Raw genomic sequence first — 144,179 nt, 5'->3', positions numbered from 1 at the left:
AGCCAAACAGATAAAGTATAATTAGGATTTTTAAAAATGATTTTTCGTTTATGAAAGAGCAGTCTTTTCTTATGACATGTTGGCAATCCCTCCATTAGATTCTCAGCAACAGCATTCTCCACCTCTATGCGTGAGGACTTCCTTTCCATGCTGGAGGGCTGGGTGCTGTGGTCAGTACCAAAAAAGGGCCAAGACATGGCCCAGTCCATGAGGAACTTACCTGTTACTCATGGACATAAAGGAAAATAGAATAGCCGGCATGTTTCAATGCAGAGGCGGGAAAGGCGTTTTCTAAGGAAAAAAAAAAAAAAAAAAGCCTATGTTACTGGACAGAAAGAGGAGATAAGAAAACTGCAAAGAAGCTCATCCTTCCCAGGATCAGGATAAGCCTAAAGGTCGCAGACCAACCTAGAATGGTGCCAGGGCCAGGCCCTGCTTTAACTCTTCTAACAGGAGGCCTCTCCATTGCCCCTGATGGACAGTCTTTATCTTGCCCTTCTCTGTACCTGGTGTTTAGCAAGGGGACTGGCATAGGATTATTCCTGGATTCAAGTCCTGAATAAGTCAGGGCAGGATGACAGCGGCACGCTGATGGGACAGTGTAGAAATGTGGGGGTGAGGGCAGCAGGAGCAATCCAAAGCTGTGATATAACAGGAACTTTACTGAGTCCTGACTCCGTGGCATATGGTCTGTGTCCTGCTTTCCTTCACACAGGCCCCTGAACCGCTCCTGCAGCAATGCAGCCTGTGCAGGAGGAAGCCACAGCCCTAACAGCTGCTGAGATCTGGGATTCTGTGAGAAGCTCCCTTCCCATTTCTTGCCAAGCAGAGGGGGCTCAGGGTGGTACTGCAACCCCTGGTCAAAGTTTGTAGGATTAGCTGACAATAGGGTAAAAAAAAAAAAAAAACATAAATAGATAAATAAGTAGATATTAACAAAAAATTTTTAAGCTTCCAGGAGTCATTGTTGACTACCCTTCCTTGTCACTTTCCTGCTATACCTGAGAGCTGACACCTGGGAGGATTAAGGACCAAAATACAGAATCGAGTAATCAATGTGTAAATGTACACGTGCATAAACAGGTGCGTAGGTGTGTATTTGGTTCTCCTCTATGAGTTTTTGTGATAAAATTGTCCATATTTTATTTATTTATTTACTACTCTTTGCACAGCCAGGCTACCCCATAGGCAATGTGCCCAGAGGAGCCTGTATTTTAAACTCTTTATTATAAAAAAAATTCAATGTGTATGAAAGTGGAGGGAAGAGGCTGGGTGCAGTGACTCACACCTGTAATCCCAGCACTTTGGGAGGCAGAGATGGGTGGATCACCTGAGGTCAGGAGTTCGAGACCAGCCTGGTCAACATGGTGAAACCCTGTCTCTACTAAAAATACAAAAATTAGCTGGGCGTGGTGGCAGGCGCCTGTAGTCCCAGCTACTCGGGAGCATGAGGCAGGAGAATCGCTTGAACACAGGAGGCGGAGGTTGCAGTGAGCTGAGATTGCACCACTGCACTCCAGCCTGGGTGACAGAGCGAAACTCTGTCTCAAAAAAAAAAAAAAAAAAAAGCAGAGAGAATAGTATAAAAGAATCCCATCCAGCCATCATCTAGATTTAACCATTAACACCTTAGCATGTTTGGTTCATCTTTTGTTTTTTTCTTTGTATTTAAAAACAAACTCCAGACATTATATTTCACCCTTAAATACTTTAATATACACCATTTAAAAGATAAGGATGTTTTCTTCTATAACCACCACACCATTATCGCACACATCAAAATTAACAATAATTCTTTGCTATTTTCTGCTACACAGTCCCAATTCAAATCTTCCTGATTATCCCCAAATCTCCTCTTCCAGTTGGTTTGTTTGAATCAGGATCCAAACACGGCCTACACGTTGCATTTGGTTGTTACATGACTTCGGTCTCTTTAAGCCAGAGGGCCATTTTGAACTATTAAGGAAGGGGTTGCTCTCACCCACCCATCCCTCTGACCTGGGCCCCAGTGAATTTCTCCAGGTGCACCCTGAGGCCCCTCCCTAGCAGTCCAGGCAGCCAGAGCAGAGTGACTAAGGTCTGGAGGAATGAGCCTTGCCATGGAAAAACCAGAAACTCACAGATTTTCAAAATTCCAGGCAAGATACCATGACGCACGGGAAAATGTATGATGTAGTTTCTGTCCTCTGGCCCCCGATGAGAATAAAGCTTCCACCAGGCTGGAGGGAGAGAGAGAGGAGGGCCCACAGGACAGAGGGAGCGAGAAGGAACGCACTCCGCACGCGCTGGGCCCAGGCAAACGGGCTCCATTGAAGAAGCACAGACTTGTGCTGAGGAGCTGGGCGTCTCCCTCACCAGGGTCCTCTGGTGAGCCTCTCCCCTTGACGGTCTCCTTTTGTTTGTCCAGTGGGAAGGATGCCTATCTCTGCCCAGAGAACGTTGCAGTCAGAGGCCCACTTTGCCCCCTGGGAAGGCCCCTTCATGAGAGCTAGGCCCTGGCTGCCCACAGGGTTGGTGGTGCATGGAAGGAAGCCTCTGCAACCCACCCCAGCCTGGCCAGCAGCGTCTCCGTGCATCAGAGCGGGGCTCACCAGCACTCCGTGCACCCTCCTAGAGTTCAGCCACGTGCTCGGCTGGTTTCCCCACATTAGAAACGTTGATCAAAGAACAGCATTTCTTCCGCGACAGGAGGGAGTGCCTGGGGCCTGAGCTGTGTCCCCTACACCGTATTCCGGCTCACACTGTGCCCTGGGCCTCTAGGCTCAGAACGAGCCGTGCTGGTGACCCCGGAAGAGCGGCCTCCTGGGCCCTGGCTGCGGAGGCAACAGGCTGAGCCGGCGCTTGGAGGCCGCTGCGCTCTGGGCCTCGCCTTCCGGAGCCTGGCCGGCGTTCCGGTTGCATCTGCGTGGAAACTCGTCCCCGAGGAGCACTTTTGGGGAGACATTCATCTTCCTTGACGGCCCAGTCAGTGCTCTTTGGGCTTTTGTCCTCTCTTACTGGCTTTGGTGGCGGCGGTGCAGAGAGAGGCCTCCCGCGGACCCCGAGGCGCTGGTGCCCCGCGCTGGTGGGGCCTCCACAGGCGCACGCGGCCCCGGCAGCTGGCAATCTGGCCTGCATCTGATCAATTTTATCTGCAAAGCATTCAGAAAATTTCTCCCCCAAAGAACACGTTGACCCTCTTAAGCGGGGAATGCAATGTGGGTCGCCTGCTGGAGGACGCCCTCGATTTTGATGAGGCTTGTGCAGGGACCCGCGATAAGCTTCAGAAGGCGAGCCAAGCGGGTGGGGACAAGGCTCCTCCGGGGAGCTCCGCATCGTCCCCGGCCTTCCATTCGCCGTGTTTACCAATTGTGAAAGCAAATCCAGCTGTTGGGAGGAATTGCTTCCAGATGACATGATGGGAAAGGAAAACACACTTCATAAAAAAGCTGCTGAATAAAAACCAGAACATGTCCGCTCTGTGGGCCAGGATTGCATAGGGGCTGTTTCCTTAGGTTGTGCAATAGGCCAGCTCCTGGGGTAAGGAACAAGAACAGTGCAAATGTTCCCCCTGCCAGAGTCAGGAGACCAGAGCTGGGACTGGACTTGGCAGAACTTGGGGAAAATTAGTTGACCTTGCTGGGCCACCGTATTTTTCTCGTTCTCAAGAACGGCTTCCCACCTTCACTGGAGATCCCTGTGAAAGCCACAGAGAAGGTTTGCTGTGTGTTGAACTGCGTGGGTGAGAGAAACCACGAGAAAGCAAGGACATCTTCTTTTGAAAATGGGATGCATTTCTCAGCCCCCCAGCGCAGAATTTGCTGTGTTGGCTTTCTCAACGATTTTAGAAGCTCTCTAACGAGCTGGAATTAAAGTGTCCCTTTACTAATTTGGTTTTACAGGTCACTGGATAAACCTACTTAGGCGGTTTGGAAGAGGATTAGGACATTTGTGGCTCTTCCAAGTTGACTTTCCAGGCAGGGTCAGTCAGCAGCTGGAGACTCCCCTGGCTCGGGGCCAGCGCTCTTATAAGCCGCAAGTTTTTAAGGGCCTGGTGAGCACAGTTATCCAAGAAACAGAAAGTTTGCATGGAAATTAAAATGCAAATGTCCCAAAGCAAGGCACACATTCCCGAGCTTGCCTGCCCAGAGAAGCCAGAAAACGCAGCAGCCCAGTTCCCTATGGTGAGGGAAACAGCTAAAGTGATTTAGTTACTTTCCCTGCCTCAGCCTTGAGCAACTTTCTTAACCCCTATTGGGGCGGAATAGACTTGAATAGCTGGGAAATTGCCTAAGTGCAGGAGATCCCCTTAGAAAGGAGGCTGTAGCCATTAGCCACAGGTAGCTCTGTAGATTATCATTTAAAATTCAGTGTTTCAGTCTCACTAGCCACATTTCGTGCTAGTGACTGCCACATGCAAGAGTGACTGCCATATGAGACACTGCGGATCAAATGAGCATTCACTCATTCATTTCACAAGTATTTATGGAGTGACTCGGCAGTGACAATGAGCAAAGCATAGAAAATCTCTGCCCTTGTGGAGTTTCTGTTCTAAAGGGGAAGGTGAACATTAAAGAAACACCATGAGTGAGTCACTTTTTTTTCTGTCCATTGCAGTCCCGGGGGGAAACCGATGACGTACTCAATTGAGTAACTGAGAAGTGTTTAATAATGGGAGGATTTACTGAGATGTGGGCAGAGATCAGGGAAACAAGGCATAGTGCAGTCCTCACCGCAGGAACCATCACCATGGCCAGGCCTGCAGGGTCAAGCACAGCTCCAGTTCCCAGCCAGGGCACCAGTGAGAAGAGCCAGGGAGGGGCTGCCTGACAGGAGCAACGCCCCTGCAAGAGAGGCGGCCCTGGAGGCAAACTGGTGGGGGAGGGGCCTAAGTGCTCTCAGCCCACTCCCCTCCCTGGCCTCCCACTGGCCCAGCCCCAGGGAAGCCAGAGGCCGGGTGGCGAGGAGTGGAGGGGAGTACCTGGCAAAATCATGCAGCCTAGGAAACCCAGCAGGGTGGGAGTAGAGTTTGGGGTAGAGGGGTCCTCGGGGGAGGGCAACTAGGAAAAGAAATGGCTTGAAGCACAGGGGCTGTCTCATCGCCATCCTCCCCACCCCTTCTTCTCCTGTCTTCCTATGACATTCTGTCCCCTTCCCCAGGCCCTTGTGTCATCTCTGTAGCTCTGCTTTCTGCCACATGTCACATTCTCTCTCTCTGGGCACCCTCACAAGTGCCTTGGAGCCAAACCAGGGCCGCTCTGCTGAACCCAAGTCTCTGCTCTGTTTACCTAGGAGCATAGACAGGAATGTTTTTTGTTTTTTATGTTAAACAGACTTTACTTTTTAGAATAGTTTTAATTTTGCAGAAAAACTGAGAACATTGCAGACAGAGTTCCTATATACCCCACCCCAGCTTCCCCTATTATTATTATTGTTTTTCAGATAGAGTCTCACTCTTGCCCAGGCTGGAGTGCAGTGGCGTGATCTCGGCTCACTGAAACCTCCCCCTCCTGGGTTCAAGCAATTCTCCTGCCTCAGTCTCCCGAGTAGATAGGAATACGGGCACCCGCCACCACGCCTGGCTAATTTTTTGTATTTTTAGTAGAGACAGGGTTTTTGCCATGTTGGCCAGGCTGGTCTTGAACTCCTGATCTCAAGTGATCCATCCGCCTCAGCCTCCCAAAGTGCTGGTATTACAGGGGTGAGCCACCACACCTGGCCCAGTTTCCCCTATTACTAAATATCTCACATGAGCGCGGTATGTGTTAGTTTATACCATCAACTGGACCTGTCTCCTTGCCTACTCTGCCGCTTCCTGACTCTGTTGCCTGTTTTCTCTAATTCTCTTCCAGGTCTTCAGAAACTAACAGAGAAAAATCATAGAACTGTGGTGAGTGAGTCCAGTCTAGTGAGAGAACAAAGGAAGCATTGCATAGTTACAAAGCAATCAACAAAGGCAAGGTAGTTTCAACAGCCTCCTACCTAAAGCACAGGGGCTTAGGTAGGAGGCTGTGTTCAGGTAGGAGGCTGTTGAAACTTTTCTTTCTTTTGAGAGAAGATCTCGTTCTGTTTCTCAGGTTGGAGTGCAGTGATGTGATCATAGCTCACTGCAGCCTCCAGGGCTCAAGTGATCCTCCCACCTCAGCTCCAAGTAGCTGGGACTACAAGTGCATGCCACCATGCCTGGCTAATTTTTTAATTTTTTTTTTTTTTGGTAGAGATGGGTCTCACTTTGTTGCCCAGGCTGCTCTTGAACTCCTGAGCTCAAGTGATCCTCCCGCCACAGCCTCTCACAGTGTTGCGATTAGAGGCATGAGCCACTGAACCTCACCTCTGGTCTCTCAACTTCTGAGCATTCCCCTCCACAAAGTCATCCCAGAGCATTCCCTCATACCCTTCACTCAGCTTCACCTAAAGGTAACATCTTACATAACCATGGTACAGTTATCAAAACTGAGAGATTAACATTAATACAGAACTATTAGCTAAAACTACAGACTTCATTCAGATTTCACCAATTTCCCCACTCATCCTTTTTTTCTGTCCTAGAATCCAATCCAGGGTCTCACATTGTATTGAGTTGTCATGTCTCCTTAGTCTTCACCAATATGTGACAGTTTTAAAGGCTTTCTTTGTTTTTCATGACCTTGACACTTTTAAAAGTTATGGTCAGGTATACTGTAGAATGTCTTTCAGTTTGAGATTAACTAATGTTTTCTTATGAATTTTGGGGAAGAATATCACTAGGGGAAGTGCCTTTCTCATGACATCATATTGGGGGTACATGGTATCAGCCTGAAAGATTACAGGTGACGTTAAGCTTGGTCACTTGGTTAAGGAGGTGTCTGCCAGGTTTTGCCACTATGAAGTTACTGATTTTCTTTTTCAATACTCCATTTGTTAGAAGTAAGTCACTAAGTCCAGCCCATACTCAAGGGGAAAGGAATTAAGCTCCTTTTCTAGAGGAAGGAGTATCAAAGAATTTGTGGACATACGTTAAAACCACCACAGTGACTTATTAATGATTTTGGGTAGATACTTTGAGGCTATACAAAGATTCTATTTCTGCTTAAAGTTTCACCCACTAATTTTAGCATTCATCAGTGAATCTTAGCTGCAGCAGTTATTACTGTGGTGTTCAAATGGTGATTTTCTACTTCCCTCGTGCCTTCTACCTTTGTCATTTGGAATCCTGTAAGGACAGTTTCTCTCTTCTACTCGTTTATTTATTCATTCAATCATTTCTTTATATCAGTATGCACTATGGAGATTTATTTTATTCTTTGGGTTAGAATCCAGTACTGTTTTTTAATTGCTCAATTGGTTTCTGTTTATGACTCTGCAAACTTTTTGGGCTTGCTCCTGTGTCCTTTTTGACATGACTTCCTCCTTTTTTGAATTTTGCTCTGTTTGGTGTTTGTTTTGAGCACTCCTTTACTTTCTGTCAAATGCTCCAGGCTCACTGTGCATTTTCTGCCCCAGCTGCCCCAGCCCTATAATGCACCCTTTCACAGAGGGCCTCTTGGTGCATTGCAGACTTCCCTGCTGATATGCTAGTGACTTTAGTTAGGGTCTGCTGCTCTGCCAGGATCAGAATCCTTTTCTTACCAGCACAGCTCTCACAGTGGTAAAGAGTCTGACAGGCCCATTGTCCCTGCCCTGGCACGTAGGAGGTATGTGACTTTGGGCAAGTTATTCTATGTCAGCCTAAGTGTTCTCGTCTGTAAAATGGGAAATGACAGTCCTCCTTCCTTATGGGGTTCTTGTGAGGATTAAGTGCATGTGAAGCAGGTCACATGCCTGTCATAAGTATCTAATAAGTGTTGATGATAATGAAGATACAACTGCTTCTGGTCCGGGTGATTGGTTTTAAGGGCCTGGACTCTGGAGGCAGACTGCTTGGTTCTGCAATCTTAGTAAAACTCCCCGTGCCTGTTTCTCATCTGTAAAATGGGGATAATCGCATAGAGTTTTTGGAGGATTAAATGAGTCAATATACACAAAGCACTTGGAACGGTAGATACTTCGTAGGGTCCAGCGTATAGGAAGCACTTGTTAGCTATTACTGTTTTTGTTATCATTATTATTATTATTGAGATGGAGTCTCACTCTGTTGCCCAGGCTGAGTGCAGTGGCATGATCTCACCTCACTGCAACCTCCACCTCCCGGGTTCAAGTGATCCTCCTACCTCAGCCTCCGAAGTAGCTGGGATTACAAGCATGCACCACCACACCTGGATAATTTTTGTGTTTTTAGTAGAGATGGGATTTCACTATGGTGGCCAGGCTGGTCTCAGACTCCTGTCCTCAAGTGATCTGCCCGCCTCAGCCTCCCAAAGTGCTGGGATTGCAGGCGTGAGCCACCACTCCAGGCTTGTGATTATTATTCTTGCAGGCTAAATCTCTGGCTCCTTTGGTGTTATCCTACCCTTGGTTGGTGGGCCAAGAAGTATGGAAAAATATTTAGCTAGTTTTAAAAGGAAATTATGAAATTTAAAGGTAATAGATGGTTCAGATCATACATCCTTTCTCCTGAGGAGGAAGGAGAACAGCCAAATTCAAATTCATAACTAGTTTGATCGCCATCATGTGCTGCTGACATTTTCTCCTCTGAGGTGTTGACAAATGGCTGTGATGGAATTACTCAATTCACATTTGTCTCGCACTGATGCACGAGGCCCAAACGGCCAGCGGCTTTGGGGAAACTCTTTGTAAATCCATCACATTTGGCCGTTAAAAAATGATAACTATGATCAGCCAATGCTGAGGGACCCATTTTGTGGAAAAAAGAAATGGAACCAACACAGTTAGTGACACAATAATTAGGACGCAGGGGAGACTGCTGACAATTTGGAGATGTTTTCTTGGAGAAAATATCAAATGACTTACAATTTGCAGGACGTTAATAGATAATTAAGTCGGCAATTTGTTGCTGCAGGGTGACAGTTGTGGCCTCTCCTCTGTGCACAAAGAGTCAAGCATCCAAAGGCAATTCCTGCTCTCTCTTAATTGCAGGACAGAGTGTCATGAAAACTCTTTCCCTCCTGGGAATGTTGGGATTTTCTTTGATTTTCTTTTTCTTTCTTTCTTTCTTTTTTTTTTTTTGAGACAGAGTCTTGCTCTGTCACTGAGACTGGAGCGCAGTGGTACGACCATGGCTCACTGCAGCCTCAACTTCCTGGGTTCAAGCGATCCCCCCTACCTCAGCCTCCTGAGTAGCTGGGACCACACCTGGCTAATTTTTTTTTTTTTTAATTGCACATACAGAGTCTCCCTATGTTGCCCAGACTGGTCTTGAACTCCTGGGCTCACACAATCCTCCTGCCTCAGCCTCCCAAAGTGCTGGGATTACCAGTGTGAGCCACTGTGTCTGACTGGGATTTTCTTATTATTGGTGTGAAAATGCAGCCAAAGCTGCCCTCAAGGAAGAGTGTGGAGGGGAACTGAGGTGAGGGAAGGTCCTCCGGGCTCAGGAGCAGAGTCCCTTTCCCTCTTTCATCACACTCTCCTCTGCCTTCCTCATCCCCACTGTGCCCTCCCTCCTGGAAGCTGATTTGAGCTGTTCATTTGACAAACGTTTCCCCAAATGCAGTCATTTGTGAACAACCCTCAGGTTTTGCTTTATCCACAAACCATATGGGTTATTATTTGTTTAACATTTTTCTTTTAATAAATTCACTTCAAAACATGAATGCCCAATTTCACTTCCTCCTGAACAATGATATCCATGGAGCTACAGGGCTCTGATGACACTGAGAAATGCCACTTGACCTCTGCCAATGGCTGCGTGGGGTCTCCTCTCTCTATTTGGAAAAATCCACTGTGACCTGGCTGGGAACAGGAACAGAATGGACAAGGGTCTATAGGAGAAAACCAGGCTCTCGGTTTTCTCCAAAATAAGACAATGACACTGGTGGTAAGCGCTTCTAACACTAAGGGACATGTCTGTTCCCACTGACAAACATTAGGATTCCCAATGTCCAAGAGAATGGAAGGCAAGGTGGCTGGGGAAAGAAGGGATGGAGGTGGTTAAATGACTCAAGATTCTGTGGGGTGGAGGCAGGTAAGTGGAGGCAGGAGGCCAGTGATGTTACTACTGACGGCATGGTCCAGATGAGGGATGAACTAAACCAAAGTAGTTTGTGGAAGCAAAGAGGAGATAATGAACTACCTAGATCAAACCTGATGGCTGACCCGATGTGGGGGGGATGTAAGAAGAAGAGGAGCTTATGACTCCTGGGTTTCTAACACAAGTAACAGATATCATAAACAAAGATAGGAATGGGGAGGAAGAGTGGATTTGGAGTCAAGCTGATGCATTCTGCTATTCACATGAAGAGTTGGAGGGATCTGTGGGATACCCTTTTGGAGATGTCTAGTCTTTGAAGACCGTGACCTAGAGTTCAGGACAGATAGATGTGCTTGAGAAACAGATCTGAGTCCTAGTGTCCATGTGATAAAAAGAAGCTGTGGGCACCTGTAATCCCAGCACTTTGGGAGGCCAAGGCAGGCAGATCACTTGAGGTCAGAAGTCTGAGACCAGTCTGGCCAACATCGTGAAACCCTGACTCTACTACAAATACAAAGATGGCCGGGCATTGTGATTTACATCTGCAGTCTCAGCTACTCAGGAGGCCGAGGCTGTAGAATCGCTTGAACCTGGGAGGCAGTTGCAGTGAGCCGAGATCACGCCACTGCACTCCAGCCTGGGTGACAGAATGAGACTGTCTAAAAAAAAAAAAAGCAGCAGCAGCTGTGGGTATGGATGACCTCATCCAGGAAGAAGAAACAGAAAGCAAGCATTAGTTTGTTTGTTTGTTTTTTTCCCAACAAAACAAGGTGCATTTTTTATTATGGTAAAATCCATATACTATAAAATTCACCATTCTAATCATTTTAAAGTATACAATTCAGTGGCATTTAGCACATTCCCAATGATGTACAATCATCACCACTGTATAATCTGTGAACATTTTAATCACCCCCACAGAAAACTCTGCACCAGTTAAACACCCCCTCTGCACCCCCAGACCCTAGCAATTAGTAATCTGCTTTCTGTCTGTAAGGATTTTCCTTTTCTGGACATTTCACATATATGGAATGATACAACATGTGGCCTTTTGTGTCTGACATTTTTCATTTAGCATAATGTTTTTAAGGTTCACCTATGTTGTAGCATATATTTTTACTTCATTCCTTTTTATGGCTGAAGAATACTCAATTATATAGATATAACACAATTTGTTTATCCATTCATCGGCTGATGGATAATTAGGTTGTTTCCAAGGGATTCACTTTTTTATTGATGCATAATAGATGTATATTGTTTCGAGGCGAAACAACTTATTACATGTGATAATTTATTACATTCATATAATTTGTAAAGATTGAATCCATGTACTTGGGATGTCCATCTCCTTAAATATTTCCCTTTTCTTTCTGCTAGCACTTTACTTTTTTTTTATTTTTATTTTTTGAAACGGAGTCTTTTTTGCTCTTGTTGCCCAGGCTGGATTGCAATGGCGCGATCTCGGCTCACTGCAACCTCTGCCTCCCAGGTTCAAGCAATTCTCCTGCCTCAGCCTCCCAAGTAGCTGGGATTACAGGCATGTGCCACCACGCCTGGCTAATTTTGTATATTTAGTAGAGACGGGGTTTCTCCATATTGGTCAGGCTGGTCTCAAACCCCCAACCTTAGGTGATCCACCTGCCTCGGCCTCCCAAAGTGCTGGGATTACAGGTGTGAGCCAACATGGCAGCCTTTTTTTTTTTTTTTTTTCTGAGATAGAGTTTCGCTCGTTGCCCAGGCTGGAGTGCAGTGGCACGATCTCAGCTCACTGCAACCTCTGTCTCCCAGGTTCAAATGATTCTCCTGCCTCAGCCTCCCCAGTAGCTGGGATTACAGGCCTCACCACCATGCCCAGCTAATCTTTGTATTTTTAGTAGAGACAGGGTTTCACATGTTGGCCAGGCTGGTCTTGAACTTCTGACCTCAGGTGATCCGCCTGCCTCGGCCTCCCAAAGTGCTGGGATTACAGGCGTGAGCCACTGCGCCCAGCCTATGTCTTTTCTTTATGCTTACGCTTTTGAATTCTTTTCTTATCTATTTTGAAAAACTATAGTCACCAAGATGTAAACTTAATAAAGCAAGGAAGGACAAAGAGGTGACTAAGGAGACTGAGAAAGGGAAGTCAGAGAAATAGAAGACACACAGACTCTAAGGGAGAATGTTTCAGAAATGGAGGGTTTGGTAAGCAGTGTCAGATGATTCAGAAAAGTTCTGAAAGTTAATCGTTGAGGTTTTGGCCAAAGAGAAGACATTAATGGCCTTATAATAGGAGTTTTTCTGTGGAAAGGTGAGGGCAGAAGCTGGATGGTGAACAGGAGATGTGGTTTGGGGCAGGGAAGGTACTACTTTTATAAGAGATTAGACATGAAAGAGTAGGAGAGGATGAGATATGAATATGGGATAGTAGGAAGCATGTATACTTGCTGGTTGGGAGAAGCCAGAGAAGAGAAGTTGGAGATTCCAAAGGGGAGAGGCAATGAAGGGCTCTCGGAAGCACATTAGAAGCACCTGGGAATCCCACCCATTTGAGATCCCTGGGGGTGGGACCCAGGCATCATCAGTGTTTTCTAAAAATGTCCCCAGGTGAAGGTATCAGAGAGTTGGGGCTGAGAACCACTGAGAAAGACTTGCTGAGGATGACCTTAGAAGGAAGGACACCTTTATGCTAAGACTAGAGGAAGAATGGCTATAATGCAGGTGAGTTTACAGTGAAAGCCAGAAAGCTGTGGGATTTAAAGTTAATTTTCTCAATGAAGCAGGCTAGGTTATCTGCTGAGAGACAACGATGGGGGTAAACCTCATATGTATTTTACACCCTCTGTCTGTGAAACTAGGATAATAGTACTTTTCATAGCCTGCATGAGTAAGGGCTGTATTAGGGCTTTTTTCCCTCTCCTTCCTTTCCCAAAAAATTCAGCACCTGCCCCCAACAACATGAAAATTAAAATAATTTAATTTTCAGTCTTAACCAAACAAATCAATTACCTACTTTTTCCTCCTTGATGTAATCTGAGCCACGTTGCTAGTCAAGCTGCCTGGATAGTATTTGGGTCCCTCTCTGGCATGCCTTCAGCAACTTTACTTCAATCCCTTAAAAACCAAAACCAAACTATAATTGAGTGACATGTCACTCATTTTGGACACATGTCATTTGCCCAAAACAAATGCAAAGTGTATTGGTCAGCAATTTAAAAACAGAATTGGCAATGATATAAATATAATATGTGTGCACCCCAGGCTTCCTCCCTAAAACTCAAGTCTTCTGAGAACCCAAAGGGATGGGATCATAAAACAGTATTTTAGCTTCAGCAAACATGTATTAATAGGTTCTTCTCACCATTTCTATTCATTTGCTTTGGAAAATTTAGAATGTTTTGCTACTCAGGTGGAGCCAAGTTTTTTGCTTTTGTTTTTTATGGATAACCTAGGGTACAGCAGTCTGATGACTTAGTCACATGTTACTGTAATTGAAACAGTAAGACTCATTCATAGATATGTCAGCACATATTAAACCCATAATAAATATTTTTGGATAATTATGAAGCTTAGAAATTATTTACTTGGCATTTATGCCTCCTTTAGTGATAGCCACTATAGAGGCGTATTTCTCAGTCTTTTTGGATTCTTGTCATATTTTTGAATCATTTTTGGTGACACAGGGAGGGTAGAAGTTATAAACTGGTAGCTCACAGAATGAGTTCTGATAGTCCTCTCCTAAAAGTTTGAATCAGGTGACAACATTTAAAAATTAGGTGATTTCACACAAGATTCAGATTGCTGGCTTCTCTTGAAAAAGTGGGCGATGTGGTAACTTGGCCAGGCTGCCAACGATGCCAACTTGGCCATGCTTCATGGGGCTCCCCCTTCAGACCAGGCCTACCTCCCCCAGTTCTCCACAGCCCCTGCCCCACACCTTTGTGTCTGGTTTCTGGAAGCACTTGAGTTTGAGACCAGACCCCTATGTGAGGCCAACTGCCAGCTGCTCATGGTGAATAGCTAATTATATTGTCATGGTCACTGTTTGTGTTTGTTTCCTCCAGTGACACTAGGGCTGGAGTATTACTTGTTTTATATTGCTTGTGTGTCTATAGCCCTGTGCCTGGCACAAAAACACTCAATGAAAATTTGATGAATGAATCTAGGAGGGTCAATTCTTTGCAAGCATTTGGCAACCCATGAGGAAACTGAAATCGCAGTGTCAGAGCCTCAGGTAGACAGTGTAGAAATACAGAGTAAGAGATTAGTCCAACCTGCCTGTGAGGATAGGCTGGTGTTCATGTGCATTTCTTGGTGGATTAGTCCTGAAATGCTGATCTGATGGCTTTTTTGAGTCACAATATGCATACCAAAGGCTATGAGGAATTCTGGAGTAAAACAGCAGCAAATAACTTGTTTTATTTGGTTTAACCGAATGCTTCCTAAATCTTCATCTACCATTTCACTATTTTGACACTCAGTCTTTGATTTTCTGACATCTCCTGTTCCCAGATGTACTCAATGGCAAGTTATTTTTTTAATGATGGTGAAATTAAAGTGTCCTGGTTAAGACAATTTTGCAAGAATTTTGTGGCAGCCCCATAGGCCCCTGGGATCTTCCCTAGGGTATTGCTAAAACAGCATTGGGAAACATGGTTTTTTCAATGTGGTCTTGTCGAAAGTCAGGGTTAAACTATTCTTTTTCTTCTTTGGCTGGCCGTACATCTCTGAAGATACAATAGCTTATATTTGTATGGCATTTTATAGTTTATCACATGCATCATCTCAGTTTCTCCTCAAAACAACACGAACTGTAGGGATCATTACTCCATTTTCTTGCTTAAGGCCCTAAGCTAGCCAGAGGCAATGTCTAGATCTAAACTACTCTTTCTTCTAGATCTGCTGCTCTGCTGGTACCTCCAACAATTTTTTCTTGAACACATTATTTAGCTTTTGGGCCAAATCACAATGTTGGGTGGAAATTTCTACGATTTGGGCGGGTTGTAATCTCTCCCCGCAAAATAAAATACTGATTGCTGTTCTGTAGTGAAGCATCGAAGGTCACCAGGGGAAGGTCACCAGGGGAAGGCACTCAGACTGGACCTCCAGGGCTTGGAAGGCACACAGCGACGTCAGATCCCCTTGAAGAGTCCAGGACACAGGCAAGCTGGGGCTGACCTGGGCCTTTTGCTCCTTCACCTACAATCTTTCCCAGTCTCCACTGTGCCTTGGGGCCCCAAGTACCATCTGCGTCCAAACATTTTCTCTAAGGAGTTGGAATCTTGCCTCTTATTTCCCTGTCCTAGAGGAGGAGCCACTCATGTGAAAAGCTCATGAGCCGAAAGGGCCTCCTCCGAGCCCGTGGGGGAGCCTTTAACGGGCTGGGCAGAGGCCACTTGCTCAGCTTTGCAGATCCTGGGTCCAGAAGCGCCGGGACACTGGCGGGCAGCGCTGCGGGGGTCCGAGTTCCACAGCTTCCAGCTCCGGGGAAGGGGAGGAGAGGGGCCTTCACCTCTACGGGTGTCCCGCTTCCCTGAGGGTCGCCGGGGAGAGGAGGAGAAGAGACAGAGGGAGAGTGAAAGAGGGCAGAGAGAGAGAGAAGGAGGACGGGAGAGGGAAGGGGAAATGAGGGAGAGACAGGGAGGAGGAAGCGAAAGAAAAGGGGACGGGAGGAGGGGCGAGGGGTTGGGAGAGCGGGAGGTTGGGACGGAGCCAGGAGGAGGCGAAGGCCTGGGTATGGGAGGAGAGAGGGCGCCGGAGGGGAGGAGGCCCAGTCGGGCCCTGGGAAGTCGCTGGCCGAGGCCGCCGGCAGTTTCTAATGTTGAAGGGCAGCGTGAACCCCGGCTTCTTACTGCGCAGCCGGAGGCACCCGGGGCCAGGAGCGGAAGTCCGAGGGGACCCCACGGCGGAGGAGCGGCAGAGCCCGGGCCCCGCGGGAGAGAGAGACGGGAGCCTCTCACACGTGGGTTCGCGGCTTCGGAGCGTGGCGGAGCCACGCTTTCGGTAGACAGCAGAGGCCCAGAGTGCGTCCCAGTTCTGAGCTCAGACCTGGAAGGCGGAGTTCAGTGTGACTCATCAGACTCCTCAACCACCCGCTCCAGGGAGCCCCGGGCCTGAAAACGGGGTCTTCATTTCTGTGGGCTCCAAGTTGGAAACTTGCAGAGGAAGATGAGGGAGCTCACTTCTTCCGGGGTGGAAGGGGTGTGAACGCGAGCCAGCGCCCGTGAAGGGTGAAGGGTCCCCGGTTCCGGAAGCCCTCTCCCCAAACCTCTAGCGAGTGGTGGGGTGAAGGGTTAGGCCTATCTGAAAGGCAGGGGGCAGCTTGTCGAAGTTCAGTGGGGCAGGTGGCCCCCAGGGAAGCCCTGTCTTCCAACAGAACAAGTGCTGAGCATCTTAAAGAATGCACCAGAGGCTGGTGCAGTAGCTCACGCCTGTAATCCCAGCGCTTTGGGAGGCCGAGGCGGGTGGATCAGTTGAGCCCAGGAGTTCGAGACCAGCCTGGGCAACATGGAGAAACCCCGTCTCTACAAAAAATAATTTAAAAATTAGCTGGGCGTGGTGGCACACGCCTGTGGTCCTAGCTACTCTGGAAGCTGAAGTGGGAGGATCCCTTGAGCTCTGGAGGTCAAGGCTGCAGTGAGATGGTGCCCCTTGCACTCCAGCCTGGACAGCAGAGTGAGATCCTGTCTCAAAATAATTTTAAAAACTCATACTTTTGTTTCTAGTAACAGTTGATCGGCGGATTCCCCTTACTGTGACTATCCAGTCTCCCCTAGGCCTTTGGACATCTGAAAGGCAGTGTTAAGAGCCCAACTCTGGAGATGGACTTTGGCTCCACCACCAAGTATTAATAGCTCTGTGACTTGGGGCAAGTTACTTAACCTCCCTACACCACAGTTTCCACTGCTGTGAATTGGGGATGATGATAATAATAGCCACCTCACAAGGTTGCCTGGAGAATTGATTAAATGAAATAATTAGCGTGGAGTTTATCTAGTCTTACCTGTCAGAGCCAAGAGCCTTCTTTCTCCTAAGCTGACCTTAGTATCTCCCCCTGTCCGCCCCCTTTACTTTGGATCCTAACTCATAAAACGGGATTGTTTGACAGTATGTTTTCTTTGTGTACAGATAGCTTGTTTCTTCAACCTACATTTTAAGTTCTTTCAACAGTCACTTTTATTTCTATGTACACTTAAAGGCACCAACTTAGTGCATTGCACACAGCTTGTATTCAATAAATTTTTGTTGATTGAATGATAAATAAAACCTCAGTGATACCTAGAAAGAGATTTTTCTAGAAAATTTGAAGGTATAGAAAAGAAAAACTCTTCATAGGGCAGGAATAAAACTTGAGATATGAAGTCAACTTTGTTAGTTTAGAACCATAAAAATGTATCATGTAGAGTAATCTCAACTATGTAAAGAAAACTGCAAAACAAAACTGGAAGTAAACATGCCAGATTTTATAGTTGATGTCTTAGTGTAGGAGGAGTATGAGTGATTTTTTTCCCCTCCTGTTTTATACTTTTTAGTCCTTTCCAGCTTTTCTATGGTCAATATGTGTTTCTGAGTTGCTCAGGAAAAGTACTTCAATTATCCATATAATTTAGCCAATCAAAATGATCACATTTTGGATATTTAGAGATGTGATGACCTTGGAGGAAAAAAAAAATCATGAGAACAAAACAATAGCGTTCCTCTAAGTTTTCCTTCATTTTTTTTTCCCCAGAGCAGCCACCCTTTACTGCTTTGTGCCAGAAAATCAATTTGTCAGTTTGAAGTGTAGAGATATTTCCTTTTCAGGGACCAGAATATTTGTCTTTCCTATCAAGGGGACTTCCTTTGAAGTGTCAAGATTCCAGGCAGGGAATCAAAATTGTAGAAGGGTCTTGTACTAAATTCAGAGCCAAGGCAAAGTGAGGCAAATTATCTTAATGATTTTTTTTCTTTTATTTATTTATTTATTTATTTATTTTCTTTATTATTATTATTATTATTATTATTATACTTTAGGTTTTATGGTACATGTGCGCAATGTGCAGGTAAGTTACATATGTATACATGTGCCATGCTGGTGCGCTGCACCCACCAACTCGTCATCTAGCATTAGGTATATCTCTCAATGCTATCCCTCCCCCCTCCCCCCACCCCACAACAGTCCCCGAAGTGTGATGTTCCCCTTCCTGTGTCCATGTGTTCTCATTGTTCAATTCCCACCTATGAGTGAGAATATGCGGTGTTTGGTTTTTTGTTCTTGCGATAGTTTACTGAGAATGATGATTTCCAATTTCATCCATGTCCCTACAAAGGACATGAACTCATCATTTTTTATGGCTGCATAGTATTCCATGGTGTATATGTGCCACATTTTCTTAATCCAGTCTATCATTGTTGGACATTTGGGTTGGTTCCAAGTCTTTGCTATTGTGAATAATGCGGCAATAAACATATGTGTGCATGTGTCTTTATAGCAGCATGATTTATAGTCCTTTGGGTATATACCCAGTAATGGGATGGCTGGGTCGAATGGAATTTCTAGTTCTAGATCCCTGAGGAATCGCCACACTGACTTCCACAAGGGTTGAACTAGTTTACAGTCCCACCAACAGTGTAAAAGTGTTCCTATTTCTCCACATCCTCTCCAGCACCTGTTGTTTCCTGACTTTTTAATGATTGCCATTCTAACTGGTGTGAGATGGTATCTCATTGTGGTTTTGATTTGCATTTCTCTGATGGCCAGTGATGGTGAGCATTTTTTCATGTGTTTTTTGGCTGCATAAATGTCTTCTTTTGAGAAGTGTCTGTTCATGTCCTTTGCCCACTTTTTGATGGGGTTGTTTGTTTTTTTCTTGTAAATTTGTTGGAGATCATTGTAGATTCTGGATATTAGCCCTTTGTCAGATGAGTAGGTTGCGAAAATTTTCTCCCATTTTGTAGGTTGCCTGTTCACTCTGATGGTAGTTTCCTTTGCTGTGCAGAAGCTCTTTAGTTTAATTAGATCCCATTTGTCAATCTTGGCTTTTGTTGCCATTGCTTTTGGTGTTTTAGACATGAAGTCCTTGCCCATGCCTATGTCCTGAATGGTAATGCCTAGGTTTTCTTCTAGGGTTTTTATGGTTTTAGGTCTAACATGTAAGTCTTTAATCCATCTTGAATTGATTTTTGTATAAGGTGTAAGGAAGGGATCCAGTTTCAGCTTTCTACATATGGCTAGCCAGTTTTCCCAGCACCATTTATTAAATAGGGAATCCTTTCCCCATTTCTTGTTTTTGTCAGGTTTGTCAAAGATCAGATACTTGTAGATATGTGGCATTATTTCTGAGGGCTCTGTTCTGTTCCATTGATCTATATCTCTGTTTTGGTAACAGTACCATGCTGTTTTGGTTACTGTAGCCTTGTAGTATAGTTTGAAGTCAGGTAGTGTGATGCCTCCAGCTTTGTTCTTTTGGCTTAGGATTGACTTGGCGACGCGGGCTCTTTTTTGGTTCCATATGAACTTTAAGGAAGTTTTTTCCAATTCTGTGAAGAAAGTCATTGGTAGCTTGATGGGGATGGCATTGAATCTGTAAATTACCTTGGGAAGGATGGCCATTTTCATGATATTGATTCTTCCTACCCATGAGCATGGAATGTTCTTCCATTTGTTTGTATCCTCTTTTATTTCCGTGAGCAGTGGTTTGTAGTTCTCCTTGAAGAGGTCTTTCACATCCCTTGTAAGTTGGATTCCTAGGTATTTTATTCTCTTTGAAGCAATTGTGAATGGGAGTTCACTCATGATTTGGCTCTCTGTTTGTCTGTTATTGATGTATAAGAATGCTTGTGATTTTTGCACATTGATTTTGTATCCTGAGACTTTGCTGAAGTTGCTTATCAGCTTAAGGAGATTTTGGGCTGAGACAATGGGGTTTTCTAGGTATACTATCATGTCATCTGCAAACAGGGACAATTTGACTTCCTCTTTTCCTAATTGAATACCCTTGATTTCCTTCTCCTGCCTAATTGCCCTGGCCAGAACTTCCAACACTATGTTGAATAGAAGTGGTGAGAGAGGGCATCCCTGTCTTGTGCCAGTTTTCAAAGGGAATGCTTCCAGTTTTTGCCCATTCAGTATGATATTGGCTGTGGGTTTGTCATAAATAGCTCTTATTATTTTGAGATACGTCCCATCAATTCCTAATTTATGGAGAGTTTTTAGCATGAAGGGTTGTTGAATTTTGTCAAAGGCCTTTTCTGCATCTATTGAGAGAATCATGTGGTTTTTGTCTTTGGTTCTGTTTATATGCTGGATTACATTTATTGATTTGCGTATATTGAACCAGCCTTGCATCCCAGGGATGAAGCCCACTTGATCATGGTGGATAAGCTTTTTGATGTGCTGCTGGATTCTGTTTGCCAGTATTTTATTGAGGATTTTTGCATCAATGTTCATCAAGGATATTGGTCTAAAATTCTCTTTTTTTGTTGTGTCTCTGCCAGGCTTTGGTATCAGGATGATGCTGGCCTCATAAAATGAGTTAGGGAGGATTCCCTCTTTTTCTATTGATTGGAATAGTTTCAGAAGGAATGGTACCAGCTCCTCCTTGTACCTCTGGTAGAATTCGGCTGTGAACCCATCTGGTCCTGGACTTTTTTTGGTTGGTAAGCTACTGATTATTGCCACAATTTCAGCTCCTGTTATTGGTCTATTCAGAGATTCAACTTCTTCCTGATTTAGTCTTGGGAGGGTGTATGTGTTGAGGAATTTATCCATTTCTTCTAGATTTTCTAGTTTATTTGCGTAGAGGTGTTTGTAGTATTCTCTGATGGTAGTTTGTATTTCTGTGGGATCGGTGGTGATATCCCCTTTATCATTTTTTATTGCATCTATTTGATTCTTCTCTCTTTTTTTCTTTATTAATCTTGCTAGCGGTCTATCAATTTTGTTGATCCTTTCAAAAAACCAGCTCCTAGATTCGTTTATTTTTTGAAGGGTTTTTTGTGTCTCTATTTCCTTCAGTTCTGCTCTGATTTTAGTTATTTCTTGCCTTCTGCTAGCTTTTGAATGTGTTTGCTCTTGCTTTTCTAGTTCTTTTAATTGTGATGTTAGGGTGTCAATTTTGGATCTTTCCTGCTTTCTCTTGTGGGCATTTAGTGCTATAAATTTCCCTCTACACACTGCTTTGAATGCATCCCAGAGATTCTGGTATGTTGTGTCTTGGTTCTCGTTGGTTTCAAAGAACATCTTTATTTCTGCCTTCATTTCGTTATGTACCCAGTAGTCATTCAGGAGCAGGTTGTTCAGTTTCCATGTAGTTGAGCAGTTTTGAGTGAGATTCTTAATCCTGAGTTCTAGCTTGATTGCACTGTGATCTGAGAGACAGTTTGTTACAATTTCTGTTCTTTTACATTTATTGAGGAGAGCTTTACTTCCAAGTATATGGTCAATTTTGGAATAGGTGTGGTGTGGTGCTGAAAAAAATGTATATTCTGTTGATTTGGGGTGGAGAGTTCTGTAGATGTCTATTAGGTCTGCTTGGTGCAGAGCTGAGTTCAATTCCTGGGTATCCTTGTTGACTTTCTGTCTCGTTGATCTGTCTAATGTTGACAGTGGGGTGTTAAAGTCTCCCATTATTAATGTGTGGGAGTCTAAGTCTCTTTGTAGGTCACTCAGGACTTGCTTTATGAATCTGGGTGCTCCTGTATTGGGTGCATATATATTTAGGATAGTTAGCTCTTCTTGTTGAATTAATCCCTTTCCATTATGTAATGGCCTTCTTTGTCTCTTTTGATCTTTGTTGGTTTAAAGTCTGTTTTATCAGAGACTAGGATTGCAACCCCTGCCTTTTTTTGTTTTCCATTTGCTTGGTAGATCTTCCTCCATCCTTTTATTTTGAGCCTATGTGTGTCTCTGCACGTGAGATGGGTTTCCTGAATACAGCACACTGATGGGTCTTGACTCTTTATCCAATTTGCCAGTCTGTGTCTTTTAATTGGAGCATTTAGTCCATTTACATTTAAAGTTAATATTGTTATGTGTGAATCTGATCCTGTCATTATGATGTTAGCTGGTTATTTTGCTCGTTAGTTGATGCAGTCTCTTCCTAGTCTCGATGGTCTTTACATTTTGGTATGATTTTGCAGTGGCTGGTACCGGTTGTGCCTTTCCATGTTTAGCACTTCCTTCAGGAGCTCTTTTAGGGCAGGCCTGGTGGTGACAAAATCTCTCAGCATTTGCTTGTCTGTAAAGTATTTTATTTCTCCTTCACTTATGAAGCTTAGTTTGGCAGGATATGAAATTCTGGGTTGAAAATTCTTTTCTTTAAGAATGTTGAATATTGGCCCCCACTCTCTTCTGGCTTGTAGGGTTTCTGCCGAGAGATCCGCTGTTAGTCTGATGGGCTTCCCTTTGATGGTAACCCGACCTTTCTCTCTGGCTGCCCTTAACATTTTTTCCTTCATTTCAACTTTGGTGAATCTGACAATTATGTGTCTTGGAGTTGCTCTTCTTGAGGAGTATCTTTGTGGCGTTCTCTGTATTTCCTGAATCTGAATGTTGGCCTGCCTTGCTAGATTGGGGAAGTTCTTAATGATTATTTCAACTAGCTTAGTGAACTTTCACCTTTTCAGTGATTTATTTTATTTATTTATTTTTTTTAGACTGGGACTTGCTCTGTGCAGGCTAGAATGCAGTGGTGCAATCATAGCTCACTGAAGCCTTGAACCTCTGGGCTCAAACAATCCTCCTGCCCCAGCTTCCCAAGTAGCTGGGACTACAGGCGTGCATCACCACGCCCAGCTAATATTTTAAATTTTTGGTAGAGATGGGGTCTTGCCCAGGCTGGCCTCGAACTCCTGGCCTCAAGCAATCCTCCTGCCTTGGCCTCCCAAAGCTCTGGGATTACAGACATGAGCCACCGTGCTGGCCTCCTGTGATTTATTTATTTATTTATTTATTTATTTACTATTATTATTTTTTCTTTCAAGGCTTTAGGATGTACCAGTGATCTTCTGCTTATATTACCGTAAGATTAAAAAACACACACGCAACAATTTACAAAGTTATAATTCACTCAACTGGAGTTACCTTCCACTTTTACTGAAAATTAGGACAACACTTCAATTTATCTGTACATAGAGTCATTCATTCAACAAAAATTTACTAAGTGCCAGGCCATGTGCTGATGCTGGAAACAAGAAATAAGACCTGGTCCTTATCTTTCAGAAGCTTAGGGTCTAGTTGATGAACACTCATATATAAACAGTGATATGTAGAAAATTGTCTCAAGGGCTTCAGTAGATCCAGGTAGACAGACTTCTAGCAGCTAGTGGGACAAAAATGAGAAGCCAGTTCTAGTTGGGCAGGGAGGCAGCAAAGAGGAGGGAGCAGAAAAGAACTTCAGAGACAACTGGTTATCTGGGCTGATTATGAATCTTTAGCTTATAAGTGGGTAGTCTTTCCTGACGTGAGGCTATTGTTTTTTTCTATACTTTGTCATAATCATGTTGTCTTATATACTGTCTATCTGATTACTTTCTCTGCTACATTAAGGGTGTGCTTCATGATTCTTTCCATCATTGAGAAATGCAATGAGTTTATAACATTTAAGTCCTATTCCACCATAGTCTAAGAACTGACCAAATTTTAAAAATATATCAATCATTTTATCAGGTAAGATTGAAATTTGTAAAATATAAAAACCCTAAACTTTTTATTTTTACTTAAAGTGTATAATTGTACATTCATTCCTCAATGATTTGATGTTGGGCTCAGTGTTGGAATCCTCTGATTGAAATTACTCATTGTTTTTCTTGCATTAACCCTGCCCATGATACACTGGGTTTATGGTTTCCAGCCTTTGTTTTTCTATAGAGAAGAGTGAGCTTAGACACTTAAAAAACAATATGAGTGTGGAGTCTTTTAGGCTTTACACTTTCTTTTCCTAATCTTTTAGTTTTTTAGCCCATAACTAATTTGACAACAATTTTTACTGTTTTTTTTTAAAGTAAACTGCCTTTAGTCTTTTCAAAATATTCAACTTCATTTTCATAATTTGTTTTTTTTTGTTTGTTTCATGGTGGCTTTTTTGTACTCATATTTCATTCTTATATGTAATAGGCATAAAGAAGTTTCAAGACAAATCACCAAGTCTAAACCTACAGCTCAACTGATCTGTGCTGTTTCATTTTAAAAATGCTGGTCATGACTCAATGAATTTATTTCACCTAGTAAATTGGTATGAAGACCTGCAGTTTGAAAAATACTGTGTTAAAGAGTAGTGTAGTCTTCAGTACACACTGGCGTCAGTGGCTGTTAGACAGGAATAGACAGTGTCTGTTAATGCACTGAATTGTTTAGGTAGTGTTCCATTAAGAAAGTTTCTGCTGTATTAAAATTCTGTTGGATTAAATTTCTGGGTCAACCACTAGGCTTTGGAAATCTCATTGCACTCAAGCTTTGGCTGTTATAGTTTGAGTTTTTCAGATATTGGGCCTGGGCCTAAAGCTCTCAAGCTTAGAGTCCGTGCTAATTGCCTATGAAGTTCACATTACATATGTAACCGACCATAACTGAGCCATTTTAAGGCCATTTGATTACATCCTTTTCTAAGGATAAAACAAGGATATTGATTGATTGATTAAATGTCCACGCTAATCTAAGAAAACACTTTTCCTAGTTTATGACAATGTCTAAGTCTTCTAAGAACCTCCACTTAAGTTCTTACTTAGCTCTGTTTTCTCTGCAAGGACACAGGACTTGAATGATATTTGATGGAGCCAGAGATGGATATGGCAAGCAAGAATATTTATTTAAGTTGAAATCAAGATCTTCCTTCTCCTTGGTAGAGGCTCCCATATACAAAGGATAATGGGGGCTATCCTGCTAGAAAGCATAGTAAAATCAGGTGAGTGTTTTCCTGGGTTGATAGCTTTATTTACCCTGATCTGTAGGAAAAACTCTCAGGAGTTTACCTCTTTTCAAAGTACCTGTCATTCAGGAAAGATGGGGCCAGAGAAAGGATAGATTATCTGTTGCAAAATGTCTGGGAATCCCTGCCTACAACTCAGGTACCCCGATCCCTTTTTAATGAGGGCAAACACTATGACTTCTTTCATTTTTGAGCATGTCAGCCCTGGACCCTTAGGTTTGATGTGGAGATGGCTGGGAAGCAGGGCTGGTAAGAGATGTGCACTTAGGCACATTTCTTGGCTCCTCTAGCTGTTTTTCTGAATCTTCTAAGGTGGAGCTCCCTTCTGCAGTTATAGAGATGACCCAATAATATCATAGAGAGAAGACAACCAATTCTGCAAACATGCCCTAATGGGGGAGTCATCACAGTTTTGTAGTCCCCAAAACTCATGTCATCAATGTGACCAGAATGACCAGACCCTCAGGGATGGATTCATCTAGCCAGGCTTGCTGAAGACTCATGAGCAAACAGAACTCCAGTTCATGATGGAGACATTTATCTCTGGTGACCAAAACACTCTATGATTGTTCTCCAGGACCCCCATGGCTAAATCCTGGGTACCTGGGGAATCATGCTAGTAACCAGAAAGTTGTTTGGTGATCGCAAAATCACGAAAGAGAAGTGGCTGGTGTTATGGGTTGAATTGTGTCCCTTCCAAATTCATATGCTAATGTCCTAACCCCTAGTACCTCAGAATGTGACCTTATTTGGAAATAGACTTGTAGCAGATATAATTACAGCTGACCCTTGAACAATGTGGGCATTAGACATGCCAACCTGCATAGTTAAAAATGCATGTATAACTTCTACTTCCCAAAAACTTAGCTACAAATAGCCTACTGTCAACCCAAAGCCTTACCAATAACAGAAACAGTGGATTAACACATATTTTGTATATTTTATGTATTACATACAGTGATCTGACAATAAAGTAAGTTAGAAAGTGTTAAGAAAATCATAAGGAAAATACATTTATAGTACTGTAGTGTATTTATTGATACTGTAAGTTCGCATCACCTGTCTACAAGTTGAATTGTCTGTCTGAATTGGCAGCAACAGCAACTGCAGACCTCAATCTATAGTGCATATCAAGCAATTCAGCTTTTTGTTGTAAACTCATGACTTTTCTCTGCTTCTCAGGAGCACTTCAAGCATCACTAGTGGCACTTTGCATGGGTCCCATGGTGTTATTCAAGGTTTATAGTATTGCACTAAACACGTTGAAAAATATGTGAGAACTGACAGAGATCACTTTTTACTGCAATATGCAATTTACTGGAGAGATGAACTGCTCATGCGGAGATGATGAGCATCACACGGCATTTTAAGTGGATACTCACAACACTTGAGCTTACTGCAATAACAACAGGAAGTGGCTACGAAATTATTACAGTAGTACAATATTACTACAGTTAATTTTACGCAGTTATGATTTAATACTGCATCTTTACATTTGTTTACATTTCTCTCAACTTTGAATGGCTCCCCATACAATCTGTGTTTTTGTAAGTTTTAATACATTTTAGATTTTTATAATTTGTATATATTTTATGGTAGTGATAGAATAGACTATTATCTACATATATTTTATACATACACTTGTCACACATTTCCAAAACATTTTCCAATGTATTTATTGAAAACAAAAATCTGGCCAGGCCCAGTGGCTCACTGGCTGTAATCCCAGTACTTTGGGAGGCCGAGGCGGGTGGATCACGAGGTCAGGAGATCGAGATCAGCCTGACCAACATAGTGAAATTCCATCTCTACTAAAAATACAGAAATTAGCTGAATGTGGTGGCACGTACCTGTAGTCCCAGCTACTTGGGAGGTTGAGGAAGGAGAATCACTTGAACCTGGGAGCCAGAGGTTGCAGTGAGCCAAGACAGAGCCATTGCACTCCAGCCTGGGTGACAGAGCGAGACTCTGTCTCAAAAAAAAAAAAAAAAAAAAAAGAAATCTGTGTATAAGTGGAGCCCATGTAGTTCAAACCTGTGTTGTTCAAGGGTCAACTGTAGTTAAAATGAGGCCATAGTGGAGCAGGGTGGGCCCCTAGTCCAGTATGACTGGTATCTTTATAAAAAGGGAAAATCTGGACACAGACACATGCAGAGGGAGAACACTATGGGAAGATGAAGACAAAGACTGGGATGATGTGTCCATAAGCTAAGGAATGTCAAAGACCAGCAGCAAAACACTGGAATCTAGGGGAGAGGTATTATGGGACAGATTCTTCCTTACAGGCCTTAGCAGGAACCAGTCCTGCTGCCACCTTCATCTCAGACTTTTGGCTTCTGGAACTGTGAGACAATAAATTGTTTAAACCACCCGGCTTATGGTATTTTGTTACATCAGCCCTAGCAAACTAATACAGATGGTTTTCAGGACTAGTTCACATTGTGGAGCTTGACAAATTACCTTATAACCCTGACTCGTGACCAAATTATTTGTAATCTCTAGATCTAAGTCTTTTTTTTCCTCAGACAGGAGTGGAAAAACACTCCCCGGCTGGGCGCGGTGGCTCACGCCTGGAATCCCAGCACTTTGGGAGGCCAAGGTGTGTGGATTGCTTGAGATCAGGAGTTCAAGACCAGCCTGGCCAACATGACGAAATCTTGTCTCTACTAAAAATACAAAAAATTAGCCGGGAGTGGTGGCAGGCGCCTTTAATCCCAGCTACTCGGGAGGCTGAGACAAAAGAATCGCTTGAACCCGGGAGGCAGAGGTTGCAGTGAGCCAAGATTGCGCCACTGTACTCCAGCCTGGGCAACAAGAGTGAAACTTCATCTCAAAAAAAAAAACACACTTCTCAAATTTTGGTCTTTGGATTTCCTTTTCCTAAATCCAAGATCTTCCTTTTTCTGTATCTACATCCTTTTTTTCTGATGTGCAACCTTTTTTTCTTTTGGTGGAGAATGGGGCCTCGCTATGTTGCCCAGGCTGGTCTCAAACTCTTGGGCTCAAGAAATCCTCTCTCCTCTGTCTCCCTAAGTGCTGGGATTACAGGCACAAGCCACAGCTCCTGGCCTCTTCTGATGTGCTAATACTACTTGTTATATCTCAGTTATCTTAGTCATATTCCAGTTATGTCTCACAGCACGTCTGTGTCACTCCTGCCAAGGCTTTGCATACAGTCCGGGACTATTTTCAGTTTTAGTGACTAGAAGAATCACCTGGGGGCTGCTGGTTATAAAAAAGAAAGAAAAGCAGACTTATGACCCCTATCTCTAGAGATTTTGATTTGTAGGCCTGTGGTATCCAAGGTATCTACAATATCTTGGTATCTTGGATACCTGTGGTATCTTGTGTGATCCAAGAATGATCACATTAACTAAGCACCACAGGTACTATTAACCTCCTGGATTATCTGTTGATTCTTACCAGTTTTTTTTCTTGAGCAGAATCCAAATTCCAAGCTCTGGAGACATCAAGCTTGGTCTTACTTTGGAAACACTCCCAGCATTTCGGATTTAGGCATTTCCTCCCTAAGCATACAGAAATAGAGTGGGTATCCTGAGCCAGTCTTCATTCATTCATTCGACAAAACTTTTTGGGTATCTGCTAGACCCTGTTCTAGGGTCTAGGGAAATGTCAATAAAACAAATAGACAAAAATCCCTGCATTCTAGCTGGGAAAAACAGTGAGTTAAATCCATAAACATACTAGGTAAGGAGTACTGTGGGGAAAAAATAAGCAAGATAGAAGATGTGAGTGTGGGGGACTGCAGGCGTCACAGTGTTTTATTTTTTAATTTCTTTGTGTAAAGATGAGGTCTTGCTTTGTTGCCAAGGCTGGTCTGGAACTCCTGACTCCAGTGATCCTTCTCAGCCTCCCAAAGTACTGAGATTACGGATGTGAGCCACCACCCTGGGCCAGGTTGCAATTTTAAATGGGGTGTTCTAAGTAGGCCTCACTGAAAAAGTGACTGAAAAGTGAGCAGCGTGGCTCTCTAGAAAAGTGTCTCATGCATAGGAGACAACTAGTGTAAAGTCCCCAGTCAGAAGGTGAACACACCTGGTACGTTTCCCAGGAACAATTTAGAGGCCAGGATGGTTGAACTGGAGTGAGAGAGGGAGAGGGTGGCCGAGCTAAATTCAGAAAGGTTACAAGGGAGCCACATCATGCCCTTGGAGGCCATTGCAAGGTCATTGGCTTTTCCTGAGTGAGATGGGGTGCCACTGGAGGGTTTGAGCAGTAACATGCTCTAACTGACTTTTTTTTTTTAGATTCAGAGCATACCTGTGCAGGTTTGTTACATGGATATATTGTGTAATATTGTGATCTGAGCTAGTGAAACCGTCACCCAGTAAACATTGTACCCAACAGATAATTTTTCAACCCTCACCACCCCCCACCCTCCTCACTGTTGGGCTCCCCAGTGTCTATCGCTTCCAGTCTTTATCTGGCTTACATTTTTGAAGTATTACTCAGGCTGCTGTAAGGGGAACAGGTGTGGAAGCAGGGAGACTGTTTAGGAGGTGACCCACTAAGCCGGGTGGGAGACATTGGTGGCTGGCAATAGGCTAGTAGCAGCTGAGACGGTGAGAGATGGTGTTGCTGAATGTATTGTGAAGGTGGAGCCCACAGCTTTCTAACAGACTGGATGTTGAATGTGAGAGAAGAGAGATGTCAAGGAGGATTCTCTTCAGGATAAATCTTGGAATTCTGGCTTGGAATGCTAAGCAGAAGCATCCCCAAATGATACAGCATATGGCCTGCAGGTTTCTGGCCACCATCCTACACCCAGAAGCAGAGCCAGCCTGACGGTGGAGCCAGTGCTGCATGTGGCAGGGCAGAGTGGCAGAAACTGGTCCTGAGGACAGCACTGAGCCGCTGGATCAACACCCGAAGCCTGATCTACCTCTGCACTTTCAGTTACATCACCAAGGAGCTCCCTTGGTTATTTTCTGTTACTTGCATCCAAAAGCATGCTCACTGCTATTCTGATCCGGAGTCACAGAAGTCTCTCAGATGCAGTTTGCCAGAGAAACTTTTGGAAAGACTTTACTCCTACATACACAGTCTTGATGGACTTGGGCAGATAATTGGGAGAATTCCCTAGGTTACCAGGCAGAGTCTCTTGCTCTCTACCTTCCCTTTCCTTCAGTCAGGAGTCTTTCTCTGTACTGGCCTGCCCAGTGTTGGAGGTAGGTGACACAGGCACTCCTGTAGCCACCACAGCTGGAACTGTGCTGAGTTGCATCTGAAGACCTGAAGACCAGGACAATATTGGGGCTCACCCAAGGGCCACGGCCAATCTGCGTGACTGCCACTGGTGGTTATTCAAGGCCAAAGGCCACTTTAGTTGCCCAGGCGGGAGTGCAGTGACACCATCTTGGCTCACTGCAACCTCTGCCTCCCAGGTTCAAGCGGTTCTCTTGCCTCAGCCTCCTGAGTAGCTGGGATTACAGATGTGTGTCACCACACAGAGCTAATTTTTGTATTTTTAGTAGAGGTGGGGTTTCACCATGTTGGCCAGGTTGATCTCGAACTCCTCACCTCAAGTGATCCACCCGTCTCGGTCTCCCAAATTGTTGGGATTACAGGCATGAGCCACTGTGCCTGGCTAAGACTTTTTTAAGAGCAGTTTTAGGTTCATAGAAAAATTAAGAGGAAAGTACAGATTTTCCATATATCTCCTGCCTCCATACATGCACAGCCTCCCTTACTATCAATATTCCCCACCAGAGTGGTATCTGTTACAGCCAATAAACCTACATTGACACATCACTATCATCCAAAGTGCATAGTTTATATTAGCGCTCACTTATAGTGTTGTACATTCTAGTGGTTTGGACAAGTATATAATTATATATACTTTGTATATTATTATACAGTAGTATCATACAGAGTATTTTTACTGTCCTAAAGATCCTTTGTATTCCCACCTATTATTCCTTCTTCCCTCCAAACCCTAGCAACCACTGATCTTTTTACTCTCTTCAAGTTTTGCTTGTTCCAGAATATCATGTAGTTGGAATCATACAGCATATAGCCTTTTCAAATTGGCTTCTTTCACTTGTTAATATGCGTTTAAGGTTCCTCTATGTCTTTTCATAGCTTAATAGTTCATTTCTTTTTAGTGCTGAATAACATTCCATTGTCTGGATATACCACAACTTATTTATTCATTCACCTACTGAAGGACATCTTGGTGGCTTCTAAGTTTTGGCAATTATGAATAATGCTGCTATAAACATCCGTGCATAGGTTTTTGTGTGGACATAGGTTTTCAACTCCTTTGGGTAGATACCATGGAGTGTGATTGCTGGATCATATGGTAAGAGTATGTTTAGTTTTGTAGTTTTTAAGAAACTGCCAAAGTGTCTTCCAAAGTGGTTGTACCATTTTGCATTCCCACCAGCAATGAACAAGAGTTCCTGTTGTTTCACGTCCTTGCTAGCATTTTATATTTTCAGTGTTCAGGAGTTTGGCCATTCAAATAGATGGTAGTGGTATCTCTGTTGTTTTAATTTGCATTTCCCTGACGACATATGTGGAACATCTTTTCGTATACTCATTTGCCATCTGTATGTTTTCCTTGGTGGGCGTCAAAGTCTTTGGTCCATTTTTTAATTTGGTCATTTGTTTCCTTATTGTTGGGTTTTGTGAATTCTTTTTATATTTTGGATAATAATCCTTTATCAGATGTGCCTTTTGCAAATATTTTCTCTTTGTCTGTGGCTTGTTTTGTCACCCTCTTAATTTTTTTTAATTATTGTAATTGAGATGGGGTCTCACTATGTTGTGCAGGCTGGTCCTGAACTCCTGGCCTCAAATAATCCTCTCACCATGGCCTCCCAAAGTGCTGGGATTACAGGCATGAGCCACTATGCGTGGCTTATTCTGTCGATAGTGTCTTTCACAGAGCAGAAGTTTTAAATTTTGAAGAAGTCCAATTTAGCAATTATTTATTTCATGGATCATGCCTTTGGTGTTGTTTCCAAAAAGTCATTGTTACACCTGAGGTCATGTAGGTTTTCTCCTATGTTGTCTTCTAGGAGTTTTATAGTTTTGCATTTTACATTTAGGTCTATGATCCCTATTGAGTTAATTTTTGGTAGGAGTGTAAAGTCTGTATCTAGATTAATTTTTTTGCGTGTGGATGTTCCGTTGTTCTAGCACCACCTGAAGAAGCTTTTCACAGTTGTACCAGCACTAGACCTCAGACCTCAGGGACGACTTTTCCAAAACATTCTTTCTTATGCCTCTTCCATCTCACTGAATTGGTCTCTTGGCAAATGGCAAACTACTTAGAGCACTGTATCAGGAGCAGAGCCAGACCAGCTCAGCATGGCAGAAAGCCTGAAATTACTAGCACAACATCCCCATGTGATAGGTAGGTAGTAGTTTATTGCCTGTATTCTACAAAGTTGAGAACAGAGATTAAGGGACTTACTCAGGGTCAGAAAACTCTTCTATTTCAAATCTAAGATTAGTCTGTCTGATTAACTAATTGCAATCCATCTGTCACATAGAAGAGAGTAGGGCTTTTCAGGAGGAGACCATCTGGCTGGCTGCTTCACTGATTGGCAATTTATTGATACGGACACCACAGATCTGATCCTCAGCTTTACAGATACAATAACTACTGTGCCCTGTGCTCAAGGAGATTAAACTAGAAAGGATCAATTCATCATAGCCAAACTTATAAGAGACTGATGTGTAAATCAGTTTGTCAGATTATTTGTAATAGGAAGTGTTTCTCACACGTGAGAACCTGTAAACTCTTGAATATGTCCCAATTTGAGAAACACTGCATTCAAATTTCCATTAGGAGACTTTAATTTACATCACTTGACCAAAACAGTCGTGAATGCAAATCCAGCATGGGCATTGATATTATGTGGCAATACTCTGTAAAAAGGTGGTGACACTTGTGTTAAAAATTTTATATTATCTTTAAAATGAAAATGCAACATTTAAAAATTATTCTAAAGAATTCATGGACCTCCGAAAATATTATTTAAGAACCCAATTTTAAAAACAATGCAATAAGACAAAGGCTTTGCTTGAAAACTGTGGCTGTTTATAGATACAGCATGCTCTAAAGCAAGCCCACTCAGGAAACTGAGTTGCAGATTAGAAGGTGGGTTGGTGGGAGTAGAAAAAGAACAGAGGGAGTTTGCTGTTCCCAGGGAATACGGTGCTCAGACAAGGGCAGTTACTTATCTTGTCTGCATTTGTGGCACAAGTATTTCTGTTTAAGATTCTACCAGTCGGGCCAGGCGCAGTGGCGCACACCTGTAATCCCAGCACTTTGGGAGGCCTAGGCAGCTGGATCACTTGAGCTCAAGAATTTGAGACCAGCCCGGGCAACATACAAAAATTAGTCGGGTGTGGTAGTGCACGCCTGTCATCCCAGTTACTTGGGGGGCAGAGGTAGGAGGATTGCTTGAGCCTAGAAGGTTGAGGTTGCAGTGAGCCAAGATCATGCTACTGCACTCCAGCCTGGGTGACAGAGTGAGACCCTGTCACAAAACAAAAAACAAAACAAAACAAACAAAGATTCTACCCATCATGGAGAACAGAACACCATCTTTCTTGCATTATGGTAGAGAAGCACCAACAAATTATTACTCACTAACTTCCATTTTCCTAGACTTCATTTTGAAGCTGTGAACCCTCCCTGCCATTGCATCATTACTTGATAAATAGGATGCCCTTTCCACTTGACAAGGAAGAGACTTGGACCAGATCTGTGAACTCCAGAGCCCCTGGCTTTTCCAATTAGCATGTTGCTAGTTTCTCTCATTGAACTAAATCATGAGGGATCCTTAAATACTACAGGAGACAGGAAAAGCAACCTTTATCTCTTTCTCCATTTTATCCACAACAGTCTGAGAATCACTCATTCTTCTCAAATGACTTCTTCCAGTGTTCTCGACTTACCCCTTTTTCGGCATCTGCCTTTGACTGACCCTCCCCTTTCCCACCTACAGGCTCAATGGAGTCAGTGCTAGGAACTAGGGAGCACCCACCGCCCTCTGCCACATACTCCCTACTAGCTCAGGAGCCGGACTGGACTAGAGCCAGACCCAGCACTGGGCTGCCTCCAAGCAGCCTGGGAGAATGCCTGCTGTACCCAGGCAGTGATTCTGGGCACAGCCTTCAATTGCCAACTCTTCCCAGGCCCCTCAGAGCCCAGAAAGGGCATGTAATCCCTTACACTGCTTGGCAAGTGTCTGTTTGTTCTCTAGCATGGTCAGAACCAGGGAGAAGGGTGCCTGGCTAGTTGTAGAAATGAGAGTGTTGCCCGGGAGTGCTGCTGGGGAGCTTGCGGTCAGCGGACCCCTCTCTTACCTGTCTGCTATACCTACTCAGTGCTGACACCTGTGCAGGTGCCACTAGCGTGCTCTTCAGTATAGCCGGGCTGGACTGCTGCTATCACCTTTATCTGCCCTATCACTTCCTACCTGTGCATGCGGCTCATCTTCTTCCCACAGCCTGGACTGCTTGTCCATTTTAGCTCCTCCTCACCAAATCCTCCCCACCCTTGAAGAGCCACAGCTGAAACGAGCCCTCCAGGAAGGCTTCTATGATCTACAACCAGAAAGAATCCTTCTTTCTTTTTTTTTCAACTGCCATACCCATTTTCCTGGACCTGTCTTCAAAAACAAACAACATTCTACTACAGCTAGTTCAATTACAGCTATATTTCAATTATAGCCATAATCTATTTCAATTATAGCTATTGATGTACATTTCTTATCTATTATACCAGGAAATAAAGTAGGCATAAGGGCATGTCTTATTGACTTTGTTTTTCCCATAAGGTTCTAAACATTGTAGGTACTTAATCAATATTTGCTGAGTGAATAATAAACGAGAAGGGTTGTACGTATGGTGCACAAATGACAGAAGCCTGGGCCCTTCACGAGTTTCCCTTCTGAAGCTGCCTCTAAGCAGGGCTTCCGGGGATTCCTGTGACTTCCTCACCCACTTGCAGCTAAGGGGATCCATTGCGGGGGGGAAGGGAGCCTCCAGCTCCTTGATCCAGCAGGAAACCAGTGTTCCTTCCGATTGGTCAGTGCTTAGGCCACCCAAGTTGTGAAATATTTTGAGTATCAGCCCTGCATGCAAGGGAAGGCAGCACTCAACCAGAGGACATTAAAGAGATACTGGATACAAATGTGTGTTACGGCAATAAGACATTCTCATTGAAGGTGAGAGAAGATGGGGAAGCCGGGCGTTGGAAGCTGGAAAGCAGGGGAAATCATTTCACCTTTTGTTAATTACTTGTGTAACTTTGGACAAAAGAGTACTAGCCTGGAGCCAGAGACCTGAGTTCTAGTCTGGTACTAACACCTGCACTTGGGTCTTGGGCAAAGTCACTTCATCTTGTCACAGTTAATTAGCCTACACAGTAAAAGAGGATGGTCAAGGTTATGGTGAGATACAGGGCTGCTTGGTGAATGTACAAAGTCATGAAGCCTGGAGAACGGACAGGTCAAAGGGAAAGTGTTTATATGTTGAGCTTTCCTGTGAAAGAAAGTGTCCATTTTGTGTGTGTGTGCTGTACTTTAACAGGATACATTGGCTCTCCACCAAGCCTTGGAATTGAGCATCTGCCAAAAGATGGAGAAAATAAACAGGAGTATTCAGTGTTAACCTGACATTTCAATACCTAATGTGCCCAGTGGTCCAAAGTATTTTCGCTTGAAACAAGAAGTACTTCTTGTCAGTTCAAATCACAGTTAAACTATGCTCTTTTTCTTTATAAAGCTAGTTTAAAAAAATTTAAGTTCTTTATCATTTCTCCTCTGAAAGAGCTCACAACACATTGCCAAGTGTGCCCGTGAGCACAGAGTAGGTTCTGTAAAAGTTTGTCATCATTTAGTTTATTATCATTGCTTTTATGCTTTTGCTTAAGAAAATCACTTGTTGATTATATTTTTCTGTGCAAATAGAATTGCTTAATAGAAGAAAAGGAAATAAAGCAACTGTCAGCAAATTACCCAAAGCAGAAGTTGAGTTTCTTTCACATGAGTGTTCAAGTGTTTCAGCCACACACTCTAGTCTTGGCAGCTCATGATTGGCAAAGGCCGGAGCTGTGTTGAGCAAAGTCGGAAGTGCAGACAGCTGAGCAGCCAGACGCACGCAGGCAGGTGGCAGACACGTGGGGTGGTGTTGGGGATGAGTCTTCGTTTGTTTGTTAAGACAGGATCTGGCTCTGTTGCCCAGGCTGGTGTGCAGTGGTGCGATCTCGGCTCACTGCAATCTCCACCTCCCAGACTCAAGCCATCCTCCCACCTCACTACAGGTGCACACCATCATGCCTGGCTAATTTTTGTGTTTTTTGTAGAGATAGGGTTTCACCATGTTGCCCAGGCTGGTTTCGAACCCTGAGCTCAAGCAATCTGCTCACCTTGGCCTCTCAAAATGTTGGGATTACAGGCATGAGCTACCACACGAGGCCTGGGGAAGAATCTTTGAGCAAGGCCACTTAGTAGCAGTGAACACCAACCACTCACGAACTCAGTTATAATCCATGTAACAGAAACTTGCTGTGGACTTTCTAATTTCTCAGATATGTGTTGTATTTCAGGAATCTTGAAAGCTCCCCATGGGAACTTTCTCTAAACTGGTTCTGTTCAAGATCAAACCCTGACCTGCTGACTTGTAAGATAATTTTCTACATTTGAGAAACATTGGAATCTGAAAGTCTTAAAAATAAGTATATGATAATAGCTTGCAATCTGGAATAGAGATTTACAGTTTCAACAATATGCACTTAAGCTTGAATTGTTCCCAACTTCTTTTTTTCTAGATAGGAGCCATAAATATAGTACCTAGTAGGAAATAAAGGCTGATAGGTGAGCAGTGAGACAGCTGATTGTTTTTCTGGCAAAGAGAATTTTCATAACTTATTCATACATCTTTTTTTCTAGATAGGAGCCATAAATATAGTACCTAGTAGGAAATAAAGGCTGATAGGTGAGCAGTGAGACAGCTGATTGTTTTTCTGGCAAAGAGAATTTTCATAACTTATTCATACACTACTGGATTAATGCTTAGACTAGCTGTTGGCTATTTACCACCAACAAAAATTTGGTTTCTGTTTTTAATCTTGATAAGAGAGCAGTTGTTATTGTTGTCTTTAGAGAAAGAACGGTACCTGAGAGAGAGTGGCACCAACAAGTAGGGCCAGAGTTTTTACAAGGGGAGCTTTGTTACACCAAAAGGATTTGGGGGATGGTATTTTAACACATTCTGCCTCAGAAAATTAGGTTTTCTAATGGCTTTTGTTGTTAAATGCAAGTGGATAAAATATGTGTCTGATTAGTTTCATGATAAGAGGGCAAGTCCCCAACTCTGCTTATACCAGATATAAGCTGATGCATTGGTTTTGCCTTAAGTCTGAAGTTTTAGGAAGGACTTTAAATGTAAGTATAAGTAGCAACATAGACAATTGTCTCCTTCAGGTCTTTCATCAATGTCACATCTCAATCAATGCCTGCTTTGACCATCTTATTTAAAATTGTGATATCACACGCAGCCTCTACACTCTATTGCTTTTCTTCATTGCACATATCACTTTCCAACCTATGAATTTACTTATTTGTTACATTTGTTAGCTATTATCTGTCTCCTTCTACTAGAAGGTAACCTCCACAAAGGCAGGGTTGCCTGTGTTATTCACTGACATATTTTTAGTGCCATAAACAGTGCCTGGTTTGTAGTAGGCACACAGTAAACATTTGTTGAATGATTGGATGGACATCTAAATATCTGCACTTTCAAATCCTCTTCAGATCATAGAACACTACCAACATCCAACAACCCTAAGGGGCATTTCCTTTTATTTTTATTATTATTATTTTTAGGTGCATTTCTTAAAGACAAAATCCCTGTGGGTGTATGTGATCAAAGTATAGTCTGAGTACTGATGTTGGAACACAAATGTTTGGAGTTCCAGTCATTCTTTGAGTCTTTATGGAAGCAGCTAAGTGTCAACTTTGTTTAGGACATACGGAGGAAGCTCTCTCAGTTACTAGTAAGTCAAGGCAGCATATATTTGTGAACCACTCATTTCTGTGTACCTGGTGCTGAACTCATTGTGGCACTTCCCAAAAAGGAGTGCACTCTGCCATTGTTCTCACCAAAGTTTGCCATGTGGCTGGGGAAGTTTCCATGTAAGGGCTGCCTTATGGATCTTGACTCTTATTAGCAAGAGGATGCACCTAAGCTTGAGAAAGGAACTGCTCTAATTTGAGGGTTTTTTTTCTCTAGGCCAATGAAGATCATTAAAAGCATTTTCAATCACTTGCTTAGACCAGTGGCTGGTTCCTTTGACTTGATGACCAAAAATTTTTCAAAGTAATTATTTGTGTAGTGGGACTGAGCCTTATATTTTCAAATTATCTCTGTATCCAGGTGCTCTTGTGAGGAAGATAGCTCGCATGTTTCCCTGCTGTCCTCTACTTGCTGTAAGTGATTCAGTCATAATTGGATGCCAAATTCTCTTGTCTCTTTAATGAAGACACAAGTCTGTGTTTGACTCTTACCCTGGCTTACCAATCAGAGCTCCCCAGGTCCTCCCAGGCATGATCCCCTGTGCTCTCACCTGATCAATACACTCACTGTCTAGTCCCATGGTCTCTGGTCCCTCCATTTCTAGCCCCCACTGCATGTCAGAACCAGATCAATCCTTCTAATTCATGGATTTCACCTTATTGGGCATCTCTTTAGAAATTAACTTGACAACAATCCATAGAACGAAATCCAGACTTCTCACCCTAGCGTCCTAAGCCTTCCACCAAGTGGTCCATCAGGTTTAGGTGACCTGAGCTCCTACTCCCAACCAGAATGAACACTGTGCTTCAAACTGGTCTCTTGACTCCTCTTTCCATTCCAGGTTCTCATTTTCCCTTTCCCAGCCGTTGCTCTCCATCCTGGTCCCATCTCCATGATTCTGACCCTATCTCTGTGACTCTATTGATGCTTCTTTTCATCCATCCACCCATTCATTCATTCAGTAGATATTGAGCTTCTACCATATACTAGGCAGTGTTTCAAGCTCTGGGGATATAGTCTAGGCAATTTGAATGTCTCTCCTTTTACCTCAATCCAAGGTGATCCAAACCATAGACTGCCTTCAATAGCCAATTCAAACCTCAACTTCTCAATGGTTCTCTGACTCTGCAAGGCAGCCAGGTGTACTGGTTAAGAGTAAAGACTTAGGAATTAGATAAATTAGTGTGAGAATTTTGCTCTGCCACCAAATATTTGTGGAATATTGGGCAATGTAACCAATCTTTCTAAGCCTCCCATTACCTCATCTATAAAATTGGGATCATAGGTACCTCATGGATTTGTTGTGAGGATAAAGAGAGATAATCAATAGTGATGTTGCTGTTATTAACTTTTCTTTCTCTAAAAACTTATAGCAGAATAAATGATGCCTGGCCAATTAAGAATGAGTGAATTTTGCTTGTGATGTATTTGTGTGTCTCTTGAAACTCCTTCCTTGCTCCGTAGTACTTTACAAATGCATAGTGAATGCATGCCAGTAAGAGGACACTTCGCTGTCTCATCTCTCCTATTGGATCCCCAATTCCTCAGGGACACCAGCTTCTGGCTGTTCTTTGTATACCCTCTCCCAGGCCAGATGAACTCGTTCTGTGGACTGAAAGCCATTAAGATAGAAAAGGAGATGCCTCTCTCTGATCTGAGGCTAATGGGAGAGGAAAACTTTTACAAACTGGAGGGGGCCTGAATTTCCAGCTAGCGTTAAGTGGCCATATCAAAGTATAACCCACAGCTTCAATTTGGTCTGTCAAAGATGGAATTAAAAGTAAATTTGAAGTTTCACAACATAGTTCTCTCTATTATGGGTGCTTCTGTGCATTAAAATCATCTGTATGAGGCTCACTGGGATGGGCAGAGATTCAATCACTGCTAATGGCTTAAGGAAATGGGGTGGTGAGAATTAGGGTCATCTATCCCAATTGGGGCAAGAAGGAGAGCTAGAAAATGTGTTTTTCAATCTTGACAGCTTGCCAGCTGGAGCTGAAGGGAAATGTTTTTCTGAACTCATTGAGCAGCCTACTCACAAATCATGGAGAGAGCTGCATTCCATGAGAATAGATATAATTTTTATGTGGTCTAGTTAAAGACTTGTACCACCCACTCAGAGTTGTGCAGAGCACTCCTCAGGGACCCTTGAAACTACACCACACCACGAGGTAGAAGCCCACTTTAGCAAATGCCATGGTCATGGGTTTTATGCAGTGAGGCTATTTGCATATCCCCAGTAACAGTTTGGAATATTACAAGAAAAATACAACACGGCAGATGCACCCACCAAATTCTGCATATTTAGTCATCAGTAGATAACTAAGATATTGTCCATAGGTATGATATTTAGGTGTGGTATCTGTTTTGAAATACCTATTTGGTGTTAAGTAGTCTTAATAAGAATAAATATTCTAAATAGGTTACAAATGAACTTTATCTTTTCAAAAAAACTTCAATCCTACAATCTCGTCCAGTTCATTTTTTTTTTTTTTTTTTTGAGATGGAGTTTCGCTCTTGTTTTTCAGGCTGGGGTGCAGTGGTGCCATCTTGGCTCACTACAACCTCCGCCTCCCAGGTTCCAGTGATTCTCCTGCCTCAGCCTCCCATGTAGCTGGGATTACAGGCATGCACCACTACGCCAGGCTAATTTTTTGTATTTTTAGTAGAGATGGGGTTTTATCATGTTGGCCAGGCTGGTCTCGAACTCCTCAGGTGATCCACCCGCCTCGGCCTCCCAAAGTGCTGGGATTACAGGCGTGAGCCACTGTGCCTGGCCTCATCCTGTTCTTAAGACCAGCCTGGGACAAGGGCAGAATAGATAATTATGACAATGTTACAATGTTACAGGTGAACAAAGAGAAAAGGTAAATGACTTGCCCAAGGTCACAAAGCCTATAAGGAGCAGAAGTAGGACAAGAATCCTAGTGGCCATTACTATTATTGTGATGATTATTATATTGACTCCATGACATACTTCTCTGATTGCTCTGCTCTGCTGTCCTGTATGAAGAGATTTCAGTAATGCATGTGCTCCAGAGCTGCTTTAGTCTACGCTGGGCTGAGGAGTAGGGCAGCACTGATTGGGTCCTTGCCTTTGGTGCAGATAGGGGCTGAAAACCTGGCCTTACCTTCCTGGCCCATTTCTTAGTTTTGTTTGTGGCCAGGTATGAGTAAGATGGTTAGAACTGGGGCCCTTTTTACGTTTCATGTTTTTCTGGTTTCTGAAAATGAAAATGGCAAGAAATCCCTGCAGCAGGAGTATTTGTTCTAGGCAGGGTATTTCCTGCCAGTTTCCTCCAGGAGGAAGATTTACCTTTAGGGCAGTCACGCTCCCCATCCTAGGTATGTGATTGCTCTGACACCTTTTGAAGCTACATCAGATTCAGCCTTTCAGGCATGTCCTGGTCTGACTATTGGGTTGGAGTGCAAATGCAGTAGACTGCATGAATTAATTTTATTTAAAAAAAAAAACAAAAAACTGTTCTTAAAGCTGGGAGATGCACACATTTGCCAATATTATCCTGAAGATTTAAGGGCCCTCCCAGCCCCAGGGGAGTTGGGCTGGCTGGCTTGACTGCAGGAAGAAGCTGTGGTGACCAGCACAGACTGACGCATGCTGGTTTGATGGTGGGACAGCATCTGGCACAAGCCCTGGCAGTTCATTATCTGAGATCACTCATTCGCATTTGGTCTTTGCTTGAATTTCTTTTGGAAAAAAAGAAGAGAAACACACCCCAAATTCCAGGTAATGGAGCATCATTAAATTGGAGGCACCAAGGTTGTGAGAATGGGGAGGATTTTCACTGGACAAGAAAATGTAAAACACCCTTGCTCCTCCATAGCTGGAACTCAGCCATATTGCACGTCTGCATTAATCTGGCTGCTGATGGTTGTTCTGAGGGCAAGGACCTGAGTTTTGGATGCTCACGAATCAGAGAACAGTGCCAGGGGAAACCCAGAGTTGCATTTAGCAACTCTACCCAGAGAATGCAAAATACACCTTCCTGTTCAGTCCCCTTTACACATTGCTTAGACGTGGTGGACTCCCAAAGCTGCAGGGGAAGTCATGACTTCGAAAGTCTCTAACAGGCTGTACAAACATGCTTTCCCACATAAACACTGAGACATCTGGGGAGAGAGAGGGGGGAAAAAGAGGGGTGGAGGCAGGGAGACCTCTAGACAGAATAAGCCAAGAGCGCAACAGCAGCTGTGAACGTGCCAGAGGCAGGCAGGCAGACAGCCAGGATTCTCTGAGCAAAAGCTAACCAGCAGGGCAAGCCACTCTCCCAGCAGAGTCACTGGCCTGGAAGTGTTGGATGGTGCCCACCAGTTGCCTAAGCAACCAGGGGGTGTCCAGAATTTCTGGGGGTTCGTTTAAGCTCTGGACCCCAAGAGGGGACTTCTTTATTCTTTCCTAACTGCATGGAGAACAGTTGGAGGGTCTGAAGGGACCATGTGGGTTGGGCTCTGAGAGCTGCTTCCTCCCCGGCTAGCAGAGTCTCTGGCCGTTGTGGATGCGTCAGCACAGTAGCTTTGTGGCTCTCAAGCTGGGTTCTGCATGGAAAATCATATTCGTTACTGTATCCTAATAATTTGGCATGGGTGGGACTTAATTTTTTAGTTGTTGACACAAGGTCTCTGCTGCACAGGCTGGAGTGCGGTGGTTCAATCACACCTCTCTGCAGCCACCAACCCCTGGGCTCAAGCAATCCTCCCACCTCAGTCTCCCAAGCAGCTGTGACTACAGGTGTGCACCACCTTGCCTGGCTAATTTTTGTATTCTTTGTAGAGACAAGGTCTTGCTATGTTAGTTGCAAACTCCTGGCCTCAAGCAATCCTCCTGCCTTGGCCTCCCAAAGTGCTGGGATTACAGGTTTGAGCCACCACACCCGGCTTAATTTTTAAATTGTCCTTTGCTGGCTGGGGATCCTGTTCTTCTCCCTAGAGTCTCTGCATCACAGTTCTTGAGTCTCCAGCATCCTCCAGCACTTATGATTTCCCTTCTCCCACCCCAGCAGGAAAGAAACTGAGCATGCTGACACTTATAGTATCTCATCCTCAAATCTTTGGAGGCCCAGTCCTCGAGAGAGGCGGTAGCCTTATCTACACCAGCTGTGTGCAGCCCACGTCCACAGAGGGGAAGGGAGAGAGCCACAAACACAGCCTCCTCCACTCCGTGGCACCCCCTCTCTTTTCAACCCTCTTCCTTTCTAAAACTAACTGCATTCCCTAGGCCGCCTTATTTTATTTCCTGGCTCCCAGAAATCTTTAGTGTGAGAACAGGCAGAGGAATCTCCTGGGGTGTATTTGGAAGGAAGGGAGTAAGCTCGGGGTTGGATAACTTCCATGAGCGGAATCTCAATCAGTGGTTCTTAACCCTGCTGCACAATAGAATCATCTGGGAGCTGTTAAAAAAATTGCAACGCTCAGGCCGAGGCCCAGAGATTTGGTTCAATGGGTCTAAATAAAGGTTTTGTTTAAAAATTTTTTTTTTGACAAAGATATTTTTAAAAACAAGTCTCAGAGATGAGAAGCACCGACCTAAAGGTGAGTAGCTTGGGCATAAGCACAGGAAAGCTTCCTGTGTGCTGTGTGATGGGTCTGAACCTTACTCATCTGCAGGAAGCCTCTCAGTTCGGGCTGGTCAAGCAGCTGTGCTTGTTGGCACAGCTTGCTTCCTCCCTTTATCTACCAGATACACCCTCTTCCTTGGCCTAAACTTGAGGGAGGTGAAGTTGGGTACAAAGACCCCAATTTTGTGGCATCATTACAGCAAGAAAGTTTTTGAGCAGTCGGCAGAGGAGAAATACGACTTCAGAGCACTGGGAGGGAGGGGGATGGCTGACTTTTTTTCTAGGTCTAAAATAAAACCCAGAGGATGGGTGGGATGAAGACAAAAGGAGGGATGAAACAGAAGTGAAACAGCAGATAGAATCATGAACGAAAATGAGAGCATCCAGAACGACTAAAAATTCTCATACACCTGTTCTTTGAACATCTCAGAAAGTTGGTCTTTTGACTCAAACAATTAAAATTACAAGTGGCCTTCCTTGGAAATCTGTCTGAAATCTCTGAATAGCTATAGCTCTGGCAGCTGCGTTGGGACAGTTATTTCAGTGTCCCAGAGGAAAGATATTTTGGGGTTTAGTCCTTGCCAGAAATAAGAAGCCAAGGGAAAAGGAGAAACATTACAGAATTTCCAAAAATATTTTGATAGCAATGCAAAACTTTGTAGAGGCTTGAAGAAAAACTAGAGTACACTCTTATTTTAAGGACGCCTAGTGGACTGGCTCTGTATTTTGGCCAGTAGATTATTATGTTTGTCAGATATTCGGAAGGGCCTGTAAGTTCATGGATATACACATTTGAGTGTGCGTGTATACTGTGTGTGTGCGTATTTGTATGTATGCGTGCATTGGTTTATAATATATGTTCTCAGTCACTGTTGTGGTTTGTATATATGGACTAGATTAGTTTTATTTAAGTTTTAAAATAATATAGGCCTTTCCCTATGTAGGAAAATGAGAGTGATAACATCAGGTAAGTCTGGTGGGAAAGTTAAACAGGGAAGTCTTCAGTTAGAGATTTAAAGTTGGACTATACCACTTAAGCATCAAATATGACCTGACCCATCTGCAGTCATCAAGGCAGTTCTGGCTCATTACCGTACTCAAGAACCTTTTGTAGGTCTGGCTGGGAAATCATTTGCTCCTAAGAAAGCTTGCTGTTTTTCTCCTCCAGCCTTTCTTCCCTGTACCAGCTCCTACGTCCCTTGCATTGCTTAGGAAAAGTCTCTTTCTTTTTTTTCTTTCCTTTCCTTTGTTTTTTTTTTCAGAGATGGGGTCTAGCTCTATCACCCAGGCTGAAGTGCAGTGGCATGATCATAGCTCACTGCAGCCTCCAACTCCTGGCCTCAAACTATCCTCCCACCTCAGCCTCCCGCACACCTACGACTGCAGGCACGCGCCATCTTACTTTGCTTGGAAGAGTTTGTTTCTACTGTGTCCCAGTCTTAGTGGTTAAAGGACTTTGCTTCTCCCCGGCAGTTTGGCAGTAAGACTGTTTTATGGGTTCTCATTTTTATTAGTGAAAACTACTATTGTTCTGTAATATTTTATTAGTTACAATGTGTTCATTTTCTCCACTAACACCCAAGGGCGGTGTTGTACAGGGTACAGTTTTGAAAATAAAAATAAAACAACGTTAATTATGCCTTAAAGGTTGGCAGATGTGGATTTAAGAATTATTACATTGTACAGGTATCCCTCAGTCCTGTGCATGTTAATAAATATCTTTCCATCAGTCAACTTCTCTGGGCAGCCAAATCTGTAGAATCAGTTTTTGATTAAAGCTACCAAAAGTGGCAAAGCTTTGCTTATCTCAGCAAAGAAGGTTTTCATGCAATTTGGGACAGAGGAATAAACATTTCCGTGGTAAAAAATAAAAGTACAGGGTTTGAAGGAACAAGATTTTCTCAATCATCCAAGTGTGAGGCCTTGAAGGATAGGTAGCTAATAATGAGTAGAATTCAGATTGGAGTTCTCCTCCAGAACTCACCAATTGAGTAAACAATACATTATCTGCTCCATAAAGTGTGTAAAACAAACTCACCCTAGTGGCTCTCTTTTTAACTTTCTCTGTGATAAGGAAAAGAAACTGTATATTTATTTAAAAGGAATGAATGAATGAATGAAAGACTATTTTCATTCACATGATTATACCTGAAGGAATTTGTTTTGTTTCTTTGAATTTTAAAATATTGACGCTGTGGCTGGGCATGGTGGTTCACACCTGTAATCCCAGCACTTTGGGAGGCTGAGGTCAGGAGTTTGAGATCAGCCTGGCCAACATAGTGAAACCCTATCTCTACTAAAAATACAAAAATTAGCTGGGCATGGTGGTGGGCACCTGTAATCCCAGCTACTTGGGAGGCTGAGGCAGAAGAATTGCTTGAACCCAGGAGGCGGAGGTTGCAGTGAACCAAGATTGTGCCACCGCGCTCCAGCCTGGGCAACTGAGCAAGACTCCATCTCAAAAAAAAAAAAAAAAAAAATTGACATTGGTAACATGTAAGCCCCCCAAAGCATAGTTTCAAGTTCATATTGTTACTAAATTTAAAATTGAGCTTAATTAAGACAGTTTTATAGTTAAATGCTAATTGATAATGATAATTAAAATTTTACAGTGCTGTACAGTTTATAAAAAGTGTTCATATGCTTGCTCATTTAATTTTCACAACCTAGAGAGGAAGATCAGAGAAGTTTTATTATCTCCACTTCATGGGTAGAAAAGCCTCAGGAAAGTTAAGGAACTTGCCCCAAGCCATAAAACTGGTACCCTGAAGAAATTAAATCTAACAAAAAACCCATGGTCTTGTTTAATTGCTAATGGATTCGTTGGTAAGGACAGTTAAAAGCTAATGAGTGTCAGTATCTTGGATCATATGGTTTCTTATTAAAGTTTTAAATTTTGTTAGGGTTTTCTCAGATGGTAAGCAAGCTCAAGCTTCTCATGGTTTCAGTTCTCTCTGTCCCATATTCATCAGAACTGTTGGCTCAGGCAGCTGTTGTTCCTGGTCCCAATATTGAATGAGATCTAGAAAAATTCTTTCCTCTTAGCGTAGTCCAGCCCAGCTGTGACAACATTGGACCCTTTCAAAATTGGCTCATCCTAGTAAACTGGGTAAACAATTACGAAAACATATAAATGGATGAGTTGATGGAACAAAGATTTTTAAATTCTAACTTAACTATTGCCTGGCCTATATCTGCAGTAGCTTTCAGGACACCCAACACCAGCTTCCTTGCCTTGATTTCATCCTGTTTGGGGTGATGAAGATGTGATACCGAAGTACTCAAGATTTCCCATCTAACAAGAAATCAGTCCTCTCTGTTGTTACTCTTAAGCATGAGCTCTGTCTGACCACACATCCTGCTGTAGTCACTTCTGTTCTTCAGCCACCTTTGGCACTTCTGTTAGACCTCACAGGGCATGTCATCTAATGTGACAGAAAAGCACTAGGCTGACAGGAAGGAAGCAGGGGACACATCTACGTCTCTCTGTGTGACACTTGCAAGTCACTTTGCTTTTCTGGTCTCAGTTTCTTCCTCTAGGAAGTAAGTGGGTTAAGCTGGACCCAATCATATTTTCTCAGCCTCTGTCCTAGAAGTCTCTGGGAGAAGTCAGAGATCCCTGAGGGCCAGAGCCTAACAAGCCCTTAATGGCCGAGGCCTAAGAGCTTAAGAAGCCCCTGAGGTATTAAGGAAAGGGGCCTCTTTAACACATAAGAGAGGATTGGGTTGGACCTGGGGCCCAGAAATGCAGAGACCCTACTTCTCCAAATACCCAAGGTGCTGAAAACAAAGTCATTTGGGGCCCAGAGATACAAATACCAGGGACAAGCAAGGTAATAACCTCCAAGAATTGAGACTTAGAAAAAATGCAAAACTACCACAGGATTGACAGATGATGCCCACGTGGGACTCTTCTCTGTTGGAATGTAAACTTCATTCTAATAGGTAGGACTTTTGTTCCATTTAATGATGGTTTCCACACATAGGAACTCCATACAGGCTTGTTGAATGACAAATAAATAAACTTGTGATAAGCTAAATGAGCAATGTGAGATTATCTGACTTATCTAACTGCATTCACTCTAAAATCACCCTGAGTCCTAGGGCTGATCTCTGTGTAGCTGTGGTGTATTTAGAATCACTAGCTAAGCTACTATCCATGTAGCCACTAAATGGTGTAGCCTTGTACCACTTGCATTGACCCTTGCCTGTGGAATGGTTGGCCTGACATTTATGACTCTGCCCATTGTCAGTTAATCAACATCTTGTGTATAAACATGCTGTAATACAATTCAGTCAGTAAGCTGAAATGGTCGCCAAGATCATGTTGACCTTTGGAGACACTGATTGTACAGAACTAAGGGTGTGTTGACATGTGAGTGGATATGTAAGTAACAAATAGTAAACTGTGAAGAAAAGGAGAAAAAGAGAAGAAAGCCACCCTATCTTTGTGCCTCTGCTGCTTTGATAATCAGGAATGTGCTCAGATCAGTTTACAAATACTCTGTGTTCTACTTTGAAAACAGAGTACATAAAATGATTTTCTTAACATTTTACATGTAATAGCTGCAGTCAGGTCTTTCTGAACACAGGAAAAACCTGACACAAATATGGAACAAACCAAATATGGTAATAGGGTTAGAAAAAACCTGGCAGCTCCTGCAAAACCTGCACGGGGCCAATTCCAAAGCTCTGAACTGTTGCTGAGCTCTACCCCCTGAGGCTGGGCTGCCTTATCGGCCCTCTCCTTCAGACAGGTTCAGGCTTCTCTTCATTTGGTTTATCTGCAACCCAATTCCATAACCTGATGATTTGCCTCTTTTGCTTAATTCCTACATTAGTAGTTTTTTGTTGTTGTTGTTGTTCCTACCAGCCTCTGTTCTGTCTGTGTTTTATGAAACATTTCCTCGTGGTGTGTCTGTACTGTGAGGCACATACTCCAGGATATCGGACATGTTGGTTAGCCCTGTGCGTTCTTCCCAAGAGGCATGTAGCTTTCCATAGTTTGTGTTATATGGGATCCTGTTCCTCCAAGCAGTGTGCAACTGAGTAAACAGATAAGGCAGGCAAATATTGGATGATGTGTAAATAAGTAAATAAATGGACTAGGACAATGGAGGTTATAAGGAATATATTTAAAATACATAATTTACAAGGAAATAAGATTTGTTGTTTTTAGGCCAGGCGCAGTAGCTCATGCCTATAATCCTAACACTTTGGAAGACCGAGGTGGGTGGATTGTCAGCTCAGAGGTTCAAGATGAGCCTGGGCAACATGGCAAAACCCTGTCTCTACTAAAAATACAAAAAAATAAAAAATAAATAAAAAAATTTAGCTAGGCATGGTGGTGCACACCTGTAGTCCCAGCTACTCAGGAGGCTGAGGCAGGAGAATTGCTTGAACTGGGAGGTGGAAGTTGCAGTGAGCTGAGATCTGGGCGACAGAGTGAGACCCTGTCTCAAAAAAATAATAATAAAATAAAAAATAAAAATAAATAAATAAATAAATAAGATTAGCTGTTTTTAGTAGAGAGAGTAAAAAGTTCTGGCAGATGGATGGATTTATGACTTGTTCATTCCTCATCCAATGATAACTAAGTAAATGTGCTATGCTAGACATTGTAAGATAGAAAGAAGATGGATAAAACATAATTCCTACTCTTAAAGGTTATACTTTGGCCAGGCCTGGTGGCCTCCTATCTGTAATCCGAGTACTTTGGGAGGCTGAGATGGGAAAACTGCTTGAGTTCAGGAGTTTGACACCAGCCTGGGCAACATAGTGAAACGCTGTTTCTACAAATAAAATAAAATTAGCTAGGCATGGTGGCACATGCCTGTAGTCCCAGCTACTTAGGACACTGAGGCAGGAGGATGGCTTGAGCCCAGGAGTTCGAGGCTGCAGTGAGTCATGGTCATGCCATTGTACTCCAGCTGAATGACAGAGTAAATAAAACCCTGTCTCAAAAAAAAAAAAAAAAGTTATAGTTTGTAGAAGAGATATGATATATGTACTCATACTAGGTAAAAAGTATTATTACAAAAGAGATACACAAGGTTAAGGCAAGAAAGCAATGATTTGGGTTAGGGAGGAGGTGGAAGCATTTAAAGTGGGCTTAAAGCATGGGTAAGGTGGGTGCGATTTCACGTAACGAATGTTTTGCCAGGTCACTGATGCCTCGAGGTAAAAATAAGTCACAGCAACATTTTTCTGGCTTTGGCCAAGATTTACCATCATAGCATTCTCAGAATCTTACAAAATCTGCTCTCCCCAGTATGTTTTTGGCAGTTGCCAGGGCAGTAGTTCTCAACCTTTTGAGGATTACATTCTCTTTTGAGAATCTGACAAAACCTATAGAATCTCTTCCCAGAAATACAAACATATACCCAGTAAATTGATGTAATTTTCCGGAGTTCATGGACCCCTGCAGCCTATTCTTGAACTCCCAGTGGTCGGTCCATGGTTTCTAGTGTAAGCATCCTGGTGCAGACTGTACCTGAAGCACTGAAGCTATTGGTGTTCACAGCAAGGTAGCAAGGTCACACTGCCAGTGGCTTGGGAACACTTGCTATGCACAGAAGCCACATTGTTTTCTTTGAGCTCTCAGTGCCTCTAGTGCAGACTGATCTGCATAACTCTTAGGGCCAATTTTGGTGCTAAAGCAGGGTTCCTCACTAGAGTGTTCCCACATGTACACACATGACCAGAATGAGGAGTGTAGTTTGCAGGGTACACGCATTTTTTAATGTTTTCCTGGTGATTCTGATACCTGTGATGCATCCCTCCACACCTACTGACTTAGGATGTTATTTTCTATGGGCCTCCTCCATCCCTCATGCTGAGATACTCCTGGCAAGCCCATCAGACATGCCCAGACGAATCTGTATCCTGGCTTGGAGCCCGGCTTTGGCTCAGGCTAGGACATCCCTCCCACTCCCCTTCCGTGCTGCATTTACACTGAAACTGGATGGCAAAATAAGGTCACCAACAAGGAAACTCTAGAAAAAAGGCAGTTTACAAGTGTTAAAGAAAATATTTCTGTAACACAGCTGCATTGAACAGGACTAGGCTGCAGCCTTTTGGAATTAAGGATGTGACCTGGGGTTGCTGACTGAATGTTGAGTTGTTCTGATTTATAGTTTTAGAATTAGACCAACTTTTGGGAATAGTGAGGAGGTGGGGGTGAAAACCACATCCCTGTTACTATTTTTTATACCGTTGAATATCAGTGTGGTAGCTCCCTCAGGACCAAAGCTGGATTACCCAATAGAGAGAGTAAGCATGTGTTTAAGGCACCAGCAGCACCTCCTCCCATCATCATCTGCTCCCACCTTAATCAAGGCCATATGGGCTCTCTTCTCTATCAAGACCCCCTTTCTCAACTGGAAAGCGCAATCCAGGCAAAACTATGGGTACCGTTTGTTTCCAGAGGATAATCTGTATCTCTGAAGACTTGAGAACAGACATCTAGTTCATACACATCTCAATTCTTTCTAAGAATTATTGCAGTTACTCACACATAACCACTCTACTAGATACTGGGTCAGACACTTCAGAAACAGAACATTTATGGTGAGTTTGTGGAAGGGAGATATTCTGGGGAAAATGTGAGAAGGCGACCTTCCTAAGATCCCTTGATTCATAATACAAAAGCAAGCTATGTTCACACCTGTCAGAATGACTCTTATTCAAAAAGATGAAAGATAACAAGTGTTGGCAAGGATGTGGAGAAAAGGGAACCCTTGTATACTATTGGTGGGAATATAAATTAGTACAGTCATAGTGGAAAACAGTATGGAGGTTCTACAAAAAATTAAAAATAGAACCACCATGTGATCCAGCAATTCCACTTCTGGGTATCTATCCAATGGAAATGAAATCAGTGTGTCAAAGAGATACCTGCACTTCCATGTACATTGCAACATTATTAACAACAGCCAAGACTGGAATCAACCTAAGTTCAACCTAAGTGTCCATCAGTGGATGAATGGATAAAGAAAATGTGTGTGTGAGAGATATATATGTCACATTTCGTTGTGTGTGTATATAAATATACATACATACTGGAATACTATTCTGACTTAAAAAAGAAGAAAAGTCATTTGTGAAAACATGGATAAACCTGGAGGATATTATGTTAAATAAAATAAGCTAAGCACAGAAGAACAAACACTGCATGATTTCACTTGTATGTGCAATCGTAAAAAGTCTAACTTAAAAAGTCGAGAAACAGAATAGAATGGTGGTTACCAGAAGCTTGGTAGTGGGGTGGGGGTGGGGGTTGATTGGGAAGATGTTGGTTAAAGAATACAAAATTTCAGTTCAACAGGAGGAATAAGTTCAAGAGATTTATTGTGCAACATGGTGACTAGTTAATAACAACGTATTCTATACTTAAAATTGCCAAAAGAGTAGATGTTAAGTGTTCTTATTATACACACACATACATCAAAATAAGTGTGTGTGGTAATGCATATGTTAATTGGCTGGATTTAGCCATTCCACAATGTATACAGATTTTAAAACATCATGTTTTGTACATCATAAATGCATACAACTTTTGTCAATTATAAAAAAAAAACCATACCATCTGTGAACTAGGCCTGCTTTTTGCCTCAAGTTTTTTTTATTTATTTATTTTTCCTTGCCTAAATTTAATGTAAAGGTTTTGCTTTCTTAAATTAAGAGGAGTGGGGGGAAAGAGAAGGCATAAGCCTTTTTAAATCTTTTAATGTTTCTGGTTCTTTCTCTCTCTTTTTTTTTTTTGAGACAGAGTCTTGCTCTATCACCCAGGCTACAGTGCAGTGGCGTGATCTCGGCTCATGCAACCTCCGCCTCCCAGGTTCAAGCAACTCTCCTGCCTCAGCCTCCCAAGTAGCTGGGATTACAGGTGCCTGCCACTGTGCCTGGCTAATTTTTGTATTTTTAGTAGAGATAGGATTTCACCATCTTAGCCTGGCTGGTCTCGAACTCCTGACCTCATGATCCACCCGCCTCGGCCTCCCAAAGTGTTGGGATTACAGGCGTGAGCCGCCGGGTCTTTCTCTTTTTTTTGCAGAAAATTATGAAACTTTATTGCAAGACATTATGAAAATCTAAATAAGTTAATACATACCCTATCTTCATGGCTAGAAATACACAATATAATAAAGATGTGAATTCTTTCAAAATTGATCTATAGATCTAATAACAATGCTAATGAAAATTCTACATTTTTCATGGATCCTGACAACTGGCTCTAAAATGTACATGTAAGAGCAAATTTCAAAACAACAACAATAACAACAACAACCACCCAAGACATTCTTGAATAAAAATAATAACAGCTGGGTTCCGTGGCTTATGCCTGTAATCCTAGCACTTTGGGAGGCAGAAGTGGAAGGATCACCTGAGCCTAGGAAGTCAAGGCTGCAGTGAGCTGTGATCATGTCACTGCACTCCAGCTTGGACAACAGAAAAAGACTCTGTCTGAAAATAAATTTAAAAAACAGATAAGGAGGGAGGACCTTCTCCACAAGGTATCAAGTCTCACTATAATAAAATACTTAGGAATAATTTTTTTTTATTTCTAACTTTTAAGTTCAGGGGTCCATGTGCAGGTTTGTTACATAGGTAAACGTGTGTCACGGTGGTTTGCTGCACAGATCATCCCATCACCCAGGTATTAAGCCCAGCATCCATTAGCTATTCTTCCTGATGCTCTCCCTCCTCCCACCCCTTTCTGGTTCTTTCTAATAACTTTCAGTCCTGACATCTGTTCTGAAATTGTCAGGACCTTAAAAGTTCTAAAATGGAGGCAAAGAAAATGGGAAACAGGAAAGAGAAATCCTGGTCTCCCTGAGCAGGACTTAAGAGTCCAGGCTCCTGTTTCCTGTTCAGAGACAGCCAAAGCCGTAGGGAAAGACTCAATGGCAGGGATGCTTACAGAGGATGCTGGGAACCCCTATTCTCTACTGTACCAAAGCCTTTAAAACAGACTGTTTTGGGGTTTTGGAGCTGAATTGTGTTAAAAGATTTTTTTTTTTTTTTTTTTTTTTTACTGTGGTTATTACTATCTTTGGAATTTATTTCCTTGGAGGTCAATGGCAGCCTGAATTTGGCAGCTTTCAGGGCAGTGTGTTTTTGAATTTGTTTTTGTTTCTTTTTTATCTCCTAAAGCTTGGGACTATGAGGACTCAGGGGTATTGCCTCACTATGAAGGAGAGCACTGTCAATATGTGATGAGATTGCTGTGCTGTAGGTCTTGAAGACTCATGTGAGCTGCCTGGGAACAAGCAGGATTCAGAACTGAGCTCCATATTAAAATCAAACCAACACCAAATCGAAAAACGAAAACAACATCCAAAGGCAGAAAACAAATGAGAGTGGTTCACACCTCTGAATATCAAGACATTATTAAAACACAAATGAAAATCTGGAAAAAAATTGGAAACCTATTGAGAGAAAATGTTTAACATCATTAATGTGCACTCTCTAATCAAAAGAAAATGATGAATGTCTCAATAGAAAATTGGATAAAGGGTATAAACAAGAAACTCATAGAATAATACCAATGGCACTAACCATGTAAAAATGCTCACTCTCACCGGTAATCAAAGAAATGAAACTTAAAAAAGCACCATATTTTTGATGATCCAATTGCAAAGATTAAAAATAAAAATGAAAACTAAGTGTGTGGAGAAATGAGTACTTTTATAAATTGTTTGCGAGTGTATAAACTGGTAAATTTACGCACTTTGAAGGGCAATTTGCAGTGCATATCAGAAGCCTTAAAATTGTGTGTACACTTCAGTACAGCAAGTCCACTTAGAGGAATTCAACCTTAAAAATTATCAGGGATCTGTGCAAATATTTAGTTACAAGGATGTCATATATTCCAAGTTACATACTATGAAATATTATGCAGGTATTAAAAATAAGGTCAGACAGCCTGAGCAACATGGCAAGACCTCATCTCTACAATAAATACAAAAATTAGCCAGGTGTAGTGGCATGTACCTGTAGTCCCAGCTACTTGGGGGGGTGAGGTGGGGGGATCAATTGAGCCTGGGAGGTTGAGGCTGCAGTGAGCCATGATTACACCACTGCACTCCAGCCTGGGCAACAGAGCAAGACCCCATCTCAAAAAAAAATAAACAAACAAAATAAAAATAAATAAATAAATAAATAAGAGCCTGATGAGGTGGTGCGCATCTGTAGTCCCAGCTATGCAGGAGCCTGAAACAGGAGGATGGCTTGAACTCAGAAGTTTTGAAGCTGCTATGTTTGCACTTGTGAATAGCCACTGCACTCCAGCCTGAGCAACATAGCAAGACCTCGGTTCTAAAAGTGAATGAATGAATGAGTAAATACATAAATAAATAAAATTAGGACCTCAAGCCCCATAAGACCAGTCTACATGTCAGAAAAACATCAAACACAAATTGAGGGACATTCCACAAAATACGTTACCAGTACAATAGCACCTCCTTATCAACTGTTTTACTTTCTGTGGTTTTAGTTACCTTCAGCAAATTGTGGCAAAAAATATTAAATGGAAAATTCCAGAAATAAAAAAATTACACATTTTAAATTGTGTGCTGTTCTCAGTAGCTTGATGAAATCTCAGGCCATCCCACACCATCTCAATCAGATGTGAATCATCCTTTTGTCCAGCAGATCCACACTGTCAATCCTACCCACCTGTTAGTCACTCAGTAGCCCTTTCATGGATTCTGTCCAGTGCCGCAGTGCTTGTGTTCAAGTCACTCTTTTTTTTCTTTTTTTTTTTTTAGATGGAGTCTTGCTCTGTTGCCAGGCTGGAGTGCAGTGGCGAGATCTCTGCTCACTGCAACCTCTGATTGCCTGGTTCAAGGGATTCTCCTGCCTCAGCCTCCTGAGTAGCTGGAATTACAGGCACGGGCCACCACGCCCAGCTAATTTTTTTTTTCTTGTATTTTTAGTAGAGATGGAGTTTCACCATGTTGGCCAAGATGGTCTCGATCTCCTGACCTCGTGATCCACCCGCCTTGGCCTCCCAAAGTGCTGGGATTACAGGCATGAGCCACTGCGCCCGGCCTTCAAGTCACTCTTATTGACCTCATAATGGTCCCAAAGCACCAAGAGTAGTGATGCTGGCAATTCAGATATGCCAAGGAGAAGCCATAAAGTGCCTTCTTTAAATGAAAAGGTGAACCTTCTCAACTCAATAGAAAAAGAAAAAAAATCATATGCTGGGGTTGCTGAGATCTAAGACAAGAACAAACCTTCTATCTGTGAACTTATGATGAAGGAAAAAAATTCCTGCTAGTTTTGCCATCACACGTCAGATTGCAAAATTTATGGACACTGTGCGTGATAAATGCTAGTTAAGATGCAAAAGGCATTAAGTTTGTGGGTGGAAGACATGAACAAAAATGTGTTCCGATTGATGGCAATTGGGTTCAGTACTAGCTGAGGTTTCAGGCACCTACTGGGGGTCTTGGAATGGCCCTCACAGAGAAGGGTGGGCTACTGTACTCCTTAAAAGAGTTAAAGTCATAAGAAACAAGGAAAGACTGAGAAAGTGTCACAGGCTAGAGAACACTAAGACATGCCGACTAAACACATGAATGTGGTATCCTGAATTAGATCCTATAATAGAAAAAGGATGTTACTGGAAAAACTAATGAAATCCAAATGAAGTCTGGAGTTTAGTAATAATGCACCCTGTTGGTTTCTTACTTTTGATAAATGTACCATGGTAAGGTAAGATACTAACATTGTAGGGTGACTAACCATTCCAGTTTGTGTGGAAGAGGGGTTTCTTGGGATGTGGGACTCTCAGTGCTAAAACCAGGACAGTCTGTGCAAACTGGAATGGTTGGCTCTAATCTAACAATTGGATTAGAAGTATATGGGAATTCTATATTATCTTTGTAACTTTTTTTGTAAATCTAAAAGCATTCCAAAATAACAAGTTTATTAAAAATAATAAGACAAATTAAAAACAAGTTAGGAATAGCTGACTAATAATGAGATAACAGGCCTAAAGAAGTTAAATATCACTTTAGTCAAATAATTTATTAAAGTCCTACTAGGTGCAAAGTTTTTTGATGGTTTCTGCTTTCAAGTGTACAAAACAGATATATGTGTGTGTGTGTTTATATACACCATTTTTCTTTCTATAATCTTGCTGTTATATTTGCAGAAATATATGTGTTTGTGAGGAACTCTGTGGGTTTATTCATTTGGCCTTTTTATGCATTTACTTTTAGCATACATTAAACACACTTTTAAAAGTGTGCATTTCTTTTCTTTCTTTCTTTCTTTCTTTCTTTTTTGAGACAGAGTGTTGCTCTGTCGTCCAGGCTGGAGTGCAGTGGTGCCATCTTGGCTCACTACAACCTCCGCCTCCTGGGTTTAAGAAATTCTTCTGCCTCAGCCTCCCAAGTAGCTGGGATTACAACCATGCACCACCACACCTGACTAATTTTTGTATTTTTAGTAGAGACAGGGTTTCATCATGTTGGCCAGGCTGGTCTGGAACTCCTGACCTCAGGTGATCTGCCCACCTTGGCCTCCCAAAGTGCTGGGATTACAGGTGTGAGCCACCGCGCCCGGCCTAACATGTGCATTTCTTGCCATTCCACTGTTTATCCATGGATTTCTTTCTTTCAAAATATTCATTTCTAAGCCTTTGTTCATATACTTCCATCTCCTCTTCAAAAAAGTTTCCACAATTAAATTAGTCTATGTTAAACCCCCCAGGTACAGGAGCCTGGACCATCCCCTATGCTATTCTCACAGAGTCTCACTTTCCATATTTACTAGTTTTTGTTTTTTAAATGAAGCTTCTGGCTAGGCGTGGTGGCTCATGACTGTAATCCCAGCACTTTGGGAGGCCAAGGTGGCTGGATTACCTGAGGTCAGGAGTTCTAGACCAGCCTGGCCAACGTGGCAAAACCCCATCTCTACTAAAAATACAAAAATTAGCCGGGCGTGGTGGCGGGTGCCTGTAATCCCAGTTACTCTGGAGGCTGAGGCAGGAGAAACACTTGAACCCTGGAGGCAGAGGTTGCAGTGAGCCAAGATGGCGCCACTTCACTCCAGCCTGGATGACAAAGTGAGACACCATCTCAAAAGAAAAACAAACCAACAAAACAAACATAAAATGAAGATTCTATTTACTTTTTTCTCCTATTTATAAAATAAGGTATAATTTACATATAGTAAAATTCACCCTATTTAGGTATACAGTTCTATGAATTTTGACTACTCTGATACATTTTCACTATTGTAATGCGAATGGTTTCTTCTTGATTTTTTTTTTTTTTTTTGGCTTGTTTTTAGAGACAAGGTCTTGCTCTATTGACCAGGCTGGAGTGCAGTGGTTTGATCACGGCTTGCTGCAGTCTTAACCTCCTGGACTCAAGCAATCCTCCTACCTCAGCCTCGAGAGTAGCTAGGATCACAGGTGCACGCCATCATGGGTGCAACCACACCCAGCTAATTTTTATTTTTTGTAGAGACAGCATCTCCCTATGTTGTCCAGGCTGGTCATGAATTCCTAGACTCAAATGATCCACCCATTTCAGCCTCTCAAAGTGCTGAGATTATAAACGTGAGCCACCATGCTTAGCCTGCTCCTTGATTCTTAATAGATGTCTAAATTCATCAATAAGGAGAAAAGTGACTTGAAATACTTTATCTTTGACTAGGTCTATGGCAGTTTTAATAAGTAAAACCCTCATTAAATTATTGTTCATTCGCTAAATATCCCTTTTTCTCTTGAGCATGAGATTCAGAAATATTAAATTCTGTAGAGAAGATGACATTGGTAAATTTTGTAGGAAATCAGCAAATGGAAATATCAGAAAGTTATGATTTAATTTAAAAAGAGTCAGCATGGATTCATATCTTATCTGCCTCAGTGATATGAAATAACTTCTGGGTCTAATAACAAGTATCAGCTGAGGGAAGCCATGAACCAATTACTTGTATTTTAGGATAAAATACCATGAAAAGAATACCAGACAAACAACTAATCTAGAAGTTAGATAAGTGTGGTATAGGGATGAACTACTTAAGTAGATTAAACATTGACTTTGATATCAAAGTGTGGAATAGTTTGGAATGGATGGGTTACAACGCTTCAGGGATCAATGTTAGGACCAACTTTGTTCATTTTTATATGTCAGTGATTTGGAAGAAGTAACATGCAGTAAGCTTGTTATACAAAACTAGAGGGAGGGTCAGTCAATACAAAGAAGGAATGAAATGACTTGAGTAGACTAGGGACATAAGCAGATAAATGGCTTATTCAATTCAGTGTGGAGGAAATATGAAGTAGAAAGATTATCTCATGGTAGGCTGGGCTTGGTGGCTTACGTCTGTAATCCTAACACTTTGGGAGGCGGAGGCCGGTGGATTGCTTGAGCTCAGGAGTTCGAGACCAGCCTGAGCAACGACATGGTGAAACCCCATCTCTACAAAAAATACAAAAATTAGCTGGATGTGGTGGCTCATGCTTATAGTCCCAGCTACTTGGGGGGCTGAAGAAGGAGGATCACTTGAGCTTAGGAGGTGGAGGTTGCAGTGAGCCAAGATGGCACCACTGCACTCTAGCCTGGGCGACAGAGTAAGACCTTGTCTCAAAAAAAAAAAAAAAAAAAAAGAAAGAAAGATTATCTCAGTAATGTGAAATCAGAATATTCAAAATAGAGTAAAAAAGTACAAACTCATGAGTTAGCAAGCATGCTAGAAACAAAATAATTCCAATGCAATGAGTAAGACAGGAATATTGAGTATAGAATTTAAAGAAATGCTTTTTTTTTTTGAGATGGAGTTTCACTCTTGTTGCCTAGGCTGGAATGCAATGGGGTGATCTTGGCTCACTGCAACCTCCACCTCCCGGGTTCAAGCGATTCTCCTGCCTCAGCCTCCTGAGTAGCTGAGATTACAGGCACACACCACCACACCTGGCTCACTTTTGTATTTTCAGTAGAGACAGGGTTTCACCACGTTGGTAAGGCTGGTCTTGAACCCCTGACATTGGGTGATTCACCCACCTCAGCCTTCCAAAGTGCTGAGATTACAGGCGTGAGCCACCACACCTGGCCAAGAAATGCCACAGTTTTAATATACTAGACTAAGAAAATAACTCAGTGAAATATATGTAATTAGAGCAAAAATAAAGTCATTTGCTGTTAAAGATAACAGAACCTTTAAATTATGGGTGTTGGCCAGATGCGGTGGCTCACACCTGTAATCCCAGCACTTTGGGAGGCCGAGGTGGGCAGATGACCTGAGATCGGGAGTTTGAAACCAGCCTAACCAACATGGAGAAACCCTGTCTCTTCTAAAAATACAAAATTAGTTGGGTGTGGTGGCGCATGCCTGTAATCCCAGCTACTCGGGAGGGTGAGGCAGGAGAATCGTTTGAACCCAGGAGGCGGAGGTTGTGGTTAGCCAAGATTGCACTATTGCACTCTAGTCTGGGCAACAAGAGTGAAACTCTGTCTCAAAAAAATAAAAATAAAAAAATTATAGGTATTAATCAGTTCCAGAAATCTCTTAAATTAGGTGATTTCACCATCTATTATTGTTTTATAATTTATGTATACATTGTGCACATTTTATATATCAAATGGTTCATAACAAAAACATTCAAACATATCCTTATGTTTTTGATAGTTGGTTCAGCTGGTGAGTACCAGTTTTGTGGCCCCTTTACAATCAGCAGGTCATATTACTAACAATTTCTCCATTAAAATAAGAAGTCTGAACGTTTAATCCTAAAAGAATCCAAATTCATGGCTTGTTGAAATCAATGTATTGTTCAACAGATATCTATTAATTATCTTCTATTTGCTCAACACTGAAAAATTGTCTCCTTACTCTTTCATTACACAACATGCCTCTTTTGATAAAGCATAAAAGTCTCACATTTTCCTTTAATATTTGAGATTCCAGTAAGTTAAGTGTCATAGCTTTTAAAACCATCCCTATGGGACAAAGAGCTGTTCTGTTTTCAAATGATACCGCTCTTTCCTTGGAAATCACTGCTTAAGAACCATAGAAAAAGAGTAAGATAATGCTTGTGCACAAAGTGCTTATCATTTAAATCGGGGTGACAATACTAAATCATGAATTAAGAGTAATATTAAGGGGTATACTCTAAGGTTAATGGAAAGTTAGAGATGAGGGAATGACCAATAGCTGGAAGAAGTGGCTTTTTAAATTTTTATTTTTGAGACACGGTCCGTGTCACCAAGGCTGGGGTGCAGTGGCACAATCGCAGCTCACTGCAGCCTTGACCTCCCTGGGCTCAGTTGATCCTCCTGCCGTAACCTCCAGAGTAGCTGGGACTACAGGTGCACACCACTATGCCCAGCTAATTTTTGTATTTTTTGTAGAGATGGGGTTTTGCCATGATGCTAAGGCCGGTCTTGAATTCCAAAGTGTTGAGATTATAGGTGTGAGCCACCACGCCTGCCAGCAGTGGCTTTATGGAAAGAGGTTAAGACTTGAACTGAAGTATGGGGAGGGGAGAAGGAAAATCCTGGTGGCAGAGGGCCAGTAAACTCTGTGGTTAAAGTGACTACAGGACAGTGAGGAGTTGGGAGAGATGACCTGATATGCATTAGATCATTTGAATCACTCAGGTTTTTTGAGCTGGTTAAGGAAGATTAATTTGATGGTAGATATAGAACAGAAAGGAGCAGGAAAGTCTGGAGGCCTGTCTAGGGGATCAGAAGTGGGCCAGGGCAAAGCATGCTTTGATCCCTTCCAGAAGGAGCTGACTGACCCCCCAGTGATTTCTGAATTCGGAAGGCAGTCCTTTGGCAAAGCATCTGATGTATTGTAGGCTTTGTTATTTCACTTCTCTATTACTTGAATTTGTGTATGTTTACATTTTGCTTCTTGCTCTGTGGCCCAGGATGGAGGGCAGTGGTGCAATCACGGCTCACTGCAGCCTTGATGTCCTGAGCTCAAGGAATCCTCCCATTGCAGCCTCCCAAGTAGCTAGGACTGCAAGCATGCACCCCCATGTCTGGCTAATAAAAAAAAAATTTTTGTAGAGTTGAGGTCTCAGTATGTTGCCTACGCTAGCCTTGAACTCCTGGGCTCAAGTGTTCCTCCTGCCTTGGCCTCCCAAAGTGCTGGAAGGCATGCATCACTGTGCCTGGCCTATATTTTCTTTCTTTCTTTTTTTTTTTTTTGAGATGTAGTCTCGCTCTGTCGCCCAGGCTGGAGTGCAGTGACACGATCTTGGCTCACTGTAGGCTCCGCCTCTCAGGTTCATGCCATTCTCCTGCCTCAGCCTCCTGAGTAGCTGGGACTACAGGCGCCCGCCACCATGCCTGGCTAATTTTTTTGTATTTTTAGTAGAGACGGGGTTTCACCGTGTTAGCCAATACGGTCTCCATCTCCTGACCTCATGATCCACCCGCCTCAGCCTCCCAATCCACCCGCCTCGGCCTCCCAAGGTGCTGGGATTACAGGTGTGAGCCACCGCGCCCAGCCCTATATTTTGTTTCTTAACTGGATATCCACTCCTTGAGGATAGGGACCATGCAGCATCTTGTAGAGCAGGGTTCAATAAATGTGATTTCAATGATCAGGTAGCTGAGAGTGTCTGCAGGAAAACTTGGCAGCCAGCACCTGGTAAGTGGCTGCCTATGGGAGAGGGAAGGGAGGAGATGTGTCAAAGGTAATTTCCCATATGGGCTTCTGAGAGAATGATGGCCTCACTGTCACAGACAGAAGCATCAGAGGGGAGGAGGAGCTGGTTGTGTAGAGAAAGTTATGAGTTTAGCTTTGAATATTATGAGTTTGAGGTGAAAGTGAGACATTCAAGAGGAATTCACAGTGCTTAAAGATATAGAACAAGGCAGCATGCGGCGGCTCACACCTGTAATCCCAGCACTTTGGGAGGCCGAGGCGGGTAGATCATTTGCAGTCAGGAGTTTGAGACCAGCCTGGGCAACATGATGAAATCCCGTCTCTACTAAAAATGCAAAAAAAATTAGCTGGGCATGGTGGCGTGCGCCTGTGGTCCCAGCTACTCCGGAGGCTGAGGCAGGAGAATCGCTTGAACCCAGGAGGTGGAGGTTGCAGTGAGCTGAGATCATGCCAGTGCACTCCACCCTGGTGACAAGAGTGAAATTTTCTCTTTAAAAAAAAAAAAAAAGGATATAGAACAAGAACTCAGGTGACAGGAGATAACTAGAGATTTGGGAGTGAGTTTGGAGATGAGGGCTGACATTGCAGAATGCTGTGTTTCCAGCTTCTGAAGAAAAGCTCGGGGAACCAAAAACAAAAGAAACCCTAAAGCAGCACTGTCTGATAGCCACTGGCCACATGTGGCCATTCACATTTAACTTTAATTAAAATAAAAAAACCTTCAGTTCTTCAGTCATACTAGCCACATTTCCAAGTTCCTAATGGTCACATGTGGTCAGTGTCTATGGTAATAGGCAGTGCACACATAGAATATTTCCATCACCACAGGTAGCTTTTTATGGGACTGCACTGTAAAGATACAGAGAAATATATATTTGAGAGAAAACCAGAAAGCTGATAATGTTCAAGGGAGGGGAGAGTGTTAAGGAGGAAATGTTTACAGTGTCAAATGCTGAAATTGGGTGTAGAATTATATTAGGAAGGCAGTAGGAAGACAGCAAGTTACTGAGACTTTGGACAAGGAAAGGGAGGAAAGAAAAAAGATAGTAGCTAGGGACAACCACAGTCACATGGAGGATTTTTAATGATAGGAAGGAATGTTTATCCTTCAAACATAGCTATGTTTGAAGACAAATGGACAAAGGCCTGTGAAGATGGTAAGAGTCCCCAGATCCAAGCCTGCCCTTGCTTCTCTCTGTGGCTCTAGACTCAATTTGACGACAGTCTGTTGGCTATCCATCTCATGGAAGTCCTGCTATCACTTCCAGCTCAGCACATCTAAGACCAAACTCATAATGGCCCACCACTTACTCATGCCCTTTTAAGATCCTTTATTTCAGTTCATCTTTCCAGTTACTAAAAGCTGGGAAACCTAGTCATATTTGAATCATTCTCTTTTGCCTCCAGCCCTTTGATCAGTTACCTGGGCACACTTACTTACTGCAGTACTTCTCCTATCAGGTACTTTTTTTTTTTTTCTAGTTTAAAATAATGCTCATAGTATTTCAGGCAAAGAGAACAATATAGAGAATACAATAATAATACACTCAGCCTAGCTTAAGTAAAACTTGCAAATGTAAACAAAGCCCATGGGAAACTCATTCAAATGCCATTCTCCTCTTCATACCAAGGGTAATCACTATTTTAAATTTAGCACACCATTCCTTTGCAATTACAGTGTTACTACATATGTATATATCCATATATAGTATAGAATATAATTTGGTACATTTAAAAACTTTATATAAATACAGTAGTAGCATAACATTTATTCTTCTATAACCAGCCTTTTTTCACACAATATTGAGATTTATCCATGATGGTCATCTCTTTTAATTATGGATTTTTCTGTTTATATATTAATGCATATATTATACATATATACTTATGTGTGTATAGATTATACATATATATGTGTGTATAATTGCATTTTTTATTCCAGCTGTTTGGTTGGAATGGAGTGATGACATGGTGCAGCACTCAGCCATTTTAGAGGGAAATGGAAAAATACTGTTCCTTAAAGCAGGTAAAAGCTGCCTTCAATATTTTCTACAGTTCTATCCAATCTTCTCCTAACCACATCATTACTTTTTCCCCTTTCTCTTACCTTCTCTAACTAGGCTTTGGGTATCATTGACTCTTTTGAGATTAGTTGTTGTTTATGTCTGGTTTATATGACCAAGGAAAATAAACAAATTCTACTATCTAATTGAATCATAAAGTATGAATACACTCCATGCTGAAGGTTGTTGCTCCTCATTTAAGGACATCACACTTTAGTGGCTTGAGGTTATTTTTTAGTATTTTTGAGAAAGGAAGAGATGAAATATGAGGGGGTTAAGTGTATTTAATGTAAACTAAAATGTTTCTGAAGTGTGATAGTGATTATGTAGTAGAACAACTTAAGATCCTCGAAATCCAGTGTGAACAGGTTAAAGAGCTCTAGGATGGTTAAAAGTAAGGTCACAATAATAGAAACAAAGGTTATGTTCTTGAGACATTAATTTAGGTTGAATGATATAGAATTGTCACTTTTTAAGATAAAAAACAGTCGAATACTGGCAATTTCATATGGTCCACTTGATAGATGTTCAGGAGGGAAGAAATGCAGAAATAGGGAGTGTGAAGGAAAGGGCATAGGTCTTCAGGTGTGGTGCCGTTAACCAGGGCCATCACTTTTTAATACTGAATGGCTAGGCTCTTGCAGATGTAGATCAAACAGTATTTAGTTGTCTCTTCTCTTTGTAGGGAAGAAAGGGGTTGCAAAATATTCCATGCCAGCAGATGTATAGAAGCCTTCAGGGATTTTTCACCATCATCACATTTCCAAAGGATTTAAGAAAACTTACAAAAACATATGACATCTTAAAAAGTGAGGAAATCGAGGATATGGGAAAATAAAGTGACATCCAGATCTCCTAATATGATGTAAACAATGGCCAGCACAGTATTTCCTCAAATCGTTTTGGAAGAAAAAGTATAAATAATATCCAGCACTGTGATTCTCTCCCTGCTAAGCAACTGCAATTTTGGGTTACTATGTAAATGTAGCAGCAGGTGCCATTGAGAGGCAGCTTTCTAATAAGAAAATAAGTATTTTAATTAAATTGTATTTCGGCCGGGCTCATGCCTGTAATCCCAGCACTTTAGGAGGCAGAGGCGGGCGGATCACAAGGTCAGCAGTTTGAGACCAGCCTGGCCAACATGGTGAAACCCCGTCTTTACTAAAAATACAAAAATTAGCCAGGCGCGCTGGTGGGCGCTACGCGATCCCAGCTACTGGGGAGGCCGAGGCAGGAGAATCGCTTGAAGCCAGGAGGCGGAGGTTGCAGTGAGCTGAGACCATGCCATTGGAAAAAAAAAAATTGTATTTCAAGATTTGACTACAATACTGAAATAGGTAGGAAAAGGTGTTCTTTCAAGAGACTATCTTCATTTCCAGCCATTTTTAAAAGATATTCCATGACAATAACTCAAGTGTGGTCTAAGAGGGTTCTCTGAATCTGACTAAAGTAGTGAGTGATGCTTTTGGTATATGCATCTTTTGTCAAAAAATTTAAAAACCTGATACATATTTGTACATATTTATGGGGTACATGTGGTATTTTGATACATGCATACAGTGTTGTAATAATCAAATCAGAGTGTTTAGGGTATCTATCACTTTGGACATTTTTTTTCTGCCCCCTCTCCCCTGTCACTTTGAACGTTTGTCATTTCTTGTGTTGGGAACATTTCAAATCTTCCCTTCCAGTTATTTTGAAATATAAAATATATTGCTATTTACTATAGTCACCCTACTGTGCTATTGAACACTAGAACTTATTCCTTCTATCTAACTGTATGTTTGTACCAATTAACCAACCTCTCTTTGTCACCCTACCTCCATATGTGTCTCTTAAAAGCATCGCATCAAAAGCAGTATAGTTAGTTCAGGTAGGTTTTTTTTTTTTTTTTTTTTTTTTAAGACAGTCTCAGTCTTGCTGGAGCGCAGTGGTGCCATATCGGCTCACTGCAACCTCCACCTCCCAGGTTCAAGTGATTCTCCTGTCTCAGTCTCCTGAGTAGCTGGGATTACACGTGTGTGCCACCATGCCTGGCTAATTTTTGTATTTCAAGTAGAGACGGGGTTTCACCATGGCAGTCAGGCTGGTCTCGAACTTCTGACCTCAAGTGATCTGCCTGCCTCGGCCTCCCAAAGTGCTGGAATTACAGGTGTGAGCCACCACGCTCAGCTAGGCTATTTTTTTCTTTTTCGGAAGTGTTTTTTTTGCTTGTCAAAATGGTCTGTGGACGTGCCGTCTCCACCCCCCAAAAAAGAAAGAAAAAAGACAATTCATGTCTCATATCATTTACCAATTGGTATCAATGAAGAAATGAATTTAATTCCTGTGGCCAAGTACTTTGCTCTCTAGGTGGCTGGACTAACACTTTGCAAAAAGGGTATGGCGATAGTGTAGAACATATCCCCACTCCTGAAAAAAAAAAAACAACAACAAAAACTGAAAATGCCTGAGATATCCTTTCTAGGGAAAGAGCTACCTTCCACCCAAGAGATCCAGGTAGGAACAGAGTGATAATAGTGACTTCCTCTCTCCTAGTCCACTTATTTTCACCTGTCCTGCTCTTCAAGACACCCATCTCTTTTTCCATTTCCCCCACCCCAAATCAGGTTATTTTGTGACTTTTATTTCCTTAAAAGTTTTTGCTGTAAAATAGTACATAGGTTATACCACTCAACTTTGAAAGTGATTTTTCCACTTAAATATGAGACTACAAGGACTTATTATTAGAAGAGATGAACCCTATTCTTGGACTCAGAGTTTTGAGTCTCGTTTCCGCATGTTTGTGGTTTTTAGGTTAATTCCCTGGAAATTCGATCTTTGTACAATTAAGAGCAAAGTAACCATACAATGCTTCTGATCCTGTCAGCATAGGCGGTTAAGTGCTTTGGAACTGGGATGCAAACTCAGTATCTCACAAATGGATTACCTATTAAGTTAGGACACACAAAATCTGGTTAAAGCGCTTGGACTTCACAACCTCATCCACCAGCACATCACATATTACACAAAATATAATAATCACAGTAATGGGAAAACTGAATCTTGAGCCAGATTTCTAAAAAAGAGGTATTGTGGACAGTGTTTCCACCTCTTGAATTTAACTTCTTTCTTGGCAACTATACTTGAAGGTAACAGGGAGAGATGTCTCTTAGTTGGCAAAACACACACATAAAACCTGAGCATTTTCCCCCAGGATGACAGCAAGATATCAAGGATGCCAAAGAAGGAAGGAGTGTTAACCTAACCCAGTAAGTGAAACAAGATTTTAAAATACAACAAAAATGTTCCAATGGGGTAAAAAAGGTACTTCGCCGGTTCACGACTTTAAAAAACGTTGGCAGTGGTTGATGGGCTTGTTTCAGGAGATATCTGACTTGGTACCAAGAGGATAAAGAGGCCGGGAATAATACGTTTGTGCAGCAAAATGATTATGTGATCGATTTTTTAAAACACAGAATTCTACCCCATTGAATACATACACATACCACAAGTAAAATGAAATATACTTTTAAGTGCCCGTTTTGGTGCCACTGGCCAAAATTAAAACTCTCCTTCCGTATGTGAAGTGACTTGAGATTTCTTTTTTGCTTAAATGCCTGCCTTCAGGGTACGTGAAAGTGGGAGACCGGTTGGAAAGCTGGGGCTAAGGGGGCTGGGAGCGAGATGGCTGTGACTGTGAATCAGAAAGCTGGATGTGTGAGAGAAAAATCCTCCTCCAGCCTCGGAGGGGGTGTCTCCCCTAATACCAGCTCCCTCCCCCCGGGCTCGTGGGGCGGGTCTGGTTTGCTCAGTAGCGGCAGCGGCCGCAGCAGCAGCCCCGGGGCTGAGCGGCGGTGGCCTCCTGGCAGCGCAAGGAAGCGGCGGCTCCAAGAGCGCGAGGCCCTGGGGAGATCCGGCCAAGGCTGCTGCCGGGATGGAGGAAGCGTCCAGTGGAGCAGGAGTCACCGGGGACTTATTTCCTCCCCAGCTCAGCTCCCCTACAGCTTGGCTAGGCCTGCTCCCAGCGCCTGCAAGGTGGAGGAGGCCTGCGCCTCGGGCCTGGCAGCGGCAGCCGGCAAGAGAGGCGGGCACAGCGGGGTAACCGGCGAGCCGCAGCCGCTCTCGAAAACCTACGCTGCCACGGCCGCTCATTGTCTCTCCCCTTCCACCCGGGGGCAAACAGGAAGCGCGCCGCCTGGCAGACCGACGGACGGGCGCCTGGACCAATGAGCACAGCCGACGAAGAGCACGGCGGCAAATGAGGGCCAAGAAGAGGGGCGGGAGTTCCGGGCGGGCTGTCACCCTCTTCCCCCCTTTTGGGCTGGAGGCTCCACCTTTTGTGTTTCCCGCACAGTCAATCAAAATAGGAAAAAAAAATCCCCGGACCGCTCCGGCCGTGTCCGCCGCCGCTTCCCGCATCCTCTCCCGCCGCCGCCGCCTTCGCTCCTCACCATGTGTAAGGCGGCGGGGAGCCCCGCCTGAGGTGCCCTAAACACACTATGACCGGTACGTAAAGCCGAGAGAGAGCAACCCTTGCTGCTGCCGCCGCCGCCGCTGCCGCCGACCACAGCCAGCCCGGGGCCGCTGCCGCCGGTCTCGGCCCCGTGTGTGCGACCGAGTGTCTGTGAGAGGCGGAAAGCTGCACTCCCCTGCGCCTCCCTCCCCTCCCCGCCAGCCACCGTCCACCCCCGAAGCCCCAGCAACGCCGTCTCCCCGCCAGGCCCCGGGGCGGGCGGCCCGGTCCGCCGGGAGCGCATCCCCCTGTGTGCGGGCGCGGGCGGGCGTGTGTGAGTGACTGACGGTGCGAGAGGAGCGAGCGCGAGTGAGAGCGAGCGGCGCGAAGGGAAAGGGGAGGAGAGGAGAGGGGGCAGGGGCAGCGCGGGGAGGAGGAGGAGGAGGGAAAGAGGAGGAGGAGGAGGGTTACAGGCAGCGGCGGGCGGGGGCAGCAGCAGGAGGGGAGGAGGGAGCCGCCGCCGCCGCCGCCGCCGCCGCCGGGGGGCGGGTGGGGGAGGGGAAGGGGCCTGGGTCAGGGCTTTGGGAGTAATTTCGCCTCGGCCCGCGGGCCCCCTCCCTCTCCGCCACCCGCCTTCCTCCCCACCCCCACCCCCCCGCGCTGTGCCTGCAGCTCCCGAAAAGCCCGTGAAACAAGAGGAAATGGCTGCCTTGGACGTGGATAGCGGCGGCGGCGGTGGCGGCGGCGGCGGCCACGGCGAGTATCTGCAGCAGCAGCAACAGCACGGAAACGGCGCGGTGGCGGCGGCGGCGGCGGCCCAGGTGAGGAGCGGCTGAACCCCGGCCCGGCTCCCCCCTCGCGCCGCTTTCTCCTCCCCTCGCCTCTCCCCTCCCTCCTCGCCTCACCCCTCCTTCCTCGCCTCTCCCCTCCCCTCCCCTCCCCCCGCCCCGGGAGCTGCCCGCCCGAGGCGCCAACGCTCCGACCCCGCCCGCGCCGCCCCGCCTCGCCCGCCTGCCGCCTTTTTGTGCGCGTGTGAGTGTGGGCCCCAGCGTGCCCTCCCGGGGGTGGGTTCCGGGCGGAAGGCGGAGGCCCGGCGCGCAGCCCGCCGCCCGCCTGCCCGCGGACCGGGGAGCCGGGGTGCGTGGAGCGGGGGACGCCAGGCGGGGGCTGGCGGCGGGACCAGGAGGAGGAGGAGGAGAGCGCGGGCTGGCGCTCGCCCGGGCGCAGTCGGCGGGGACCGAGTCGTACTTCCTGTGCGAGCGGCGGCCCGGCCCTAACCGCCACCCCCTCCCCCTGTCTCCCTCTCTGAACCCGCCCATTGGGGGTAGGACACTCAGCCGTCACCGCTCGCTCTGCTGGCCGCTACCTGCAGCAAGATAGGGCCGCCATCGCCGGGCGACGACGAGGAGGAGGCGGCCGCCGCAGCCGGGGCCCCCGCCGCCGCCGGAGCGGTAAGTCCCGCGCGCGGCCCGCCCCCGCCGAGGCCGGGCGCCCGCCATCCCGGACCGGTGGCGCGCCCGCCCAAAAGGCCTCCCCGGCGCCCGCGCTTCCCCCGACCCGCACGGGCCGCTGGGCTCCAGGGCGCCCTTTCCTGCTCTTTCGCATCCCGGTTTGGATCCGAAGCCAGCCCAGGCTTTTTCGAAATTGTCACTGCGGCACCTCGCGCAAAATCTTCACAAAATGAAGTCTGAGAGGGCGGGGGTAGAGGACTCCAAAATGGATGTTTGAGCAATTCATATCAGTGCTGAAAACTCCTTCGCTTAACACTACAAAATTTTGAAGCACAGCCTATCGGCCATAGATAGTATCAACTAGAGGCAGTGTCTTTAGTTTTTAGTATTTTTGAACCTGGAGCATTTTCTGCTGGAAGTCACAGGATCTTACTGTTTTAAATCATACATTATTAGAAAAAAAAGAGGGTTTATTCTTTGAATTACCCTTTTGTATGCAGGAGTGAACACTCTTTGCTTTTTTAGTGACCGTTCAAAATCGTTGAAGTTTAGTTTTTGCAGACTACTACTTAAATTTGCAGTGACTTTTTTTTTTTTGTAAGGGGGGTAAGTGAAACATTTAGCAGCCTTTGAAATCAGCAAGTTGCTTAGATAGTACTTTAGCTTTTGAAACTGAATATAACTATTAGTGTTAGAAAAGTATGTGTAAGGAATTGTATTTACATGCATACTAGTAGTACAATACTTGTAGTTGAATTTGGTTGGCAAAAGTATGTTTTCATTTTATTACGACTGCTAGTCAGGTAAGATATGGTGGGATTCATTCTGTAGTGTTTTCAGTGCCTGGGGCAAGGGGAGGAGCTCGCCTGTGTTATATGAGGGGTTAATACAAATAGGATAGGAACAGTTTTTAGACTGTTAATTGTGAATTTTACATTTGGATCATCACTTGTGTAGATTTGTTCACCTATTAAAATAATGAAAACTCTCGTGTGTGTGTGTGTGTGTGTGTGTGTGTGTGTGTGGTGGATCATAGGAATTGATTTGTGGAGTGATACTTTGAATAGTCACTGAAGACAGAAGTTTGGTATTTGGTATAGTCTACAGCAAATGCTTAGTATGTCCAGGTATTTTTTTTTTTTTAAGTTAAACCAATGTTAAGCTATTATTGGTAAATAGATTTGTAATTTTAGTGCTTCGTTATAGGGGATGTGAATAGTTTTAATGTCTTGTTTTTTCATAAGCAGATTAAGATGTAAAAATGTAAAATTATATTAGGCATTGTTATTTTTAAATACATTTATGGATTGGTACGCCTTTTTTTCACCTCATTTCGGCTTCACTGAGGGTTGGTAGATTTTTTTCTGAACTGTATCCCTCTAGTTCCAAAGTGCCAAAACAAATTGATTCTATCTTAAAAAACTACTGCATAAGTAAAATTAAAAAAAAGATTGCTTCTACTGATCTTTTTTGTATTTCAAATGGAACAAAACTTTTCTCGTAACTGTAATTTGTAAAGTTTAGATATCAGTTTACAGATGGGGAGGGAAGAAGTAAGGAAATATGGGTGAATAATATGTGTATGTATATGTGAGTCTGAGGCCCAAGGATAGAATACTGTCTCCAACCTTAGCCAGCTGTGGCCATATACTTGTAGGGAAGTTTCCATGCTGCTTTAGCTGCTTCTCTGAATTACCAAATCACTCCTGACAACACATACTCTGCCAGATGAACACGAACTAGAATCGATCTGATAAATCTGAGATTTATCAATCAAATACATCATACAACACATATTCTGCCAGATGAACACGAACTAGAATCGATCTGATAAATCTGAGATTTATCAATCAAATACATCATAATTTGCTGATCATAATAAAATGAAAATAGTTTTGCCTAAAAAAAAAAAACCCAAACCATATATTTCTTTATGATGTCTGGTACCTGCACCCAAGATTTTTCACTTTGAGTAAAATTAGGTAAGACTGGCTTGTGTGTATTTGCCTTAGCAAATGGAAAATTTGCTAAAAATTTATTTTTCCAGTGCAAATATGAACTTCAGACATTTTTTCAGCACATCTTAGAAAAGGAAATTCACATGAGTTCATGGGCTTAGATAATCTTTTATTACTCAAATGACTGGGAATTATGAGAGGTTATAGCTGTGTTTTTAAATAATTGTGTTTTGGAATAATTTTAAATTTATAGAAAAGTTGGAAATACAGAACTGAGTCATCTCATACCCTTCATCCAGCTTCCCCTAATGTTAGGATAATGATGATACATTTGTCCAAATTAAGAAATGAACATTGGTATGACATTACTAACTAGACTTTGTTTGCATTTCACCAACTTTTCCACTAATGTCCATTTTCTCTTCTGGGATCCAGTCCAGGATTCCACATTGCATATATATTGTTGTGTTTAAACAAGTGGAAATATACACATACAGATCAACTTTATGCCAGTTTAGCTTGGTATTTTGAGATTAAAAGGGCCTTGAAAAGCCAATCAACTGTGCTGAAGATTGCTTTTAATATTTGGATTTTGAATTTGGAATTTGTCATAAAAGAGGATCCTAGCCAAGGGTGTTTGGTTACCCACAGTACATTGCTGAAGAAGTCTAGTGACAAAGCAAGTCTCGTATATAATGTCCTACAACATGGACTCTGAAAGATGGTTTTATAGCAACGCTCCTTTGTACTTAAGTTGTGGCTAATTTTAGTAGTAAACCAGGAAATAGAAAAAAAGTAGACCTTTGTGCAAGTATTAACTTTGACCAGTTTGCATTTATGTGAACTTGTGGATTATTAATTTATTTCATTTTTACTTTAGTGGAATAAAATAAGTGACTTTTTTTTTTTATTTTTTTATTTTTTTGAGACAGTCTCACTCTGTCGCCCAGGCTGGAGTGCAGTGGCACGATCTCGGCTCACTGCAAGCTCTGCTTTCCGGGTTCACAGCATTCTCCTGCCTCAGCCTCCCGAGTAACTGGGACTACAGGCGTGTGCCACCACGCCCGGCTAATTTTTTTTTTGGTATTTTTAGTAGAGACGGGGTTTCACCGAGATGATCTAGATCTCCTGACCTCGTGATCCGCCCACCTTGGCCTTGCAAAGTGCTGAGATTACAGGCCTACGCCACTGCACCCGGCCTAAAATAAGTGACTGTTATGAAAGTGATTGCCTGATCTTTGGTTTAGGTTGTAAATTTAGTGTTCCTTAGTTTGGCACATAAATGTTGAGCTAAAAAATAAGTAATAGCTTACTTCAAAAAAGTTATTTTGCCATTATTTAAAATAAGACCTGTGCTGTCATTGTAACTAATTCATTGGGTAGGGTAATTCTATTTGAAGTCTGTTTGAGTTCTTTTAGTGCTCTTTGAAGATTTTAAGAAACTTGAATATTTGCCTGAGTTCTTGGTTTGTTTCCACCTCAGCTTCACACTTGTTCTTGTTTCCAGTTATACGCCTTCCTTTCCTATTTCTGGCTTTTGTAAAGGCATTCGTGGGAACTAAGTTAATAATCATTTCCAAATGCTGTGCAATAGGTGGTGTGAATTTTTTCTTTTTCCGTTTCCACAGGTATATTTGTATGTAGAGAGATTTAGAGTGCCTTAGTTACAACTTTTTACCATACTAATGCCAACATTCATGTTAGATGGTGTTTTGTTGGTTTTTTGAGAAAGGCTCGCTTTGTCTCCCAGGCTGGAATGGAGGTGTGCGATTACAACTCACTGCAACCTCAACCACTGGGGCTCAATTGATCCTCCCACCTCAGCTTCCCTAGTAGCTGACACTACAGGCACGTGCCACCACGCCTGGCTAATTTTTGTATTTTTTGTAGAGATGGGGTTTCGCCATGTTGCCTAGGCTGGTCTTGAACTCCTAGACTCAAAGGATCCACCCGCCTAGGTTTTGTTTGTTAATTGTCCGGTAAGAAAGGTACTGAGAGAAACACTGGTGGATTTTTAATTTGGTTTGTAAACTTACGTAGACATAAGTTATGTAGAGGATTATCTTGCTTCTAAACCAAATACTAGTTCTCGTCTAGGTTGCCTGTTTTAATTTTTTTAATTTTATTTTTTTGAGACCGAGTCTCGCCCTGTCACTCAGGCTGGAGTGCAGTGGCGGAATCTCGGCTCACTGCAATCTCCGCCTTCTAGGCCCAAGCCATTCTTCTGCCTCAGCCCCCGAGTAGCTGGGACTACAGATATACAGCATGCCCGGCTAATTTTTGTCTTTTTAGTAGAGGCGGGGTTTCATCATGTTGGTCAGGCTGGTCTCAAACTCTTGACCTCAAGTGATCTGCCCGCTTCAGCCTCTCACAGTGCTGGGATTACAGGCGTGAGCCACCGGCCCTGCCGTGGTTGTATGTTTTTAAATCTCCTTTTATTCTTTTGTTTCTGTAGTGTTTCCAGTAGTATAACATCAAACATTTTTCAAACTTTTTTTTTTTTTTTTTTTGGTCTCAGATGATTTTCTAATTTATTCCTCTCCCATTTGGTATTTAGTGTAATTTATCTCTTTTAGTGGTATATTGCTGATGAAATTTCTTTTACAAATGATTGTGCTTTACAAGGCTTTGTAGTTTTGAAATATTTGGAGCTGATTCGTTGTGGAATTGTGGAAATAAATAGGCTTAAAATTGGTTTAGACTTTTTCATAGAAGGCTCTTAATACCTCAAAATTTGTTTTGATCCATTCTGTCATTGTGTTTGCAATGATTTTAAAGTAAAATAACTATTCATTCAGTAAATATATATTGATCTTACTGAGTGCCAGGAATTGTGCTAGGCTAAATTTAATGGATGTTTTTCAAATCTGTTCTCATAATCTTAGCAATCACAATGATCTTGGGATTGCACAGTGCTCAATAGTTTATAAAATTTAATATTTGTCTTCTGATTCTTATGACCCTGCAAGGTAATGTTTTTCCGGTTGTTGACATGAGAAAATTGAGTTGCTCTAACTCACACAATTCCACAGTGTAGCCAGAACTAGAACTCAGTTCTGAGCTTTTTTTCTTCTTGTGTAATATATTCTTTGTCGAGTGTAGTTTTAGCATAAATCATCTAGTAGTTTTCTGATTCAATGTGTTTTTTCCATTCCATTTAGAAAATAGGGTATTTAGCAAATTTTTTTAAAACTGCAAATTTATTAAATTAAAAAAGTCCCTTTTCTTGCTTGATTCTTTTCCTTAAATTACCTGTTGCTTTTTTTTTTTTTTCCCATCGTTGTGCTTCACAGGTATTTTAATAATGCTTTTCATTTCAGGCTTATTCAGAAAAGTTCAGAATATATCACTTTGCTCTAGGTTTAGAGATTTTCCTTCAATTAATGGCCTGAATTGCTGGGAAAAGTGGCACTACAGTTTATTTTTATCTAGCTTCTGGAGAGGGGATGACTTGGGCAATATTCACTCAGATTTGTCATTTGAGTTAGCTGTATTTATTTTCAAGGAATTTCTTGACGAGAAAGCTGTTCAATGATGGTTGAATATCTGCCTTTATTACGGTATTGTTAAAAAAAAACACTTTAGATGCTGTAAATTTGACTTTTTTTTTTTTAAAGAAAGGAAAAGGGACAAAATGCCAGTATTATAAAATTAATTTGTGTCTGAGTTACTATATTCTTTGATAAAAGTTCAATACTTGTAAATTTTATGCTGGTCAGAAAAAATTTCAGTGGATCCTCCAGGTGAGCAATAACCTTAGGAAGATAAAGATTGGATTTTAGACACACTGTAGTGTAGATTTTAGTATATAGATTTAAATATTTGTAGTTTACTTAAAATGCCAAGAGACCGAAATGAAACATTTGTCACTGTAATGTTAGGAAAGGTGACTTAACATTGTAATTTCTGTACCAGATTGAAGTTGCAGAGTGACATGTGACTTTAATGTCTGATGCTTCATTTTAAAATTGTTTAGTAAATATAATTTAAGTGTATTTAAGACAGATCACTATTTTAGTTCAGGCCTAGGGATTTGTATTGGGTTCCACGATTTCTAGCCTTTAGTCTCTTCTCCCTTTCTTTCAGTCTCCTTCATTGAGCCTTAGTTTATCTTTATAAAACACAGATGTGATTGCACCACTCACTTGCTTATAAACCTTTTATAGCTTTCACTCACTATCTACAGGATAAAGTCCAAACAGTTTAGTGGGATCTGTGAAGCCATTTACAAGCCTTGATAAAAATATCTAGTCCTGTTCCCCATTACTTTCCTCTATGGATATGAGCCTTTTTGGGATCTTTTCTTCAACTCCAAACTGCATATTATTATTTAGGGTTTCTTTTTTGTTTGTGATTTTATTGTTTCTATGCTTTTATTAGTGCCTCTTTTTTAACTGACTACAGGAAAATCTTATATTCTAATACTACTTTAAAATATCTCTATATGAAATCTTTTTTTTCAATCTTGTATCTTCCACAGTGTTTTGATCATATGACTAGTCTATGCTACTTTTCACATTGTATTAGCATGGATGTGTGTATATCTGCTTGGATTGACAGTGAACCGTTTGAAGATTGGGATTGTATGTCATGGGTTTACTCACGTGTGTATTTCATCTTGGTAACTTACATTCAAATGTTTGAATTGAGTCATTTAACTGTGGTTCATCCACCGAAATAACTGTATATATTTCTCAACTATGTCTTCATGAAAATCAGGTAGTGAGTTTCTTTAAGAAACTTAATATTTTTTTGTTTATCATATTTGCATTAAGTTTTATGGAATGGTTTATGTTGAGAGAACTGTGTATGTCTCAACTGATTTTTATGGTCCCATTGAGATTCCCATTGAGAATATAATGAAACCCTAGATTATCTTTCTCTCTCTCAAATTGTATTAATACACCAGAATACAAAAGGTATATGCCAGGCATTCTACTGAAAACTTAGAATAGTAAGTAAAGTCACAGTGTGTATGCTTCAGCTTCTGATCCTAGAAAAACCTTTCAAATGGGGCTACGTTGTCATGGGGTCACAGGGCAATGACTTTTTCTCGTTAAGTTTTTTTAAGGTCTTTGTTTTTCATTAGTTCATGGAAAAAGTAAAGAGTTTGATAGCTTAATGGAATAGCCCTAGCCATGAGTTACTTTAGAGTATGTTAATAGATGCCACAAAAGAGTAGATTTCATTGTTTGATTTTAGGCTTATAGCAATAATAAATCTTTTCTAACTCGGATGACTTAATACACTATGCTAATGTTTCCTTTTTATACACAAATATAATGCACCTGATCTGGTCATAGCCATCTCCACTGTTTTGTTTTGTGTTTTAACTGTATAGTGTTAGAGATCATAGATGCAGGATTAGAAGATTGGTCTGTGGTTGTGATGAACATTCTGAGAATTTTTTTTATCCCACTCAAATAGGATGAATTGTCTTTGCAGTAACAAAATTGGAAGTGATAATTATTGTAGTTCATATAGTACTGCTACTGTATTTGAACTCTATTGTGTTTTAAGATAAGTTGAATTTTCAGGTAGTAGGATTGATACCAGTTTTTAAAATTTTTTGAGGGTTGGTTTAAATATACCACAAATATATCACCTTTTTGTTTTCTTCATCCAGACAGGTGATTTGGCTTCTGCACAGTTAGGAGGAGCACCAAACCGATGGGAGGTTTTGTCAGCCACACCTACAACTATAAAAGATGAAGCTGGTAATCTAGTCCAGATTCCAAGTGCTGCTGCTTCAAGTGGGCAGTATGTTCTTCCCCTTCAGAATTTGCAGAATCAACAAATATTTTCCGTTGCACCAGGATCAGATTCATCAAATGGTACAGTGTCCAATGTTCAATATCAAGTGATACCACAGATCCAGTCAACAGATGGTCAGCAGGTTCAAATTGGTTTCACAGGCTCTTCAGATAATGGGGGTATAAATCAAGAAAGCAGTCAAATTCAGATCATTCCTGGCTCTAATCAAACCTTACTTGCCTCTGGAACACCTCCTGCTAACATCCAGAATCTCATACCACAGACTGGTCAAGTCCAGGTTCAGGGAGTTGCAATTGGTGGTTCATCTTTTCCTGGTCAAACCCAAGTAGTTGCTAATGTGCCTCTTGGTCTGCCAGGAAATATTACGTTTGTACCAATCAATAGTGTCGATCTAGATTCTTTGGGACTTTCGGGCAGTTCTCAGACAATGACTGCAGGCATTAATGCCGATGGACATTTGATAAACACAGGACAAGCTATGGATAGTTCAGACAATTCAGAAAGGACTGGTGAGCGGGTTTCTCCTGATATTAATGAAACTAATACTGATACAGATTTATTTGTGCCAACATCCTCTTCATCACAGTTGCCTGTTACGATAGATAGTACAGGTATATTACAACAAAACACAAATAGCTTGACTACATCTAGTGGGCAAGTTCATTCTTCAGATCTTCAGGGAAATTATATCCAGTCGCCTGTTTCTGAAGAGACACAGGCACAGAATATTCAGGTTTCTACAGCACAGCCTGTTGTACAGCATCTACAACTTCAAGAGTCTCAGCAGCCAACCAGTCAAGCCCAAATTGTGCAAGGTATTACACCACAGACAATCCATGGTGTGCAAGCCAGTGGTCAAAATATATCACAACAGGCTTTGCAAAATCTTCAATTGCAGCTGAATCCTGGAACCTTTTTAATTCAGGCACAGACAGTGACCCCTTCTGGACAGGTAACTTGGCAAACGTTTCAAGTACAAGGGGTCCAGAACTTGCAGAATTTGCAAATACAGAATACTGCTGCCCAACAAATAACTTTGACGCCTGTTCAAACCCTCACACTTGGTCAAGTTGCGGCAGGTGGAGCCTTCACTTCAACTCCAGTTAGTCTAAGCACTGGTCAGTTGCCAAATCTACAAACAGTTACAGTAAACTCTATAGATTCTACTGGTATACAGCTACATCCAGGAGAGAATGCTGACAGTCCTGCAGGTGAGTCTTAAGTTACGTCATGCCATAAATAAGTTCAGTGATAATACATAGAGGGAAATTTTTTGCTTTAGGTATTTATCAGCATCAGGCTTACATTAGAAGTAACGATCAATGTTTGTATGAAAATATGTTTGTATGAAAGTAGACATCAAAGTATCTTCCAAATTATTCTTTGAAAGTTTGTAGTTTTTGAAGTTAGGGGTTCATTTTTCTATTATGCCAATTATGTTTATAGTTTTTTCTTAATTTCATATTTGTTTTGACATCTGATTGATATTGTCAGGCATTATACAATTTTTATTTGGCAGGTAGGGTGTCTTGGTTGGCCTTAGTGTGATGTGAATTAAAATTTTTATGCATTATATTTGGTTGAGGAGTCAGGTTGGTATAGTGAAAACATGGTACTGGGAGTAAATATGCCTCAGCCACTTGCTAGGTGTGTGATTTTGACCAAGTTATTTTTCTTTTGCAAACTCAGTTTCCTTGTTGTGTAAAATGGAGGTGTTGGACTAGGTAACTGTCTAGGTGACCTTCCAGACCAAAAATTCTTTGATTCTGTGATAGTGGGCATTAAACTTAGCTGTGCTAGAAATAGTTGTCAATAGTATGGGTAGACATTTCTGAAGTCTACTCTTTGAATGTTGTATAAGAATTAAATAATAAAGTTTAAAAAGAGATAGTGTCATTTTTACCCTATTAATGTTGTCTGTCTAGATAACATTTGATTGAATATTTTGTTGTGCAGTAAATCCTGAACTTTATTGCTTTAATTCTGTTTTGTATTTGGATTTCTGTGGAGATTGTACTACTAACGTTCTTTCACCAGGTCAGTGATTCTAAACTCTTAAATTGGGACACTTTAACTGAACTGACTCACATAACTCCCATCACCATTTAAAGATTTTTTTCTTTTGATAAATCTGTGTTACATACTTAGAAAATTGGAATGGTCTTAGAACCTCAGATCCATATTTGGAAATCCTTTAATTGCATTTGAGCTTTCTGAAGCTGTGATTTTTTTTTTTTAGGGGTTGGGATTAGGATTTCTGAAACTGGTTTAGAGCAGTAGTTTTTTTTTTTTTTGAGTTGGAGTCTCGCTTTGTCACACAGGCTGGAGTGCAGTGGTGTGATCTTGGCTCACTGCAACCTCTGCCTTCTGGGTTCAAGCAATTCTCGTGCCTCAGCCTCTTGAGTAACTGGGATTAGCTCCTGAATAACTGGGATTACAGGTGCATACCACCACATCCGGCTAATTTTTGTATTTTTAGTAGAGATGAGGTTTCACCATGTTGGCCAGGCTGGTCACAAACTCCTGACCTCAAGTGATCCGCCTGCCTCCGCCGCCCAAAGTGCTGGGATTACAGGTGTGGGCCTCCCAAAGTGCTGGGATTACAGGTGTGGGTCTCCCAAAGTGCTGGGATTATAGGCGTGAGCTACCGCTCTGCTCCTGGCCTAGAGCAGTAGTTCTTAAAATGTGATCTGTGGACCATTGGATATCCCTGAGACCCTCTCAGAGGTCCTTCACATCAAGCTACACTAAGAAATTGTTTGCCTTGTTCTCTGTGTTGACACTTACAGTGGTGGTGGATAAAACTGCTTGTGTCTTAGAATAAATCAAGGCAGTGACAGCAAACTGTAATAGTTGTTGCTGTATTCTTCATGACCATGCACTTGCAGTTAAAGAAAAATCCCAGTTTCACCCAAGAATGACCTTGATGAACCAGTAAGAAAAGATATTTACTAAATCTTGACCCTTGAGGGCTGCATGTCTTTTAAAAAATTATAGCTTTATTGGGATATAACTCACATACCATAAAACTCATTCTTCATACAATTCACTGGTTTTAACTATGGCCATAGAGTTGTACAACCATCATCACTATCTAATTTCAGAGCATTTTTATTACCTCAAAAGGAAACCCATACCCTTTAGCAGTCACTCGTCATTCACTTCCCCTCAGACCCTGACAACCACTACGCTACTTTCTGTCCCTTCGGATTTGCCAGTTATTTCCTATCAGTGTAATTGTACAATATGTGGCCTTTGGTGTTTGGTTTCTTTTCATTTAGGATGATGTTTTCAAGGTTCATCTGTGTCATGGTATATGTCAGTACCTCATTTCTTTATATATGGCTGAATACTGTTCCACTGTATGGATATACCACATTTTATTTATCTGCTGATGGACATTTAGGTTGTTTCCACTTTTTGGCTATTATGAATAATGCTGCTGTGAACATTTGTGTGGGTAGTAGTTTGTGTGGAAATGTTTTCTTTTGGGTATGTACCCGGGACTGGATTGCTGGGTTGTATGGCAATTGGGTTTAACTGGTTTTCCAAAGAGACCATACCGTTTTACAGTCTCATCAGCAATGTGTTGAGAGTCCCAGTTTCTCTCTAGCGCCACCAACCTTATTATTGCCCATCTTTCTGAATACAGCCATCCTAGTGGGTATGAAGTGATGGTTTTGGTTTGTAGTTCCTACTGCATATCTTTTTAGTATTCTTTGTGATGAAGTGGGAAGTATGCCTTAATAAAGCATTTTTGCTACATATCAAAATAAGAATTGTCTTTAAAAAACCACTTTTTTTCCTCAGTTATGCAGTTCTGTGAGTTGCAAGCCGAACTAGATGCTATTTTCATCAAATACTGTTTTTACTTGAAAGAATGATAAACTGTGGTCTTGAGATTAATGTAGTTAAGTGACAGATATTTCCTCAAAAAAAAAAAAAAAAATGAAGTGAGCCTGCCATGTGAAGGAAAAAAAGTGGAAAGCATTTGCTGCTGCTGACAAAATTTGTGCTTTCAGTGAAAATTAGAATTTTGGAAAACTCAAATCTGTTATGAGCTTGATACCTTCTTAATACTTAATATTTTTCTGATGAGATGGATAGTGATACTAACAAAGCTTTTTTGATACTGTATTTTAATGAAATGTGCTAACACTTGGAAGATCTGTATGATGGTTCAGTGAACCGGCAGTTTTCAGATGACCAACTCATTATATTATAAAATTATGCATGAGTAAAAGATCCATTCAAAGTGCGAGATAGACCAGTAACAGTATAGAAAGTTTACAGGTAGTGTCAGATTCCACATTTGGACTGAACTTTAAGAAACTGCCACCTGTTAAGTTTGGTGTAGTATTCAAAAAAAACCCACAATTGGCTGAAAGGATATTAAGTTATTCTTGCCCTTTCCAGGTACATATCTGTGAGTAGATACTCTTCATATACTTCAGCCTGAACCATATTGCAAGAGATTGAATGCAGGAGCAGATCTGAGACTTTAAATGTCTTCATTTATTCACTCTAGACATTACAGAGATTTGTGAAAATGTAAAACATGGTTTTCTCATTAAACTTTTTTTGTTGTTTTGAAAAATGTTTTTCATAAAATGTTAATTTATGTTAACGTGTAATGGATTTACTTTTAAATGAACTAAACTTAAATTTCTGTTTATGATACGGTAAATATCAATATACACATATACTACATGAACAGAAGTTTTTTGTGAACATCAGTAATATGTAAGTTTGGAAAGGAGTTCTGAGACTGAAAGGTTTGAGTTAGGTGACAGACTACTGAAGACATAAAAGGTAGTTTTTAGAAACCAGTTTTTAATGTGTATACAAAATTAATGTTACAGAGTTCTATAGGTGTTAGAAAAGAAATCTAGAAACTTTGATTTTTGTGGATTTATGTTGGTCATGAAATGAAGTTGGTATAAAGCACCAGGTTCTTCAGTAAAGTAATTTCTTTTCAAATGTTATCAGAATAGAAACACTGTGTATATTGAATACAAAATGGAATTTTAGTTTATTGAATGTTGCCCAGGAAGGGTAAAATAAATACTCCAGAAAGCCATTAAATTTGAATTTTGTCCTGATTTTAAAGGAAAGGGGAAATTACTTGAGAAAGTAAAAGTTAAAGCAAGTGAGAATAAAAATGCTGGATAAGAAATAGCATATTTAGTAATAAATTCATTTTGAGGATATAAACTTTCTCTTGGTATACTATCTTTCTAATTGGCAAGAAGGGAGATATATTATGTTAAGATGCTTTTTCTCGCCAGAAAATCAGAGCAAAACATTTGTTTCAGTGTTACGTGTAGTATGCTCAGATGAAAATGCTGAAAACTTTGGCATCCTTGGTTTGCTTTTTTTTCTTTTTTTCTTTTTTTAAGAGACAGGGTCTCTGTTTTCTAGGCTGGAGTGCAGCGGCATGATTATAATGCATTGTGATCTCAAACTCCTGGCCTAAGCCTCCTGAATGTGTAGAACTACAGGCTAGCGCCACCATGCCCAGCTAAGTTTTAAATTTTTTGTAGAGATGGCATCTTGCTATGTTGCCCAGGTTGGTCTTGAACTGCTAGGCACAAGCAGTCCTCTTGCCTTGGCCTCCCAAAGTGTTGGAATTATAGGCATGAGCCACTGTGCCTAGCCTGCACTTTACGTTTGATAAGCATGACATTAATGTAACAATTTCCCAAAGTAAAGGAAAAAGTACTTTTTAATTAATTAATTTATTTATTTATTTTTAACCAGGGCTCTGGAACTTGCCTTTTTGTTTGTTTTTTGTTAAGTTTAAAGGACCCCTTTAACAAAAATGACCTCTACTGCAGCCTGTTTTAAGCAGTAAGTCTGACTTTGTTCCCTTCTTTTTTGGGGTACTTTTACTACTCCTTATCCTTTAGAAGCCAAATCTCCATCTTCCTGGAAACATCAGGCGCCAAGCTGAAACTCTACTAATCTTACATATTTCTGTCCATTTGTGGCCCACTGAGAAATGCATGCTGTTTTAGGAAACTTCATTGTTGTCTCATTTTTACTTTATCGTTGCTATGTATTTGAAACTGGGTAAGAGGAGGCAAAGTATGAATTTATGTATCTTTCCAATGTCAAAATTTCCCGCAAATTTAAGCCAGGACTTAATTCAGTCTCTCAAATTTTTGTCCTCTGTCAGATTTTGTTTTATCTAAAATACGGTTAATCTTTCAAGACTGGGCACATTTAAAATGGAGTCAGGTGTTTGAAGTTGGAAGAAGAGTTTATAGAAGTCATTTCTTCTTAAAAGCAAACAACTTAATGTTTAGAATTCCCCATTATTCATGAAAAACTGGATAGTTGCAGGTTAACTGGTAGCTATCTTTTTTTATTAGAGAAAATAGAAGCCTTACAAAAGGCAGGATTTTTTAACTTAATATTTAAGTATTTAAAGATTGACAGGCAAAAGAGAGGGTTGGATCTTTTATGGGCTCCTACCGTATCGGGTACTGTTTAGGTGTTTTTAGGTGTATTATCTCATATAATTCTTTCTTACATTAATCTATTTACTGTTCTCACGGTTGGATAGGAAAGTAACTGGCCCAAGGCTTCACAACTAGGCTTTGTTCTTTTCACTATCCAATAGTGTCTTGGCAGTGTGCTCTTTAATTTATATCAGTATTGTATTTTTCTTCCCTTTTTTTGATTATTTTTATTTCAGATTTTTTTTTTTCCTTTTTGGGGGTAAAGATACTAGCCTTGAATAAACTATTTTCTACATGGTAAGTGGAGGAAATGTCTTCTGAAACATTTTTATTTGTGATTCTAACAAGGTAAAAGATAAATCCTTACTGATTTTACCTAAAGGATCACTGTCAGAACTGGTTGATTTTAGAAATCACAAATACTGCTAAAAGGCCAACCCTATTGCTTGAAAAGTAGAGTGTATGATGGAAATATGGTCTTTTTAGAGTTACAGAAAGAATAGACAAAATGTGATGACTGTGATCTGTGCTGATTTTAAGTAATTGGTAGACCTCCTTTTGCCCGTTACACAACATAAAAGGTTGTTGTGTAAGACTTTTACACTGTTGCTTTCTGTAGACTTTAAAGTTGTCTTATCAAAAATAACCTGAGGATGGTTTATTTAGGTATCATACCACTTAGCTTGGTTATGTCTGATTTCCTCTTCGTTTGTGAATCACGTATGTATTGCATGCTATGGTCTTTAAATTTTAGAAATTAAGATTTATATTTTAATGCTTGGGGAAAGCCTATGCATATTCTGATTTTCCAACAGTTTTTTTGGTTAATTAATTTTGAGTCTTATAATTATGTATTTTCTGTACTTAAAGTTGATTTGCTTACAAAAGTAATACATGCTTGATATGGAAAACAAAAACATTATGGAAATATTTAATGTAGAAAGTGAAATTTTCTCATCTCTTAGGAATAAGACTTAGTGTCATATATTTTAAAATATTGTCATAATTATACTGCATATACACTTTTTACAATATTGCTTAATTTTTAGTTTCAGGAGGATGAAAATAGAATAGTCCCCCCTTTATCAGTGAGGGATAGTTCAAAGACCCCCCAGTGGATGCCTGAAACCCCAGGGAGTACCAAACCCTATATACACTATGATTTTTACTATATAGTAATGAGTGGGTAGCATGTACGGTGGATAGGCTGGACAAAGGAATGATTCACGTCCTGGGTGGGATGGAATGAGACAGCATGAGATTTCTTAATGCAAAGAATGGCATGTAATTTAAATAAAGTCTTTATTTCTGGAATTTTTAATTTCATGTTTTCGGACTGTGATTGACTATGGGTAACAAACCATTGTGGAAAGCAAAACCTTCGATAAGGGTATAAGGACCTCCTATACTTGCTAAGTATTTAGGTCAAGAATTACATCCTATTTAATTAGCTATTAATATAGATAAAAGTACCCCACATGCAGAAAAACCCAGAGTTAGATTCATTGCTGAAAACAAGAGCCTGGAGTAGAGCTCTTTTTTGTTAAAGGGAAGCTACAAAAAGTTGTTGCTGTTTGTTATCCTGAGGTATGACTTAAATGAAGATTTACAGAGATGAGACGATGATGCAGGAAAATAGGAGGACATCAGCACAGTCTTACGACCACCACATCTGAACCAGTCTGAACCATTGAACTGTTAGCTGAGTGTTTGGATTTGTGATATAGCCAGTATTACTACTTACAAGAGTTATATATGAGTTCTGGGACTTGCAGAAATGCCAGACCCAAAATTGTAATACTGAGAAAGAAAGAAAAAAATTGTATTCAAGATGATCCTGAAAACATAAATTCCAAAATACATGAAGGCAAAATCTATGAAAGATAGCTGATAAAATCAACAATTAGGAGATGAATTCATGTCAGATTAAAGAAAATAAAACATTCTGTTAAAGACTTTGAAAATCAGTATGCTTGCAATTGTCAGTGAGATAAAAGAAGCAATAGCATCTATAGAAAAGAAGTGAAACAAAAACAATAGATACGGAAAAACAATCAAATCCTGTACATGAGAAACCCATTTCATTGATTCTAAGACAAAATTTTGAAATTGGAGTGCATCTTGCAATTCAAGGCATGCCAGTGTTTCTCTCTCTTTTTTTTTTTAAAACTGGTAGTGCTTTTTCTTAGATGAAACATAAAAGTTTTTCGGGGAGAAAAAAGACAACCTTTAAAATGGATTGAGCAAATAGTAATATGCTTAGGAATTTACCCAGAATACCACACAGAGATAATGAATGAGCAGTTAAGACATGGAGGATAGACTGAGAGCCACCAGTGTAGGAATTTCAGAAAAAAAGAATAAAGTGAATGGCAAGAGAAGCAATGTTTGATGAAACAATGGCTAAGAATTTTCTTGTGTTGAAGAAATACAATCTACAGATCAAGTTTTATTTCAGGTATGTAGATAAGTAGAAATAAGTTCATCTCTGACTTAAACTAAAATCACAGACATTACAGAGATGTTACATTAACATCTTAAATGTTAACAGAGAGAAGACAGATTACTTACAAGGAATGATAGCCCAGCCAGGCATGGTGGCTCATGCCTCTAATCCCACCACCTTAGGAAGCCAATGCAGGAGGATCACTTGAACCCAGGAGTTAGTTTGAGACCAGCCAGGGCAACATAGTAAGACCCTCCGTCTACCTTTAAAAAAAAAAAAGCAAGGCGTGGTGGTACGCACCTGTAGTCGCAGCTACTGGGGAGGCTAAGTTGGGAGGATTGCTTAAGCCTGGCAGGTTGAGGCTGCAGTGAGCTGTGATTGTGCCACTGCACTCCACACTGGTGGAGCGAGGCCCTGTCTTTAAAAAAAAAAAAAAAAAAAAAAAAGGCAGATCTTTCTTTTTAGCCACACAGATGTCAGAAGATCGTGGAGTAATATTGTGCTGAGAGAAAATAACCAGCAGCCGAGAATTCAGTGGGCAATTAAACTACTATTCAAGATTCAGAGTTTAGTGAAGATATTTAAAATACTATTATTCAAAGACTTTTATTGAACTGACTACTGTAGGATTAAGTAGGAAAAATGGATCCTGAGGAAATGAGTTGGAAATGAGGAAATAACAGTAATTACAGAAATGGATTTAAAAAATTGATGATTTGAATCCCAGTGTGGTGGTACATGCCTTTAGTTCCAGCTACTCAGGAGGTTGAGGTGGGAGAATTGCTTGAGGCCAGGAGTTTAAGACCAGCTTGGGCAAGATAGACCCCTATCTCTTAAAAAAAAATCAGTAATATTGGTAACTTAGAAATATAAAAAATGTCAAAAGTACACAAAAACTATATAATGAACCTTCCATGTACCCCTTTCCCAGCTTTAGCAATTATGAACACCCTGCTATTCTTGTTTCCTTTATTTCTACCATTTAAAGTTTTATTTTTGCTGGGTTATTTAATCAATTTATTCCTTTTTTTGAGACCGTATCTTGCTCTGTCGCCCAGGCTGGAGTGCAGTGGTGCGATCTTGGCTCATTGCAACCTCTACCTCCTGGGTTCAAGTGATTCTCCTGCCTCAGCCTCTCGAGTAGCTGGGATTACAGGAGCCTGCCACCATGCCTGGCTAATTTTTGTGTCTTTTAGTAGAGATGGGATTTCACCACGTTGGCCAGGCTGGTCTTGAACTCCTGACCTCAAATGGTCTGTCCATCTCAGTCTCCTAAAGTGCTGGGATTAAGGCATGAGCCACCAGGCCTGACCTTTGCTGGGTTATTTTAAAGCAAATCTGACATCATATAATATTATCCCAAAATACTAATGGAGTGGTTCTCAGTGTGTGGTCTGAGACCCCTGGGGGAGGTGTCCCCGGGATCCTTTAATGGGAGAGTGAAGTCAAAGCTATTTTCATACTATTAAGATGTTATTTACCTCTTTCACCTCACAAGTAGTGTACAGTGGAGTTTTTATTAGGGAAGTTGAACATTTTTGCATGTTTATTGGCTATTTGTGTTTTTTTGTTAAATTGCCTTTTATGTTTTTTGCTTATTTTCTCCTACTAGTATAGCATACTTTTTGTGTACTGTATACATAAAGATGTTGTAAACGTCTTTATATGTCTGGGATATTAATCTTTTGTCCCACACTACAAATAATGTCACCATTTTTTTGCCTTCAGGTTTAGTCATGTTGAGTTGAGGTATACATAAGTTCTTACAAGACTTTTTTTAGTGTAACAATTTAGAAACTTTGAGGTGTAGTTTTTGAATTTAGTTTGTATTGATTTACAAGTCTTCTGATGTAGTGGGAATAGTATGTGGAAGAAATTGGGAATTTAGACTAGAAGATCTAAAATGCATTGTGTGACCTTTAAAATAAAGTAATTTTAAATATATGGTTTTGGTCACACTTTGGTTTCTTAGTATTCTACGGAAAAATAGTGTTCATAGTTCCATGAGACCCATCCTTAATTAAGGATGATACTTTCATCAACCTGAAGTGTATTTAATTTAACATTAGTAAATATTATAACCATTTACTTGTTCTGATATAGCTATGTGATTTAAACCGTAGAATTTTAGAGAGCTCAACTAATTCAGCTTATTAAATGCATCTTGAACAAATGGCTGCTCAGTGTTTGTTTTTTGTAGAGACAGGGTTTCACCATGTTGGCCAGGCTGGTCTCAAACTCCTAGCTTCAAGTGATCCAGCTGCCTTGGCCTCCCAAAGTGCTGGGATTACAGGCATGAACCACCGTCCCACCATTGGTGGTTTTTTTTTGTTGTTGTTGTTTTTGAATACTTTTCTCTTTAATTTTTTTGGAATAGTATATTTAGTTTAATAACCAAATTTACCCCATAATTTAGTCAGCAACAATAATGCAAATAAGGATTCTGGATGAACATAAAAGAATGGAAATCACCTGATGTGTGCTCTTCATTAGAGTGTTGATATATTTTTCAGTAATGCCGTATTACTTTTAATCCAAGAGAAGAACTTTATTACAGCTTGTTCTCTAAACTGCCTCATCATTTTAGTGGTTCTTGGGGACAATTTTTATATTCAACTTCTAGTTTTTTTGAGACAAGGTCTAGCTCTGTCACCCAGGCTGGAGTGCAGTGGTGCAATTTTGGTTCACTGCAATCTCCAGCTCCCAGGCTCAAGCAATCCTCCTGAGTTAGCTGGGACTACAGGTGTGTGCCACCACACCTGGCTAATCTTTTGTATTTTTTCTAGAGATGGGGTTTTGCCATGTTGCCCAGGGTGGCCTCGAACTCCTGAGTTCAAGCAGTCCGCCTGCCTTGGCCTCCCAAAGTGTTGGGATTATAGGCGTGAGCCACCATGCCTGGCCTTCAGCTTTATTTTATGAGGGTACTTAACATGTGATGATGTTTTCATAAATCTCATAAGTTCTCTGATGAAAATAGGACCATCATTCTCCCAGCAACCTAGGTTAGTCAGTCATTGATTCAGTCAACAAATGTTTGAGGGTACAGTCAAATGCTGCATAATGATGTTTCAGTCAGCAGCGAACCACTTATACGATGGTGGTCCCATAAGATGTAAGACTTTTATTTTTACGATTCCTTTTCTGTTATGTTTAGATACACAGATACATACTATCATGTTTACAGTTGCCTATAGTACTCAGTACAGTAACTTGCTATACAGGTTCTTAGCCTGTGAAAAATAGACTATACCTATAGCCTAGATATGTAGTAGACTATACCATCTAGGTTTGTGTAAGAAAGACTGCAATGTTTGTACAGTGATGAAATCGCCTAATGATATATTTCTCAGAATGTATCCCAGTCATTAAGTGACAAATGGTTGTATATTACACTATTCTAGGTAATGTTCTTTGCAGCAGTGAAAAAGACTAAGTCCCTCCTCTCATGAATCTTGTATTCTAGTGGATGAAGACAAATAAGCAAATACAATACTTTTAAATAATTAGTGTTACGAAGAAAATAAAGCAGCGCAGGGAGCAGTGGTTCACACCTTTAATTCCAGCACATTGGGATACCGAAGTGGGAGGTTCACTTAAGCCCTGGAGTTCGAGACCAGCCTGGGCAACATACTGAGACCCCAATCATAAAAAAAAAATTAAAAAGGAAAGTAAAGCAGAGTTATGGAATAACCATGGAGTATGGTGGTTATTTTAAATATGATGGTTAGGAAATCCCGCCTTATGAGAAAATGAAATTGAACTACAGATCTGAACATTGATAAAGGAGCCTGTCACATTGACATTTGGAGGAAAGAGTATTCCAGGAAGAGGGAATGAGCAAGGTGGCTGGAATTTCATGAATGAGGAGTGTTAGAAAATAAGACTGGAATCAGTCAGGGGCCAGATAATATACGCCATGGTAGGGAAATTGGATTTATTTCATGTCTCATAGGAAAACATTGGCAGGTTTTAAATAGGGAACTGATATAATTTATGTATTTAAAAGATCACGCTAGCAGGTCCCTGCCTCAGAGTAAGCATAAGGCTGATGGAGCAATGGAGTCATCCCTCAGTATCCATTGGGAATTGGTTCTAGGATACTCCCTACACCCTCTAGAATATCAAAATCCCCAGATGCTCTAGTCTCTTGTAGTATTTGCATATAACCTACACACATCCTCCCACAAGCTTTAAATCATCTCAGTTACTTATAATACCTAATATAATGTAAATGCTATATACATATTTGTACTGTATTTTAAATTTTGTATTATTATTTTTGTGTTTTTAAAAAAACATTTTTGATGTACAGTTAGTTGGATCCACAGATATAGAACCTGTGGAGGGTTGACTGTACAAGCAAAAGATGATAGTTTGGCTAGGCTAGTAATGAGGAAAATCTGGGGAAGGGTGGAGTAAAGTGGGAATTAAGTCTGTTATGGCTTTGTTAAATTTGAAATGACTGTTAGATCTATAAGTGGTTGGAATATCAGAATCTAGTGGTCAGGTTGGGCTGGAGGTAGAATTTAGGGTGTCATTAGTGTATACAGATATGACTCAATGAAATATTCAGGTCATAGTTTCTTTTGCAGTCGCCCAGGCTGGAGTGCAGTGGCATGATCTTGGCTGACTGTAACTTCCGCCTCCTGGGTTCAAGCGTTTCTCCTGCCTCAGCCTCCCAAGTAGCTGGGATTACAGGCGTGTGCCACCACGCTCGGCTAATTTTTGTATTTTTCATAGAGGCAGGGTTTCACCATGCTGGCCAGGCTGGTCTTGAACTTCTGACCTCAAGTGATCTGCCTGCCTTGGCCTCCCAAAGTGCTGGGATTACAGGCTTACAGGCCTCGTGAGCCACTGCGCCCGGCCCCAACTTTTGACTGCATTGTAGAATCTCACAGAGAACTTTCTAGAAATGCCAACAACTTGTGTTCATCGTTCTCCCAATTCTAGTTTAATTGCTCTGCATGAAGCCAGGAAAGTTGTGTTGTAAAAGTCCCAAAGTGATTTTGAAGTGCAGCTGGTTTAAGAAATTCTAACTTAGTAGAGAAAGAATATACATAGAGAAGAGCTTGGGAAATCATATTCTGAGCTTCAAGTTATTTCTCTAGACTTTTTAAATGCAGGGTCTGGCGCAGAATCAAATGTAACCCACCAGGCATATGAGAAGGTAAGATACCATGAATGAGAACCAGCAGAAACAATGGAAATAGACTAAAAACTACTTACTGTGGTCTAGGGAATACAAGCCAAGCTTGAAAAAATTTTAACAGAGTTGGAGACTGTAACAGAAATGACACTGCAGATTTGTAAAAGAACCAAATAGAAATTCAGGAACTGAAACTTAAGTATCCAAAATTGAGGGAAAGCCTTAGGAATGAGTCCTAGGGCATTCCCAATATTTAGAGGGTGAGAAGTAGAGGAAGAGCTAGCAAAGGAAACAGAAGGAGCTTCCATGAAAGCCAAGTATATTCTGGAAGCCAAGTGTGTAAATTACTTAAGAAAGGAGGAGGGAATGCTTATCCGTTTCTTTTCTTTTTTTTAGACAGGGTCTCACTATCACCCAGGCTGGAGTGCAGTGGCACGATCACTGCCTTGACCTTCCAGGCTCAGGTGACCTTACCACCACAGCTTCCCAAGTAGCTGGGACTGCACATGTGTGCTGCCATGTCCGGCTAATTTTTTGTAATTTTTAGAAGAGATGGGGTTTTGCCACGTTGACCAGGCTGGTCTCAAACTCCTGGTCTCATGTTATCCACCTGCCTTAGCCTCCCAAAGTGCTGGAATTACCAGCATGAGCCACCATGCCTAGCATTATCTATTCATATATTGTGGAGGGTACATAAGATGAGAGAGAACGGGTTATTGGATTTACTAAGATAATGATTGTTGGTGACTTTTAACAAGTGGTTTCATTAGAGTGGTGGGGAGGAAAGCATGAGTAGAATGATTTAAAAGAAGAGGATTTAGTGAGAGTAATTACAGACAATTTTTTTTTTTTTTTTACTCGTGTTGTGAGCAACATTGAAATAGATGGTAACTGGAGGTGGACCTGGTTGAGGAGGTTGGTTTTCTAAGAATCTCGCAACAAATAAATGATAGAGGAGAGAAAGTATGAAAGAGGATGAGAGAGGGATGTTTAAAGAAAACAAACAAGATGAAATACAGGACACAGGTTTAAGGGTTGGACACAGGAATAGGGGTCATTATGTTATAACAGGGAGGACATTGGGTAGACGTTCAGAGATACAGATATGTTGATTGGAAGATAAGATAATTCTTGTCAGATTGTTCCTTATTTCCTTTCGTGATAAGAAACAAGCTGAGATGGGTGAGAGGGCCAGGTGTTAGGAAGTTTGAGAAGGAAGAAGGTATGAAGTGGTCATCTGAGAGAATCGGACAGTGAAATGTGAGATGTAGAATTGCAGCAGTACTGGGTGCCTGCTTGAATAATCAGCACAGTTGTGTTTTTTCTCCAGCTGCCTTTAGCTGCTGGGGCACACATGCAGTGTTCAGTCTTCTGTTTCCTGGTGGAAAGTTCCAAGTCCTTTTCGTTCTATTTCTGCCATATTTTTGTTATCTGTTCATCCTCTCCATTCTCAGTTTGTTAGTTTGGCTCTTACTGGTCTCCTAGACCAGGGATCTTGAACCCCCGGGTGCCAAGGCCGCAGTGCCAAAAATAAGCAGCGGGCGATAAGCATGACTGGCTGAGCTCCGCCTCCTGTCACATCAACAGCAGCATTAGATTCTCATAGGAGCCCGAACCCTATTGTGAATTGCACATGCGAGGGATCTAGGTTGCAAGCTCCTTATGAAAATCTAATGCCTGATGATCTGAGTGAGTGGAACAGTTTCACCCTGAAACCATCTCCCTTGTCAGCAGTAAAATTGTCTTCCATGAAACTGGTCCCTGGTGCCAAAAAGGTTGGGGACCACTGTCCTAGACTACCATTAAGACATCTAATCTAGGCTGAGTGTGGTGGCATAATCCCAGCACTTTGGGAGGCTGAGGCTGGGAGAATTGCTTGAAGCCAGGAAGTTGCAACCAGTCTGGGCAACCAAGCAAGACCTTGCCCCTACCAAAAAACAAAAAAAATTAGCTGGTCACAGTAACGTGGGCCCACAGTCCTGTCTGCTCAAAGAGGCTGAGATGGGAGGATTGATTGAATCCAGGAGGTCAAGCCTACAGTGAGTTATGATTGAGTCATTGCACTCCAGCCTGGGTGACTCTCTCTTAAAAAACAACTTTTATTTTCCATGCCCCCTCCTTTCTGGTGCATTAACAAAAATTTATTTTTTAAAAAAATTTTTACATTTTTTATCTTTTTAATTCCTCCCCCAAAATCAGATGTAACTTTTTGTTTTTTTTTTGTTTTTTGAGATGGAGTCTCACTCTGTTGCTCAGGCTGGAGTGCAGTGGCGCAATCTTGGCTCACTACAACTTCCGCCTCTCTGGCTGAAGTGATCCTCCTGCCTCAGCCTCCTGAGTAGCTGGGACTACAGGCCCATGCCACCACACCTGGCTAATTTTTTGTATTTTTAGTAGAGACAGTGTTTCACCATGTTGGTCAGGCTGGTATCAAACTCCTGACCTCAGGTGATCTACCTGCCTCGGCCTCCCAAAGTGCTGGGATTACAGGCATGAGCCACCGTGCCTGGCCAGATGTCACAAAAATTTTTAATCTTATTTCAAAAATGCTGCAGTAGATATCCTTATACAGATGTATCATTTCTTTTGTTAAAGTATGCATATCCGAAGCATATACATCTGAAAGCAAAATCCCAAGGTTGGAGAATATGTGCATTTTAAATTTTGTAAGATACTAGGAACTGTTCCAATACATCATTTTTGTATCAGTCATTTTCCCTAAACACAGATCGTGTTGCTTTCTGTAAAGTCTTTACTGGCTTTTCCATTACCTTTAAATTGATGTCTGTTGAGTCTACAAATAACTTATAGCACTCTTGCTGTGCATGCCAGATACTGGAATTACAAAGGTGAATATTATAATTCTTGCACTAAAGGTGCTCATAATCTAACAAGTTAGACTATGATTTCTCAACCTCTGCCCTGTTGATATTTTGGGCCTGATGATTCTTTGTTGTGGGGCTGTCCTCTGCATTGTAGGCTGTTGAGAAGCATTCCTGACTTACCCATTAGACGCTGGTAGCACTCTGTACCCCCTGCAGTTGTGATAATAAAAAAAATGGCTTCATACATTGCCAGATGTCCCCTGGAGGACAGTTCTTCATCTCCCCCTTAAGAATCATTGGGTTAGACAGACATGCACATGATTCTAGTATAATGTGATAAATGGTATGTTAACATTGAACCCCACAGCACTTTAGAAACAGGAATAGTGGAGTAACCTTCAGGTTGACATCTTTCAAGACTTAGCCCAGATACTACCTTATCCCGCAGCCTTCCCTTCTTCTTGCCACCTTTGAATTACTGCTTGTTTAGTAGCGCTTGTCCTTTGTCTTGTATTATAGCTAACATGTATTTCTTGTTTTGGGATTGGGCAGTCATTGCTTACTCATCTTTTTTTTTCTGCATTCTTTTTTTTGGTGGATAAAATGAAGAGATGCCAATAATAGATACAGAATAAACGTAGATTTGTGTGGAAATGTGTAATGTAAATTTTACCTCTTTGGTTGCTTTTTTTTTTTTTTTTTTTTTTTGAGGCAAAGTTTCGCTCTTGTTGCCCAGACGGGAGCACAATGGCACTATCTCGGCTCACTGCAACCTCTGCCTTTTAGGTTCAAGCGATTCTCCTGCCTCAGCCTCTCCTGAGTAGCTGGGATTACAGGCGCCCACCACCACGCCTGGCTAATTTTTGTATATTTAGTAGAGACAGGGTTTCACCATGTTGACTAGGCTGGTCTTGAACTTCTGACCTCAGGTGATCCACCCTCCTTGGCCTCCCAGAGTGCTGGGATTATAACTTTGTTCAGATGTGGTAGTTACATTCTATTTGTTTCATACCTCTACCAATTCTGTAATTGTGTTAAATTTGTAGCTTTTTAAAAACTTGACATTAAGAATTATGTTTCAGAAGCCAACATATAAACCTGTGGGGGAAGAAACTAAGAGAAGCAAGAGGAATGTTAGGTTTAGTCTTATGTGCATATGAGAGAATTTAGGAGAATTAAATGACTTGCCCTAAAGTCATTTTTTAACACTGTAGGTTTAGTGTATTTTTATTCTAAGAATAACATGATGAGAGATTTTTAAAATGTTAAGTTCTTTATCTTTGAGCAGTACATAATGAAATATTTGCAGATGAAATGTTATATCTGGGATTTGTTTCAAAATGAGGTAGTTTGGGTTATACATGAAATAGATTGTCCCAGAGTTTGTGGAATTTGGGTGATGGGTACATGGGAGTTTGTTATACTTTCCTACTTTGGTATATATTGGAGATTTTCTAGAATAAAAAGGTTTTGAGAATGTGAATTTTAGCCTCATGTTTTTAATGAGTAGAAAATTTAGATTAAAAAATATTTTAAAACTTCTTTTTAAACATTTTTTTCTCAGACTTTAGTGAGCATCAGAATTATTTAAAAAATTTTTTTTCAAGAAATTTAACATAAAGTAAGATTGGACTTTAATTTTGGTTCCAACATCTCCTGTGATGTTTGAGTTAGTAAGCTTTGTTCATAGTAACAGTTTGGGCAGGGTTTGAATACTTACTTGATTCACAAGTGGAAGAGGATTTTATGGTTCTGTTGTGAAAGCCTTGAAGATGAAGTTTTGACTGTTTAAGCTATTTCCCTGCATTATCTCTTGTGTTAATGAAGAAGGTAGTTGATAAATTTCAGGGGATAACCAGTCACACTAAACTGCAGTGGAAGTGTTCTTGGTTTTTCTTGCATATGAAGGGGAAAGTCAGATACATTTTTAATAAATGTCTTTGCTGCTTTCGTTTGGTAGCCTTGTTTGGGCACAGGGATAATAAAGGCTCAAGAACTTGAGAGAGCGGGTGAACAAGTTTCTTACTGTGAAAATGTATTTAGTCAACTGTGTACTTTTTTTGTATTGTCTGTAAAAGTATGTATGTGTTCATTTTCTCGAGAAGCTTCCAGATTCATTGGAGTATTTAAGATAGATACATGGAGTAGTAATCAACAATATAAATCAGTGTGTGATCTGCAATATAAATCAGTATAATAAGTCACTAAATTGCATGATACAGATAACTGTGTAGAAGTTCAGAGGAATAGAAAATCAAAGAAGGCTCCAGGAGACCTAATAGAGAACAGAGAAGTTTAATGGGGAATCTAGATTTGTATAGGTAGAGAGATGAGAGGAAGATGTTTACTAACAAGGTTTAAAAAAAAAAGGTAAGAATAGAGGCAAGGCAAAGCATTTCTCCAAAAATGGTTCGTAGTATATTAATAGGTATTATTAAATGTTATAAAAATGCTTATTAGCATGTTAAAGTTTCTGAGAAATCCTGTGGGAAATAAACCTACTTAAGGAAAGGAAGCAGCATTTTTTTCTTTTTTAGATTATACATCTGTATTGATTAGTATTTCATTGGGTTACTTGTGAGGAACTACTTTGGGAAATGCTGTTACAGCATGAATAGAAATCTGGGCAGTTTGGTGACTAGTGGCTGATAGGACACATTTGAATAAGTATGGTGAGAGAATGAAAAGCACTGAATACTATTGGTGAGGGTTGCACCATTTTTAACCTTACTTAAGGAGCCCTTGAAAGTTTTTGAACAGAGGAATAACGTGAGTAAATCAATGCTTGGAAGACATACCTCCAGAAACAAAGTGGAATGGGAAGAAACTAGCACTAAAAAAGGTAGGAGCAGGGCCAGGCATGGTGGTTCACACCTGTAATCCCAGCACTTTAGGAGGCCAAGGCAGGTGGATCACCTGAGGTCAAGAGCAGCCTGACCAATATGGTGAAACCCTGTCTCTACTAAAAATAGAAAAAAATTAGCCGGGTGTGGTGGCGTGTGCTTGTAGTCCCAGCAACTCAGGAGGCTGAGACAGAATTGCTTGAACCCGGGAGGCAGAGGTTGCAGTGAGCTGACATTGTGCCACTGCTCTCCAGCCTGGGTGACAGAGCAGGACTCTGTCTCAAAAGAAAACCAAAAAAACAAAAAAGGTAAAAGGGGCTACTTTAGTTAAACAGGGAGAAAGGAAGGAAGGAAGAATGCCAGACATTTCAAAATATGAATTTATGGGATTGGTGATTAGCTATCAGGAATACAGGAGATGAATCCATTGTTTTAAAGTTATATCATTGGCACATTTGTGAGGGGAAAACTGATCTGGGGACTCCAAGATGACACTGGTTTGAATGGATTGAATTTGTGGTTGAAATAATTGTTGCTAGTAGAGATGAAGGGCTGAGCCTAGGACAAAGGAATGGAATTCTATAGGAGAGGGGTGATAGACACAATTGAAGTCAGGAGAATTGATAAAACTGAGCAGGGGAATTATAAAAAGGAAGATGTTTTGGGAAATTTTGGGGATGGTGGAGTGTGGACCATAAAACTGTTATGTTAGCATCAGTAAAACGTGCAGGAAGTGTGTACATTTGCTACCATTTCTGAGATACTCTTTTAGGATAATAAAGTTTTAGTGGGTAATATATTTCTTTGGGTGACAGGAAAACAGGATTTCTCTTTCCCCTGACATTTGGCATTGTTAAGTTTAGTTTGCACTCAGATAGTTTGGTTTTGATTGTTTTGTTGGTTGGGTTTTGGTTTTGTTTTACTATTTTCCATCAGGAAAGCATCTCCATGGATTGTCTGTCGGTTCTAGATACTATCACCTGCTTTATTTAAAAGTTAGCTTCTTTTAACCTGGACTGATCATTAATAAGTTAGAACACCCAGCTTTATGTTTTTTGGAAACAAGGTCTCACTCTGTCACGCAGGCTGGAGTACAGTGGCATGATCATAGCTTACCGCAGCCCCGAACCTCCTGGGCTCAATCAGTTCTCCCGCCTCGGCCTCCAATTACAGGCATGAGTCACTGCACCTGGCCTAGAACATCGACTTTAAAACAGGTTTTGGAAGAAAGAATTAATTGCTGGTATCTGATACCAGTCGACATATCAGTAGACTTATTACCTAAGCAAAATTTGCTGCTATATTTACATAAGCCCTTCTTTGTGATGCTTTTTTGTTTTCTACCACTTAAAGTATTTAATTCCCATTACTTCATGTAATTTAGCCATTGATTACCTTGGATCCTCTTATATGCCAAAATTCTTTCTTGAATGTTTAAGTGAAGATGGAATAGAATGTATTTATTTTTAGAAGAAAGGAGTTTCAGCCTTAGAACTGTAAAAGCAAAGCTTTTGACCTTGAAGGTAATACGTTATATTTGTTGATAAATAAGTAGAGAGCTGATTTAATTTTTATTTTATTTTATTTTATTTTTTTACTTTTTATGTTTTATAGTGATGGGGTCTTGCTGTGTTGCTCAGGCTGGTCTTGAACCCCTGGCCTTGGGTAATCCTCCTGCCTCCTGAAGTGCCGGAATTACAGGCCTGGCAGTTGACTCTTTTGTTACAGTGTTAATAAATGGCAGAAAGTTAACTTTAAAGGGTGTAAGGAAATCTTTTTGAAAATTGGTGAAAATATCTTTAGTTTTGATTAACATTATGTCATTTATTTCCTGCTTTCTCCCTACTTTTTATAAATAAATTGGTTTTTTTCACTCCTATTTATTTTCTTTCAGCCTATACTTGTTTCAACAGCAGTAACCACTCAAAAAGACTTGGTAAGAAAGTTTTAAAGAGGATTTGAAGTACTTGATGGCCAAAATGAATTAAAAAAAATGGTATTTGATGTATGTTTCCATTTTTGCTTTTTTTCCCATTCTAATCAATTAAGTTTTTGTCCTTATTTTTTTTGGAGACAAGTTCTCTCACTCGGACTGGAGTATACAGGGGTATGATTATAGCTCACTGCAGCCTCAAACTCCTGGGCTCAAGTGATCCTACTGCGTTAGCCACCTGAGTAGGTGGGGCTACAGGTGCCCAGCACTGTGCCTTGCTAATTTTTTTGTGTTTTAATTTTTTGTAATAATGGGGTCTCACTATGTTGCCCAGGCTGGTCTTGAACACCTGGGCTCAAGCTATCCTCCCACCTTTGCCTCCCAAGTAACTAGGACTACAGATGTACACCACCACATCCAACTCTTATTTCCGCTTTTCATTTGCTTTTATTAAATCTTCAGGAATTTCGTTGAAGGGCAAATGATGTTCCATGGTAAAGAAATTTTATTTTTCTTAGATGTTCTGTTTTATCTAGTTAATAGAAGTAGTTTATTCAAGTAGTATAGCTCTGCCATTTTATCATTTCATTTGCTTTTTGAAGCAGGCTTATATCAGAGCAAAAGGAAAATAAAGGTAGAATTTATTGAAAACAGTTTGAAAGTTTTAAATTGTGATTTTATAAATGTTACTTTATAAATGTTATATATATATAAAGTTTTATAAATGTTAGTCATTTGTACTGTCTTCCTAATATTTCTGGTTCTCTTCATGGGCACACCGAAGTTGGGTGTAGCCATGGAGCTTGCTTTGGCCAATGAAATATGTCATGGTGATTGATCCACTAACATAGATCCATAAGTCAGGAAAGCAGCATCAGCTGACTTATGATGGATGTGAATAAAAAATAGACCTTTGTTTTAAGCCACTGTGATTTGACGGGTTGTTACTGCAACTTAATTTTGCCCTGCTCTGTTATATAGGGGAGCCATTAGTCCTGTGATGCTATTAAGCACTTGAAATGTGGCTAGACTGAATTGAGATGTGCTGTAAGTGTAATAAAATACAAATTGAATTTTGAAGTTTTAGTATAAAAAATAGAATGTAAAACATTTCATGAATAATTTTTATTATTGATAAAAGATTGAAATTTAATTCTTTGGATATATAGGCATGCTTTATCTTACTGTGCTTTACAGATACTACTTAAAAAAAAATGAAGGATGTGGCAACCTCGCATTTGAGCAAGTCTGTTGACCCCATGTTTCCATCAGAATGTGATCACTTTGTGTCCCTGTGTCACATTTTGGCAATTTTTGGAATATTTCAAACCTTTTCATTATTATTTTTAATTTTTGTTTTTGAGACAGTCTCGTACTGTCGCCCAGGCCTGGAGTGCAGTGGTGCTATCTTGGCTCACTGCAAGCTCTGCCCCCGGGATTCAGGCCATTCTCCTGCCTCAGCCTCCCGAGTAGCTGGGACTACAGGACCCCACCACCACGCCTGGCTAATTTTTTGTATTTTTAGTAGAGACGGGGTTTCACCATGTCAGCCAGGATGGTCTCAATCTCCTGACCTCATGATTCGCCTGCCTTGGCCTCCCAAAGTGCTGGGATCACAGGCGTGAGCCACTGCACCCGGCCTTCATTATTATTATACTTCTTAACGGTGATCCATAATCAGTGGTCTTTGATGTTGCTGTTATAATTGTCTTGGGGCACAACAGACCATGCACCCATAGAAGGTGAACTTAATTGATATAAAGGTTGTTATGTTCTGACTGTTGCAACAACCAGCCATTTCCTCATCTCTCTCCTTGGGCCTCCCTCCTCCCTGAGACACAACAATATTGAAACTAGGCCAATTCTGGGCACAGTGGCTCACTCCTGTAATCCCAGCACTTTGGGAGGCCGAGATTGGCGGATCAGTTGAGGTCAGGGGTTCAAGTGCAGCCTGGCCAACATGGTGAAACCCGTCTCTACTGAAAATACAAAAATTAGCCGGACGTGGTGGCAGGTGCCTGTAATCCCAGCCACTTGGGAGGCTGAGGCAGAACAATTGCTTGAACCCAGGAGGCAGACGTTGCAGTGAGCTGAGATCATGCCATTGCACTCCAGCCTGGGCAAAAGAGCAAAACTCTGTCTCAAGAAAAAGAAAAAACTAGGCAAATTGATAATAACCCTACAGTAGCCTCTAAGTGTTCAAGTGAAAGGAAGAATTGCACATATCTCACTTTAAGTCAAAAGCTTAGAAATAATTAAGCTTAGAGGAAAGCATATTGAAAGCCCAGATAGACCAGAAGCTGGGCCTCTTGTGCCAAACTGCCAAGTTGTGAATGCAAAGGAAAATTTCTTGAAGGAAATTAAAAGTCCTATTCCAGTGAACATGTGATAAGAAAGCAAAACAGTCTCATTGCTGATATGGAGAAAATTTTAGTGGTCTGGCCAAATATACCAGCCACAACATTCCTTTAAACCAAAGCCTAATCCAGAGCAGGGCCCCTAACTCTCTTCAATTCTGTGAATGCTGATAGAGGTGAGGAAGCTGCAGAAAGAGTTGGAAGCTAGCAGAATACTGGTCCATGAGGTTTAAGGAAAGAAACTGTTTCCATAACATAAAGACAAGGCTGCAAGTGCTGATGTAGAAGCTGCAAGAAGTTATCCGGAAGCTAAGATCATTGATGAAAATGGCCATACTAAACAACAGATTTTCCGGCTGGGCGCGGTGGCTCACGCCTGTAACCCCAGCACTTTGGGAGGCCGAGGCGGCAGGATCACGAGGTCAGGAGTTGGAGACCAGCCTGGCCAATATGGTGAAACTCATCTCTACTAAAAATGCAAAAATTAGCCGGGCATGGTGGTGCACACCTGTAGTCCCAGCCACACAGGAGGCTGAGGCAGAAGAATCACTTGAACCCGGGAGGCGGAGGTTGCAGTGAGCTGAGATTGCACCACTGCACTCCAGCCTGGGAAACAGAGCGAGACTCCATCTCAAAAAAAAAAAACAAAACCGCCAGGCTGGTCTCGAACTCCTGACCTCAAGTGATCTGCTCGCCTTGGCATCCCAAAGTGCTGGGATTACAGATGTGAACCACCGTGCCCAGCCAGCAACCACCATCTTGATCAGTCAGCAGCAATTGACTTTGAGGCAAGACCCTCCACCAGCAAAAAGATTATGATTTACTGAAGGCTCAGATGATTGTTAACATTTTTTAGCTGTAAAGTTTTTTTAAATTAATGTACTTGTTGTTTTTTTAGACATAATGCTGTTGCACATTTAATAGACTGCAGTATAGTATAAACATTATATATATTGGGAAACCAAAAAAATGTGTGGCTTGGTTAATTGCAATATTAGCTTTATTGTACTTGTCTGGAATCAAATCTGTAGTGTTTCTGAGGTATGTCTATATTAGGTTAAATGAAATATATTAAAGTTAATTTTACCTTTAAGTTTTACTTTTTTAATGTGGCTGTTAGAAAATTTGAAGTTACGTGTGTGACTTGCATTGTATTTCTATTGGACAGCACCTATATTATTACAGCCTATCATCACTTAAGTCAAAATTTATACAAGGAATAGTATGCTCTAACCAAAAACTTCAACTGTGGCATTAGCCTGAGGATCAGGCAGCAAGGAAACTGATGTTAGATGCTAGAAACATGACGATGCAGAGAACAATATTATTACATAAAACTTACGTGCAATAACTTGGAAGGCAAGTAATATACCTAATGTATTTGTAGCTTTTGGGACAAGGTTGGAAAACAAATTGTATTTTAACTGGTACTGGTTTCATTCGACAAGGTGTTACAAGAAAGAGATGAGCTAGAAAATAATTGGTTAGTTTGCAAGTATGAATGAAAAGCAATACAGAGTCCAGAAATTTGGGAATTTGTAGGATTAGAAGAAGCAATTACTGCTGCTCCTTCTTTTTTTTTCTTTTTAATTAAATTAGAGACACAGTCTCCCTGTTACCCAGGCTAGTCTCAAATTCCTGGGCTTAAGCAATCCTCCCACCTTGGCCTCCCAAAGTGCTGGGATGAGTGACTGTGCCTGACCAGTAGTTGCTTCTTACCTCCAATCAGTAGGAGACACAACTGAAAAGGCTTTTGAGTAGATAATTAAAATTCATCCTTTTGGGCAGGATCCAGTCAGGGTTATGACCATCAGTTCCATTGTTAAAATGTCTGAAAGGATTAAGGTAATTCAGAGTAAAGGCCAACTTGAGAGGGAATTGCTTTTCAGTTGGGTTAGGGAAAAGAGACTAAAGGTATGGATTCCCTGCTAAAGCCAGGTAAACTCAAGGTACCCATAGTTACAAATAGACACACTGTCTCATGGGGCAAGAAAGCTAAGAAAAGTAGTAAATCTAAGAGGCATTATCTTTGAAAAAAGCTTTGGTTCTGGACATTGGCGCTTGGAATTGGATAGAATAGATAAGCCTTCTAATTTTTTCAGGGAGAGGCATAGACAAAAGTCTGAATGAAGTATAACTGCTTGATACATAATGATCTTGCTCTCTGCCCCATGCCTCCCTAACCTATCTGCCTGCTGAGAATTCTGCTCTGCTAAGGAGTCACTCTCTGATGCTCACTTCACTTGTAGCGGTAGAAGATAACAGACCAGGAAAAACCTTCCAGAAGGCAGAACCTAGAGGCACAGAGAACAGCAGACTTAGAAACTCTTCCCAAGGGTCAGTCAGAGCATTCCGCACCTTCCAGGACAGAGAGCCCTTGCACAATCTGTTCAGCCTGGCTTATGAATTGCTATGAAGGACTGACTGTTGTCTTCTTTTCTTCTTTTGAACTGGAGCATTTTTTATATTCTGTCAGTGTGTATTGTGTGTGTGAAGGGAAGTAGATAACTTGTTTTAATAAATAGGTCTGTGTGAAGAGGGGCTGCATCTGGACTTGATATAGAGGTGATTTCCCCATCAATGCAGATCCTGTCCTTTGAGCTTGATGCTGAGACTGGATGGGATATTTGGGTTACCTTCTGAATGGAGGGACAGGTGTATTTTTTCATATGGGAAAAATAAATATTTGACAGCAGGGGACTAGGGAGTCATGATTCTTCATAAAATAATCATTGAATTGCCCTTTCCTTTAATTCTTAATGTCGGGCACGGCCATGTGCCTTTTTGTAACCAGTAAAATGTGAGTGAAGTTAAAGAGCAGAATGTGATTTGCTGCGTTTTCTTTCACCTTTGGCAAGGCAACCTTGGAAGCATGTATCAAGTGGAGCCTGGAAGCATGTGTCAAGGGGAGCCTGGACTCCTGAGGCACTATCATGATCAGATCTCCCTTACCAACCTGAATTGGACATTTGAAATTAGTGAAAAACAAACTTTTGTTGTATCAAAGCCATTGAGCTTTTGTGATTGATGTTACTGTAGCACAGCTTCACTGATTCTGATTAATGTGTTAGATTATAATTTTGGTCAACAAATGCTCGCTCAATATGGTTGTTTAATAAATGTTTGAATCAAATATGTAAAAATTTGAGGGCAAAAGAAAAATGTACAAATTCTAAAACTGCCAAGATCCAGGTCTTTGGCTTTTATTCTTTGTGATAGCCAACCCACATGGTGACTAAGGGTCCTCTAATTATATAGGTAATACAGCAGAGATGATTTAGGTAGCAGACACGGGAAAATAGAAAACAATGAAGTTTGTAAATAACTAGGAGTTCAAAGCAATACATAGGTGTCGTTTAGTGGATCATTTAAAGCGTTGTTTCTTCTATTTGTATTGATACCAACTCAGGATTGTTTACAGTCTGCAGAAAGTGTTGGAACGGAATCATTTTGTTTAAAGGCAGTTCTGTTTTTTTTTTTTTTAAATGAAGGAAGAAAACCCCAAACCATGTGTTTTTGTTGTTGTTGGTTGGTTGTTTTCCCCCTAGCCATTGCAGCAGTGGCAGAAACATCAGTTTTAGTCCAGTGCTAGAGCAGAGCCTTTTCCTCAAATGACGTCTTAGGCAGAACTCCAGTGTATAAAACTATTATTAATGGGGCTGCTCTGACTTACATGAGGGCCTGGGGCCCTCTTCTCTGCTGACACTTAACAGTTTGAAATTCCCTATGCTGAAGCAGATATACCTGCCGTGGCCATCTTCATTTTGAAGGGTTTGAGTTTCTTAAGAGTAGCCTTAGATCCTTTCTTTAGTCCTAATTTATTTAATGTTTATGTACAGTTTTAACAATTCTGACTGATTTCTAAATTTAAAACTGGCTTAGAAAATGTACAATAGAAGGGATGATGGGTACGGTAACCTGGGAGGTGGAGGATGGAGAGTTGATATCACCAGAGTTGGGAAGAAGGCAGGAAAAACAAGTAGAAGAAATAAAAAACTATAATTATGAATGTTTTTAGTTCAGTGTTCTAGGGCCTATTTGATACCATAAATTACTTTTAATAATGAATTGGAATAATTAGACAAAGATTAAATAACATTCTGAGCTTCCTGCCAAGGAAAGTAGGTAAATGTGTAATTGATTCTGGAGAAATTTTTGTTCAAGATATCATAACTATCTTAAATAACTCATGCCCTGAAGGTTTTGAATTTTAGAAGTTTTTGATGTATTTTTAAAGCGATACACTAATAATTAAAAGTTGAAATAGTAAATAATACTGTTTTCCAAAGTTTAATTAAAATATTTTATAATTAAAGCTTAAAAGGATCTCAAGTTACTTAAATTTGAGAAAATGAATTTATATTGTGATGTATGCCATTACCATTGCATTTCAACAAGTTATAAGAATGATATAGGTCGGGCGGGGTGGCTCATTCCTCTAATCCCAGCACTTTGGGAGACCGAGGCTGGCAGATCACCTGAGGTCAGGAGTTCGAGACCAGCCTGGCCAATGTGGTGAAACCTAGTCTCTACTAAAAAATACAAAAGTTAGCCGGGCATTGTGGTGGACGCCTGTAGTCCCAGCTACTCGGGAGGCTGAGATAGGAGAATTGCTTGAACCCTGGGAAGTGGAAGTTGCAGTGAGTGGAGATCACGCCACTGTACCCCACCCTGGGCGACAGAGTGAGAACCCTGTCTTTAAAAAAAAAAAAAAAAAAAAAAAAAAAGATATATAGTTGATATGGTTTGGAGTCCCCACCCAAATCTCATGTTCAATTGTAATCCCCAATGTGGGAGGAAGGACTTGGTGGGAGGTGATTTGATCATGGGGGTGGTTTCCCGTGGCTTACCACCATCCTCCTTGGTGTTGTCCTTGGTGATAGTGAGATCTAGTTAAGAGTGTGTGGCACCTCTTGCCACCTTCTTGCTGCCCTGGTCATGTGACTTGCCAGCTCTCCCTTTGCCTTCTGCCATGATTGTAAGTTTCCTGAGGCCTCCCCAGAAGCAGAGCAGATGCCAGAATCATGCTTCCTATACAGCCTGCAGAACCATGAGCCAATTAAACCTTTTTTAAAAATAAATTACCTAGTCTCAGGTATCTCTTCATAGCAGTGGGAGAACGGACTAATACAATACTATCTAAAAAGCATAGCCAACTCTGTTCTGTCATGGCTGTTTTTTTAAGAATATTTTAAGAAATGACTTCAAGCCATTCAATTTAAAAGTATTATTGCAATATGCAATTAGAATGACTTAGTTAATAGAATTAATGTGGAAGCCATTTTTACATTCTTAAAAAATTTTTTTTAATTATTTAAAAATAATTTTAAAATTATCTGGGCATTGCGGCCCAATTTATTTTTGGTAGAGACAGGTCTTGCTGTGTTGCCCAGGCTGGTCTCAAACACCTGGACTCAAGTGACCCTCCCTCCTTGGCCTCCCAAAGTGCTGGGATTACAGGCATGAGCCACCATGCCCAGCCTCTGGTGCGTTCTATAGGATGCTTGGCACTTGTCCTATTGGAAGACAGGGCTTTTCTGGGGACCACATGCCTCATTTTTGTATTCTTGGTGGTAGCATAAATACATATATAGAACCTGGAAGAAAATATATATCTATTTGGTAGAAGGCATGAAAACCGAGAATAAGATTATAATAGGTACATCTATTAAATACCAAGAGATGAGGTTAAAAAATAATATATATCATTGCTGTTTTGTGTGTTTCCTTCATTGGTCTTACTAAAGAAGGAGGCTTGAAAAACAGTGTATTTTGTCCTCAAGTAGTTAGACTAAGTTAGACTAGAAATTGTGATACAATGTTTAGATTAGGTGATTGGGAGGTGGGAAAGGAGGTAAACCACATTAAGATCCAATTTCTGTTGTAGTCATAGTTTGTTTTGAATCAAGAGCAGTTTGAATACTTAACCTTATTCATAATAGGCAGCTTCAGATCTTTAGTTGTCCCTAAAAATTCAGTCTACCTTTAAGATGAACATTTAGTACATTTTAGTACATTTGATTTGAGAGTTGTGAGTTACAGCTGCTTATAGCAGATCACTTTCCTGCTGTTTCTTGGATAGCAGTTAGGAATTACTGAGAACTTTATCTTTTTGTGTGTGTACTATTTTAACCTGGTAGAACAGCTTTTAAAAAAAACCTTTATAGTAAATTTAAAGTAGTCTTTTTTTTAATCTGAAGGGGAGAGGAAAACTAGTCCCTAAAGCTTATGGGGACAAGGCAGAGCCTTAGGAAAGAGTATTGTGTGTTACAATAACTTGTAATATTGCTGTGTATCCTTCATAGTTTCTCTGACCTTCTTACCTGTGACATTGAGGATTTTATCCATTAGGTTCCTAAAATAAGTCCTCTATGGGAGTGGGACAACAGGGAACATTTGCCAGATTTAAAAAAAAATTGTAAAAAACACATAACATTAAATTTACCATATTAACAGTTTTTAAGTGTACAGTTCAGTAACGTTAAGTGTATTCACATTGTTGTGTAACACATCTCTAGAATTTTTCATCTTGCAAAATTGAAACTCTTTACCTTTTAAATACCAACTTCCCTTTTCCTCTCTCCCCCGTTTGGCAACTACCTTTTTCTTGCTGTTTCTATGATTTTGACTACTTTAGGTACTTCATATTCATGGAATCATAGCTGTCCTTTTGTGACTCGTTTATTTCACTTAACATAATGTCCTTGAGGTTCATCAGTGTTGTAGTGTGTGACAGGATTTCACATGCTACATACACATACTATATACATACAATAGAATATTTCACATATAATAGCATATGTGGCTGGGCGTGGTGGCTCACGCCTGTAATCCCAGCACTTTGGGTGGGCGGATCACGCCAAGGTGGGCGGATCACCTGAGGTCAGGAGTTTGAGACCAGCCTGACCAACATGGTGAAACTCGGTCTCTACTAAAAATACAGAAATTAGCCAGGTATGGTGTTGCATGCCTGTAATCCCAGCTACTCAGGTGGCTGAGGCAGGAGAATAGTTTGAACTTGGGAGGTGGAGGTTGCAGTGAGCTGAGATCACGCCACTGCACTCCAGCCTGGGCGACGCGAGACTGTCTCAAACAAAAAAAAAGTCTGTGTATATACTAAAGTTTCTTTATCCTTCCTAGATTTTTAAACTCACTTTGATTTGATTTAATTAAACTAAAACTAATTAAAATTGCATATATACAGGGAAGCTAATTTAAAGCTGCTGTTCTTATGAATGAACTGGCCCTGGTAGGGAGTTGATCTTTAGCAATATCTGCAATATGGTTTTGCACAGTTTTCATCTTACATCCTGGCCCCATCCATTTTCAACTGTGTGACTTCAGGCAAACTACATAACTTCTTTGTTTTCTCATCTAGAAAGGAGGGGGAAAAATAATAGTAAACTCAGTGTAGTTGGGAGCATGACATGAGTTAATATATGTAAGCACTTAGAATAGTGCTCGACAAGTAGTAAAATCCTTATCTTATGTGTTTAGCCATCATATTCATCATTGGAGAGAGTAGGAGTCCCCTTAACAGGGGCTTAACTAGTACTTCAGATTTAATAAGGTGAAGTGAATATCTCACTAGTCAGTGTACTAATTACAGTTCACATCATCTTTTTCTCACATATTTGTGGTAAGACTATAAAATGAGATCTTCTGTAATACATATTAGAAAATCAGTCATTTCTGGTTATGTTCATATGTATGTGTATATAAGATAATTTGGAAAACTGCTATAAAAATGAAAGGTTAATAAAAGATTAATTTCAAATGGGAGGAAAGGAGCAGTTTATAGAAGAGTAATGATCCAAATCTAAGGAGATGGCATTTGGGGGAAGAGATTGCTTGATGTTAAAGCAGAGATGGTGATTAACCATCCATCTATATTTTTAACATTATTATTATATTTGATAAGGGGATAACATTTAGTTTTAAAAACCTACCCCTAAAGTGTTAACTTCTTTTAGCATTAATGAAGTTATATTTTTAGGAACTCATATCTATAATTTAGAACTATCCCCTTAGAAGAAAAGTTGAAAAAAAACTTGGTACCTCTGAAATATCCATAGGAATCTGAGGAATCATGAAACTTTATAATACATGAGATATTGTAGGATTATCCAGTGGTTCTGTTAGGTGATTTTTGTGGCAGGTGAAGCTGATTAAAGGGAAAATGTAAATAAAATAAACTTTAGAATCAAATGAAGTAATTTGATTCTAAATCAAATTACTTCAGTGCTTAAAAAAGTTGAAGGCAGAGAATATGAAAGACTTTGATAAGAACAACAAAATCTTAATGGCACACTATTGATAAAAGATAATGTCTCATTTTATCAACCATACTGTAATTCATATTTATCTAATGTTAGCTATTTAAATTAAGTATGCGTGTTCCAGATTTGATAAGTTGGTTAAGAATTTATCTTAAATGTTCTATTAGCTCTATTGATAAATAATTAGCAGTTAATTTTAGGAAGAGGTATTTAGGATTTTCTTCTGGTAATATTTTTAATAGAAATCTAGGCATGCCCTGAGTTATTGATACTTAACTAATATTGAAAATTAGCCTTATCTTTGTAACCATATTGTGTGTGTGGGTGTATGTGTATATTTCATTATTTAAATTTTCTGTTTTCTTCTCTTCAGTTCTTGCCCAGGTATGCAGAATTTTTTTTTCTTTTGTACATACCCCTTTCGCAAGCTTGTTTTATTGGTAGGCCTTGAAAACAGCCATAATCACAGGACAGAGATACTGTCAGTGCAATACCTCGTCAAATGAAAAGGAAACTTAAACATTTTGAGGTGGAGAATAGACATAATAAAAAAAAGTGCTGTTTTTAAAGTTCTTAAATGTGTCATACACATTTCCTTAAATTTCTGTTTTCATTGCTTAAATTTTTTGCATACTTTCCCTCAAATATTAATCAAATTTAAATCAGCACATTCATTTCTTTATACAGCTAGCATGCACTATTGCTACAGAATATAAAGGCTGATTTACAAATACTTCAGGTACCCTTATGTGTCAAATCTACCTTTGTGGGCTAACCTAGGAACTGTACTGCCAATTTTATAATGTTTGCTTTTACAGCAAAACCCTTGGAAAGAGTTAACCTGTACTTGTTTACAATTCGTCTCCTTCCACTCTCTGGAGTCTATACTAGGCAGGGTATATTTTGTGCTCACAGTTCTTGTCAAGATCACCAGTGATTACCACAATGTTATATTCAAGGATCATTTCTTAGTCTTTATTTTACTTGACTTTTTAAGTATTTGACACAGTTAAGTTCTTCCCGAAATGATTTCTTCAGTTTGGTTTTTGGACACCAGTTTCCTCATATCTCACTGGCACTCTCAGTCCCTTTTGCTGGTTCTTTTTAATCTCCGCTTGTTAATTTTGGAGTGCCGCAGGGTTTCCTCCTGTCTACGCTGTATTCAAGATGACTTTCAATACCTAATGTATATGCTGATATTGGCAGGCCAGATTTCTACCTGAACTCCAAACCCATTGACTGCCTGATCAACACCTTCATCTGGATATTCAATAGGCATTCAGAACTTTCATATTTCAAAATAGGCCCCTGACTGGCACCCCTCTCCTGCAATCTTTTCTACCTTCAGTTTACCATATCTCAGTTAATGGCAACTCCATCTTTCTAGTTGCTCAGGATTTAAAAAAAAAAACAACCTTGGGAGTGTTTTTAACTTCTTTCTGTTCTTGCTCCTCACATGATAATCTGTTATCAGTCTGTTAGCAGATGTCTTTGACTCTACTTTAAACATATTTTCTGACTGACCAATTCTACCCCTCCTCATCAATACCTTAGCTTCAGGCCACTATCATCTCTTTTTAAGACTGTGTCAGGCCATTCCTGTATTACTATATAGACATATTTGGCACTGGGTAATTTATAAGAGATTTAATTGACTCAGTTCTGCAGGCAGTACAGGAAGCATAGTGCTGGCATCTGGGTCTGGGAAGGCCTCAAGAAGCTTTTACTCATGGCAGAAGGCAAAGGGGGAATGGGCACATCACATGGTAGAAGTAGAGGGAGGTGAGAGACAGAGAAAGAGAGAGTAGGAGGAAAGGTGCCACACACTTGAACCAGATCTCTTAACTATTGCAAGGACAGTGCCAAGACAGTGGTGCTAAACCATTTATGAGAAATCTGCCCCCATGATCTAGTCACCTCCTACCAGGCTCCACCTCCACCATTGGGGATTACATTTCAACATAAGATTTGGATGGGGACAAATATCTAAACTGTGTCAGGGTCTTGCTTTGTTGCCCAGGCTGGAGGGCAGTGATGTGATCATGGCTCCCTGCAACCTGAACCTCCTGGGCTCACGTGATTCTCCCACTTCAGTCTCCTGAGTAGCTGGGACCACAAGGCATGTGCCACCATACCTGCCTAGCCTGTTTGTTTGTTTGTTTTTGGATAGTGACGGGACCTCTCTCTGTTGGCTCAGGCTGGTCTTGAACTCCTAGGTTCAATCGTTTCTCCCGCTTTGGTCTCCCAAAGTGCTGGTATTACAGGTGTGAGCCACCATGCCTAGTCAGCATGAACTTTTAACTTGCTAACTGCCTTATCCTTAGAACCTAGAACAGTGACTGGCACTTTGTAGCTATATACATAGTTGTTGAGTGAATAAAATTATATTCTAAATTTCATATTATGAATTTAATTTGTGGGACACACTCATTTTAAGTTTATTATTTGTGTAAAAATGGGGGAAGGTTTAGTCAACTGTGTGGGAACTAGAGGTAAAGCAAAAAAATTGTCTTTAACAGTTCCTAAGTAATCACCTATAAATTACGTTAAAATATTTAATTTATAATAATCTTTATATTGAAGTATAATATGCATTCAGAAAATGTACAGATCATATGTATATAACTTGATGAAATTTTACAAAATGAACACATAGGAAAACTATCACCCAGATCAAGAAATAGGTTATTACCAGCAACCCAGAAATCTCCCTGTACTCAGTCATATATGTCCCTCAAAAGTAGGCAGTCACCACTCTTCTATCCCCATGGAGCACCCACTCCCTTCACATTTAAATAATTATTTTTAGACTGGGCTCAGTGGCTCATGCCTGTAATCCCAGCACTTTGGGTGGATCACTTGAGGTCAGGAGTTCGAGACCAGCCTGGCCAACATGGTGAAACCCTGTCTGTACTAAAAATACAAAAATTAGCCGGGCATGGTGGCGCCACCTGTAATCCCAGCTACTCGGGAGGCTGAGGCAGGAGAATCACTTGAATCCAGGAGGCAGAGGTTGCAGTGAGCTGAGGTCACGCCACCACAGAGCAAGACTCCACCTCTAAATAAATAAATAAACAAATAAATAATTTTTTAAAGAGCAGTTGAGATGCTTAGTAAAATTGAAAGGAAGTATAGAGATACACCTTACCCCCCGCCCCTGCACATGCATACCCTTCCCTATGTCAACATCCCCCATCATTCAGAGTGGTTCATTTGTTACAGTTGATGAATTTGCTTGATGTGTTATCACCCAAAGTCCATACTTTACATTAGGGTTCCCTCTTCGTGTTTATACATTCTGTAAGTTTGAACAAACGTATGCCATGCATCCACCTATATTACATCATACATAGTATTTTCAGTACTCTAAAATGAAAATACCTCTGTGCTGTGCCTATTCATCCCTCCCTCCCCTTTAATTCCTGGCAACCACTGATCTTTTTTACTGTCTCCATAGTTTTGCCTTTTCCAACGTGTCATATGGTTGGAATCATTGCCAATTGTTATGAATCTTATATAAATGAAAATTTCTTTATATAAATATCATACACGATCCCATTCCCTGTATATAAAGGAAATACATAGGGGGTGCGGGGGGGCTTCTTTTGTTCGAATTGCTTTGAGAGAGTCATTTCTGTTGCATGTAGGTTGTTGTTAATGTTCATTGTTTTAACATGTTCCATTGTATGAACAAATATGATTTGTTTTTCCATTCCAATACTAGGGGATATGTGAGTTTTTCTAGTTTAGGGTGATTACAAATAACATTGTTGTAAATTTTGTACTTGTATTTTGGTGTTAAGTGTATGCATTTCTGTAGGGTGTGTACCTAGGGGAAATTGTTTGAGCTATAGGGTATACATAGGTTCACTTTTAGAAGATATAGATGAAAGAGTTTCCAAAGTGGTTGTACTGATCTACACACCTACCATCACTGTGGGAGTTTCAGTTGTTCCACTTCTTTGCCAACAGTCGTACGGTCTGTTTTAAAATTTCTAGTCATTTCTGTGGGTGTGTAATGATATCTCATTGTGAATTAAATTTTTATTTCCCTGATATTTAACAATGTTGAATACCTTTTCTTACTTTTATGGGTCATTTTGATGGATTATTTTGTTTCTCCTGAGCCTTATAAATAGTGGATTTCTAAGAATAACTAGCCACCATGTAGGACACTAATACAGCACAGTAAAAAAAAAAAGTGTTTTCCTGTCATCTATACTGAGATACCAAGGAAGATGTAAACTTAAGTGCCTGGTACTGAAGACTTATTTTTAAGGTATCTGTATTAAGTTGGTATGCAAAGGAGAATTATTTAGGGCTTACTACATTAATTGATTTTATGGTGAGAATTTGAAAGTATAGCCAGATGTGTATGAATGAGTGCAGTGATTAGAAATTGGGTATAACACTTTTTGGGCATTTAATTTATTGTCTTTAGTGAGCACTTTGTGGTCTCATCTATATGAACTGACTTAATCTTGTAACATCTCTTTATGTATTATTTGCACATAAATGGCATAGAAAAGTAGAGGAGAAAGTTTTTCCAGATAGATTATTACGTATATTGGAAGTTCCTTCTTACAGAAGACTTGTTCATTTAGGGAGATTGGAGAACTTTGAGTGAAGCATTTACTATCTAAAGGGACATATGAACTAACTAATGTAATTAATTCTACTATAAGCATTTATACAGGAGATTACTCTCCGACTAGTCTTGAAGGATAGAGAGAGGTTAGTTAGATGAGGAACAAAATAACTAGAAAACAGTCTAGGCAAGAGAGGTAGTGCATGCAAGGTTGTAACATTGGGAGAGGACATGTAATTTCATGCTGTCTTTTGGGCCATTTGGTTGCTTCTCATCTGTAAAATTTGTTTTTTTTTCCCTTTAGATATTAGGATCAAGGAAGAAGAACCTGATCCTGAAGAGTGGCAGCTCAGTGGTGATTCTACCTTGAATACCAATGACCTAACACACTTAAGAGTACAGGTGGTAGATGAAGAAGGGGACCAACAACATCAAGAAGGAAAAAGACTTCGGAGGGTAGCTTGCACCTGTCCCAACTGTAAAGAAGGTGGTGGAAGGTATGCATACATGAAACACATATATTTTTAAGAGTGCTAATATCATTCTGATTTTTGAAATACTGCATGCTATGTCATTTAATTATGAGAAATTATTACATGATCATTTTCGGTGTGTGTGTATGCGTGTGACAGAAGTTAGAGAACAAAATATATGGAATTGGATTTTCAGTTCTCAATGTTTTTTAAACTAAAATTATTAGTTTGCTGTTTCAAAAATAGTATAGCAGATGCCATTTAACAGGCCCACACTGATCAGAAATTAGCCTGTTTGCAAACCAGCAATGGAATTTGCCTAAATATAGATAAAAAGTTGATTTTTTAGGTTGAGAATAGCAGTTACGTAAAAATTAAGTTCAGAAATGGCTGATAAGCATAAGTATTTCCATTTTCAATAGAAGTGAAAAATAAGCCTTAATAGATTGAATTTTTTAAAAAATGGGATTGTATTTCAGTTCAATCTTTTTAAAGGTAAACATTAAGACAGAATAACATGACTGGAGTAAACTCAGAATGATCAGAAATTATGTTAAATATGGATGTACTAAGCTTAATAATGAAGAGATTGAGACTCGGATCATATTTTTAAAAAAAAAACAAGATCCAGACTGATGTTGATTATAAAGAACACCTCAAATTATTGGCACAGGAATATTGAAGATGAGGGATGGAAAAAGATTTATCAGGCAAGTATTAACAAAAAGAAAACTTGGATAGCAGTGTTAATATATCACACGAGATGGGATTGAGGTGAAAGCCCCAAATAAGACAGAGATGTATTTCTTGTTAATAATATTAAATTTCCACCAAGAAGATTTAATAGTCACGGTCCCTTTTTTGTGCAGCTTTGAAATATATAGAGCAAAAACGGATAGAACTCTAAAGCCATACTTAACCAAATCCCTTGTCATGGTGAAAGTTAACATACCTTTCTTAGAAATGCATTGTTTTAAGTAGATAAAATGTACTTTTAATACAGTTAACAAACTTGATCTAATAGAGCTTTTCTATCTGCCTTTGAGTTGCACATTGGCCAGCCCTTTCCAGTAATAATAATTGCTAACAACTGGTAACATTGAGAGTTTACCGTATTCCCAGTGGTGTTAGAAGTGAGACATAGAGAGATTGAATGACTCCTAAGAGCACACACAACAGGGATTTGGACCTAGTTTTACTCCAGAGCCTTAACCATTAAACTCTACTGCCTCCCAAGTGACTCTCCTTCTACATCTGATCCTTAGGTATTCATGTTTATTGTAATTAGTTTAAAATTTTGTTTTTTGACATATTTTGGTCAATTAAAATTGTGAATTCTAACTAGGCAGTAACTTTTCTGAAACTCATTTTAGAGGGGCTTTTAAGATAAATTATTCACAAAAGTCAAATCTAACAGAGGCCTGGCCTTTGTTTCACTTATTCTTTATTTTAAAATGAAAATGTTTTAATTAATTTATGTTTATTAAACTAAGACATGCTCATAAAAATGTAGACATACAGGACATTTAAAAACACCAAAATCCCACCCCACTTCAAGATAAGCTAGTAACGTGTTTATATATGTCCTTTAAGATGTTACATGTATTTTAAAATAGAATCATCTTATTCTCACTGTTTTATATGTCTGTCCTTGTTTTGAGAATTTTTGTGACCATATTTTCAAGTCTGTATAGTCCGAATCATTTTTATGGCTGTATAGTATTCTGTTATATTCTATTGTATGGATGTAGAGTGATTTAACATCTTTTGTTGGGAATTTATTATCATAATCTTACACGTATGTCTTTGCACATTTGTCTGATTATTTTATTTGTATAAGTTGGCAGAAGTGAAATTGCTGGGTTAAAGGGAATTGTCTGCTAGAAAAACTAGTTTATACTCTAACCAGCAGTGTGTGAGAGTATCTAGTTTCCCACACCCTTGCCAACAATGAATTTTACAATTATTTTTAACCTTTGAAAGTCTGACAGATGAAAAATACCTTAATATTGTCTTATTTAGTATATTTTTAAATTACTTGGTGAGGTTGAGCATTTTTGGGGATGTTATTTTGCCATTTTAAAATTTATTTTTTGAATTGTTTCTTTCTTTTTTTGTAAATCTGTTAATTTATGTAATTCTGTCATGTGCAAATGTTTTTTCCCAGTTTTACATTGTCAGTGGTTTACAGAATGCATTACTACACAAGTAAAGAAACAGTTCCATCACTTACAGCTTGCAGACATTTTAAGCACAAAAATTTAAAGTTGATCAGCCTTTCCTTTATTAGATGCCTTGTTACCATGCTATTACAAGTTTTCTGTATTCTGAGAATTATAAAAATGTTCATTTATATTTTTTCTAGAACTTTTGTGACTTCATTCTTTAATAGCTCACTTATTCTAAGCAATAAAAATTGAGATTCCTAAGAAAAGAAACTATATTGTTTCTTAGAGCTTGTTTGAACAAAATTCAAGCAGTATGTGTGTGATAGACACACTTGTATAAATGACAATTGTACCTAATTGATAGAAGCATAACATAGGTAGTAAATTCAAACTATTCTAAAGTATTCTGCAAGGTGATACAGATAGTAATTAAAAAAAATTTTTAGAATATTTGTCTTTTTTTGCAACCATTTTTTTTTAAAGAATATGGGCAAGATGGCATTTTTAGAGACCTAATTTTATTCATCTTTAGAGAAGTAAATTTTATTTGTTTACCTTTTAAAGTAAGGTGTAAAATATAAAATATTTAAAAATTGTAATTATTTAGCAAATATTTATTGAGCAGAACCAGCTTTCAGAGACTGTTTAAACTAGTGAGAGATAACCTAGTGAGAGACAAATAATTGTAAGTAAAATACATTCTAGAGGCATGATTGTTATATAGGTTTTGTATGGATTAAACATCAGTCCATATTTTTAAAATTGTGCACAATCTGTTTTCTTTGTCAGCATTTCAGTTTATGTCCTGTTTTTCCCACCCTGCGCAGAAGAGGGTGTATTTACTTAACTTTTCTTAACCCCTCTACCCACAGTTTAGCTTCCACTCTATCTTAGCATTATTAAATTATTGGGAACAAGTTTAGACACTCAAGAATAAAAATGTAAAATTATTAGTTTTTCCTATATTATAGGCATTAGTGGTGTGGATATTAATCAAGAAGAAAACTTTAAATCTTTTCTTACCTGAACTTTGTTGAGAAATTCACTTCAGTTCTCTCCCTTCAAGCCTTGATATGACATGCCGTAAATCCACATCTACCATATCTATATCTTACTTTGAATGAAATTTTCTTTTTAAATAGAATTTTGGGCCTGGATGTTGAGCTTTTTCCTTAAATATGTGTGCAAACCCGCCCCTATGTTTTTTCTTTCTTAGATGCCCGTCCCATTTTCAAATAATATTTCTTATTTCCTAATAATTCAGTTAAAAATACCTTCCCTAGCTTCTTGCTTCTTTGAGAACCCAGATCTGTTGCTGTTAATTTGTTAGTCTTGTGCTTCGTTAGTGTTCCCATGCTAAATTTTGCTAAGTTTGTGAAATGCACTTTTGAGTTTGTAAAAGCGCGTTGATTGACCTGAGTGGTAGGCTGCTTAGAGGAGAGGCATGAAATAATGAGTACACGAGTGAACTGAATTGGGTTCTCTGTGAAATTGCTATGGTGAACACGATATGTAAAATTGGTTTGTACACCAATAGCCACAAACATTGCTGTTTTTCTTAGGGATTTTTAAATAATAAAATAAATTTAAAAACCTAAATTAAATGGAATCAATATTGGCTTTGGTTAATAAGACTTTGGCATTGCAAGGGAGCCAGAAAAACCTGTTGCACTCAACTCAGCTCTTTGAAGAGAGTTGTAGAAATTGGGGGTGGACTGGAGCAGAAACTAGAATTGTGTTAGATTATGACATCCTTGCCCTTGAGACAACAGCATGACTCCTCCTTGTCTTTACTTATGCTATTCCTCTGCCTGGAATGCCTTCCCTCCTTTCTATCTAAATCCTACCCACCTCCTCCACGAAGCCTTCTCTAACTACTGGAGCCCACATTGATGTCTCCCTGTTCAGAACACCTATGGCATCTAACAGCCAGCACTGCACCGTTTAGCACTGTTTGTCCTATGGCAATTTCACATGCTACTGAGTGTGAGTACATTAAAATATAAATGTGGGGAAATATGCATTTTTCCAGTAAATTTGAAAAACGATAGGTGTATTGTATACAGGAGGATTTACAGGCTATAGAAAGTTTTACAGGATATGCCTAAACTGTGAGATTGGGGGAGGAGGGGAGTTGGGGAGGGGGCTAAATGTACTTTTTTAAAAAAAACTCAGAAACATTGTAAAGTTTATACAAATTGTTTTGTCCAAAGTGTCATGTTTTTTAAAAACTAATTTATTTTTATTCAGTAACTAGCCTAATTTTTTTTTTTATTTTAAAAGGTTGAGAAATAACATTTTCTGTAGTGTTTAATACTATTCAAATGATCAATTCTGGGATCAAAAAAGTTTTCTTCTTGCTTAGGCTAAGATACCTCTGTTCACCCATCTAATCTCATATCTTCTAAACCCTGCTCTTGGTATCAAATACTGAAATGTAATAAATGTCAAATTTTGTGATGTGGAGAAAACTGTATTTTATTATATCTCTTGTGTCTAATTCTGGGTATCTTTTACATGGTTAATATGGAGGGAATTTTAAATGTAAAGATAATTTTGATTTGTATTTATCTCATCTAATGCTAAGGGAGTTCAGACCATTGCTTTAGCTAGATTTAAGAAAAAGCTTCCTCCAAGTCAGTGTATATTCAGAGTGTGGCCACACAAGTATGAATAAATATTCTTAAATCATATTAAAGTCTGCTAAAGCTGCCTGTATCTTTTAATTGTACCTGTGATCAGTTACGCATTCATTCTTTGGTTTAAATATATTTTTGATTATCTGACACCATGACTTTTGAATACAGACCACATTTAGTTTCCTATATAATTAAGTGGATCAGGCTTATGCGTAGAATTTGTGAATGGTTCTGATAGAAGAATAAATAGCTTTATTGTACATTCTTTACATATGAAATGTCCTTTTAATTACATAATTCTTGAGCATATTTACATTTGGACAACAATCACATTAATTCTGGAGTAAGGTTAATATATAAAATGTATATGCTTGAAATAACATAAATTTTCATTCAAACTGATTTTAAATGGTTTTGGTTTCTGATTGACTTTGTAATGATAATGTCTTCTATTTAAAATTCAACATGGGGATATATAATATAAATGGTAATGTCCATTTGAATATTTTCATATAAGTATATATTATTCTGTGTGTGTTTTTTAGAGGTACCAATCTTGGGAAAAAGAAGCAACACATTTGTCATATACCAGGATGTGGTAAAGTCTATGGGAAGACCTCACATCTGAGAGCTCATCTGCGTTGGCATTCTGGAGAACGTCCTTTTGTTTGTAACTGGATGTACTGTGGTAAAAGATTTACTCGAAGTGATGAATTACAGAGGCACAGAAGAACACATACAGGTTACTAATATTTACTTTTAACAGACAAAAATGAATTATAGGGCTACATAACTGCCTTGACTTCTTTTTTATTAGCATTCCTTACTGAACTGAATCTTTAAAATATAATGAATTACATCCAGTTTTCACCTTTAGTAACACCATCTTAATAACACAAATTCCAAAGAACAAGTCAGTATGGCTTATCCTCTAAAATAAAGTTATATTTAAGTAGACTTTGGGTAGCTTTTGTTGACATTATTGAATGCTTTAAACCACATTTATGCTATTTTTATTCTGTTAACATTTTTAATTAGTTGTCAGCTTTTACTCTTGATCTATCCTATTTTTTTTCTTTCTCCTTAACACTGTAACAAAAAATACTCCTGTTTCTTCTGACATATTTGGGCATTTCACCTTTTCTTTTGTTTTTAGTATCTCTGAGGTAAGGGAAAGGTATTTCACTGAGGAATAACCAAGGCAATGTTGATGTGAAGACTTTCTCTCATTATATTATTTTTACATAGTGTTGTGTGGTTGTTAAATGAAATGGACCTGTGACTGATCTACACTGAAACCTAACAGTATTAACTTAGAGGTAGTTTTTTCCTACTACCATGTAAATGATTAAAGTGTTCATCAGTCTATGCTCAACACTGGAGAATTGAAAAATATGTATTTACAATTCCTAGAGAGCTTGGAAGAAGCATGGTGAAATGGAGAACAACATGGATTTTGAAGTCATCTGGATTCCAATCCAAGTTCCCTATTAGGTTAAGCGAATAAACTATCTCTGACATTGCTTCACATCTCCTACTTTGGCCTTCAGTATTGTATAAAATTACCTATGAGGTCTGTAGTAGTACACAGATGCTCTAATTGTTTTAGTTCCTGTCTCTCATTGGGTAGGTAGACAGATGAGATTAACCTACGTGAAACTGCAACAGACGATTAAGAAAGTAGATAAGGCTGCTGGGCATGCTGGTCCATGCCTGTAATCCTGGCACTTTGGGAGGCCAAGGAAGGCAGATTGCTTGAGCCTCAGGGGTTTGAGACCAGCCTGGGCAACATGGTGAAACTGTGACTCTCCTAGAAAGACAAAAAATAGCCGGGCGTGATGGTGTGTGCCTGTAGTCCCAGCTGCTCAGGAGGCTGAGGTGGGAGGATTGCTTGAGCCCATGGGGCAGCGGTTGCAGTGAGCCAAGGTCATGCCACTGTACTGCAGCCTGGGTGACAAAGTGAGATCCTGTCTCAAAAAAAAAAAGGTAGATAAAAGATTTTGCGTTGCAGTCTGCTGTTGAAAAGGCTCAGAAACAGATAATTATTGCTTGGGATAGTAAAGTATGGGATAATAGACCTTACGATGGCCCTGTAACAGAATTTTCCTCAGTAGGATTTTATCAGCAGGTTGTAAAAAGGAATAATGTAAAAGGGAGAAAAAGGTCAATGATCAAATAAGTGTAGGAAATAGTGGGCCAAAGAGGGTATAAGTACCTTCAAGGCAGTACCTCTTAGGACCTTTAAATTAAATGCTAGATGGACAGCTTGCATCTATAAGTTAGTGATGTAATGTGTGTAGCATTTCCTAACCTTGTTTGATCATTGTGCCGTTTGCCATGGAGTACCTCTCAGGACTAATGTTACAAGAGAAACTGGGAAATACTTTAGTAGAAAAATGGTGGTATGTTAATAGAAGAAGTGAGAGACCTTTTTTTTTTTGTAGCGGTGAATGAGGATGAGATTTTACATAACATTTCTGTTAAGTAGGATTGAGGCACATTTTAAAGGTCCTTGTAAATTAGGCAGTGGAGCATCTAAACTGTTACATCATCTGCAAGTTACCCTTGCATTTCCATATCACTTAATCTTGAAGTTTTCTGATGTAATAAAATTCGGTCTTTAAGGAAGATAGTCTGGAGAGAGAGAGGGACTAGGATGTGACTGCAGTATAGTTCAAGCATGAGGTCTGATAAAGACCTATGTAGAGTAGAGGTGCTAGAACAAAGGATACAGGCTAAGACATTTTTGAAGAAAGGAATTAAGAAAATATTTACTAGATTTATTGATTGATTTTTATTGATTTCTCTCTGAATTTAGGTTGGCCTTTTGTCTTCTCTTTTGGTAATCTTGCAGAGTCGGTCTTCAACATAATAGAAGTTCAGTCTGTCTTTTGTATTTAAACTTACTTTATTCATGCTGGGAAATAAATTTAGGCATCAGGGTTTTAACAACTTTAACATCTTGACATATTAGGCTTGTTCTTAATTGTTGTAGCTGAAGTCAAGTCAGCTAGCCAGATTCATTTTTCTAAGGATTACTCATTCTTTTTGGATCTCAAGCTTGTGGTGTCATTTCTTTAATCTAGAAGTACCCTGTTGCTTTAATTCATATTTAAGAGTTGAAGGTTTAGTATCATGAATATGGCATGTTAGTATTTTAATTATAGCATGAAAGAATATACTTTTATTTAGACTTTAAAGTGTGTTATAGATGCTTATTTTTTAGCTGGCATCTTAACACAGGTATTTCAAACAAACTGTTAGCATAGTTGAGATATTAAAGTCTTATTTGAATATCCATCTATTATATAATACATGTTTGAAGATTGCTGTTCATCAAAAAGTAAAGATGAAAGATTTAAGGAGAAATATTCTGTAAGAGAAATCTGGCAGGGGTAGCTCGTAAAATGAATACAATTTTAATAGACCCCTGCTCCCATCCTCACCTGTCAGCGTTGACTTACTTTCTGTTTTGGGGGAGATGATTGAGCTATTAAAGTTGAATTTTTAAAACCAAGTAACTTAATTTTTTTCTTAACAGGTGAGAAGAAATTTGTTTGTCCAGAATGTTCAAAACGCTTTATGAGAAGTGACCACCTTGCCAAACATATTAAAACACACCAGAATAAAAAAGGTATTCACTCTAGCAGTACAGTGCTGGCATCTGTGGAAGCTGCGCGAGATGATACTTTGATTACTGCAGGAGGAACAACGCTTATCCTTGCAAATATTCAACAAGGTTCTGTTTCAGGGATAGGAACTGTTAATACTTCCGCCACCAGCAATCAAGATATCCTTACCAACACTGAAATACCTTTACAGCTTGTCACAGTTTCTGGAAATGAGACAATGGAGTAAATATTACACAAATACTTATTCATTGTGGTTATTTTTATACAGTAGTGAGAAGAATATTGTTCCTAAGTTCTTAGATATCTTTTTATTGATGTGCAAAAATTTTTGGATTGACAGTAACTTGGTTATACATGACACTGAAATGCCTTACTTTGTATGATATTCCATAGTATATTAAAAATGGTAAAATTGCATGGGTTTTGTAGGTACTTTTGGAATCTAGAAGAAATGAAATTTTACCAAGTTATATAAAGAGAAAATTGAATTTAACAATGCGAATGGTAGTCTAACCAAATGCATCAATCCTGTGTGGTTTAGTGTAAAAATGAGAACATGTTGGTATTTATCTATTGTAAGATAAAAAAGCTGGTGGGTGAAAGAAATCATGTTATGATAAAAAATTTTGTAATTTTCTTGATGACTGGAATTTTTATTATGCATAACTGACAAATCAAGTTTCCAAGCAAATGTTACATAGTGTAGGCTTTACTTAGCTTATCAATTTGTCATTTTGAAGCTAATTATTTTAATTAGGTTAACTATGTACAATATTTTAAGCATTACTCTTGTAAGATTTTGAAAACTACATTTTAACATGGAACTCTAGGGATAGTCACCTTTTAAATCCTGTTGAAAAGCCATGTTTAAGATTTAATTTGCCAAAATAATGTCTTGTTAATATTCTTTCAATAACGAAGTTGGGCAATATAACCAATGTTTAAAAAAGTTTAAAATGTATAAGTTGAGGCATTTGGGTGGTAAGAGAATGTTATAGTGAATTATCCCTTTCCTTGACTATTGGAGGACCAAAAAAAATAAGGTGTATTGCGTCTTAGCAGTGATTTTTATCCAATCTTGTTTCCAAAAACCATGTCTCCCAGGGCCTTAAAAGCCATCATGTAAATTACCAGTAAAGTATAACATATGCAAACATAACAAAATCACTTCCATAGTGACGATACTCCAACCATATGGATATTAGTCATAGAAGAACTAGAGGTTTTATGATATTTTTTTAAGTCTTTTTTTTTTGTCTAGGTAGTCAGTCTGCACTTAAATATCAATCATTTTCCTTTTTTGCTTCTTCCCTTAAAATTTATATGTATCCAGTACATTTAATTGAGAAACGTATGTTTTTTATTATGCTGTATTTTCTTTTTATTTTTTAATTATTGTTTATATTTTCAATTTAAAAATGTACAAAATAAAGTTACATTGCTGGTCTTGTAAGAGCTATACAATTTTCCTAAATGTATACCTGTAACTGCAGCAGTTCACCTATTTCAAAAATTTGGAATTCTGTTCATTTGTTATTCTTAAGACCACCTCAAATTTAAAGGCTACCTTATTGTACGTTTAAAGTGTATTATAACAGTGTGGTAGTTAATAAAACACTATTTTTTTTTCTTTTGAGTTTGTTGTATTCCTATGCATTAAAAATATTGCAGTGGTATGGGGTAAGAATTGGTGGTTTAATTTTGTTCAACTTGGCTTTTTATTTTTAGATTCTTGATTTTAGACACTGAATTGTAAACAGGCGTTTATTTGAAGAAGAGATATATAGAGACACTGGTCATTTACTAATTTTTTACCTAGAGTAAATAAGAATGAGCTTACTAATACAATTTTTGAAAAAAAGTCTTAGCCCTTAGCCCACATTGATTCATATCAGTTTTATCAGTACCATTTTGCAAATTTTTTTGTTTTCCGTTTTAAAGCAATGCAGAATATTTTGATTTATCAAAAACCTGAATTTACATTAAGACTCCTGAAAATGATAAGACAAGCATTGGTAACCATGGCAGGAGTTACTTGAAAAAGTTGCCTTTTGAATTTGCATGTGTTTCATCATGATAAAGGCAGAGTAGGAAGAAAGAGTATTAATGTGATTGTGTATTATAGATATTTTAAAGTAAAAATCAAATTTCTTAACACATGTATACAGTGGGGGTAAAGATGTCCATTTTCTGTTTTCCAGGCCCAGTCTGACTCTGTCTGTAATACCTGATTGCATTGGAGAACTCTAGACACGCATAAACATGGACAGTTTTTCTAAATGTGAGACTTAAGGTTGTGATGTAAAATAGGAAGTTCTACTTGGAATAATATAAATGAACCACTAGAATTTACAATTATTTTGAAGTTACAGGGATTAGATTTTGAATCTTTAAACTCCTTTAGGTAATTTTTAGAATTTTTAAATTAAGATTAATGTGAAGAGAATTAAGTGAGCAGCAGGTGGTTCACTTGAGCAAACTGCCCATTAAGTCAGATTAAACCATTTGAATGATAGTAGAGATGTTTTAAGTAATATTGAATTTTTACAGTAAGTTTATGGTGTACTTTGAATCGATTGGTGTCCATGCATATTTTATGAATTCCTAGAGAATGAATGCAATGAAGAAAATGTAGTCTTGAAAATTATTTGAATAAAGTTTTAGATTTTTTTAGTGCCCACTAGGAATATATTAGTGAACTTTGGAATTTTTACCAAAGTTATGTAACCTCAGTGTAGATAATTTTAAATATTTCTATTTTTATATTTTAAAATGTTGAATATACTCTGGAAACAACATTTGGAGATTTGCTCTGATGTGAACTTTTTCTGGTTATAAAATATATTAGTATTGTGTATGAGTATAATATTTCTCAGGGTAGGTATACTCTAATAGGTGTTTTGTCAAATTGCTTTATTTTTGTAAAGGCTAGAGTTAGTGCATATTGAATATATTTATGTACAAATAATTCCTGTTGTAACATTTAGTGGACTCGATTATCTGTATACCTCAAATTTTAATTTAAGAAAATATCTCTTAAAGAGCATCTCATTTTCTATAGATTGAGGCTTAATTACTGAAAAGTAACTCAACCAAAAAGCACATAACCTTTTAAAGGAGGTACACCTACCACAGAAAGTCAGATGCCCTGTAAATAACTTTGGTCTTTCAAAATAGTGGCAATGCTTAAGATACTTAAAAATACACATACATATAAGCTGAAAGCATGTCAAGCCTATTTCATAGAAAGTAGTTCTTAAACAGTATTGTTCATTAGAAATTGCTGGGGAGCATTTTAGAGATTCCATAGGCCTAATAGCCGCCTCAGCTTACTAAATCAACATCTCTGGAGATGGAGTGTATATGTGTTTTGAAACAGCTGCTCAAGTGGTTCTGTTAAACACTCCTGCGTTACAATTACTTAAAATAGAGCAAGCATCCCCTTAGGCTCTTAATTGTAGTTTAAATTCCAGTACTGCCTACTCGAGATCCAAAAGTTTGGTTTTATGAAAAATATGTATTGTGTTCAATATTGTTTGAAATTTGGGGTTGTTGCATAAATGATTATGGAATAACATTTGGTTTTAAAATATATAAACTGACATGCTATCTGTTAACACAATTTGGTTTTCAGTTTTAATTATATGAAGCTGGTAACAATCGTTTTCGTTGTAAAAGAATTATTTTTCACTAAACAGTATGTTTAAAACTTACTGCCATGAATGAGTACTAAGTCTTTTGTTGTCTGACAATAAGCACAAAACAATTGATATCTTTGGTACAAAATTTGAAATTTTTGTGACATCACCTCATAATTTTATTTAGTGTTGAAGAAACAACATATTGGTCCCTTGCCTTGTTCAGACAGATTTGCATATAATGTAAATATATATATTAGTGGCAGAAACAAAGTACTGTAGAAACCTAGAAGAGGGAGAATTCTGCATGAAGTCTGGGAAACTCAGCAGCAGAAATGGCGTTTGCAAAGGTACAGTGTGGTATGTTGGGTGATGGGGGACTTTGTGAGGGACAGAGTGGAAAAATTTTTAAAAGGGGCTGCCAAATTGCAAAAGAGAAGATTTTTTTTGTTAGTGATTTCTAGTCTTTTTGGGATCCTACACCTTCTCCCCAGAAAAATTCATTCTAGTCCAGGGTTTATTGTTTGTTTTTTTCCTATATTTGACAGGGTCTGTCTGTCACACAGTGCAGTGGTGCAATCATGGCTTATTGCAGACTCCACTTACTGGTCTCAAGCAATCCTCCCCACTTTGGCCTCTTAAGTAGCTTGGATCACAGGTGCACACCACCATGCTCAGTTAATTTTAATTTGTTTTGTAGAGATGGGGTCTCACTATATTGCCCAGGCTGGTCTTGAATTCCTGGGCTCAAGTGATCCTTCCACCTCTGCCTCCCAAAGTGGTGGGATTACAGGCGTGAGCCACCACGCCTGGCCAAATCTGGAGTCTAAAGGGTGTACGATGTTTGTTTTTTTTTTTCCTTGTTGCTTTTATTTGATGTTATAAAGTCTTCATGATATGAATATATTTTTAAAAAAGTTGTCATGTATATTGTCATGTAACATTCATGCCACTTCATTGTATTAAATACGTTTAAGATATAGTTTTTGATGTTAAGAATTAAATCCTGAGAAGGCCTATCTCCTTCAGTCCTTCTCCCCATTTTTCACCTTTTAACTCTTGCTTCTAAATCTGTGCTAAGCTACATACTAGATGTGTGATATTGATAGTTTTCTTACCTTCTTAAAACCTCATTTTCATCATCCATGAAGAGGCTAACAAAAGTACTCCCTCTTTATAGGACTGTTGTATTAAAATATAAGCATTTAGCATAGTGCCTGACTTATGGTAGAGATTCAAATGGTAACCTCCTTCCAATGTCTTCCTCCCCCCTTAACTCTGGTGATTCCGTTTTTCTGTAGTGAAGTGTTTTAGAATTTTCATTGTTTGACTATGGTTCATACATTGATTTTTCCAAAATGAGAGGAAGTCTTGTTTCTAATGCAAAAATGTTAAAAGAACAGTTGGAACCTAAATTGATAGTGGATGAAGTGTCTGAAGTGACTGCCCTATCAGAAAAGAATGGAATAAGAAGAAAAGACTGAAGCACGTAAATGTGTATTTTCTTGAGGAAATTACACCCCTATGTAAGATTCTATCCTACTTGAACATTTCTAAAAACCAGCCGAAGAATCTTCAGGTTCATTTCGACTGAAAGATAAAGTCTAGCATTGAAGTGGTTTTTAAGGTTAGGAAAGGCCATCAGAAATGCAGTAATTTCTCCCCTCCATCCTTCCCCCACAAAAAAAAAGTCTAAGCCTCCGATTAATAGACAACAGGGAAATACAGGAAGTATTGTTTTAGTGACCTTTTAGGATACCTGCCCAACTTACATCCCTTTTCTGAGCATTACTTTCTGCCACCTTCCGTGAGGAGCTATTCAGAAATCAGACAAGGAGTGGACATCTGGTCGAAGTTGAGCCAATTAGATGATTTCTCCTGAGAATTTGGAATTGGAAAACTGATGTCTTGGGAGGTCACATCTGGAACATATATGGGAGGCAGAGAAAGCAAAGATGACATTCAACCCCAGAAGAAAAAGAAAATGGCTTTCTTGATTCCTGATAATTTGGCAGTGTTTGTTCCAGTGTCTTGCATTTCACTGTCTGCATTTCATCCTCTTGGGGTTCCACAAGATAGCCTTAAAACCTTAACAGAGAGACTCCCTGACTTAGTTTTTTCTTAAGTCAGAAGGCTGTTATTGCTACCAAATAATGCCAACTAAGACAACTGAGATACAGTATATTCTCTCATAAAACACCATAGAGTTGACGACTTGATCCTATAGAAAAGGGTCCCCAACCCCTGGGCCACAGACCGGTACTGGTCCCTGGTCTGTGAGGAACCACCTGGGCCGCAGACCGGTCCTGGTCCCTGGTCTGTGAGGAACCAGGCCATACAGCAGGAGGTAAGCGAGCATTCCTGCCTGAGCTCTGCCTCCTGTCAGATCAGCCACAACATTAGATTCTCATAGGAGTGCAAACCCCGTAGTGAACCCCGCATGCGAGGGATCTAGGTAGTGCCCTCCTTAAGAGAATCTAATGTCTGATGATCTGAGGTAGAGCAGTTTCATCCTACAACCATCCCCACCCCCTGACTCCCATCCATGAAAAAATTGTCTTCCTCAAAACTAGTCCCTAGTGCCAAAAAGGTTGGGGACCGCCGTCCTAGGAAATGCCAACAAAAAGTCACGTTTATTGCCTGCCAAGTGAGTCAGGTTTAGACAAGGCAGAACTTAGTATATAGCTTGGATGATTCAGAAAGGATGGGCCTTCAAAGACTGGTAGAATGTGTCCAAGAAAACTGATTAAAAGGCTTAGAAGTCCCTCTACAGTTTTCAGGACACCCTCTTAACAGATGGCTGTATCTTTATCTGTGGTTGGTCTTGTGGAATATTGACTTTCTGCCAGCATTAGCCTGTGTTTCTATCTCACACCATGTCACGTATATTTTCATTGTGTATTTGGACTCAGAATAGATTTGGGCCTTACTTTTAATTATGTATACCCAATTACTTAGTCCTCCTCACACCCTGATCCTTTAAAAATTCTTAAGTTGTGTTAATTGCATTTTTCTCATTTCTACTCCTAGTAACTCTGTGGTTTTTTCATCTTTATTCATTTAGTAAAGTTGAAACCTTTCATAGCATAATACAGTGATTAAGTGCGTAGGTTTGGGACTTAGACACACATGGGCTTGCTTGTCTCACAGTTCTGCTGCTTACCACCTATGTGACCTTTCACTCTTTACCTTTCCACTCTTAGCCTGTTCTCTAACTATAAAATGAGAATGATGCTAGCTAGCATCATCTTCATAGAGTGATTATGGAGATAAATAAGTTAATGCATGTAAACCACTTTCCATAATGCCTGGCACATATTATATTATGTATTAGTAAATGTAAGCACTGGAAGAATCAGTATTCTTCCTACACTTGAAAATAGTTGTCTTCAACTATTGTATTAATGAGTTAAGTCACCTTGTTGTTAAGTCACCTTAATCCACCTAGTTGTCAGCCAACATTTAACAAAACTGCTAGTATTCATATTGTGCCTTTTTTATTATGAAACATTTCAAGAATACAGAAAAATGCAGAAAACAATGTAACAAATACCTAATCTATCACCCAACTTTTATAATCTTATTTTTACCTATATATTTTTTCTTTTAAAAAGGAATGATTATAGTTGTACTTGAAATCTGTATAGCCCTGTCTCATTTCATTTGTCTCCCTTTACCCACATAAGTAATTGCAGCTCTGAATTTCATGTTTATCAGAACGATACCATGAATGGTTTTATATCCTTATTATATGTATGCATACCTAGGATTGTTTTTCTGATTTTGAAACTTTATATAAATGGTATCATTCTGTACAAAACCTTCTGGGACTTGTTTTACCACTCATGTTCTTGAGATGTATCCACACTACCATGTTTCTCTAAATCATTCATTTAAATGCTGTAGTTCATTGAAGAAGTTTATCACAATGTATCCATTTTCTTCTTGATGAGCATCTCAGTTATTTCCAATTTTTGACTTATAAACAATGCTGCAATGAAATATATGACATATTTCCTTGTGTACATGTGAGCATTTCTTGAGATATGTATCTAGAACTTGAATCACTGGCCAACAGGATATTCTTAATCTTCAGTTTCACCAGATACTTCCAAATTGATCTCCATAACATGCATACCAAATTATACTACTACCAGCCGTTTATAGGAGTTCACATTTTTTCCATACCCTCCTAATCCTGCCTTGGCAGATATGTTTTTTCCAATGAATAACAATGAAATTTTGTTTTGGGATTTGACAAAATGATTCTAGATTCATCTGGAAGAAAAACAAGCAAGTATAAGTAAGAAATTTAAAAGGGACCTGAAAAACTAAGCAATGCATATATTTAAAAATTGGTACCAGTAGGCACAACCAAATATTTGTTAACTGTAGCAGAAACAATCCGTGTTTTTCTCACTGGTTCCACCTTCTATCTCTCAGTCAAGCCCTGCCCAGGTGTGGTACTCCTCATAGTCTCTCACTGTAGGGGTCTTCTCACACAGTAGACCGCTCTCTTTAGTTGAATATTGAAAGAAGGCTTGGCCGCGGGCAGTGGCTCATGCCTGTAGTCCCAGCACTTTGGGAAGCTGAGTCGGGCGGATTGCTTGAGGTCAGCAGTTCGAGACCAGCCTGACTAACATGGTGAAACCCCGTCTGTATGAAAAGTACAAAATTAGCTGGGGGTGGTGGCGCATGCCTGTAATCCCAGCTACTCGGGAGGCTGAGGCACGAGAATCGCTTGAACGCAGGAGGCATAGGTTGCAGTGAGCCGAGATCGCACCACTGCACTCCAGCCTGGGCGACAGAGCAAGATTTCGTCTCAGAAAAAAAGAAGGCTTAAGTCCAACTAACTGTTTCCCTGCTGTTCATTTTATCCAAGAGCTGGGGATATAGGCTACTGCACATGATGGGTTGATGGATGTGAAATGATAACTCATGACTTTAATTCTAATTTTTCTATTTTCTGGTGAGGTTGAGCATATTTTTACAAGTTCATAATCCATTTTCCTCTGATGGGAGTTGCCTGTTTGAATCCTTTGCCCACTTGCTTTTTGGGGTTATTTGCAATTTTTTGCATTGATCTTCAAACATTCTTAATTAATCCCAGGTACATATTATATATATTTAATATATATTTTAGAGATATATAGGCTGATAGTATCTTTTCTCAGTCTAAGGCTTATCTTTTAATTTTGTTGATGGTGTTTTGTGTGTGTTGTTTTGCAGAAGTTTTATTGTATCTGAATTGTGGCTTTTCTGTCTTTCTGAAGAAATTCTTTACCTACTGTCACAAAAATTTTTCTCTAAAAATTTTATGATTTTGCCTTTCCATTTATCTTGTTAATTCACTTTGAAATTACTTTTGTTTATGGCGTGAAGTCCATTATTTTCCATATGGATAATCAGTTGTCTTAGCAGTTTATTGAATGGTCCAACGTTTCCCTGCTGATTATAGTGCCTTCTCTGTCATTTATCCTAAATTCTTGATATCCGGTAAGGAAGTCTCCTCTGCCCACCCTTCTCTGTATTTCAAAATGGTTTTGACTGTTCTTGACCCCTTGCTCTTTCTGTGAACTTTAGGATTAAGTGATTATGTAGAATTAAACAATCAGGTTAAGATTTTTTATTAGAATTACATTGAATCTATAGATTAATTTGGGGAAAGAATGATATCTTTCTATCCATGATCATTCTGTATCTCTCCATTAATTCAAGTCTTTAATGGTTTTTAAAAATAAATTATTGTCTCTTTAAAAATCCTTACACATCCTTTATTGCACTGATTCCTACGTAGTTTATGTTTTTGTTGTTGCTTTGGAGAATAGGCTTCTTAAAATTAAATGTTTAAATTGATCAATGCTGGAGTATATAAATGCTATTGATATTTGTAAAATGATTTTGTCTAATAATCTTACATAATTCTTTTGCTGTTCTAATAGTTTGCCTGTAGACCCTATACGATTTTCTATGGAGACAGTCATATTGTCCTCAAAGAAGAAAATGTTTGTCTCTTCATTTCCAAGTCTTGTGCCTCTACTTTTAATCAACAGCTTAATGTTAAACAGAAGTGGTGGTGCCAGACATCTCTGTCCTGATTCTGACTACTATTTACTTTTCTTTCTCACATGTAACTATAACATTATTCAGTTCTTATAACATGGTAAGATAGGTGGAATAGGCATTATCTCCATTTCTAGTTAAGGCTTAGTGGGCCAGAGTATCACTCAAAAACACACAGCTAGTAGATGTCAGAATACGTACTCCAGATTTTCTAACTTCAAATCCTGTGTGATTATCTCAAGTATCACAGCTGTCTTCATATAACCTAAAACAGGATTGATGGCATTTATTTCTTCAACAAACATTTGAGTGCATGTTATATACCCGATATTCAGGATGAAATTATCATTTCATAATTTCTACCCTGAAGGTTATAGTAAGAGAAGCTGATAACATTCTGACTATAATCACCTTCCTGACTTAAAAAAAAATCTATTTGGTTTCTCCAGTTTCCTGTACTTTTTCATTATAACAATATATTCCCTTTATTTCAATGTTAGGGAAGGGCTACTTTTTTGTTTTTTGTTTTTCCTTAAACATAATCCTCTAAGAGCTACAGTATAACTCTGCTAAATATCCACAGATGTGACATCTGGAGCACTGTGCCCCAAGCCTGGGAGAGCCTGCGTGTAGGCCTTGTCTACTTGGCACGGTTAGATTCATGAGGGGACCTAATAAACCTTTTATGACTTTCAAAGAAAGAACACAGGGCCTTACTTGCTCAGGCTCTAGTGTTAAGCTTGAGGCTCACTTGATAAACCAAATTCAGGGCAGGAAAAAAACTAAGAAAAGTTGATGATGGGAATGTATCTTTCTAACCAAAGTGTTCCTCAAATCTACTCCAATATTGGAGACAGTGAGTCAACCCTGAAATGGAGACTAGAAACTATAAGGCAGCAACATATGCACAAAACCAACTGTTTGTTTTTTTTTTTTTTGAGATGGAGTCTCATTCTGTCACCCAGGCTGGAGTGCAGTGGTGCAATCTCGGCTCACTGCAACCTCCACCTCCCGGATTCAAGCAATTCTTTTGCCTCAGCCTCCCCAGTAGCTGGGACTGCAGGCACATGCCACCACGCCCAGGTAATTTTTTGTATTTTTAGTAGAGACGGGATTTCACCGTGTTTCCATCTCCTGACCTTGTGATCCACCCACCTCGGCCTCCCAAAGTGCTGGGATTACAGGCGTGAGCCAACACGCCTGGCCAAAACCAACTTTTTAAAGCAATATTCTGCCCTATAAGTCATTATTTGACTGATGACGCACAGCAAAAGCGAAGTAGGTGTGAACACCATCCAGAACCAAGGTCTTGTGTTACCTAGTCTCCTCTCTGCTGGGCTGGTTTCTTTTTCAATTGGCAAAGGATAAAGGGACAGGTTTTTGAGCTATTTCTCATGTCCTAGAATTTAAACTTAGGACACAAAGGGCAAAGGCTCGGAGGAAAGAAGTGAGTCGTTAACAGCTATGGCTGTGGAGAAAGAAGGTGTCCTAGAATGTGCGGGAGCATCATGGGGCCGGACTCAGCCTGCAGCGCCAGTGCTGAGCGACCTCTTTTAACACTCTGTACTTAAAGAACCACCAAAGGTAGTATACAGTCCAACATTATTTGAAGCTGGCTTTTTGGACTCTGACCCAGTGTGATCGCAGCTTCTTTGTTCTTGAGGACTTTATCCCACCACAACTGTGAGATCTGGTGGGGAGCAAGCTGCAAACTTAAATTCCTCCCTGGTTTTGCTCTACAAAGGCAGAGAAAACTGTCCCTTTGCAAACAGTCATAAAATTAACAGGGTCACCGCATGGGTTCTATCAACTTGCTAGACTGTCAGGCAACCAGCTGCAGAAGGACCTAGGCCTTGCTCATCATTGACCTCTAAGAATTAGCAGCACCAGGTTGCTAACTCCTTTGCTTTTGGCAGTTACTTCTGTCTTAGTTTCCCTATTGCCCCATGGGCAGGCAGCTAGGTGAGTGAAGTCGGGGTTCGGCTTGTCTCATTGTCACCTACTCCTCACTCACAATCAGGTTCTTGAAAGAGTTGCCCACACACTTTTCACTTTCTTTTCCCCTGCTCTCTTCTCAAATAACTCCCATCTGGTTTCTGTTCCTTCACTTCACTAAAGATGGTCTTGAAAAGGTCAACAGTGACCTCCCTATCACTAATGCATGTAACATTGAAACATTCACATACTGCCTGACCTCAGTGTTCACATCAGTTGGCTGTTCTCCATTTCTTGAAGTGGATTCTTTCCTGATATCTACCCATGGCCCAGCTGTTTCCTTCTTCCTCTTTCCACTTCTCTCTCTCCTTTGCTAGCTTTTCTTCTTCTACCTGGCACTTAAATGTCAAATTTTCCCCAGGCTTCATCCTGAGCTGATTTCTCTTCTCAATCTGCACTCTTTTACTGGGTGATCTCATTTGTTCTGGGGATTTCCTTTTACTCCAGACGTGGGCAACTTCCAAGTTTTCCATCTTCACTCCACTCCTCAATTGAGTTGCAGGTAAAATATTGAATTACCTATTTGGCCCCTGTTTTGGAATTTTCACAGGTATTTCAAACTTTATGTGTTCAGAATTCAGTTTCTGAATATCTACCCCTAAACCTGGACCTTCAGTATTTATCTCAATGAATAACGTCATATGCTTCTCGATGCTCATGCCAGAAAGGGGAAGGTTAATGTTGACACCCTCTCCTTCCCATTCCCCCTATTGATCTTGTTGATCATCCAAGTGTCTCAAAGCCATGCATCTCTCTACATCTCCTCTACCAGCATCCGAGCAAGAGCCATCATTTTTGCTTGGATTACAGCAGTATCCTGGAATCTGGGCTCCTCGTAACCACTCTTCCTGACTCCGACTAGTCCATGCTCCAATCAGCAACCCAGAGTGATCTTTGAAAATGTCAGCCTCCTTAAAACTCTTTATTGGCACTTCACCTAGCATCCCGAGGCTTTGCCATGCCTGGCTGGGCCTCTGCTGGCTTCCCCAGCCTCCGCACACGTGAGCCTGTCCCTTACTTGCTGTGCTCTGACCAACTACCCTTTCTCACTCAGACGGCTCAGGTTCCTTCCACTTGTCTCTGCATCCTGTGCACTTGGTTAGGGCTGCATTATGACTTTCATAGGTCCTAGGCACTTTTGCCTTATAGACTCCTTCATAAATATATTTTTAAAATTATGACTATATTGGTACAAAGATGAATATAATCTAGGTTGGATTTATTTTTTATTGAGATAAATTTACATAAATAAATGAACCATTAGCATTAAAAAATTTTAATTGACAAAAATTCTACATATGGTATACAGCATATTTTGAAATATATACTTATACATTGTGTAATGGCTAAATCACGCCAATGAACATATGCATTACTTCACATGCGTATTTATTATGTGTCAAGAACACTTAAAATCTACTCTCTTAGAAATTTTCAAGTATACAATACATTGTTATTAACCATAGTCACCATGCTGTACACTAACCATCTTAAAGCATACAACTGAGTGGCATTTCATACACTGACAATATTGTGCAATCACTATCTCTACCTACTTCCAAAACATTACCTCAAAGAAAATCCTGTGCCCATTAAGCAGACATGTCTCCATAAGCCCCTCCTCCCAGCCCCTCAGAACCATTAATCTGTCTTCTGTTTCTATGGATTTACTTGTTCTAGATGTTTCGTATAAATAGAATCATACAATATGTAGCCTTTTGTGTTTGGAATCTTAGTGTAATGTTTTCAAGGTTCATCCACATTGTAACATGTACTAGTAATTCATTCCTTCTTATGGTTGAATAATATTCCATTGTATGTATTTACCACATTTTGTTTATCCACTCATCAATAATGGACATTTGTGTTTTTTTCCCACCTTTTTGCTATTATGAATAGTGCTGATATGGTTTGGCTATGTCCCCACCCAAATCTCATCTTGAATTGTAACTCCCATAATTCCCACATGTTGTGGGTGGGACTCTGTGGGAGGTAATTGAATCATGGGAGCGGGTCTTTCCTGTGCTATTCTCATGGTAGTGAATACATCTCACGAGCTCCCCTGAAAAAGCTCTCTCTTTTTTTTTTTGGCCAACCACCATGTAAGACGTCCCTTTGTTTTTCCTTCATCTTCCACTTTGATTGTGAGGCCTCCCCAGCCATGTGGAACTGTGAGTCAATTAAACCTCTGTCCTTTATAAATTACCCGTCTCGGGTATGTCTTTATCAGTAGCATGAGAATGGACTAATACAGTGCTGCTGTGAATATTTGTGTACAAATGCTTGTTTGAATGCCTGTTTTCAGTTCTTTCAGGCATATACCTAGGAATGGGATTGCTGGATTCATTACTCTCCTGATCTTAAAAGAAATTAAAAACATGTTCATGGACCCCTAAATGTGTTGTGAGCCTAGGCACTGCACCTACTATGCCTGATGGCTACGTTGACGCGTCATCCTATTCCTTCTGCCCCAACTGCTTCTAGTTGAGGCACCTTTGGTGCACCAGGAGAGGGGTAGCCCTACCTAGCAAAATGTCCATTGGGAAGACAAACTATGCCTCGTAGAGCAGAAAGGGCCCCCAGTAGGATAGACAGTGGATCTGTTCTCAGTTCCCATCCCAGGAGAAACATGAGAGAAACATTAATTTGTTGCAATAGTCAACTTGAGCTCAAAGCAAAGAACAGTTCTGCACATATGCACAATCAGCTCAGTATCCCACTTGCTCCTGACTTGCATGTAGGCAACCAGGGCCTTTTTGAGATGGGCCTTCACTCTGTTGGCCAGGCTGGAGTGCAGTGGTGTGATTAAAGCTCACTGCAGCCTCGAACTCCTGAGCTCAAGCTAGGACTGTAGGTGAACACCACTGCACCTGGGTAGCCAGGGCCCCCTTGGTTCTTATATACTTTCCACCTCACTTACTTTCTCCTGGGGAGCCTGACCTTAAAAAAGAAAGATAACTGATTCCCCCAGTTTTGAGTACAGCACTGGTGGTGGTAGACAGTAAAATACAAACAAGTATTACTTGTTATGCTGACCTAATTATTATTTTTTTCAAGACCTTGAGATTATATTCTTGTGTTAACTGGTAAGTGTCAGGTAAATTTTGAACTTTAGGAAGAAAGAAATTCCAAGTAGAATAAATTATAGTACAGGGGCTGGGTGCAGTGGCTCATGCCCATAATCCTAACATTTTGGGAGGCTGAGGTGGGAGGATTGCTTGAGCCCAGAAGTTCAAGACCAGCTTAAGCAATATAGCGAAACCCCATCTCTACTAAAAACAAACAAACAAAAAAAAAAACCAAAAAAAAACCCCCAAGAAATTAGCTGGGCATGGTGGCGAGTGCCTGTAGTCCCACCCTCTTGGGAGACTGAGGCGGGAGGATCACCTGAGTACAGGAGGTGGAGGCTGCAGTGAACCATGATCACACCACTGCACTCCAGCCTGGGCCACCGCACTCAAGCCAGGGCAACAGGAGTGAGACCTTGTCTCAAAAAAGAAAAAAAAAAATTAAACTAGAGGGTATGAGGCTTTCTCTAGCACTCTACCATGTATCTCCTCTGGTATTTTTCCGGCAATCCAATGGTAGCAGAAAAGGAAGAGGAGTATTGTGTTTTGTTTGACACTATTCTTTCTTTTTTAATGTTAACCTCAAAAGTCTTTTCTTTTCTTCTTTTTCTTGCATGTTAAATCACAGAATCTAGTATGAGGTTTTATTAAAAAGGAACCTAAGTGTACCAGCCTTATGTTCTAGACTTACCTCTGTCTTTCTTATTATTTGTCTGCATACTAGGTGGTTAAAAGGAAGGGTTTGGACGGATCATGTTCTTTGCATCAATGCTTCCCTATGCTTACATTTATAACAAGAGAAGATTATAGTCAGAAAAAGTTCCTAGTTCCTAACCAATTTTTTTTAGTCAAACCCACAATATTTTCCATTCCCCCTTTTAATTACATTTGCTCTGTGGTTTGGGTAAGCAGACCACATTGCTTGCTGCCTAAATTATTTTCCAACTACCAAATTGCTATGTCCCTGAAGATGTCCCAAATCATCTATATGTTTTTAGGCAAGCTGTCTTCTAGGACATTGAATTATATTCTTTATTATGATGTATAATTATAGCATCAATGTCTACACACCTTTTGTTACAAGTATATGCTAGTTATTTTTCCTGTTTCAAGATTATTAAAGCAGTTCTTAGGCATTAAAAGATACTGTCAACAGAATAAGTATTGAAAAGAAGATCGGGGGAAAATCCAGAGAAAGCAAAGTTTCCATAGATTCACCTGCTAACTTTACACTGGCTATAATGACTCTTAATATGTTTTTGTTTGTTTCTTTAATCTTTTTTTTTAAAAATTCTCTCCATGAGTTGAATACAATATGTTTTTGTTAGTAATTGGTGAATTTATCTACCTTCCTTTGAAACATTTTGTGAAATCAGGTGGGTCATTATGAAGCCAACATACTCAGTTATTTTATCTTGTCAAAATTAGCTCCATTCGGAGATGTGCAAATGGTATTTGTCATTACTTAGCAAGTGTTTTGCCATGTTGAATATTTGCCTCTCTACTTTTGTCATGAGCTCAAGATGATAATAAATGCCAAGATAATACAGAATGGCTAATGGGTCTGGGGAAACTAGGAACATGGGCCAGGTCCGTTAGGTTTTTTTTTGTTTTTTTTTTTTAATGCAAAGAACAGAAAGAATATAAAAGGCTTTCTGGGCCAGGCATGGTGGCTCATGCCTGTAATCCCAGCACTTTGGGAGGCCAAGGCAGGAGGATCACTTGAGCTCAGGAGTTCAAGACCAGCCTGCGCAACATGGAGAGACCCTGTCTCTACAAAAAAATTTTTAAAAATTAGCTGGGCATGGCCGGGTGCAGTGGCTCACTCCTGTAATCCCAGCACTTTGGGAGGCTGAGGCGGGTGGATTACCTGAGGTCAGGAGTTTGAGACCAGCCTGGCCAACATGGTGCAACCCCGTCTCTACTAAAAATACAAAAATTAGCTGGGCGTGGTGGCATATGCCTGTAATCCCAGCTACTTGGGAGGCTGAGGCAAGAGAATTGCTTGAGTCTGGGAGTCGGAGGTTGCAGTGAACCAAGATCGTGCCACTGCACTCCAGCCTGGCCAACAGAGCGAGACGTCTCAAAAAAACAAAACAAAATACAAAACAAAAAAAACAAAAAATTAGCCAGGCATGGTGTTGCATGCCTGTAGTCCCAGCTACTTGGCAGGCTAAGGTGGGAGGATGTGGCTTGAGCCCAGAAGGTGGAGGTTGCAGTGAGCCAAGATCACACGACCGCATTCCAGCCTGGGTGATACAGCAAGACCATGACTCAAAAAAAAAAAGGATTCTGAACCCAAGATACTGTGATTTTCCCAAAACTCTCTCTCTCTCTCTGTGTTGTGTGTATATATATATATATATATATATTTTTTTTTTTTTTTTTTGAGACGGAGTCTCGCTCTGTCACCCAGGCTGGAGTGCAGTGGCGCAATCTTGGCTCACTGCAAGCTCCGCCCCCTGGGTTCATGTCATTCTCCTGCCTCAGCCTCCCGAGTAGCTGGGACTACAGGCTTCCGCCACTATGCCCGGCTAATTTTTTCATATTTTTAGTAGAGACAGGGTTTCACCATGTTAGCCAGGATAGTCTCGATCTCCTGACCTCGTGATCCACCCGCCTCGGCCTCCCAAAGTGCTGGGATTACAGGTGTGAGCCACTGCACCCGGCCTAAAACTCTATATTTTATGAGAGAAACTAAACATGAAAAGGTTTTCTTAGTCTGTTTGATAATTCTTCCCCCCTCTACGTTAGTTTCACTTTGGTTTTACATTTTTCACTATGATTTTTAGGTCTGGTTTTAATTTAAAATTTTGAACATGGGACTTGGCCCCTTCGCATTCTTAATTCTCAATGATAGGACCTGCTTACCAAAATCATTCTATTGGTGGCCCAGGAACAGGCAGGAAGTTGTAAGAAGGTACATTGTAAAACTCAAAGACAAAATCTGGGCTATTAAAGTCTGGTGGCAAGAAGAGCTCTAGGTCTTTGCCTGTCAGGAGCAGAAAGCTGGGTGAAGAAGACAACTGTGTCTGTGCTGTGAGGACAGTGTTCATGATATTCATTATTAAGATAATAAAGCAGAACCTATCAAGGCTTTACCAGAGTTAATTAGCTGCTGTTTCATTACCTTCTAAGGTTTCCTATGGAAAGTCTCGCAAGAGGTGTTTTATGAGCAAGTTATCACTGTTTTTATGGATTTTGGTGATTTAGATCAGATTCATGACCCACAACCACGTTTACCATTATGAGCAGTATAGACTTTATTTTTCCAGATTTTGTGCACTGCATATCAATTTTTCTCTCCTTTGAGTAGTGCTTAAGAATGATGTTTTGAGAGTTATTTTATGTGATCTTTTACAACTGAAATGAAAATGACAGGAGATTTTGAGATGGGTAAACTAATCTTTGTCCTCCTTTGAAATTCTGGGAACTCAGAGTTCCTTTTGAGTGCTAAGTGCCATGGTTTATGTACTGAATGTTACAGGAGAATAGAAGAGGAGTTCCTCAAACCAGAGGTAGGGCTCATGGAAGACTTCCCAGGGGGGTGATAAAAACCGAAGATGAAAAGTTGGTTAGGCAAGAATGGCAGACTAGACAGGAACTCCATGTCTCTATTTTGCCTAGCACTAATTCCTCAGGCTTGGCAGAGAGAACCTGTTTCAGTAGAGTGGGTAGTCGATAAGTATTTGTTGCATGATTGAGGGAAGGGCTAACAGTGTGCTGTTCCTCTAAAGTAACAGGCTTGCATCAGACCCTCTGGAGACATGATACCTTCATCCAAATCAAACATTTTGGGCAGCAGCGGACTTTGGGAGGCAGAGTTAAGAACAGATGGTGCCTCAAGTTAAAGTCCCCTATGTGGCTGCCTTATCTATATTTAACACCTGTGTTATGTCTTTAGGAAAACTGGAAGAAAAAAACCAAGGAGGTAAGTGCTTGTCAAGGTTACTAAGCTTCCTCTGAAGCTTAGCCAAAAGGAAATTGGGCTCTCATCTGGGCTCACTACAAGTGCATGGTGCTCTTTGGGGGTGGCAGTAATCTTGGGAGGACACCAGATAACCACTGACCTAAACTAAGGCTCAGCTTCAACTATTAGCCAGAGAAAAGCTGCAGAAAAGAGGTTGGGAAAAACCAAAACAAGCGTTTGCTGGTTATCATCCCCAGGTAATGTTCTCTAAGGCCCGGTGGGATTTTCTTTGAGCCTCTGTGTTAGTGAAATGATAGGAGGAACTAATGTATCCGCACTGCTCTAAAGAGAAAAATGTGCTAATTTATTACTTTCTCCTGGACAAAATATGCCAGAAGCAGTTAACACTGTCCTGAAAGCAATAGGAAGAAATACCTTATTTTAATTTCCCTAACTTTGACTCTAGCCTTTCTTGCAATGAGTAACTTAGCAGAAAAGGGAGGGGACAACGATGTTTTAGTTTTGATTTTTTTATTGAGTAGTATTCCAGCCAGATTCTTTCTTCCATTGTCCTTTACTTTTAACCATCCTAAACAATATATCAATATGCACAAAAATTATCAGTAGAGTTTGCACCAGTAGCTCCATCATTGGAGATAATTTGATGACTGCTTTAAAGCTCTTTCCTCAGCTAGAGAGCCTCCTGTCCTCTGCATTCTGCTACCTTCAAAACAGGCCTGAGTACCAAGAGGGTGATGGGGTGATGGTAGCCTGGATATACAGTTAACGTGTGTATTAGTCCATTTTCATACTGCTATGAAGAAGTGCCTGAGACTGGGTAATTTATAAAGAAAAAGATGTTTAATGGACTCACTGTTCCACATGGCTGGGGAGGCCTCACAATCTTGGTGGAAGGTGAAGGAGGAGCAAAGGCACATCTTACATGGTGGCAGGCAAGAGAGCATGTGCAGGAGAACTACCCTTTATAAAACCATCAGATCTCATGAGACTTCTTCACTATCATGAGAACAGAAGGAGAAAAACCCACCACCATGATTCAATTACCTCCCCCTGAGTCCCTCCCATGACATGTGGGGATTATGGCAGCTGCAATTCAAGCTGAGATTTGGGTGGGGACACAGCCAAACCATATCATTCCACCCCGGCACCTCCCAAATCTCATGTTCTCACATTTCAAAACCAATTAAGCCTTCCCCAAAGTCCCCCAAAGTCCTAACTCATTTCAGCATTAACTCAAAGGTCCATAGTCCAAAGTCTCATCTGAGACTAGGCAATCCCTTCCACCTATGGGCCTGTAAAATCAAAAGCAAATTAGTTATTTCCTAGATACAGTGAAGGTACAGGCATTGGGTAAATATTCCCATTCCAAATGGGAGAAATTGGCCAAAATGAAGGGGCTATAGACCCCATGCCAGTCAGTCCTAAACCCAGCGGGGCACTCAAATCTTAAAGCTCTGAAATGATCTCCTTTGACTCTATGTCTCATATCCAGGTCACACAGATGTAAGAGGTGGGTTCCTGTGGTCTTGGACAGCTCTGCCACTGTGGCTTTGCAGGGTACAGCCCCACACCTGGCTGCTTTCATGGGCTGGCCATTGAGTGTCTCTGGCTTTTCCAGGCACATGGAGTAAGCTGTTGGTAGATCTACCATTCTGGGGTCTGGAAGATGGTGGCCCTCTTCTCATAGCTCCACTAGGAAGTGCCCCATGGGGACTCTGTGTGGGGGCTCCCACCCCCCATTTCCCTTCAGCACTGCCCTAGCAGAGGTTCTCCAAGAGGGCGTCACCCCTGCAGCACACCTC

The 144,179-nt window shown here is 40.4% G+C and overlaps 2 protein-coding genes across 3 annotated transcripts; one reads left to right on the top strand and one right to left on the bottom strand.

The window, feature by feature from the left end:
- Positions 1 to 1,693: 1,693 nt before the first annotated feature.
- Positions 1,694 to 3,573, bottom strand: LOC129031974 (uncharacterized). Its single transcript, XM_054478854.1, has one exon. It carries the CDS (start codon positions 3,394 to 3,396, stop codon positions 2,737 to 2,739), a length of 660 nt encoding a protein of 219 aa, XP_054334829.1. The 5' UTR covers positions 3,397 to 3,573; the 3' UTR covers positions 1,694 to 2,736.
- A 64,163-nt stretch (positions 3,574 to 67,736) lies between these two features.
- SP3 (Sp3 transcription factor) lies at positions 67,737 to 125,318 on the top strand. 2 transcript variants are annotated; one of them, XM_054477791.2, is made up of 7 exons: positions 67,737 to 68,758; positions 69,378 to 69,526; positions 70,043 to 70,156; positions 77,741 to 79,100; positions 115,075 to 115,267; positions 120,596 to 120,792; positions 123,592 to 125,318. In XM_054477791.2, the coding sequence occupies exons 1-7, from the start codon at positions 68,752 to 68,754 to the stop codon at positions 123,906 to 123,908; spliced, it is 2,337 nt and encodes a 778-aa protein (XP_054333766.1). In that variant the 5' UTR covers positions 67,737 to 68,751; the 3' UTR covers positions 123,909 to 125,318. The 2 variants fall into 2 exon arrangements, with proteins under 2 accessions (XP_054333766.1, XP_054333765.1); XM_054477790.2 differs by having other exon boundaries at positions 70,034 to 70,156.
- Positions 125,319 to 144,179: the final 18,861 nt, after the last annotated feature.

This window comes from Pongo pygmaeus, chromosome 11 (genome assembly GCF_028885625.2).
Source record: "Pongo pygmaeus isolate AG05252 chromosome 11, NHGRI_mPonPyg2-v2.0_pri, whole genome shotgun sequence".
In the NCBI taxonomy this organism is placed as follows: domain Eukaryota; kingdom Metazoa; phylum Chordata; class Mammalia; order Primates; family Hominidae; genus Pongo; species Pongo pygmaeus.
This window is presented reverse-complemented; position numbering and strand designations above follow the sequence as displayed.

What these genes read in the sequence shown, in the direction of transcription:
- LOC129031974 (XM_054478854.1), bottom strand. Translation starts at nt 3,396, where the DNA reads ATGTCATCTGGAAGCAATTCCTCCCAACAGCTGGATTTGCTTTCACAA.
- SP3 (XM_054477790.2), top strand. An exon ending in TGTAAAGAAGGTGGTGGAAG is followed by an intron (nt 115,268 to 120,595) that starts GTATGCATACAT and finishes TGTGTTTTTTAG; the next exon opens with AGGTACCAATCTTGGGAAAA. An exon ending in GCACAGAAGAACACATACAG is followed by an intron (nt 120,793 to 123,591) that starts GTTACTAATATT and finishes TTTTCTTAACAG; the next exon opens with GTGAGAAGAAATTTGTTTGT.